General features: G+C 41.0%; 1 protein-coding gene across 1 annotated transcript; it reads left to right on the top strand.

Annotated features, from left to right (window-relative positions):
- The first annotated feature begins 61,597 nt into the window (after positions 1-61,597).
- Positions 61,598-129,927, top strand: TECRL (trans-2,3-enoyl-CoA reductase like). The gene is made up of 12 exons (XM_010195924.2): positions 61,598-61,831; positions 77,728-77,779; positions 99,241-99,285; positions 101,267-101,370; positions 115,429-115,544; positions 117,935-118,040; positions 119,801-119,873; positions 122,823-122,866; positions 126,452-126,509; positions 127,749-127,834; positions 128,240-128,285; positions 129,800-129,927. Exons 1-12 carry the CDS (start codon positions 61,598-61,600, stop codon positions 129,925-129,927), a joined length of 1,092 nt encoding a protein of 363 aa, XP_010194226.1.
- Positions 129,928-144,179: the final 14,252 nt, after the last annotated feature.

Raw genomic sequence — 144,179 nt, 5'->3', positions numbered from 1 at the left:
TTGGAAGCCTCAGCTAACAGAGACAGGATGGAGAACAGGGTAGGAGAGGGGAGAGATCAGCCATAGCAAGATACAAGAGGAAGCAGCTTACAGGAATGGCAGGACCTTGTGTTCCCTTTTGCCTGTCCCACAGGAGCTTGGCAGAAAAATGACAGTTTTGTGGCAGTTAGTAGAGCAAATGCCATTTCTCAGCTTATTTTCTATTGTAAAGATGAGAGGCTTGATACTGTGATTGATGGATGCTCCTAGTGAGACAATACTTAGATCACATGCAGTAAATCCCAGGAGCAGAGCCAAAACCACTATGAATGACTATGTCTCAGCACACTGCCAAGAAACTCCCATGCCAGAAACTCACCAAGCTGATGGAGCTGGTGTGAGTTGGAATCAGAACACTAGAACCTAGAAGCTGTCTTATTTCAGGCTCTGAGACATCATCATCAGATACATAGCTTCAGCGAAAAGGTCTAGAAAGAGCAGCATATTCTCTAGAAGAGAAAAATTGCACTGACAGGAATTTTGGAGAGCTGTAATAATGCAGAACACCTCACCAGGTGATACGCCACTCAAACAATCAGGCTTGTATCAGAGCAAGCTAGGCTATTTCAGAAGTCTAGTACAATGACCAGAAAAGAAGCAATAGCAGGCAGCCCTGGCGCTCAGTACCAAGTAATAAAAATCAATGGAATGATCAATAGGCTTTTCTGTCCACTGGGGCTTTGAAGATTCTGCTGTCATGCTCTCTGCTGTAGTTAGCACTTGATGAACTTAAAATGTTTAATGACTGTGAAACTGCATTCCTGTAGAGACAATGCACATCTGGAATAACAGCATGCAATTCAGGGGTCTATGGAGTCCTACACCATTTAACACAGAACTTCAAATAGAGTTTTCACCATGCAAATGGAGCAGGCTCTTTGACATGCTAACATCAGCTCTGGTCTGCTTGCTTCTTAAATCACTGGTGTAGCAGGCAAACTTCAAAGAGCTCAGGATATGCTTTAAAGTGACTATAGTGTTTGCTTGTTTAGGAATGAATGTACTCTCCTGATGGCAGATCAAGAGAGCTAGACCACCCTTACCTCAACTTTACCTTCATTGTCAGAATGAAGGCAGAATGGGGTATATTATTCTGTATCCCTATATACATACACCTATGTATTAATATAGGGAGAGAGAAAAACTCATTAACTAATGAATCCATTCCAGCTTCAAGATAAAGTAAGCCACTTTGTGATATAGAATAGAAAATAGAATCTTTTGAGGGGAGAAAAAGGAGGAAGATCCTTGCAAATGTGACTGACAACTGACAGTTTTGTGAGGCTAAGAATGCAATCGAAACATGAGGGAAAGTAAACGTTTTCTTCTCTAGAATCAGTATTTTCCACCATAAACATTTCTACCTTGCACACTAAATGAAAATATTACTCTCTTGCCTGAGCTGAGGGCAAATGCCTCAAAAGGAAAGCTGAATTGGCAAAGAGAAGACAAAAGGCAAAGAGAGGTTGATGTTTTCCCTCCCAAGTTCAGTAGAAACTTGGCCATGAACTCTCTTTAGAACTAATCCCTTTGTGAGACCAGGATAACCTGGACTAATGTTTCTAGCTGTGCTATTCATTACTCATCCTGGCAACTAAAACTCCAAAAGAGAACACCCATTGTATTAGATGGTTATTTCCAAACAGCATACACACAAAATAGATCAGGTGGTGTCATGAACCTTGCTTTAAGGGCTAGTGCCAATAGAGTGTGAATGTGACTTTCAGAAGACCCCCTGAGAAGCTGGGACCCACAATACAGAAACACTACACGCCAGCTCAAACTGGCCTAAGCTGTCTATGGCTCTATGGAAGTCTAAAAAACCCAAAAACTAAACAAACATACAAATCCAAACAAACAAAAAAACAATAAAAGAAGGCACAGATTTTGTCCTAGGGCTTTTCAGAGCCAATGTTCAAAACCAAAACACTGGCTTTCAAAGCATCATGCTGGGTAGATATTGCTCTCTATGTGAGGGAGCAATTAATGTGTACCAAACTGTGCCTGGACGGGGACGAGGGGCAGGTTAAGTGCTTATGGGTAAAAATTAATGGGCAGGGCAAGGGAGGTGATATTGTTGTAGGAGTTTGCTACAGGCCACCTGATCAGGAGGAGGAAATGGATGAGGCCTTCTATGAACAGCTGAGAGCTGCCTCACAATCACAATCCCTGGTCCTCATTAGGGACCTCAACCTCCCTGATATTTTCTGGGATAGCCACACAGCCAGGCACACGCAGTCCAGGAGGTTCCTACAGATTGTTGACAACAACTTCCTGTCACAGGTGATTGAGGAACCAACCAGGAAGGGTGTGCTGCTGGACCTGGTACTGACGAATAGAGAGGGCCTGGTTGGGGATGTGAAGGTTGGGGGCAACCTTGGCTGCAGTGACCATGAGATGGTAGAGTTCAAGATCCTGTGTTAAAGAGGTAGGACACAAAGCAGGACTGTGACCCTGGATTTCAGGTGGGCAGACTTTGGCCTCTTCAAAGACCTGCTTACCATATATCATAGGATAAGATTCTAGAAGGTAGAAGTGCCCAAGACAGCTGGTCAATCTTTAAGCACCACTTCCTCCAAGCCCAGGATCACTATGTACCCACATGTAGGAAAGTAGGAAAAGGAGGTAGGAGGCCTCCATGGATGAGCAAGGATCTGCTGGGACAACTCAGGCAGAAAGCAGCCATCTATGAGAGGTGGAAACAGGGGCTGGCTTCTTGGGAAGAGTATAGGAACACTGCCAGGGCATGCAGGGGTGCAACTAGGAAGGCTAGAGCCCTTCTAGAATTAAATTTAGCCAGGGAAGTTAAAGACAGTAGTAAGGCATTTTTCAAGTACATCAGCAGCAGAAGGATGGTGAGGGGGAATGTGGGCCCGCTGCTGAACGCTGAGGGTGCCCTGGTGTCTGAGGATGCAGAGAAAGCCGAAATACTGGACACCTTCTTTGCTTCAGTCTTTACAATCAAGGCCAGCCCTCGGGAAATCAGTTCAGCAAGGATGGTAGGATGGCCTGGACAACAGAGGACTTTCCCTGGGTGGAAGAGGAAGAGGTTAAAGACTTATTGGCCAAGATTAAGGCTCATAAGTCTATCGGTCCTGATGGGATGAATCCTAGAGTGCTGAGGGAGCTGGCTGATGTGGTTGCCAAGCCTCTCTCCATCATCAAGTGAGGTGCCTAAGGACTGGAGAAAGGCCAATGTCACTCCAGTCTTCAAAACGGGCAGGAAGGATGACCCAGGAAACTACAGTCCGGTCAGCCTCACCTCCATCCCTGGAAAGGTGATGGAACAACTCATCCTGAATGTTATGACTGAACATATGAAGGGAAAGATGGTTCTCAGGGGGAGTCAACATGGCTTCACCAAGGGCAAATCCTGTTTGACCAACCTGATAGCCTTCTATTAGGGCATAACCAGCTGGCTAGACGAGGGGAGAGCAGTGGATGTCATCTACCTTGACTTCAGCAAGGCTTTTGACAATGTCTCCCACAATATCCTCATCAGAAAGCTCAGGCAGTGTGGCTTGGATGAGTGGACAGTGAGGTCAATCGAGAGTTGGCTGAATGACAGAGCCCAGAGGGTGGTGATCAATGGCACAGAATCGAGTTGGAGGCCTGTGGCCAGTGGAGTTCCACACGAATCAGTTCTGGGGCCAGTCTTTCTTAACATCTTCATGAATGACCTGGATGAGGGGACAGCAAGTTGGCTGCTGACACCAAACTGGGAGGACTGGATGATTCCCCAGAAGGCTGTGCTGCCAATCAGCAGGATCTTGACTGGCTTGAGAGTTGGGCAGACATCTCATGACAAGTGTAGAGTCCTGCATCTGGGAAGGAACAAACCCCCTGCACCAGTGTAGGCTGCGGGTCAAACTGCTGACAAGCAGCTCCGCGTAGAGAGACCTGGGAGTCCTGGTTGATAATAAACTGAACATGAGCCAGCAATGTGTCAAAGGCCATTAACATCCTGGGATGCATCAAGAATAGTGTGGCCAACAGGTGAACGGAGGTCCTCCTGCCCCTCTACTCTGCCCTGGTGAGGCCTCATCTGGAGTCCTGTGTCCAGTTCTGGTCTCCTCAGCTCAAGAGGGACAAAGAACTTCTGGAGAGAGTCCATTGCAGGGCCACCAAGATGATCAGGGGACTGAAATATCTTTCATCAAGTAAAGGGAACTGGGGCTGTTTAGTCTATAGAAGAGGAGACTGAGACGGGATCTCGTTAATATTTACAAACATCTAAATGGTGGGTGTCAGGAGGTTGGAACATCCCTTTTTTCTATAGTATCTAGCAACAGGATAAGGGGTAATGGGATGAAGCTGGAACACAAAAAGTTCCACTTAAATATAAGAAAAAACTATTTCACTGAGGAGGAGGAGCACTGGCACAGGCTGCCCAGAGGGGTTGTGGAGTCTCCTTCCTTGGAGGTCTTCAAGACCCGCCTGGACATGTTCCTATGCGACCTGATCTAGGTGAACCTGCTTCTGCAGGGGGGTTGGACTAGATGATCTCTAAAGGTTCCTTCCAACCCCTACCATTCTATGATTCTATGATTCTATTCCAGGACAACAGAGGACTTTCCCTGGGTGGAAGAGGAAGAGGTTAAAGACCATGGATTAAGATTCTCTGCCTTCCTGAAGCTCCCGTCATTGGCCCCAGAGTCCAAGGCCACACAAACATATGCCTAAATATTTGTAAATATCATGATTTCACTCTGACTACATGTGTGCCTGCACAGCAATGGAATAGAGATTGCTGTTTTAAATCTCACACTTGATCTCTTCAAATTTTAAAAGATTGCTGTGGAAAGTAGTGAAGAAAGTAAAGTAAAACTGTTAGCATTATGCTAGCATTCATTATGTGAACAAGGTTAATGTATAGTAAGATATAAGGGCTGGATATCAATCTACGGGCTTGATCTCAGAATTCAAGCTGATTTGATTAAAGGTTTGTCTGTGCTAACACTGCTAGAATTAGCCAAATCACTTCTATTTTTGATCTGTAAGGCTTGAAAGCTAGGAGTTCTCTGCCACACAAGATGTAATGAAACAGAACAGTATCTCATATTTAAATAAACCTGCAAAAATATACATTAATAGGGATTAAAAAAACCAACCAATGAACCAAAAAAAAAAAAACCCTTCATATATCACATGGTAATTACCAGTGTGTATTGTCTATCTGCTTTGTAATGGCATTGTAGAACCTTTTAACACCAGGGGTTTAATATTCAACCTTTACTCTGAGCTTTCCCACCTCCGGAGTGTTTCCATAGATACTTATGATATAAGACAACCTGACCTTTGAAAGGTGCTCTATTGAGTTTTCAAGTATTATCTGCTTGTAACACTTTATCCCTAATCTGTTCTTGTCTTCTGCTTCCTATTACTATGATAAATCTCTAGTTTTGAGTCTGTAGGTGCAAGGTGTTTGCTTTTTCCTTCAAGCTTCGATAGCACAGCACTGGAACCAGCCTTTGCTTCACCAGTTTTTTGGTTACCTGAGTTCTTACAACAGAACTGCTTCAAAAACCATAAGCACTAGAAAAGCTTTGTGGATTCAAGTCCCTACAGCTCTTAAACACCCCTCATAATCCTTTTTTCCCTTTGATCAGAATAATTGTGGGATGTAACTAACTGATGTTTGCCACTTCAGCCATGACAGGCAGCAAGGCAGCCTGAAGATATGGCACAGCTTTACTTGGTTATTCCTCAACCAAAGGGTAGTAAAGGTCATGCCAAACTCCTACCTTGCCCTCAAAGCACATCCTAGCATACAGCCTAGAACATTAGTTACCGACCTGCTGCACCTGCATTGTTATATTAATAGAAAAGGATTCTAGTTTATATTTCAGGGAAATATCTCAAATTACAAGAGCTGGAAGAGTTGGGCCATCGACCTCAATGAAGACATTCACAATGAAGATGGGTAAATTACATCAACAAGAGCAGCAGCTTGGCGGAGCTTTGCTGATTTAAACCAGTAGAGGATTTCACCCATTATCCCTGGAAATGTTCCACAAAAATACAATGTCCTCTCTGGTCTCTGTTGTCATTGTCTTAAGCAATTACTGTACTACATTCCCAAGAAAGAGTATAGCAACTTATACTTTAATCTCAAGGTGACTTACTGCCTGTTTTTCCATAACGAGAGACGACTGCTCTACTTCAATAGCTTTTATTAGCGGTGAAAAAAGAAAAGGCAGGGATCAAATCTTGTAATTGGATAGAGAAGGTAATTTGCACTCCAATCTTCTTGGAAATGAGTCTTTTTATTAGAAAAAGGAAAAGGTCTGAAAGGAATAACTGTCTTTCATGCATTTAGGTACATTAAAAAAAAGAGCCAGAGAATAGGGAGGGCTATCCCTTTCTTGTGTTCTATTTTCCTGGAGAGAAAATCAGAGCTAAATCCTATCCAGATCCTCTTGGAACTGCCCAGTTAGTGGGCTTACTGTGTCTCAAGGGTCCTGAAAGTGTGCAGTCCTTGCAGCTACAGACCTAGTATTGCACTGACAACACCAGAAACAGCACAGGGGAAAAGATGGATTAGATTCTGAAAGAATATGTGAAGAATTGCATTATGTTCCAGGCTGTACCTAAGGAGACATCCTCTCCACATGCTACTTGCCACCAGCCCACAGAAGCTAGCACTGCAGAAATTATAGAAATGGACAGTAAATACATCTTTCGTTGCTGACATATGGTTGCAAAAATCAGATGTCATAAAAAATGAGCACTGTGTACTTCAGCTATAGCTCAGATGGGTGTCTGAAGAAATTGAAGGCCTTAACTTTAAATAAAAGGCTTTGAATTAAAAAATAGCATCAAGAACTTCATGAATGAGATCAAAATCAGTGTTTCAGAGAGCTATGTTTACACTTAAGTAGACTGGAAGCTGCTTGAGAGACCAAATATAAAACAGAAAGTAATAGGTCTGACACCCTTTGGTAAAGTTTCTAGATACAGCAAAAATGCCTGCTTAAAAGTTTAATTTACATTTCCATTTTGTTATAAAATACCAATTTCATTTCATTTGCTTAGTAAAATCCAGATGTTTTTGTAGGTGAAATGAAATGTGAAAATGGCAGCTTTATTTTGGACTTCTTCAAGAGAAAAAGAAAAAAAAGACAGCCAAACAACAGAAGCAGTTGAAAACAAAGCTGCTCCTATCAGAAAAAAACCCTGCTCATCTCCTGATTAAGGGACAAAAGTAACGACAGTGATATTTTTCACAGACTTTTTTTTTAAAAAATAAACCAAAATACTGATTCCTGGATGTATTTTAATCAATGGGATGGATTTTCTCATGATTTTTCATCTCAAAGTATTCCCTGCCTGCAGGTCATGCCACATGCCTGCAAAAAAATAGATAATGTCACTGGTACTTAACTAGAGAACTCCTCACTGGAGCACAGAGGTGTAAATGGTTGAACTTGTCTTCACAGGAGCTCAAAAGAAGATGCTGGGCTGCTCAAAGAGGCACTACATGGTTGTGTAAAGATGGGGGTGGTAGGATCATCTGCAGTTTCAGATGTGAATCTGTCCTGAATCTGGAACAATCAGAAGCTGTACAACTGCAGCAAAAAAACCCAACAACCCTTTTAAGGAACAACTTCCTATTTAGAAATCCTGGGTGTTGTCTGCTACCAAGATATTCAGCTTCTTGAGAAGGATCAGGCTGCCTGGACTTGATTTGTTCACATTTTCAGAGGTAGGGAAACTCAGCAGCAGCAGCCATCAACAGGTGCAGCTGAAGAACATTTTAAGCACTATTTATGTACATACGAAATTCTATAGTTCAGAATCACCTGGGGGATCTTCAAGAAGGGAAGGGAAGACAAAACGTAGATTTTAATAAACTGGTGTGGTTTTGGTTTCTGCCTCTACTTTATTTGGTTGCTAAGTATTTGGCAAGAATAAATGAAGATGGATAACCTAGGGGGAAAATAACTGCACTGCAAAAACAGTTCAGCCAAGCTTTATTTTTCAATTGACTAAAGAAGCAGCTTCTTAAACTTAATATGACCTAGAAACTGCATATTCTCCAACAGTCCCAGCAGCCCTAATTAGCTGAAGAAACTGAACGTTTTACCACATAACCTTCAAATCACCTCTTTGAATTTACTCTGCCTCTAAATCTCACTGGTTTCCCAAGTGTTTCCTTGTCTCATTTCATATAGCTAATGAAACAACTCAATCAAGGAGCAGGCTTTTATATGTGAGCAGATTCTGTCTGCATTCTAAAGGGCTGATATTTGAAATAAATTACCGCTCTTTGTTTGGTTCCTTAAAGTAAAAGGAGTCTCAGCACCACATCATCTTTCTGACCCGTAAATGCTTTATCAGGTACATCAACTCCCTCTTTACTCTCAGAAAAATACTTTTACATCTCAGGAGGAGAAGAGTAGGCATGGGAATCTAAAATGGTTTCTCTCTCATGTACAGCTCCTGTTTGAAATGTATATCCCTCTCTGGCTTTGCCTTTTTTGCTCTGTACTCTGTGATAGATCTTGTGAACAGAACACAGTTTGTACTTATCAAGGCACTGGTGTTGCCAAACCTGGTATGTACATATAGAAATAAAATTTTATCCAGGGCAGAGGATGATGAGGGTATCCTTTTCATCAAAGGCCTCTCTTCCTTTTTTCCCCTTCCAACAGTGGCTCAGAGATTGTCTTTCAATGATGCTAAGCTCAAGGTATCAGGAGCAGACCTCTAATCTACGATATCTCACTGAAATTGACCAAAGTAGTGTGATCACATTCCAAAGTTTTGGAAATTAACTCACACAGAGGAAGTCTGAAATTTGTTGAGTATTTCTAGAGCTTCTTCCACCTTCTTGTTTTCTTTCACTCATTTATTTTCACTATGATTAAGTAGGACAAATACATTTGAAACTACTATTACAGTTATTACCATTGGCAAATCCTCTACTAGAGGAAGAAACTATTGGAGTCCAATCCTTTTGAAATACCAAGTTGATTGAGTTGAGGTGGTTAAAGTGTTCACATCATATATGTACCTGGTGAAATTCAAAATTCAGGGTCTATTTAGCTCAGTCAGTTATCCCAGCATCCTCTATGTGGTCCTTTTCTCACTCTGAACTGACCCTAGTTAAAAACATGCACTTAGTCAAGAGATTTGTAAGCTTATCTAATCTGTGTTTTGAGGACAGATGGTAAATGAAAGAAAATGAAGTCAACTCGCGTGTAAATGAATTTTTAACACTATCTTCCCCCTAAAACTATTCAAATAAAAGCTTTTTTTTAAAATACAAAAATATTACTGTATTTTCAATAAATCCCCCTAATATTTTTTTCTGCAGAAGTCATGGATTTTACAGAATAACTGAAGAACATTGTGTGTGTGAAAGAGTTTCAGTGAGAATATTTGGCCAGCTCCAACAGACTTGTTTGTGTTGCTGTGTTGTGCTTTAACTCCAGCCGGCAACTAGGCATCACACAGCCGCTCGCTCCCTCCCTCCATGGCGGGATGGGAAGATAACTGGAAAAACGACAAAACTTGTGGGTTCAGATGACAATTTAACAGGTAAGGCAAAAGCTGTACACATAAGCAAAGCAAAACAAGGAATACATTCACTTCTTCCCACAGGCAGGCAGGTGTTCAGTCATCTCCAGGACAGCAAGGCTCTATCACCTGCAACAGTGACTTGGGAAGGCAAACGCCATCACTGCAAATATCCTTCCCCCTTCTTCCCCCAGCTTTATTTGCTGAGTATAACACCATATGGTCTGGGATATCCCTTGGATCAGTTGGGGTCAGCTATCCTGACTGTGTCCTCTCCCAATGTTCTGTGCTCCCCCAGCCCACTTGCTGGTGGGTGGAGAAACAGAAAAGGGCTTGATTCTGTACAAACACTGTTCAACAGTAATGAAAACATCCCTGTGTTATCAACACTGTTTCTGGCATAAATCCAGAACAGAGACCCATACCAGCTACTATGAAGAAGATTAACTCAATATCCCATCCAAAACCAGCACATTCTATTAGTCATATGGGGATAAGTATACAATGAAGTAAACAAATTACTTATCTGGCAAGTCTTTTTATCTGCTTGTTTTCTGAAACAAGCACACATTGTATACTTGGTGGCTATAAAAACTAGAACACAAGCTCATAGTCTGCAGCAGTATAACCCACTAATGCCAAGGCACAATGAAGAGAACAAATGAAAACAAACAAAAAAGATGAAAGAAAGCAGGGCATAAAAATCTCACCTCAAGAACCAGGTGGGAATTTTCCATAAGGAGGATTCTCTGGTGGAAAATAACTTCTACAAAAATTCAAATTGCATTTTTTTAGCAAATGTTTCAACACAACAGTGGGGGAAAATTACAGTGAAGCTACTGCATTTCAACAGTTTTCAATGGTTTCAAATCTTATTTTAGATCAAAGACAATTGCTGAAAGATTGGAATATCCCTTAGTAGAAAAAAGAGCCATCCAGATTTGCTTGTTCACTTTGACCTTTCTGGGTAAGCTTTTTTTTGACAACCAAATTTCCATCAGATGGTAGCAAAGGCAGTGGTTCAGAAACAAATGAGATGCAAGTCATCTCACAGCTTTGAGAGCTTCTGGTTTCCTGGGTGTTCTTGGAAGAATTGTTACTTAGAGAAAGTTTGTTCCCAGTTGCAATTCCTTTCAGATGCATTTCTGTTTCAGATGAACTGAGGGCACAAACAGAAACTGACAGCATCAATAAATGGTCTATCCCTATTGTCCTGTACCATACTCTGACTCCTCACAATGAGGTAACAGAGTAGGTTATTTGCTGGGCCTATTCAGTGTCACATAAACTTATCATATACCTCTTCTGCTACATCTGTTACTCCTTTCCTAAGAGCCACTAATTTTCTTCATGTGCAAAATTTCACAGCTGCTTGAAAATGTGCTTATGTTTCTGACACTATTTCTGCCTAACAAAAGATCTGCTCACACAACTGATTTGCAACTTTAGGAAAAATGCAGTTGATTCCAGTTTCACGTCACCTTTCACAAGCATTATATTGAAAAAATTAGAAATAGAATTATCAGACACTTCATTTACTTATCTAACAGCCAAACTCTCCTGGAAACCCAGCTCTTTGTTGCTGAGTTGGTTTAATTAACAGAGCATGGGACAGTTCTGCAGGCCAATGAACTGACTATGTAACTCCAGTGCTCACCTTTCTGTTAACCAGTAACGATATCTTTAAGCAAACCCCAAATATTTATTTGAACAATATTTCATGAGAAAAATTTTCACTGCAGAAATTTTGAAACACAATTAAAATCTATCTATAGTGTAAAGCATGACTGCTTCAAGGGCACACAGCAATGGAGCTTTGTTTAGTTTTCCTTCTAACTCAAACCAGCTTGGCTTTGCTTAACTGGGCTTCTGCAAAATAAACTGGGTTTGTCCTCACCTGAGGTCTCCAGACCAGGGCTTGGGACTACAAGCTGGTACTCCTTCAGGCTGGAAGAAGAGTGCTAGAGCTGGTGGACTGCTTGCACCACCTAGTGATGCCTGCGGGCTTGTACAGCTCCTTCTTGCTTGAATCACAAGTGAAGCCCTGGGTGACCGTGCCAGAGATCTCTGGACACAAAAACAACACTTAAAACATAAATACTGTTATGAGGACTAGTGCCCTCTCCTCAGCATCACCGTCTTTTAACTGGGTTTTCCTCTCACACACCATGTAACATCAACATAAGTACATCTTTATCTTATTTGTGTGGATATCAGGTGAACTACACAGGGTTTACAAGGCACAAGAGAGTGGTACTTGACTGAAGTAGAGAAAGCAGGATGCAATGGAGAGGGTCAACAACATTTCCAGGTGCACTTTTCAGTAAATCCAGAGTTTTCAGGTAAAAAAAAAAAATCTAGAGGGTTATTTATATTCCTCAGAAACACCACTTTCTTTTAACACTTAAGTGAAATCATTTCACTGCTTTTTTCATGCTCATCCATGAAGTGACTTTTCTTTAGAAATTTTTCAGGATCCTCCTCCAGCAAGGAGGGAGAAATGTCTACATGGATATGTGACACTGCAGAGAGCTGAAGTGGTGTCTAGAGGAAAGAAACTTCTTCCTGTTTGTACTCGGTTTGCGTGGCAAGGTTTTGGTAATGGGGGAGTGGAGAGGTAGAGGGGAGTTGCTGGAAGCTTCCCCCTGTGTCTGATGGAGTCAATGCCAGACGGCTCCAAGATGGACCCACTACTGGCCAAGGCTGAACCCATCAGCAACAGTGACAGTGCCTCTGGGATAATAAATTGAAGAAGGGGAAAAGGAGCAAGAATATGAGTGAAACAACTCTGCAGACAACAAGGTCAGTGAAGAAGGAAGCAGTGGGAGGAGGAGAAGGTGCTCCAGGCGCTGGAGCAGATTTCTCTGTAGCTCATGGTCCAGCCCATGGTAAGGCCCTGCCCCTGCAGCCAGGGAGACCACAGGGGAGCAGAGATCCATCTGCAGCCCAGGGAGGACCCCATAGCAGAGCATGTGGAGCTCTGAGGGAGGCTGTGACCCTGTAGGAAACCCACACTGGACCAGGTTTGCTGTCAGGACTTGTGACCCCAGGGGGGACCTATGCTGTGGAACAGTCTGTACCTGAAGGAATGCACCCTATGGAAGAGACCCACACTGGGGCAGTTTGTGAAGGACTGCAGCCTGCAGGATGCACCCATGTTGGAGAAGTTTGTGGAGGACTGTTTCCCATGGGAGGGAACCCATAGTGGAGAAGAGAAAGCGTGTGAGGAATCCTCCCTCTGAGGATGAAGGAGACGTGATAAACTGACTGCAACTTCCATTCCCTGTCTCCCTGTATTGCTAGAGGAGAGGAGATAGAGCAAATTGGGTGTGAAGTTAAGCTTGCAAAGGAGGGAGGGGTGGGAGGAAAGTACTTTAGATTTAGTTTTTATTTCCCATTACCCTACTCTGATTTGACTGATAGCAAATTAAATTAATTTTTCTTAAGTCCATTTTGCCCATGACAGTAACTTCTGAGTGCTCTCCCTATCTTTATCTTGATCCATGAGCCCTTCATTATATTTTCTTTCCCCTGTCCAGCTGAGGAGGAGGACTCATAGAGCCGCTTTGCTGGGACCCTGGCTTCTAGCCAGGGTCAGCCCACTACAGTATTGAAACAAAATCCAGATCACTGAATTAATTTGGCCCAGGAATTAACACTTACATTGCTACACACTTATCCGGGAACAGCTGTATATTGTAAAAAAAAAGTTTTGGTGTGTTTGGGTTTTTTAGTTTTTTGGTTTTTTTTTTTTTTAGTTAGAAGTGGGACCTGCAAGTCATAAGTCCCAGGATCTGTGCTGTAAGTTACTAAGTACTTATTTTAAATTTAATTGTATTTATTTCCCACCTCAATAAACCTCAAAAACCTCAAAAAACCTTTGCATAAAACAGGAGTAATTTGTACCTGTATTGTCAGTGTTTCCAGGCTTTGCTAGCTAATGCTTAAAAAAGGTATAGAACTGTTTGAATGAAATTTTTTTCACAACGAAATTCAGAGGACCAAAATTAAAACAGAACAAGATGTGTGTATAAATTCTATTTCTCCAGTTCTGCCACAGGAAGCAGGGAAGCTATTCACCTAAAAATGAGCTTACAGGCTATTGGGAACTTCATGAGAATTCTAATTGTTTCTGTCGAGTCTGAGGGTAGTAAAGGGAAAGGACATGAGCGGAAGTGAGGTGCACTCCATTTTATCTCATACTGTGTTAAAATCCAGGCTGAATTTGTGTTCACAGAGATTAACTCAAGTACCTACTCACAGTCCAGTCTTTTATTACAATTATCCAAAGAGCTCTCACCTGAAGAGTTAAGTTGCTGAGTGACATCTATATATGAGCTGATACATGCACTTTTGGTGTCTGCATCAGTCTAGTAAAGAGCCATAGGAGCTTTTTTGTTGCACTTTGGGTTATGGAGATACACCTTTTCTCTGTTGTTGCCTTTTCTCTGCCTAAGCGTTTCTCTGATTTAATGATTCTCATTTAATTCCATCATCAATTAATATTAGGCACTCTCCTATTTGTGGCTGCAAAACTGAAAATGCTATTACTTCAGGCACGCCACCGGTAAATTGGGCCTGTACCAAGGTGGCAGGAGGGCATAGGGACTGGGGTGGATCTTCTGGTCTTTGTTTTACTTGGTGGTCTTTTTCTTTGATTCTGGCATTTTAAAGAGCAGGCCAGTTGAGTTTTAAATCAATCCCTTTTATTATTAACTCACAAATTCATTAAGAATTGCATGTTATTTGCTTTTGACTGAGGACATTATAAAGAATTAAACCCAAAATGAGCAGACTTTTGAGAATCCTCCAGCAAACACAAAACCAGACAATATTAATACTATTCTGCTTCTCTTAATACAAAGTCATTCCATTGCTGTTTCAATCTAATTGAATGTTATCTGAAAGCCTTCATTATGCTAATATCAAAAGGATCCATTTCCATGTCAGCTTCTGCTGAGATGACTCATTTTAATATAGGTTGTTGCAGAGCTCCATTGCACAGTAATATGAATTTAATGACAGAAGGCCTCAATTAAATCTCCGAGGTTTCCAGGAACATCTTCAGCTCTTCAAAAAGTTATTGTCTCTGATCCACATTGATTGGCCAAAGACATTTAAAGGCAGCCTCCCCCCCCAGCTCATTATGAAGGCCTGACCAAAATTGACATAAAAACAAATGGTGGTTAGTGAATCAGCCTTTCTTTAATGATAGCAAGAGTTAATGGAGTTAAGACGTCTTGATTTTAACATGTCCCTTGAGGTTAACCTTCCCCTTTCTCCTGATTTTGCTACTTTGATGTTGACCTTCCCTTGCTGTCATTGTACTACTTCTTTGCTTCCCGCAGACTCATTCAGCCACATGGTTGTTCCCATGAAGCACATATTCCTCACTGGTATATATTCCAAGAAGATTTTTCTGTGTTTGTGTAACTGCCTGAGTGGGGTTGCAGTGACAAATGGGGATCCTTGATCCCACTCTTATTGAGCTCCAGAGTCTGACTCCTAAAGCCCCCTGCTCTTCATGACACCACCTCTGATTCATTGGAACAAGGAGAGGGCCTCAAGATTCATCTAGCTAGCACAGCTCTTGTAAGGACAGTGGATCTGTGCCAGAATCACAGAATCTTAAGGGTTGGAAAGGACCTTGAAAGATGGAGAGGCAGTTAAGTCCTTTCATGTGAGTTCCTTTACAAACTCAAGGATAGAAAAGAACCCAAATATTCCTACTACTTAAGACCACAATGCTCAAATGGAAACACATCCGATCTGAGGCTGTCAAGTAATTAAGAAGCAGAGCAAATATTCTCATACATTTTCAGTTGTTAATTGGCCTCACTGTTAATAGATGATCCATATTTTTAAGGGTTTTTTTTTTATTTAAATTTTTCTAACCCAATTCAAGGTGTTTTCCCCTCTATACAGTTATTTCTAAATTATTGGCAAATTGCATCTTTAATCAGCTTTGTGTTTAGCAGAACAAATTTAATTCCTTCAGTCTCTCACTTTAATGCCCTATGGATATAATTATAACATGCAAGAATAGTATTCCTTGTTAGCATTTCCATGTCAATAAAACATGGGTGTGCATGACAACTACTGTAATTTTACATCAAGGATCTCAAACTTGCCCTGAAACTGTTATACTTGAAGATGAAATCTGATACAGTTTCCCCTCAGCATAAGTGGGATTTGTCTTGAAGATGAAAAACTCCCAGACAAGCTCTGCTGTTTGTCACTTCCTGCCCCATTGAGCTAATGCAACTGCCTGCATTCAAATGCCAAATCCCTTATTACTGTTCTTGGCAACCTGTGGCAGATATGAGAAGTTCCACATCAATCAAGAGAAATATTCATAAATGCCTTGTCACCATTGAAAGCAATTCTTCTACGAAGTCTAGATTCACATAAAAATCAAATCAAATAAAAGATTTATCATATCTATATGTGTTATATACACATCTTCCAGGAGTTATATTACTTTAAATGTGTTTGTCACAGTATTTCTGACATATGCAGGACTTTTATACCAGTAACAACATCTGAGTAGCATCACCACTTTCAAATCTGTGGATCTTTATTGGATGTCATCTGAAATAACTTGGTTTTCAAGAACACTACAAGCATGGAGGTTTCTTCAAATAGCTGAGTGGATTTAGCCAGCCTCAGAATCAAGCTCTGTGTACATACCTAGACAGAGACATGATAGACTTGGCTTCTGTTGAGTCCTTGAGTGGGAACTTGCACACACTCTTCAAGCTGTATATACACATGTGCTTATCCAGAAGCTGAGTGGTCTCAGCTCCTTCAGCTGTTGTCATAGTTCAATGGTTGTTAAATACAATCTGCATTTCCTACAATATACGCAGCAAGTGTTTTCAGAGCTGCCAGAGTCTGAAAGAGTGAAGTTGCTCTAAAGGAGCAGGACCCATGCTCAGAGTGTAGGTTTGGTGATGTTTATTACAAATAAATCTAAGTCATGACCCAGAAGCAACTGCTCGATCCATACAAAAACTTAACCCCTGCATCTCTTGTTTGTCTAAAAATTGGTTGGCTTTAACGTGTGGAAGAAAAGGTCCTCGAACCAAAAGCTGTGCAAGCAGTGAAGTGGCAGTTCTCAGTAGGCACTGCCTTTCTGAATTGGACTGGTGTGAACCTGGGCATGCAGCAGGCCCAGTTCCTTAAAGTCAGTTTGAAAATGGCTGTGAACAATTTTAGTATTCCCAAGAGTTTCAGAAGTTTCAAAATCTGTGCCTCTGAAATATTTTAAATCACTAGAGCAGTAACAACCCTAAATTTTTTTCAGGCCAAACAGCTGCTAGCTGTCAGGTTCCCATATTTTTCAAATGGTTCTAGGGACCACTTATAACCAGTGCTTTGCAGCTTGTCAGGGAAAGCAGACTGTAATTTGGGAACTGCTGCACCGTCTGGCTCCTCCATTACTTCAGCATAGACACTCCTGTTTGAGTTGAAGAGCTTAAAATGGATAGAAAACAGTATCATTGTGCTACCCACAGAGATGATTGATACCTTTGAGAGAATAACTCAACCTCCCCTTATCCTTTGGAAAAGCCATGCTGGAATGCCATCTATCTGTTTTCCCAGCAATTTAAAACAGACTCTGCATAGGCATGAACAACTTAACAAGCTGTGAAAGGAGAACATCACAGCAGGACTGGAGATTTTTTGCCCTGAAGTTAAAGATTCTTGGTAGCATTTAAGACAAGACTTTCAAGACTATCTAAGCAAGGTATTCAGTATTTTTCTGTGCAGCCTTAAATTCTGCTGCTACTTATTTACATCACTCCCGTGGGCGGAGATATCAGGTATCCTGTGGTACACAACAAAAATTCCTGGCCAACAAGCTCAGAGAGGCCCACGTTTCTGGAAGAGTCACTAAGAAAATAAGATGCCTTCACACTGCAACTTTGAGACAGCAGCAGATGCCTTACCACATCAGCCTGACTTTCAAGAGTCACCACACTGCCCAGGCAGTGGGGTATGACTGGTGAAGTTAGAGGCACTTCTCGTGTGCAGAAAGCAAACTGGTAGTTGTGCCCTGTGGGCTGTCCATTTTACAACTGATGCACCACTGCAAACTCCTGCAAGACTCACCTTTGGGTGACATTCCTGCACTCCATTCAGAGCTCTGCCTTTTCATCCTGTGTAGACCTGAGGTTAGTCTCTCACTCTCTTCCCTAGGAGTTGCACCACAAAGCACACAAAAAACTCAGACTTCAGATCTTCTAGCACAGCAAGTCAGCAGGTACATTTTATGATGCCAGCATCAACAGAACTGCCAGTTACACCAGCCACCCTGCAAGTGTGCCTGTGTGTGCTGGCCACATCTGCCTGGATCGTGGCTTAGATCTCACCCTGCAGAGCGAGACCTACTGATTATCAACACAGCAGCTGATGATGTTGCTCAGTCTCAGAGTCTTATAAAAAATATTATGGATTTCCCCTCCTCCAGGAAACTTGACATTTGATTTTATGAAAAGTAGTTAGGTGGTTAATTATCATCACAATCAGGATGAAAAATCATTCACTCCTGTGCAAGTTCCTACAATTCCCACATGCAAACCATCATCTTTTCTGAGCACTTAGCTCCAGAATGATGCTTCCAAGTGACATATGTTCATGCTTAATATTCAATGAAAGGAAACACTTAAGTTTCTTTGTCAGACAAAACATCTAATCTCATTACCTGATGCCTGAGCTGATGACTTTCAAACAGGGAGGCTGCATGACTTCTGAATGCTGATAGTGCAGCAATATTGCCCCTAGAACTGGGAAAATGGGAGCATGCCAACTCTTCGGAGAAATCGTACTTTAAGGATTAGTTAGACATGCTTTTTTTGTCCCTGAGGATCACAGGGAATACTGATAAAAATGACCTGAAATGGCTGTGCAAATGCTAAACCACAACATATAGCTTCTTCCCTTCTGAGATACTTGGATAGTTGAGTAGCCCAAAACAGCAGGCACACATATATTGCTCATCAGCAATTGCTAGGCACAAAAAAAGTGTGCTTTGGAGGCAATATTCTTATGCATTATGGTGCTATTTGGCACTTCTGACATCCTGTGCAGTCATGCCTGTCTATATCCTGCTTTGTTCTATTTGGTAATATAATCCTTTTCATCTGCTTGTTCGTTTTTTGGGTTTTTTTTTTCCCAGTGCTTCTTCCCCACGCTCAAAGGAAGGTGACTGTATATACACATTACATTTTTTTAGATCCTCTCACTAAATGTCATTTTCCCTCCTACTCGTTAGAGTGAATGCCTGCCAGCCAAACAGAGACGTAGCATTTGATTTTAAAAGCAGCTGGAATATTATTTTGCTTTCTTGTTGTCATATCAGCCAGCCTCCTACTATAATCCAGAATAAAGCATGAGCTGCAGCATCAGTCGGGATGAAGGCAGCAAACAACTCTGGGGAAGGATTTTGGGGTAGCCAAATGCTGATAATGCCCATTCCTTTTTAAGAGCACAATATTTACAAATTAATTTCGAGCCCTTGAAGCATTCCCATGAAAACTTGCAGCTTTGTTACCATCATTAATCAGAGTATCAGAGCACTATATATCTTTTCCTCGTGGAAGCCATAAAAGCAGTTAGCTTACTTGTCTATGGTCAGATAGATGATCCGTATCTGAAATGGGAATGGAGACTCAGTGCTCCTCGTAGGAAGGTATTTGCTATTTTCTTCTGTCAGAAGAGAACAAAGACTCTAACCATGTTGGATTTTTTTTTTTTTACTAGAAATCAAAATATCATAGAATCGTAGAATGGTAGAGTTGGAAGGGACCATCTAGTCCAACCCCCCTGCAGAAGCAGATCCACCTAGAGCAGGTCCCAGCCAAACAAAACCCATCAAACCCTAAATATCACACGGGAAATTGAATTTTTCTGGGAACTCTGACTCGTAAGCAGGCGTTCTGGATCAAAGCCTGTCCCACACCTTTCCCGGGAAACATAACATCCTCGTGTGCCGCCAGCGCCGCCACCTCCACAGCCCGGGACCACCAGCCCTGCCGCCATCACAGCCACGGTGCGCGCTGCCTCGCGCTCTTCTGGGGAACGACCCCGCCGCTCGGGGCTCCAGCCAGCACGTAGCTGCCCCGGACCCGCTGCGGCGGCTCAGCCAGGCACGGCTCGCCGCAGAGCCTGTAACGAGCTCTCCTCCTGCGTCCGAAGGCCGCTCGTGCCAGGGCTGTAGCAGCAGTGGTAGGCGCAGGCGTGTGGCGGGGCGCTAGGGGACACTGGTGCCCCGCCACACTGCTGTCCCGAGGCTACTGGCCCTGAGGCAGGCGGCTTGCGAGGCCGCCGGGGCGGCGGGTGGCTGGAGAGACGCAGAGGAGAAGTGAGGTTGCTGGCTGGCACGGCCGAGCCCGATGGTGCTGGAGCTCCCTTACAAAGGGGTTTTCTTCCGCCATTGCTGCTTTTATGCAAGGGCTGATGCTGGCCTGAGGCAGTCAGTGAATTTGTTCCTCTGCTGCAGGTTTCCCTGCTTGGCCCCCTACTCGCAGTGGAAGAGCCAGCCCCCAGCTGAACACAGCACCTACTACACCTTTGGCGTATCTGAAAGTCTTTTGTTTCACTGTGGACTGTAAAATGAAAGGAAGGTTGGGAACCAGATCCCAAAAATGCAAGAGACCCTAATCCTTTATAATTTCTTCCCATTCACCAGGGAATTCTGATTAGTACTGCCCCAGCCTCTTATGTTTTACAGTCAATAATTAGACTGTATCATAGCATAATATTTCTCTTACTCATGAAGGCCATAAAAATAGTTATTTCTCCACGATCGTGTTTGAGAGCTTCTAAAGAACCTGAAGGTGCACAAGTCCAAGGGACCTGATGAGTTGCATCCACAGGTCTTGAGGGAGGTGGCAAAGGAATGTCCATTATATTTGAGGAGTTGTGGCATTTTGTTACACTGACTGTAAAAGGGAAACATAACCCCCATTTCTAAAAAGGGGAAAGAAAGAAGACCTGGGGAACTATAGGCCAGTCAGTCTCACCTCTGATCCCAGCAAGATCATGGAACAGATTATCCTGGAAACCATGCTAAGCCACATAAAAAATAAAGACGTGATTGTTGACATGGCTTCACTAAGAGCAAATCATGCCTGACATCATTAGTGGCTTTCTACAAGTTTACACTGTTCATGGATAAAGGGAGGAGTGACTGACATCTTCTACCTGAGCTTGTGCAAAGCATTTAACACTGTCCCACATGACATCCTTGTATCTAAACTGGAGAGATTTGGATTTGATGGATGGACTGCTTGTTGAATAAGGATTTGTCTGGACGGTCACACTCAAAGAGTTGTGGTCAATGGCTCAATGTGGTCAATGGTCCAAGTGGAGACCAGTGAGGAGTGGCATTCATCAGGGGTTGGTATCAGTCACAACGGTGCTGTTTAACATCTCTGTCAGCAACATGGACAGTGCATTCTCAGCATGTCTGCCAATGACACTGAGCTGTGTGGTGTGGTTGACATTCTGGACAGCAGGGATACATCCAGAGGGACTGTGACAGGCCTGAGAGGTGGGCCCATGCAAACCTCATGAAGTGCAACAAGGCCAGGTGCAAGGTCCTGCACATGGGTCAGGGCAATCCCAAGCACAAATATAGGCTGAACAATGAGAGGATTGAGAACAGTCCTATGGAGAAGGACTTGAGGATGTTGGTAGATGAAAAACTGAATATGAGACAGCAATGTGTGCTTGTGGCCCAGAAGGCCAACTGTATCCTGGGCTGCATGAAAAAAAGCGTGACCAGCAGGTTGAGGAAATTGACTCTCCTCACACTACTCTGCTTTGGTGAGACCTCACCTAGACTACTGCTTCCACCTTTGGGATCTCAACATAAGGGGGACATGGACCTGTTGGAGTGAGTCCAGAGGAAGGCCAAAACAATGATCAGAGGGCTGGAGCACTTATTCTAAGGGGACAGGGTGAGGAGAATTGGTGAATCTAGTTGATTCACCAGAAGGCTGTGCTGCCATTCAGTGGGAACTTGACCATCTGGAGAGATGGGCAGAGAGGAACCTCATGAGGTTCAACAAGGACAAATCCAGAGTCCTGCATCTGGGAAAGAACAACCCCATGCATCAGTACAGGCTGGGGGTTGACCAGCTGAAGAGCAGCTCTGCAGAGAGAGACCTGGGAGTGCTGGTTGATAATAAACTGAATAAGAGCCAGCAATGTACCCTTGTGGCCAAGAAGGCCAATGGCATCCTGGGATGCATCAAGAAGAGTGTGGTCAGCAGGTCAAGGGAGGTTGGTGCCCTGGTGAGGTGTCCTCTGGAGCACTGTGTCCAGTTCTGGTCTCCTCAGCTCAAGAGGGACAGAGAACTTCTGAAGAGAGTCCAGTATAGGGCCACCAAGATGATCAGGGGACTGGAACATCTTCCATATGAGGAGAGGCTACGGGAACTGGGGCTGTTTAGTCTAGAAAAGAGACAAATATTACAAATATCTAAATGGTGGGTGTCAGGAGGTTGGGACATCCCTTTTTTCAATGGTATCTAGCAACAGGACAAGGGGTAATAGGATTAAGGTGGAACACAAAAGGTTTCATTTAAATATAAGAAAAAACTATTTTACTGTGAGGGTGAGGGAGCAGTGGCACAGGCTGCCCAGGGAGGGTGTGGAGTCACCTTCCTTGGAGGTCTTAAAGACCTGTCTGGACATGTTCCTATGCAACATGATTTGGGTGGACCTGCTTCTGCAGGGGAGTTGGACTAGATGATTTCTAAAGGTCTCTTCCAAGCCCTACCATTGTATGACTCTATGATTGTTCAGCCTGGAGAATAGAAGGCTTCAGGGAGACCTTAGGGCAGCCTTCCAGTTTGTAGAGGGACTGACAAGAAAGCTAGAGAGGTACTATTTACAAGGGCATGTAGTGGGTTAAAGTACAAGAGCTCATGGCTTTAAATTGAAAAAGGTAGATTTAGATGAAATAATAGGAAGAAATCTTTCCCTGTGATTGTGGTAAGGCACTGGAACAGGTTGCCCAGAGAGGCCATGGATGTCCCATCCCTGGGTGTGTTGAAGGTCAGGTTGGATGCATCTTTGAACAATTTGGTGTAGAGGAAGGTGTCCCTTCCCATTACAGGGGTTAGAACTAGGTGATCTTTAAGGTCCCTTCCAACCCAAACCATTCCATAGTTCTGTGATTCAGGTAAGATATTTTATTCTTAGCGTGACAGGGGAAAGTGACTAACAAGTGCCTTGCTGATGTAGCAGTAAGAGGTCAGATATCTTCTCAGACACCTTGTAAATACCAGCATAGATCCAGAGTGACTTCACCAGTGGAACTGACAACAGAATTTGGCTAAATAATTTAATTCCATTTCCCCAACAAAGACTGCTAAGGATTTATCAGCAAATCCCTTAACCCTGGGGAATTCATTATACTTACCTTTTTTTTTCTTTTGCTAGTAAGCCAAAGCACTGAGCAGTGCTCAACGGAAGACACTGGAGGAAGAACTGTAGCTTTGCCAGGGTCAGTGCAAGGGAAACAAGTTTGACATCAAACCATCAGGAAGAATGCTGATGGTTCTTAAAGAAAATGTTGATGTGACTTCATTTTCCAAACAGGAAATGGCCTTCCAAGCTTTCCAGCTAGTCAGGATAATGGATATTTTAACATAACTCAGAAATAACTACAGGACAAGTATTTCCAATGCTTTGCCTCTCAAACAGCCATAAAAATAAAAATAGCCAATCACAAAATCTACCATATAACTCTGAACAGTTTTTCCAGTTCAGTGTTTTCACCTCATTCTGAGTGACTCATGATGATGTAGAGGTGAAAACAGCAGCAAAAAAGGTAGAAGTGCAGAACTAGCCATAGATCAAAACATGTCACTAATCATACATATAGGAGGGACTCTCGAATGAGACAAAGTGTCAAGAAGTGCCATTTATGATTCCTTGGTTCTCTCTATAAGACATTAGTGTACTCTGGATTGGTAGAGTTATTATGAGTGAAGAGGGAAGACAAAAGAATGAACTATGGAAACAAGAATTATCCAGGCGAAGGCCGTTAAAAGTAAAATTGCTCTTCCTTTTGTAATTGCTTTTTCAGAACATTAACTATTGTGTTTTTTTCAATCCCAAATGACACAGTGCTTCACATCAGCCTAAGCATCAGTCTAATCGAACAGTAAAATACAAGGAGCCCAAAACATGATGGTCTTGGAGGTGCTCTAGAAATGCAGATGATAGAACAAGTGCAGAAACAATTCATTGTAAGGGGAATTTGTCTACATAAGGAAGAGCAGAAAGAATAATGTGGCTGATGAGCAACAGAGTATGCACTATGTAGAACGGTCGGTTGATTTGGTATAGCTGACCTAACAAGTCTGATGAGAAGATTCTACTTTTATTTTAACTTGATTCCATGTGTTCTAAGATGTGCATTAATGTGTAGCAAAAGACTTATCCAGTTTCTGAAGCTGGAAGGCTGCTGAGGAAGGACTAATTGCTAGTCTACTGCAGGTCTCCAAGATCTTTTAAATGTCTGTTCACTCTTCTCTGCAGTGTGTTATAATCTTGACTGTTACAAAACAAAACAGGAGCTGCCATCTTAAGTCACTGGATGCTTTATGACTCATGGTAGGGTTTGAGATACGTGAAAGGGATGTCCTACAAACTTTTCAGCATGAATAGGCTATTTCATGCTTCCCTGTGATGGCAGGGAATTGGAATCAGTAGTTGACATGGCCTTTTCTAGTCTTTTTCTGCTGGTGGTCATCCACACACCCAGTTCCCTCTTCTTTACTGTATTAGGGGTTTAAGCACATGCTGGTAACTGAACTACTGCCTTACTTTAAGAGTGAAAAAGGGTTGGAGAATTGAGATACTCAGACTTAGGGTTACACCTGTAAAGGAGCATAGAAGACTTACCATACTGAAAAACCCTGCCAGAGAGAGCTTGCATTGCTGTCTGTGATATTCCCTACAACTTCCTTAATCTGAATATTGATAACTGACATCAAGGGACCATTGTATCAGCCTGGCAGTGTCATGCAGATTTCAAAACCATTTTCACTTTTTTCCTAAAGTCTTCAGGAGCTTTTGATTCTCCAATCAGTGCAGTAATTTTATTCCGCCACACATTTAAAAAACCTATGAGATCTGTGAAAGGAAATATAATTCTAACATTTGCCTTTCAAATATTTGCTGCAAGTGAAGAACAGTTCTGTAATATCCACAGCAATGCCTTGTTGTTAAATTCATTGAGTGTGGATGTATTTTAGAACTGTATATACTTTCATAATTGGCATACTTGATAAATAATTACTAAGTTACAGTTAATTGTCCAATTAATTATAAAAAAGTGAAACTGAAGAAGCCTAAAGTTGCAACAAGAAGACTGAAGAGCAGATGAAAGGAAAAGGTAAATTCAATTAAAACCTCATCTAAGTCAACTTCATCATTTTTAAGATAGGGAAGAGAGATGGGCAATATCCATCCTACAGCTGTGAGATGCCACTTCTCTGCCATTCAGGTTGCTGACACTTTTGCACAGTAGCTCAGCCTATTACATAGAGACCATTAGTCTCAAGGCCCACTTTCCCCAAGTAATGTTCACATACATACACATAGATGCTTGAAAGCCTCTGTGTTCAATAACATTATTGGGAGGTAGCTTCCTATGAACTGGAGACTTTTCACTCATTTTCACAGGCTCAGCACAGGGCCCATGGTGAGTACAACTAGACCAGGAGTCCCTGTGTGCTGCTGCCTGTAATGCTGCCATCAGCTGTGGTGACCCTTCTTTGATACAGAGCTGTGGCAGCAAACCTCAGAGTGACTTCTACAGAAAGTGAGAGCCTGGGCCACTCTGGGTGTGTAGGACTGTGCATCCCCTTATCCACACCGAGAGGGGGCAGAAAAACTCATTTAAGCTTTGCTTCTTAAAGAGGAAGGGGAAAAATCAATGTGTTACAACAGAAGAGCTGAAGAGCAGAGGGTAAATTGCCCTTTCCAGGACCCAGCGTTGCTGATACTTGAGCATGACAGCAGGGCAGGACTGCTCACCGTGGCAGGGGGGAGGCAGCATCTCAGGAGAGGATGGGAGGCTCTGATCTTCAGTTTCTTTGACCACTTTAAAGCACAGCCTCTACATTTCACATGTTGCTTTCCAAGCCTCCCATGCCTCAGCCATAACTTCAGCCACCAACAGGTTTACTTTTCCAACAGCATTTGAAGTGAGGAGAGAATAACGGCAATTGTAGTCATAAATGCTTTCAGATGTGTCTTTGCTTTTAGGGAACACTCTGTTTCCCTCTCCTTTCCCCACTTTCCCAGGTAACTGAGTGCACATCTACAAAATTACCTTTCATTTTTTGCCATTGACTTCTGATGAACTTTTCCCTGTCACTCACACTTCCTTGGTAGTTTAGAAAGCCTGACAGTATGCAATATGTTTTATTGTTTGTTTTGTCATACTAATACTGAAACTCCTTGAGGTTTTTCCTCTCAATCTTCCTGGACTATAAACTACACACTGTGCAAATGCAGTCACTTAAAATCTTTGCAAAGTCTTGATTTTCCTCTGGCCATTTATCTGCCGGAAGCAACATTCCTCTATTTAACACATAATGTATTGCCATTTCCTCTGTTCTTCTGTATTCCTATCTCCTCTAGTTTGAGCTCCATGTAAATACTGATAATAAAGAGAATACAACACCTGGATGTTTCAGCATGCCAATATTGCAGACATCCTCCAGGGAGTAAATGAGGGCTCCCTTTATGCTCCTGTGGTTGCCAGGGAAGGCTTGCTGAGTTTAAGAACAGAAACACAGACAGATATCCCAACTGAGCTCACCATGGATAACTATCGAGTTTAAGTTTTCACAGAAAGAGAAAAACTGGATGTTTCCTAGTGACTTTGACAGTGAAAATAAGCAGCTTTGGCGAGGAGGTTCAGTTTGTTTGCTTTTAGGAAATAAACAATTGTGGTCCTGATTCAATAATTTCTGTGTTCCTAACTGAAAATTACTAATGCTCTCTAAACAATCTTTCAGTTATTGCTCATATTGTTCTTTTTCCTTGTCTTTTCCCTATTCTGATATTTCAAATGTCTACTTGAACACAGTTGTGACTACACGCTAACCACATGCTGTTTGTCATACAGAGTTGCACTCTAACACAGTTGCATTACCTTTTTTCCATCAAAGGAAGCAGACTATGTTAAGATGTGTTTAACATCAGGCAATATCCAGAGAACAATATGAGATTCAAGTTCAAGGTCACCGTAACAGAAATTCAGCAGGCCTTAGGAAGCTAACTTTGCCTCAATAACTTTAAAGCATCTTTACCTAAATGTTATCCAAGCAGACTATTATTGTTATTCATGGTGCAGGACTGTGTTAAAATGCTGAATGCATACTCTTTCTCAGCTTTCCATGTTTCATTCAGCAAATACTGGAAAGTTCTAATTAAGGTGGAGAAAAAAAAAATCAATGGAAATCATGCTGCGTTTGTCTCAGCTGCATCAAGCAAATGCTGAGAATCTGGAACAAGTGCAGCTTCCAGTACTTCTGCATAGCGTAATATCTGCTGATCAGCTCCACCAGAGCTAATTACCAGTGGTAAATAAGAGGTAAAAGCAAATATATGCCAGGATAATCTGAAAACTAGCAGATCCCCTCTGTGATGTTCTTGGTCTTACGATCCACTGTACATAGGGCTTGGGGGATTTCTACAATGTGTGTGCTTGTATGCTCTGAGGCAGAGAGCCCAACACCATATTTCTAAAGGTGTTCAGAAGCAGTTAACTTCCCATAGTTTTTCTGAGTATGTGTGCCTTAGCAGCTCTTGAAGTATGACCTTTCCCATGTAACTGCTCAAGTTACCTGGATGTAAAAAAACCCTAAAAAAGCAGTATAACATTTCCTCATAGTAATGTAGGGATTAATGCATTCAGGTTTGAGATACTGAGGGAGTTTGCTGATGGAACAAGCATTCTTGATGTACCTAAATTAATCCTTTAAGATCCTTGACCCAATCAGACATTTCTGAGTGTAACCTGTCAGCCCCAGTATGACTGGAAGCAACACAAGGCAGGAGAGGGAGTATCTCCTGGTGTCTCCACATAGGGAATCTTTCACCTAGCAGGCACTACCATCGGGGCTCAGATAACAGTGGCAGTTTCCCTTCTGGGCTGAATCAAGCTACACTGAAGTCAGCATCAACTGTCTGAACAATTCATGCTGCTGATCAGTCCCTCAGAATGGTCATTGGAGAGCAGCTTTGTTCTGTTCTGTAGGACATGCATCACGCTGTGTGATAACTGGGGTCATCACAGACTTTAGAGAGGTTGGTTTTCAGATACACTGGTTGTAGGAGCCCCAAAGCCTCTTGAATTAATAGACCTTTGCCCCTGTAGTGACATGCCCAGTAACCCCCGCCATAGAGCTCTTTCTCACCTCGCATTATAGAGGAGGATCAATATTTGTCACTTGTATTTTTTAAAGCTAAAATGTGGCCTTGCAGCGGACACGGGGTCTCCTGCGTGTGATAGGCTTAAGCTGGAGGATCGGTTCTTTGCCATGTTCTTTCCTGCGGCACCACTTGATGGCACACTTGCTTTAGCACAGAGCAGGCTGAAGGCAAGACACATCAACAAGCAAATCCTGTCCAAAGTTGTTCCACTTAATTTGTTTTGCATCATCAATGTACCTGTTTAATTGATTAAAGGAATCTGGCACTGTAGTACTGAGTAGGAATAAGCAGGGCATACAAAATAATTATATCAAGAAAGTCCTGTATTTTGTAATTTTAATCCCAGATATTGTCTGGATAATTCATTACCTTTTCATTCTTTAAGTTCAGTAAGAAATTTGCCTTTGCCTTACTGAGCCTTTTCTTCCAAGGATGACACATTTTCTTTGTCCAATGTTTTCTTCTTTTTCTCTGTCAGAAAGTTTGTAGCAGGTTTGTTCATTGCATGTGTTCTTGCATGTTCCAAGGTTTTCTTTTGTCATTTTGCTTCAAAAGCAGCCATGAATTGCTACTGAAACTAAACAGCTGTACTTTTACTTTGGGTAGACAGTAAATGGAAATTAATTTATGTCCTCTGAGTAATAAAATTATTATTCAGCTTTGCATCAAAGAAACATTCTCCAGTGGGCTATATGAGGTTAATAATTGAGTATGAAGTGTTATCACATGTGCCACTTTTCTCTGGATGGTTATAAATGCATCAGTGAAAGCTGCAGATGGCTATGGGCCACAGGTAGAAACAACTTGCTGATCTGATGGATTTTATGACTTCATGAAGAATGTATTAAAACATTTATGGCTCTTGATATGCAGAATCTTAATGGCAAATGTAACTGACCAAGATCTGAAGCTAAAATATTTCAGGGACTTGGGTGCGATCTTCAGAGGGTGGCCTACCATTATAGGGGCATTTTCTGTCTAAGGGCTTGGATCCAAGTTCTGAATGGGAACCCCAAGGGGAAAACTGGGAGCATCATAGTACAAATTACCAAGTGTCTAATGACCTTTGGATTTACCAAGGCCTAAATCCCACAATATTTTTTACTTATAAAACTCCAGAACCTTTACCTGATTCACAGTGCAGTTGCTAACAATCTTTCCTGCCTATGACTTTAACTGTCTGATTCCTTATTTTGCCACTTCATCATCTCGCTGGAGGGCTAAATTAGTGAGTGAGGACCTCTGGCCTTTGTTCTGTAATTAGCCTTGTTTAACTTTTTCAATTTGTTTCCCTTATCCCTAGAATTGGTAAAAGATGGGCTAGAGGTTTAAACCAGGGAGAGGTCATGCTTTTTATTCTTCCTGGAACAATGGAAGAGTAGAGTGGGAGCCTCTCAGATAAGTGTCATGGTTAGGTAGCACCTGAGAGGATTTGAAGCATATACTGTCCTGACTTCCTCCATTACCCACTGAATTGCATTGGCAGTGATAATTGCAGCTTCAGGAAAAATAACTGCTAAACAATGATAGCAGTAAAGCCCAACAGCCTTTCTCAATTAAATTAAGTGGAAATTTAGTCCTTGAGTACTACTTCTGAAATTGCCTGAGCAGACGAAGAGCGAGTGCCCTGCTGGGTTGGAGGACAGTGTAGGGCAGAAGAAAGTCTGCCTGCTTTGCTGTGCAACTGCCCTCCGTATGCCCTCATCCAAAAAGTCATAGGCCACCTCTGCTCTGTATCTATGAGAATAAAAGCAGCAGCTTGCAAGATGAATCTGCTCTAACAGAGGCCATGTAAGGTGGTGAAATCAGGGAAGAGCCACTGTCATCTCTGCAGCCATCATTTCTGTTTGGTTTTTGTATCAGTGGTTTCTATGTCTACCATTATTCATCTGTCTCAGCCACAACCTCTTGATCTTTGATGGCTATTTTGGTATTGTTAGTGTGCCCTTTCTACCTCATTTATTTCTACCCTTTCTTGTTGATCTGGTACTTGCATTTTTTATTAACACTGTCTTCAAATATCTTGCATTTGTTAAAGAGTCTTAAAAACTTTAGTCTTACAAAGTAGAACTTTTTATCTCCATACATTCCTGTGTGAAGGGGAACTGGAGTCTTTTTCAGTAACAAAGAAACTACCTTTACATTGATTTGATGTACACCACCGAAAATGAAAGAATGAACCAAAGAAGTCTTTGTCATAATACTCAGTGAATCCAGGAGATTTTTTTTTTTTTCAAGTGTCATGTAAGAAAGCATTTACTTCAGCCTTCATAAATTATAGGGAACTCTAATTTAATGATCATTTGGGATAAAGATGGGATAGGAAGGTCAGGTTTCCATGGAAGAGAATACCCTGCAAATTATTATAGCTTTTAACCCCTTTCTGCAGTGCTTAGAAACAATAACTCAAATGACCAGCCTTTCAAGAGTGTAGGTTTTTGTCACATTAGTACCTATTTAATAAAGATTAAAAGTGGGTATTAAATAAAGACCATGAAAAAAAAAAATAAAGGTGGTGAGGTGAATGTAAGATGTTTTCCATTGCCACCAAACTGGGGTTTTCTGCAGCTCAGTCACTCCTTTGTATAGTGTGCAAGATAGTGCATGTGTTCACAGTTTGAGGTGACAGATCAATACAGATATACTGGGGAAAAACAGGAGCATGTGGGTTGGTAAGATAGGCAACATTGGCATGGCAGAATAATAGTGACTTCTGAAGAGTCTTCAGAAGAAGGAAGAAGAAGACTCTACTGAAGAAGAGTCTTCAGAACTCATAGCATGTGTTTCTTTGGGTTAGTCTCCAGGGAACATGGCCTCCAAATGGTGCTGGGTAAGTCTAATTTCTCCTCTCCGCTTCCTCATAGCATATTTTGCTTAGGGGTCCCTACCCCAGCACAGAAGCTGTACCCAGTGGGAAGTCAGGAGTTTTTATCCTGACAGGATTTTTGTCAGGGAATATTATTGCTTCCCTAATAACATGCATCGGGCCTTCCATGAAACACAGAACAAGATGGATGCATCTCTGCATCTCTCTGCTGCTTAGTGCAGGAAGAAAGATTGAGGACACTGCCTTACACTTTCTCCCTTGAGTTAGGCGTTTCCTATTCAGTGCAGTGCAGTTTTTTATGTGAAGTATCTAGACGCAGATTTCTGTATCCAAAGTCTTCACAGTACTTAGAAAACTATCTAAACTGTCACAAAAGCAGGTAGACACTGCACATGGCTGTGATCTAGGATAACTGGGTGCATTCACCTTTGTCTACCACCCAAAGCTTGTCCACTGAATTGAATTCGTGCAGCTGTCCCCATAAGGTGACCAAGCTCCTCACAGGGCTTGAGACTGGCCTGAAGTTCCTCCCTTTCGTCACCATTTCTTGTGTCATTCCCCTTTGTTTCTGGTGTATTTTGAGCAGAACTTCACCCCAGCACTCTGTGACAGGCACTCTATCAGTGTAACAAAATGTCTCTGCTCTTGAAGGAAACAGTACTCCTCGTCTACCTGGAGGCAGCCACAACTTACTCCAGGTTGTCATGCAGAGGCAGAGGCTGAGAAGAGAGAACTTGTCAGCTTTACCTTGATAAGCCTATGAGTGCAAAAGACATGCCACATGCAATTTCGATGACAGAGATCACCAGGAATCCATGAGAAGTGTGAGTGGAAGGAGTCAGACATTCAGAAAATTATTCGAACCAGAGACCTTGGGCAGTTCCAGGTGCTTTTCCAGGCACACCTGCTTTCCATAGGGACCAGGGGGCTTCTCAAAACTGGCCTACAAGAGCAAGAGAAAGATCATCCATTACAAAGTGCATCAAGATAGCAAGATAACATTTTCAGATTAATCTTCCTGCATTTTTCCCTTAAACAAAAAAGGTGATAAATTCTGTCTTAGTGTAATCTAAAAAAGTTTTAGTGCTTTTCTGCTTAACTAGAACAGTCTTCCTGATTCCCTTGGGAGCATCCTCCATTTCTTTCCCTGACATCAGCAACTTCATCTGTACAGGCAATCCTCTCCCTTTGTGCCGGTGGAGGGATGTGAGCTGTTGGAGCTGTCTCTTAGGTTGAGAATCCCATCTGTCCTTACAAGAAGAGATCAGAAGTGAAGATTCTATTCTTTAGCAGCATCTCACAGCAAAGAATTTGCATGTGCCATGCTGCCATGCCAGAGGATTCCATACTGTAGAAGATACCACATGGATGAATTTGGGGTTTGTCAGATGAGAAGTCATAATCTGAGGCTCATCTTGCTGAAGGTGGCTCTTTGGTGTCAGCTGAGGTTGATGCAAGGAGACATACAACTCACATGTGCTTGATTTCCAGGCACTTTGTTTTAAAAGCCAATTGCAGTTAAGGTGTTGTTATGATTTTGTTACTTGCATTCACTCCCTCACACCAAAAGCTTCTGCACCTGGAAGCTGCTAACAGCAGAGCATGTTTGTACAAGTTAAAGATACTGCTTCACTTAGGAAAAATAATGCCCTTTTGAAAACTGCAATTAGTGGGAAAAGTCATGTAATATGCATATAGGGTCTTTCAGATCAATTTTACTCCCAAAGGGTTTGTTCATCAATGCAGCATTAAAATAGCATCACTGCAACAGTTCAGCAGCCAAGTTTCAAGAACTAAACTCAGATAACGGTTACTTTTGCAAGACAAAAAGTAACACAAGCGGGCAGTCTGCTTGTGTCAATCAGTATAAGAATGTAATTTAATTCAGTGCAACAGAAATCAATTTTTCTCCTAGGATCTAAGATAACTAAATATCACACCATCAGCTTAATTAGTTTCTGATATTTGTACAGCTTCACCTTTAAACTCTGGGAAAAGCACAGTTCATGTGTTTGTTCTTTATCATTCTTCTCTGTTCTGCTTTATTGCAGGCTTACAAAGGAGGAGACTTACAAAGCTTCAAAGTGGCAGTAAAATTTTAGGCAAATTCAAACTTTGTTTTGGCAACCAGGAAATGAAATCAATGCTCCATCAGATCCATCAGGCCATCTCCTTAGTGTCACTAAAGCAAGCTCAACAAAAGGAACAAAACCAGAGGTCCTTAAGCTTTGCAAAAAAAAAAAAAAAAAGGAAACTTTTCTCATCTGTTGCCTTCCCTAGAGAAGTAGCAGCACATAAACTGCTCAAAACCTTCCTTCACACAGTTATCCATTCCCCTCCAAAATTTATCTGTCCAAGTGCCTTTCAGTATCAGTGGCTTCTCTTTACCACAAACAATCCAAGGGTGCTATACCTTCATGTTGCCCACCCATGTTCCCCAGAGGCATTTTCTGGTCTCTCATCCCTGCCATGGCCTTGCAAGGGGAATTGCCAACACTAGAACAAGTCTTAGTACCTGTGTCATGGCCAGATCCCGTACCCTGAGGGGTGCTCAGCCCTTCCACCAGTCACTGGCACACAGGCCACTCAACCAGGAGCAGAAGGCTGCAGGGTGCTGGAAGAGCAGGGTGCTCCGTTCAGGAGGACAAACCAGGACACGGAGGTGACCATTGCCACTGCAGCTTCACCTGCGTGGGACACGAGGCTGAACAGAGCACAAGCAGAGCAGAGTTGGTGACAATAACAAGTGCCAGAAATGGCCCACTGACCATCAGGGAAGCATACAAGGATGAAACAGTCCCAGGGTAAGCTAGGAAATCTGTCAAGCAAATGGGGTGACGGCTGGAGGTGCCAGAAGAGGTTGATAGGGGCAATTAGATTCTATTAGCACCCTCATGCCCTACCAGCTGACTCTCCTTCTGAGGCTGGTTTGAATCAAGGATTTTACCACTAGTTCATGAGCCACAGTTGATAATTTTCTTTCTGAAATTCAAGCTGCATTTCCCCACTTAAAAGAGTTTTACTCGTTATAAATGTTTTAAGTAGACTCCTGCACCAATCCAATATGAGGTTTATAATGGTTGAAATACATTGGCTTTTGCACTTCTAAGTGCACTTCTAAGCCCAAGAGAAGGATGATTTCTGAGACCCCTGCAGTGTCTCTTTTCCAGTTTGACCTGAAATACTATGTTTTTCCCTCATACACCCTTCCGTCGCTGTAGTCTTTTTCCAGGCTCACGCATTTGCCATGAGTGCTATCCTAGAATAACAAAGCCAGGTCCATGAGTTTCACATGCATTCAGAGCAGCATGGTCCTGTTGTGCTATAACCCAACCAGAATGGCCCAAGGACGTACAGGTAGTATTGGATGAAGCACAGATTTCAACCCCTATATGATTAATGTCATGTTCTCTAGACCACAGTAAGCACTTTGATAAAGCCATGATCACTGAAGGGGGCTTCACAGCATACCAGAATTTCATAGAACTTCACAGCTGTCCAGAATTTTCTCTGCAACTGTTGGCTGGAGAGAGGGAACAGTTGCTTTAGCAGAGCTATGTTCTCCTTTAAGTGCAAAGTCATGATGTGATAAAATGAAAGATAGAAATCTGCATGGCTGTGCAACATGCAGTGATAGAGATGATTATAACCTCCAGTTCTCTTTAAACTTACCAAGGGCAGTGGGATGAGAGCTTAGTTAATCAATCCTGAGGAATCCTTTCCTGCTATCTTTTCAATCAGAGAAAGTATGAAAGCACAAATGATGAAGATGATTCATACCCAGCAAACAAAGGCATAAGAAGCTCAAAGTGCAGTTGGCTCAACACAGACTAATTGAAAGAGACATTGCAGGAGACTGTTGATAATACACTGTCAAATATCTTCTTTTTCAAGTGGCTGCATCCCAACTAGATAGGGTCTAGAGGAAAAAGTGCTCTAAAACCGAGGGCAAAGAGCATATCACTGTCCTACTCTAACACTGAGATACATTGGGGCACTGGTATTCCAGGCAGGGTACATATGTCAAGACTTGTATTGGGATCACTGTGGTTTTCCCACACATGTAGCTGCTTGAGGCTTTCTGAGGAATTATTGGAGTGAGAAGCTGGTTATTAGCAAAAGCTGAGGCACAACATAAGAAACATTATCCTGCCCTCAGAAACTTGCAAGTCAGAGTTTCATTATTGACTCTTGGATTAGTTATAAGATGGCAAAGATGTTGAGGAAGGAATGAATGCATATATATGTATGTGGACTGATTGTAGAAGGAAAGAGAAGAGGATGAGAATATTAAAATTCAGACTGACAGGGGAAGCAAGTTGGGGTGAGGCCAGCCCTCTACGGCACATTTGATTGCCAGTGATGGCAAGAATTCCTTGTGTCATTGAAAATTCTCATCTTCATACTTTCATTAATCAGAACACGTATAACAAAGTGCCTCTGTAGAGTCAGGGCTCTAGTTGTTCTCTGCTAAGACCGAAACTGCCCTATCCACATGGATATTAAAAATATACATGAAACATAAAAGATGAGACACCTAACTTTTTATTAATGTGACATAACCACTTTATTGCAAGAGGTGGATTTTTCCAGGAAACCTCAATAGCCTTATAACTTGCAAGTTATTTATATTTAAAGTTTCTGCAGATCTGATTTATAGCATGTGATGATTTTGGAGAAAAATCAGTCCTGTAGACATAATGGTGCTTGCTGTTGTGAGCAGAAAAATTAAAACAAGTTGTGTGACAGAAAACAAAGGAAATATCCCCTTTAGGAAGACTTCTCTAACAGAAAATATACTTCATTTTCCCTATATTTCATTAGTTTGAAAATCAACTAGTTTAAAACTGCCACCTTTAAAATCCAGAATAATTTGCAGTGCAGTGCACCAGCTTGTCAGAATGTTTGACAAAAGCTCGAGTCAGGTCTAGGTTTGCCTTTTCAGCCTTACTTGCAACTTTCCCTTCCTGTAAATTGCTGGGCAAACTACTCAGTTTTCAACTTTTTCTTGTATTGACTTAGCTCTTAGCCTCTTGTATCATTCATTTTTTCACATATATTGAGAATTTGTCTAGACTCCGCTACATACAGCCGCCTTTATGATAAAGAGCCTGAATTAAAATCACAAATTTGGTGTGGGTTATCCTTGATTAGAAAAACATCCAAAGGCTTTTCATGTTTCTCAGATGAAGAAAAATAAGGCTTATGTGGGAAAGGAAGAGGTTCATGTCAAGAGTTAATAATACAGCACGAATGTCTGGATTGCCGTGGCTGTCCCTACATTTGACATAGATCAAGGCAAACTGTTCAGTGGCTAACAACAGATTTGACCTTTGGGATTATTGTTGGGGCAAATATTAGCACCCATTTTAATATTACTAGCATGTAATAATTGTGCATAAAAAATATGTTGCCCACATGGAAGGAAGGTACAGATCATTTCTGTCTGGGACCTGCTGGTTTTCTGCACTGGTGGTGTCCCATCTAGGTCGCCAAAACTGTTGTCCCTAATAAGGATTCTTCACTCGGTGTGCAAAAAGCTTGACATAGAGTCAAGACAAATACCTATTATTGCTATTGTGCAGAATAGGGTACTAGTCAACTAAAAACAGCCGGAACACTCCCCCAAAAATGAACAGAGCCTTATATACAGAATAACAACACAGGCAAAGGTTCAGCAAGATATATGATTGTTCACTTCAGATTTCATAATGAATCATCCTTCTGCACTCAGATTTCATAATGAATCATCCTTCTGCACATATCTAAGTACCCAACTCATTATAATGAAGTGATCCCACATCTACATATGGGGTCTCCTCCTAGAGGTGTGATTTTTAGTATTTCTTACTGCTATAGCTACAAGTTAGATTATCATGGTTGCTAACTTGTGAATTTCATGGTTGCCCAATTTGTAAATCTTTACTCTTAGACATCACTGGTACTGTCTCTATTAAGTTCCCATATGTATGGTGTAGCTTAGAGCAAACCCAGAGCAGCTGTAAATGAAAATGTGGCCAGTTCTGGTCTTGAGAATCATTGCATTGAAAAGAGTTTTCTCATTGCCTGCAGTTTCTGATGTGTTAGTCTGCCTCAAGAAGCTGACAGTGTTCAGTCTGATGTATCTGAAGGTAAAGAACAGGGTTTCTAAAGCAGTCATGGTTAAATTTGGTTATTTGGTAAGACATACGAAGGAACTGTCTAATTAGCAAATATTGTCTGATGCAAATTGTCCAATACTGAACATCTGATCCCCTGTCTGATCTTTGGTGAACAGGAAGGGCTGTCTATTACTAGTGCTATTTCCCGTGTGTCTGAGAAGACAGTTTTTATTTCATTAACATGCACAAAGGTAATTCTCAGATAGCCATCCTGTTATTTCCCCGTGGGACAGATGTATATAGCTTATAAGATGTAAAAGACATTCGATTTTAGTGTGGAAGGCTGAGAAGCAAACTGCAGTCATCCTTCTAGAAACTGTCAGTCACACCACTGTCCTTTATGTTGCTGTTCTGAAAGAATGGGTAGGATGTAATTCCCTTCATCTCACACAGAAACTACTTGACCATGTTGACGTTTGCAGCCCTCTGGGATAGCCCTAGTTACTGACCTGTTTGCTAAACACTAGTTCAGCTGTGTCAGTTCTGTCAAAAACCATTTCCTGGCATTTCTGTTCAGCTTTCACTATATTGCAGTACCCCAGACATGATTGTTTCCTTTCTTGAGGAAAACAGCCTCTCTAGGTAGGCCATTGAAAAACTAGGTGTTAAATGCCTTTCATGTCCTTTATCAGTGCTACGTGTCCACCTTCGCTGTTGTGAGAAGTTAGTGCTGTTCATAGCATGTCCATTTCTCATGCTTCCTGTCCGCAGACTGTTATTGAGGTTGTTTCTGAGAAGCTTCATGGCACAAAATAACCTCTGAACACTCTGGACTGTGCAACTGCATTTATGCTTAGAAACAAGACTCAGAAGTGCTCTCCCTCGCATAGCAGAAAGAACAACATCTGCTTTGGGCTGGGAGGGAAGCTGAAGTCCTCAGAGGCACAAAAGCCTGAATCTGTTTCCTTCTGTCAGTTATTCAAATAAAGTCGTAGGGAGATTACTGAAGACAATACATCTAATTAGAGAGATCAGTTCCACACATCATGACAACACTGTGCAGTATGCAGGCAGCTGCATACCAGTGGTTCTTTGAACTAGCTCTCTGCTTAGCAGCTCTAGCATTGCTAGATAATTTGGATTGGAGGACAGCACTTGTACTTCCTCCCTCCAGTTCTGTACTGTAGACATCTGTAAGCTCCACAGGTGTTCCCCACAACCCTCCTAGTGAGCTGGAGAATTAAGTATTAGCCCATAGCATTTCAGAAGCATCTAATCACATATGGTTAACTGGCACACACTCCAATAAGATTTTTTTGAGGGCTTATATTTTACTCAATGAGATAAACAGACCTGAGATTTTCTGATTCAATGAGAGACAAATGCATTGGAGCAGGGGAAAAATAAAAAGCTGTACATCAAAATTTTTTCCCAATGGTCTTACTGAAAATATCCATACCTATACAGCATGGGAGGAAAATATTGAAGGTGACAGTCTACTATTTGGATAGTAGACCAGAATTAGTCATTGTTTTGCAACCCAGGTAGAAAAAGCCAGTGACAACCTGTGCTGCCTTTACATAAGTACTCTGGCACACTCATTCCTTGAATGTCGTGCTAAGTCTAGGCATTGTGTTATTGGTAGGGAGAGGTCAGAGCTGAAAGAAAAAAATGATGAGCAGGTTGTTGACTTGAAATGAGAGACTTTTACAGTACAAGAAAGATTAAAAGTACTAAAGTGATTTATGCCATCTGAGGATCTGAGCTGGCTAGTTTAGTTTTGGCCACTAGCCAACCTAAAGGGCTAGAATGGAGCTCAGCAGTCTGCAAATAACTGAAGGCTGTTAAATACCAAGGAGGAAATGAAATGATTTAATGAAGCACACAAAGGTGTAACTAGAAGTAGCTGGAGTTAATTAAGGGAAGGAAAATTGTAAATGAGTATCCTGAAAGCTTTTTGCTAAAGAAATATAATAGTCTGCAAAATCACCTTCGCCTGAGAATTTAAAATGGAGAGTGACAGAATACAAATGTCTTGTAGGTCGACAAAGATTGTGTATTTATAGCATATAAATTTATAATTGCCATGGGGCTAAACTAGCTCAGGCTTCACAGCCTTGTCCCAGCAGACATACCAAATAATATATGCATCTTACCTGTTGCATGCCAGCATGTATGTTTCAGAGTCATAAGCACATAACCTTGGGGCTGAGCCAATTAGACGCCTCCACGATCACTTTTTAAGAAGAAGTTGGAAGAGACGGTTTCTTCCTTCATCTTCTTCTCTTCTTCTACCCCTTCTTTTCCTTCTGGCTGGTGATGGTGCAAGGACTAGGAACAGTGAGAGAAACAACAATGCAGACTCCAAGGTCAGTGATGAAAGAGAGGAGGAGGTGTGCTGTAGCAGAGACTCCCCTGCATTCTACGGAGAGAACTGGTGAAGCTGAGATTTATTTTCATTTCTTTAAAGACCCTGCATCAGCGGTAGAGACTCATTTTGCTAAAGCTGGCCCCAGGTCAGGGGCAGCAATTCACTTCATTAAAGGCCCCGAGCCAGGGACAGTGATATGGCCGGAGGAGGCCGTGTCCCGTGGGGGGGACCCAATCACTTCAGTGCAGACCCTGAGACAGGGGCAGTGATTTTCTTCTTTAAAACTGTTGCTGGAGCAGGCGGTGTCCCAAGGAAGGGACCCAATATCCACAGCTGTAACTGCGGGGAGGAACCCACGATAAAGCAGTTCATTAAACTTATGCCCAGGAGAGGCCTTGTCCTGAGAGAGGGACCCTGTAACTGCAACTGTGGTGAAGAATCCACACCAAGATATTCACTAAGGACTGTGTCCTGTGTGAGGGAACATGTATTGGCAGAAGCTGCAGCTGTTGGGAACAACCCATCTGTGAGAGACTGATCACATCCCCCATTCCCTGCCTCCCTGAGCCATTGAGAGGGGAGGAGGTAGAGATATTGGAAGCAGTGAGCTGGGCCCAGGAAGAAAGGAGGGATGGGGGAGGGAGATCTTAAAGTGCTGGTTGTAATTTTCTCATCGTCCTGCTCCCTTTTTGCTTTTATTCCGTTCTGTTTCTTGTAGAATAAACTTTCCTACTTTCTTCTCTAAGTCGAGTACTGGAGTCTGTTTTGCCCAGACCGTAATTGGCAGTGAGCCCTCCCTGCCCTTGTCTCAATCCACAACAACCTTGCTTATCTTTTTACTCCCATTTTGCTGGGGCCTCCGCCATCCTAATGAGGGTGGGGGTGAATGGGGGCACCGAGCGAGAGACTGTCGTGGTGCTACTGTGCTAGCTGGGCCAAACCACGACAGGCTGGTAAGGCATGCTTAGTAGAGAACTGGTTAAATGGGGAAAAATGATATCTATGTGGAAAAGTAACCAGGATAAGCCTTTCCCAAAGTACTTGCATCAAAAGTATCTTCTGAGCTATCTCAAAATTCTTAGGAAATGTCCATCCTGCAGTGAAGGTACTGCAAAGGAAGTGCCTGAGCTGTCTTGGGCAGGTGAGAAACTTGAGCTTGGCTGGAGGATTTAGCTATGTCTATGATTCAAAAAAGAGTTATAGAATTGTTACTGGTCCCTTGACATTAAAACCAGTAGCAACAGACTGGGAGAGTGACATTTCCATTTGTGAACAAACTGAATCATTACCTCAGATATTTGAGAGATGAAGATTACTCTGAATTTGCTAAAATGGCCACATCTGAATTTATTTCACAGCTCATTAGGAAGCTGTGTATAATAAATTACCCAGCATGTTATGTTCAGCTAACCTGTCAGCTCTCTGGTTTGTTTTATGCTCTGGGTTGCTGCATGTGAATAAGGGAGTAGTGCCTATTCAACCATTGTTTCATTATGCAAAAGACAGATAGCGACCTGACAGAGTTCTTTTTCTTTCCATCGAGCCTAAAGTGGATTTTTTTTTCCAAACCAAGAGATTATTTCCTTAGCTCTACATCCATGAGAGCTGTTTCCAGTTGATAAGAAGGGATACATTAGCAGAAGGACAGAGATACCTAAGGGCAGGAGGGTCTATTTTTTTCTTTCCTGGTTGGTGCTCACAGGGATGGGGCCTCTCTGCCCAGTGAGCAGGATTTCCAGATGGGCTTGAGATGTCTTGTAGACCTCAAGGACATGGTGGATACCCGCTCAGTCTCGCCGTTCTGTTATTCTCTTTGGGATGTGGTTTCATCTGGATGCTCAACAGCATTGGACATCAGGAAAAGGCGTCACTTCAGCTTCCAACTGTAATAGCTACGTGGGATTTGTTTTGGTTTGGCTTTTTAGTTGACTATGCAGTCCCAGTTTGCTTTGTCTCACCTTAACTCTGGAGCTGTGAGAAGGCACAACTGCTTGTTTGAGGGAGAGTGTCAAAAAGAGGGAGAATTCCTGTATGTATATTTTTCTTTATAACAATTCCTTTCCAAAGAAGAGGGGCTTTTTTGGACTATTTTTTCTTTTTTTTTTTTTTTTTCCTCTCTGAACTTGAACCCTTCTGGCAGGATTTCATTACTTTTAATTACTTTTTTTTTCTTTTCTGTTTTACACTTACTGCCTAAAATAGGCCTCTACAGAGTGAGAAAACATTTCATTAACTTCTTTAGTGCTTCTTAGGAAAGAATAATTCATTGCTGCAACTAGTAAAAAAAAGATATATGTATAGATAATAGTATTTATGCTTTCTCATGGGGAAATCCTTGAACAGGGAGCTTTTGTAAGATGTTTCACTATCGGGTGTTTCCATTTTCTTTCAGCACTGTTCATCAATGGGATTGATTTTTTCACAGGCTATGTGTTCCTGGCCATGATGCTGGTTCTATGAGACTGGGTGGGGACAGTTCGTGTTTCCCATTCTCTGGCCCGTTTGCGTTAAATCTGGCCTAAATGCAAAAATCTCCATTGTCTATGCAGATTTCCATGTTGATTTCATTGAACTGGTAATATCCATGACTTTGATATGTATTTTAGATTGGAAAGTACTTTATTCAGTGTTCTGTGAGTTGTTAAAAGAGAAAGAACAAAAAATCTCATACACATATCACAGACTCTTATATAAGGAGTGCCCTGTGAAATAAATGCGTGTCTTTACCAAATGAGATTTCAAATAGATGTAGGAAGCCTGGTGCTCAGATGGACTCAGATTCTTCTGTCAAGTAAGTCACAATGTAGACTGTAATTTACAGGCTGGTGTTAAAGGATCAGCAGCATTCACAGGTACATGAAAGCAATATGCAGGTGTTGAGGCACATGAAATCAGTGGCTACATTTTTAAAAGCAGCTACTTCCCTCTGCTGGGATGAGACCAAGGTTTTATCTGCTTGGCATGGCTGCTGGGCTGGCAGTAGCCGTGAGCATAACCGTAGGCAGACTGGCCCATGCCTCTGCTTCGTCAGGGAGGAAACTGCACTTGTTTATTTATACGTGCTCTGATGTCAAGTGCTCTGTTAGAGACAGGTTCTAGGGCTAAGAAAAATGGCCTATCTTTGTTCTCCAATGCAATTGGTAAGATTGCTAAATAATCACCTACTTTGCACCTGCATGCACCCAAATAGCTCTGCAAACCTCTGATGTTTTCTGAAACTGACCTAAATAGGAGCTGGAAGCAATCTACTCTATGCAATAGAATAAAGGGACTTCCATTTTCTCCAAATCGTACAGCCTACCTTAATTGCTTTCCTGTAATAATACAGTGATGCAGTATTGGCTTTGTCTGAATAATTCAGGGCAGTAAAATGATAAAGTTATCAACAAAAGATGGCTTACAGTGATTATTTAAAGCATTTCATAGCTATTTCACAGACAAAAAGATATATCTGCAGGTGGAATGTGAAATACTACATTGAGAATGCATACAAATGTCTTGACTCTATTACTGGGGTGGAGGAAAAATAAGTCAGTTGAAGATAGTGAATAAAACATTTTTATATTCCGTGAATGTATGCTATCTTCTTCTATTAAATAATAAACAAAAGATCTTTGCAAAATTCAGATAATCTCTTGTGCAATAGGTACACTTTATTTTTTGAAAAGGACTAGGAAGACTTGAAGAAGACACAGGGCCCTTTTCTAGTGGTCTGGTTAATAGATGTGGCAGTATGCATTCAGCAGTTATATGTAAGGGGACAGATTTTATGTGTGGGCTAGACATATCAGAGAGTGCTAGGGCTTTACATTAAAGAATATGACCTGCATGCAAAAGCTTCCCTTTCTTTGTTCCCTTCACTCCTTCAGTCTCCATGTGCTGCATGGTGTGGGAGTGGTGACCTGAAGTAGCAGCTTGAGGGCAGGTTGAAAATGAAACATGAAATGTTGCGGGTCTGAGCTTTTGGCTGTGGTTGTGTTTTGTGCTGCCTCTCTGGCCAAAGCTAGTGCTAGAACCAAAGGGAAATAGCTTTTCAGAGCAAAAGTTGGTGGCTACTAAAAGCTCCTGAATGTTGGGATGAAGAGCAGTCAGCGTTTCCACTGGTCCCTGCTTTCCAGAGTGGAGTAAGCTTGTGCTTTTTGCTCCCTGCTTGGAGCATGGGGAAGGTGGGGGGCATTCTCATCATGCAAGACTGGATGGCCATCTCGTGTGCTGCCCTTGCAAACCAGCCCCCAGGAAACAGGCAAAACAAGATCTTTCATCTAGGAATCTTCCCACTTGCCAAGTTTTTACTTTTGCACTTTCCCCTCAAGGAAGGTGATTTTCCCTTTCAGTGTTCTGATAGGACACTTGGAGAAGTCAGGAATAGATGGATGCACATTTGCATTCATTGCCTGAGGCTCTTGGCAGTTTGCATGTTCAACTACTGCCTCTGCTGCAGAGACTCAAAAGACTCCCATGTATCTGCTCCATGCATCCCGCTCAGGAGACAGTATGGGCACAGCCAGCCTGCTTGGGAGAGCTTTTGCAGCCAAGATCTTCAGAACTACTTGGCCAAAGACCATGGCTGTGTTTTTGGTTTTTTTTTTTTTTTTTACATGCTTCCCAAATTAAATCAAGTTAAAGAGGAATCTTCACCTTTCAGTGTTGGAGAAAAGAAAAAAAGTCTTGACGGTCTTGCCTCATTTTTTCCCCATTCTATTACTCTTTACACTATTCATTTACCTGTTCACTATTAAAATAACTATCTGACAATGGCGTTACTTGGTGAAGTGAAGAGATCCGCTAAGTGGAGTGTGATGGATGAATTCTGTAATCTGCAAACCTGCTAGCTGTAAGATTATGAGCACCGCCTATTTCTGTCTTTGTTGACTATTAAAGCTCCATTTCACAGCACATGCTGTTTCAGTGACATGGTTTCCCATGCAAAAATTTTTGGCATTTTTTTCTGAAACCAAAAATCTTCCCTCTTGAGTTTGGGAGGGCTGTGTAATGCTGGAGTCATTTATTCAGCCCAGAGAAAATAGTTTATTTTGTTAGTAAAATGGCTTTTCAATATCTTCCTAGGATGTAAGATCTTTCAGTAGGTAAATTCAAACCTTGCTTATTAATCACAGTGCATGCAGATGCCATTGGCATTCTTTCAGTGTACCAGTGCCAAAGCTGTTGCTGGCCAGGACGTGACAATGCGAAGGGAGAGATCTAGGTTGTATGAATCCATCTGGTCTGAGAGATCTTGATGGGAGATCTGACCACAAATCCCTCTTAATTCCTTTCTGTGATTGCTTTCTGCTCTAATTGCTTTGTGAAAAGACAGACTGATTGTCTTTTCAATAAGCTGACATACTTTTTAGATTGAAATGGTAAAGTGTTTTCTTTCGGTGTAGGCTTCCACTTTAATGGACTAGGAGTGCTTACATACTCAGTTAGCTTATCTCATTTTGGCTCAGTTCAGCTCAGCAACTAACAGCTGAGGAGTAACTTCATTAAGCATGTGCTCTGTGGCAGGGGAACATTGCTTTGCCAGAATCTATACTTATTGTGAATTATGTTATTTTAAAGAGGGAAAGCTAGGATTTCATTATACATTTATTCCCACAGTAAAGATAATAGTATTTCTCTCTCATACAGCAACTTTCATGGATTTTAATGAACATTAATCAAAACTAACCCAACCATTTACCCTGTAAAGAAAATGATAAATATCCATTTTTAAAAAAAAAAAAAGGTCTCAAAACAGGCTTCTATTTTATATATGTATCTGCTGTTAATTGGACTGTATGCTGAAAATGGAAGGCCAGATTTTTATCTTGATTACCCACTAAGGAATGACAATAAATGTGCTGGGGCTAACAGATTTATGCAGATGTTTTCATAATAAAAAGCTTGTCTGCAAGTGTTAATGTTGGAATGGTGGCTTTGTCTTTCACTCTACGCTGGCAGATGTTCATATGCACTGCTCGGAGAAAGCGGAGGTAAGTAACTTGTTTTAACTCTAGTGAGTGTCCTGTGGGACTGAAATGGGTTTTGTAGCTGAAATCTAAGGTATGGTTTCCAATTGGCTACAGCTTGACTGGATCCCTGCCTACTTTTTTTGAGAAGTCTGCTAGTCTGGAAATTTAGGCCATGCAGTGGCTAAAGCGGATCAGAAAGCAGAGCTTTTATTCCTTGCAAGTTGCTGATGGTGGACGTATGGAAAGATATTCACAGATCTCAACCTTAGGCACACAACTCCTGATAAAAATCCTAGGCCTGATTTAGGTGCCTTGATTTACCTTCTGCCCCTTGACTATGCAGGGAAGATACAAAAGCAGTTTCTTGTGCTGGATGGTGTGAATAACTGCATTTTACTCATTTCTAGGCTAAAATCCTCTGAATGAGACAGCAACTAAACCGCAATCTCTCTAAACTTTTTACCCCATAAAATGTTACTATCTTTTTTAGCTTTCAGAATGTTTCATTTTTTAAGTGTTTCTTTCAAATACTTTTAATCACAGACACAAATATCTGGGTGGTCTTCAACCAAAACCAAGTTTCTTCTGGTTGCTGCAAAGAGTTTAATTTTGCTTCATGTTTCCCAGTTCAGCCTCCAGGTCACTGTCTGCTAACCCATGTAAGGCCTTCAGTTTTTGGTAAGGTCCCTCTGTCCAAATGCCCAGTCCATGCTAATGCACTTGCCACTGTTTTTAAAGTTCTGCCCAGATAGTCTTTTCCTCTGAAACAGTTTGTGAAGCTTAATCTCCTGTTTTCCTGAGGGGAGAAATATATAATTTAATTTGTGGGTTTTAGTAGTCTTACTAATGACTTTCTACTTATTCTGTTGTTTTTAAGTAGCTATAGATGCTTCACTGGCACTTTTATATTGTCTTGTATTGTTTCCACTGGTTGTTGCATTTCAGAAGGGAGAGATGTAAATTCTGCTTCAGCTTCTTTGAGATAAAGCTGACGGTGCTATTGAAAATGAGACACATGCTGCTGCTGAAGACTTTGCCTTTTGGGGTTGCATTTTGCAAGAGAGCTGGAAAAGTATGCCTGTGTGAGAAACTACTAATAGTGAAATGCTTGCCTCTCAAAGTCTGCAGAGAATCAAGTAGGAAGCCATTAACTTTTGGCTCAGAACTTGCCCTTCAGCAATACACAGACATTATTAAAACAACCTTTAAGAGTTTTCCTGGTGTAGATGTCTGACTACTTCTTTATCAGCAACTCAGCAGTGTTAATTTATGACATGGGCCTGAGGAGCTTAGATTGTCTCTTGATCCAACAGGTTCACAGGTTTGTGCCATGCACCACTGGCAATGAGTCCAACATGGCATCAGCTGCAACAGGGGACCTGCTGGGGCTGCATGTGTGGCATTCCTGGGGCCTTTACTGTTTTTAAAAGTCCCTTTCACTTTGTTTAGGAGTGTTTTAAAAAATTGTGCCACAGTAGTTAGCATATTGTTGTGACATAATATTTTCTACCCTACAAGCTAGCTACTGCTAGCTGAAAACAGAAATGTTTTCTGGGAGAAACTTCAAAAGAAATGTCTCTTTTGACTCTATTCTTTAGAATTGTATTTTTATTCTCTCTGAAGAACCAAGTATTTGAGTTTCAATGGATGTTAGGCTGCTAAGGGAGCTCTCTGAAAGAGTTTGTGGTTCCCTTTATGTGAGTAGTCCTGTGCTTAGCTTACAACAAGATGACACCAGTGGTCAGTCTGCTTTGCTCTGAAGGCTGTGAATCCAGAGAAAAGCTGTGAATTCAAAAGCTCATTAAAAGCTTGAGGCTTCACTATATAAATATATATATATAGTTGGACTAGATGATCTCTGGAGGTCCCTTCCAACCCTACCATTCTATGATTATACGATTTAAAATTACTAAAACAGTATCCACCAGCAATTCACATTGCAGCTGGGTGCTCCAGTACCTAAACTATACATAAATACTGCAACAGATAGTGATCAAGTCTCTTTAGTTGTTACTTTCTGTGTCTGTTCTTGGCTGTTGTTCTTTTCCATGCACAATCAGCTTCTTTGAGAACAGAATGAAACTTGCAATTCCTCTCTGTTAACAGCAGCAAGAGAAAGCAGGTTCTTTTTCAGTAAAGAAACTTTCAGGCATGGCCAGTTTCTGTAGGGGCTGAAGGGATACAAATAGCTCTGGCACAAAGACTGCTAAACTGGATGGCCTCAGATACAGCGTCTGTGCTGCTTGTATGCGGTTTGCTCTCCGTAGAAAGTCATAGCAGAAAGCAAGCTGGAGCAGGGTCTTTTGTATGGCAGCTATGACCATAGTTGTCTTGCAGCTCTGGAGAAAAAGAGAGAGCCTGTGAAGGTACAGCATAGCTGTGAGGCACGCACAGTGAGTAACCCTGGTCAAATCACACCTCCCAGTCAGTGTGACAGAACAGAGCACAAGGATTGTGACTAAGTACAGCTGCAGCAATACACGGTTTGCGAAATATCTGACAGCTTGAGGTGCTGGGCATGTGGAAAAATAGCTGATGGTCAGGAGATAAAAAGCAAAGCTATACCTCATTGCTTTTCAGACAGGACAAAGGACCAATTATTAATTAATGCAGCAACCTGGCTGATGGAGGTGGGACTTTTCAAATGCAGACATAGTCCAGTCTCCTGCTATAAGGTATATAGCAGGATATATATATATTACCTTGACACAGGTAAGCCAGGGTTCTTGGACAGTTTCTCTTTGTGTAAAAAAAAGAAAAAAAAAAAAATCTCATCAACTTTTGGAACTCGCAATAACTGCATCAAGTCCCACTAGGTAGCTGTGGGTTTTCCCTTCCCACTGGTAAATTTCTAGCCCTGGGAGGTTTTAAATATGATGCTGAATCTCCCTTCATTTTACCCCATAAATAAGCAGCACCATCAGCCTTTAAAGTACTTTCTACACCCAGGGGCTTTATTTTATGGCATTTTTGAAATGGATCTGAGTTGCTTTTTGCAAGAAGTCCTGGTGAAGCATGCTGATATCTTACCTGCAATCCTCCAGCCTTGCTTCCCAGAATGTTAAATGTCAGGGCTCTCCTTGTCACATTTATCTGTATGACCTTGCCCCCAAGATGGCTGTGGAAATTGCAGGAATGTTTTACAGAGACAGTTGTTAGCCTACTAACAGCATTAGCTGCTGGGGTTTTTTCTCCCTTTTTTTTTAAGCAAAGATAATTCTGTCAGCTGGATATAACTACAGAGTGGTTGTACTGCAATTGTTTGCAAGCTGGTAACAGTCCTTTCTGACTAGAAGCTGTTAACTGGAACTCGGACTTCAGAGGTGTTGTGACATGCTGTTGTCCTGATGTGTCGAGCAAAAAGTGCTGTCTTTTGGAAGCCTGAGTGTACATATTGCTTCCTGTCAAGGTTTCAGAGTCTGGCAACTGTCTGCTTTGGCTTTTCTTGCCCTCAGAGCCAAACTGCTTACCACTGAGCTGTCACATGCTAACTAATGTAGGCAACCACCCTCTCTCCTTTCTGATTTGCTACAGGACAACGGCAATCTGTGCATTGCAAACTTCATACACATCAGTGCACTCTCCCCTACCAGCTGTGCTGTACAAGAGCTTTTTTTTTTTTTTTTTTTACTTTGAAGTGCTTCTGCGCCAACATTGGTGTGATAAAACAAAGCATGACTAAACTGGGATGTGCTCGCAACTGAGAGCCAGGTGGAAAATGCTTTGCTCAATATGAATACAGGTGTTACATGCTAAGTCACAAAAGCATTTGTGAAGCTAACTCCCATTTTTCCTTGGAGCTCAACTCAACTTCAATGCCCTGTTTGTCTCAACTTGTTCCAGGTTGCTATGTAGTGTAATACCATTACATAGATCAAATGCATACCAGTTTGTGTCTGCACTTTTTTTCTAGTGGTAAACAATGGAAGTGAGGGTGGGCCTGGAGCTCACACAGGCTCTGTCCTCTTGAGTGTGGCAGGATGCCCTGACACTGTACTGATATCCTTCAACTGTGGGCAGAAGTTCAGTTCCCTTATGGGTCAGTTCTGCTTTCTCCTCAGAGTACAAACTTGTGGCACAAGAGCATGAGAGTACAGGTGAGCTCCTCAGGGACCTAAGTGCTACAGAGCTCTGAGACAGACATGTCCTGGAAAAATGTTCAGAGTCCAGTGTTGAGCTACTGGTGTACTCTGTGCCTTGTGTAGGGAAGGCAGGGGTCCCAGCATTGGGTACTTGTCTGGATCTTGTCCTTTGAAGTTATGCAGGGACTCACAAGCCTGATCTGCTGGGTGTTCTCCAAGAACAGAGAGGTAATCAGGAGGCAGGTCTTTCTGTCCCTGCTGTCTGGGGCCTTATCATGTTTAGGCACAAACAAAAGGGCCAGGTTGCTCATATAGCTGGCAAGAGAGCCAGCTTTCACATTTCAGCGTGGCATGAGTGGATATGCCAAGCTTCCCATGGAGCTACTACTTACCACAATTCTACCAGTGTCCTCCAATCAGCCTGGATTTCCTGACGCAAGGCAGATTTTATCTCAGGGTGTGTGGTAGCTTGAGGTGCTGTGAGGATGGCAATTTTGATGAAGAGGTACTGCAGAGCATGCAATCCTGATACACTGGAGATAGTGTCAGTGACACTTTCACCTACACCTGCTGCAAGCCAAACTGCCTGGCTGAGCACTGCTTCCCATGATGGACCTAGCAGAAAAATGATCTGACATCAGAAGAAACTCTTTCTGCTTCTGAAGTATCAATAAAAGGTGGGTTTCCTGTAGTGCCTTAAACATGATAGATTTCCTGTACTGATTTAAACAGCAATAATGAAGAGACCTGGTGTCTGATGCAACCTTGGCAGAAATAATGGTCAAAACAGGAAACAGAAGGCACTAATGAGCCCAGGACAATATCCAAATTGGGGTAATATCACTCCTTCACCAGGATCATTACTGAGAATGGTAGTAGTCTGGAGGCACATGATTTAGCTGCATAGGCAGAAGAGTCCAAACAGGACAAAGAATTAGGGAAAAAAAAAAAAAAAAGAGTATTCCAATTGGATGAGCATGCTTGCCCTAGTTTAATTTTGCTGCATGGAAAGATTTTACCAAACGTTTCAGGCCAGAAAAACACTGGCATTGAACAACAGTTCTAACAAAATAAACAAAATCCTCTTTTGTTCACTAGTCTAATTCCAAGTTTTCAGGAATTCTGTGTTTTCTCAAAATCTGCTTTGAGAGAAAGAATATTTCTTAATCACAAAATAAAGGCATAAAAAACCCAATCATTTTTCTTTTAGGTCAAGAATAATTTTCAGTCTGAGCCTGAATATTAAAAATGTCATACTAAATGGCATCTGTCCTGAAAATTTGAAAGTTTGTGAAAGAAGGCGGTTATACTGACAGGTGTTTCAGAAACCTCATTAATGAAGTCCTGAAATGAAAAAGACTGAGAACAATTTGGCTTCTTGTCTGAGAACAAATAACACATAACACTTCAAAAGCAATGAAAGACCAATCACCCCAAGAACTTCAGACAAAAAAGAAGGATTGTAAAACAGGAGTTAGATTTCTTTTTGTCATTGTAAACTTTTAAAACATATCTCTAGACAGAAGTGTCTGAAAGACCACAATTATATTTTGTAGCGGTTACTAAGGTTTCAGGATTTTTATACACTTGACATTAGCAAACAAAACCTTTTGAATGTCTTCACCTTAAAATAGCTCCTTTAGGAATCTGTATGTGTTCCAGTCAAGGTCGTTCTTCACTGTTACTGGTCAGAAATTACTAGAGAGACCAGGTGTTTCTGAACCTCAAAATCTTTTCATCCAAATGAGTAAATTTTTAAAGCCCTTCAGTGACAATGCAAACTACACGTTTGAACATTTTGTTTTCCTGAAACTACTCCAAGTGACTCCAACTTCCTCTTGCATATAATGGTCTTCCGTAAAAGACAGATGCATATAATCTCAGCTGTAAGAGCACGTATTTGCCAGTACAGTACTGCTGCTATTTGAGGAAAATGGCTTTGCCTTACTGTATTTCTTTTCATCATCCTTACTTAGTGGCAGATCAGCTTCTGATAATGTGGTTACTCAATCTTACCCTGTGAAATTACAATCCATTATCTCGTTGGGATATGTTCTTGGAGGGGGATTAAGAAAATGCTGTCAGTAATACATATACTCAGTTGAAATTAAGTGAGGACACAAAGTAAGCTTACACTGCTGCAAAGTACAGGGTATCAGCACCTGTCCTTTACTAATCCACTCAGTCCTCTCACTGTGAAGTGGCACGATAACATAAAGCCACATGAAATACGTGGAAACTTTCTCTCTGACCATGCCTTGATGGCTCTCATCCACCCAGGTCCTGCCTTGTTGCTTGTCTTGCTGCTGGGCATGAGAATGGGTGCTGAGATTGACAGGGAGCTCATCACAGTGGCTTTCCTCAAGTAAGCAGTGCACAAAGCCTGTTGTGAAATGTTGCAACAAAACTAAACATTTGGAAGCAAGTTTCTAACCTTTGTTAACCAAAGTGCCATTTTGTTAGGCAGAATATCACACCGTCTCAAGGCTGATCTATGGAAACATTGCTTCTGAGGCAAAAATGTGTCATAGGTACCCTCAAGTTCAGGAACTGCAGTGCCTGGTGAAAGAGCTGCAGGAAACTGTGAGTAGGCTCTGTAGTATTAGAGGGGAAGAAGTGGAGAAAGATAGAGGCTTCCGCAATCAGGTGCAAGCCTCCAGTGAATCCAATAAGTCATGGACCCTGGTTACAAAAAAAAGAATGACAAAGGCCCGTCTTCAAAGGCCTCCTTCTAGAGTGCCCACTACAAATAAGTATGAGGCACTGGTGACAAGGGACTTTGACGGGCAAGCTTCAAAAGGGGAAAACCCACTAAAAAACCCATCACCTGCTCCACCTGCAATAGGTAATGGACATCTTAGGAAGAGGCAACAGGTGCTTGTTGTGGGTGACTTGCTGCTAAGGGACATTGAGAGACCCACCTATGGAGCAGGTCGGGAGTCAAGAGAGGTATGCTGCCTGCCTGGAGCCAAGATCAGGGATGTGGCTGAGAGAGTGCCACGGCTCGTCAGGGATGCTGGCTACTACCCTTTACTTGTGTTCCATGTAGATATGAATGATGTCATGAGGCATGACATCTCCAGGATCCAGATAGATTTTAAATCCTTGGGGAGTTAAAAGGTAGAGGGGCTCAGGTTATTTTCTCCTCTATCCTGTTCACTAGAGATAAAGGAGGAGTTTGCAATGGAAAGATCAGCCAAGTGAACTCCTGGCTGAGGCTGGTGACAGCGGGAAGGCTTTGGGTACTTTGACAATGGATCCTTCCTTGGGGACTACAGCTTGGTAAGACGGGATGGGATTCATCTCTCCTGTAAAGGCACTGGAATGTTTGGGAGTATACTAGCAAACTTAATAAAGAGGTCTTTAAACTAAGGGACTTGGGGAGTGGGGGGAGAAACAACATAGAACAAGCTGTCCCCTCTAGCTGGGAAACAGGGCAGGACAGGCAATGCAATGATAAGTGCCCTTCATCTGCACACTGGACTGAGATACGGAAGGTTGACCACCCTGAGAAAGAGACAAACCGGGGAGGAACCTCCTGCACCTGCCCAGGGAAACCTGTGTGTTTGAGCAAGCCCCTGCGCTGCCTCTACACCAATGCACGCAGCCTGGGGAATAAGCAGGAGGAACTGGAGATGTGGGTGTGGATGTGGGGCTACGACCTCATTGCAGTCACAGAGACGTGGTGGGACAGCTGCCATGACTGGAGCACAGCCATGGAGGGTTATGTACTGTTCAGGAAAGACAGACTGACAAGGTGTGAAGGTGGAGTTGCTCTCTATGTGAGGGAGCAATTAATGGGTGGGGATGAGGAGCGGGTAGAGTGCTTATGTGTAAAAATTAATGGGCAGGGCAAGGCAGGTGATATTGTTGTAGGATTTTGCCACAGGCCACCAGATCAGGAGAAGGATGTGGAAGAGGCCTTCTACGAACAGCTGCAGGCTGCCTCACAGTCGTGGTTTTTGCCCAGCCGGGAACAAAGAGCCGCGAGGGTGCTCGCTCACTCCTCCCCTCCCGGTGGAGCGGGAAGGGGAACCAGAGAAAAAGGGGGAAAACCCGCGTAGGTTGAAATAAGAGCGGTTTAATAGAACAACAATAAGAAGAAACAGGTTCAGGGGGAAAAAGGAACAGTTTTAACAGTAAATGAGAGGATATACAAAAGTAATGGTGCGTGCCACGGCTGCTCACCACCCAGGACCCAACGCAACCCCTTCCGGCTGGCAGCCCCGCCTCTGCTCCCAAAGCCCCACCGCTGACTAGCTCCCTACCTCTATGTACTGGGCATGATGTCAGTATGGTATGGAATACCTGTTGGTCAGCCCAGGTCAGCTGCCCATGTTGTGCCCCTTCCTACTTCCTCATCAAAGTTAACTCTATCCTAGCCCAAGCCGGGACACTCATGATCACAATCCCTGGTCCTTATGGGGGACTTCAACCACCCTGGTATTTTCTGGGATAGCCACACAGCCAGGCACACGCAGTCCAGGAGGTTCCTACAGATTGTTGACAACAACTTCCTGTCACAGATGATTGAGGAACCAGCAAGGAAGGGTGTGTTGCTGGACCTGGTACTGATGAATAGAGAGGGCCTGGTTGGAGATGTGAAGGCTGGAGGCAACCTTGGCTGCAGTGACCATGAGATGGTAGAGTTCAAGATCCTGTGTGGAAGGGGCAGAACACAAAGCAGGACTGTGACCCTGGATTTCAGGCAAGCTGACTTTGGCCTCTTCAAAGATCTACTTGGATGGATCTCACGGGATAAGATCCTAGATGGTAGAAGTGACCAAGAGAGGTGGTCAATCTTCAAGCACCACTTCCTCCAAGCCCAGAATCAGTGTGTCCCAATGCACAAGAAAGGAGGAAAAGGAGGTAGGAGGGCTCCATGGATGAGCAAGGATCTGCTGGGACAACTCAGGCAGAAGGCAATCATCTATGAGAGGTGGAAACAGGGGCTGGCTTCTTGGGAAGAGTATAGGAACATTGCCAGGGCATGCAGGGGTGCAACTAGGAAGACTAGAGCCCCTCTAGAATTAAATTTAGCCAGGGATGTTAAAGACAGTAGTAAGGCATTTTTCAAGTACATCAGCAGCAGAAGGAAGGCGAGGGGGAATGTGGACCTGATGCTAAACAGAGGGTGCCCTGGTGTCTGAGGATGCAGAGAAGGCTGAAGAACAGAATGACTTCTTTGCTTTAGTCTTTACGGCCAAGGCCGACTCTTGGGAAGCCCAGTTTGACAAGGATAACAGGAGGGCCAGGACAGCAGAGAACTTTCCCTGGGTGGAAGAGGAAGAGGTTAAAGACTTGTTGGCCAAGCTTAAGGCTCATAAGTCCTGAGGGGATGCATCCTAGAGTGCTGAGGGAGCTGGCTGATGTGATTTCTAAGCTTCTCTCCATCATTTTTGAACAATCATGGAGGACAGGTGAAATGTCTGAGGACTGGAGAAAGGCCAATGTCACTCCAGTCTTCAAAACGGGCAGGAAGGATGACCCAGGAAATACAAGCCAGTCAGCCTCACCTCCATCCCTGGAAAAGTGATGGAACAACTCATCCTGAATGTTATCACTGAACATATGAAGGATAAGATGGCTATCAGGGAGAGTCAACATGGCTTCACCAAGGGGAAATCCTGTTTGACCAACCTGATATCCTTTTATGAGTGCATAACCGGCTGGCTAGATGAGGGGAGAGCAGCAGATGTCATCTACCTTGACTTCAGCAAGGCTTTTGACACTGTCTCCCACAATATCCTCATCAGAAAGCTCAAGCAGTGTGGGCTGGATGAGTGGACAGTGAGGTCAATCGAGAGCTGGCTGAATGACAGAGCCCAGAGGGTGGTGATCAATGGCACAGAGTCGAGTTAGAGGCCTGTGGGCAGTGGAGTTCCACAGAGATCGGTTGAGGCCAGTCTTGTTCAATATCTTCATCAACAACCTGGATGAGGGGACAGGGTGTACCCTCAGCAAGTTGGCTGCTGACACCAAACTAGCAGGACTGGCTGATTCCCCAGAAGGCTGTGCTGCCATTCAGCGGGATCTCGACCGGCTTGAGAGTTGGGCAGAGAGGAACCTCATGAGGTTCAACAAGGACAAGTGCAGAGTCCTGCATCTGGGGAGGAACAACCCCATTCACCAGTACAGACTGGGGATCGAACTGCTGAAGAGCAGCTGTGCAGAGAGAGACCTGGGAGCCCTGATTGATAATAAGCTAAATATGAGCCAGCAATGTGCCCTTGTGGCCAAGAAGGCCAACGGCATCCTGGGATGCATCAAGAAGAGTGTGGCCAGCAGATCAAGGGAGGTTCTTCTCCCACTCTATGCTGCCCTGGTGAGGCCTCATCTGAAGTCCTGTGTCCAGTTTTGGTCTCAGCTCAAGAGGGACAGAGAACTTCTAGAGAGAGTCCAGCGCAGGGCCACCAAGATGATCAAGGGTATAGAACATCTTTCATATGAGGAAAGACTGAGGGAACCGGGGCTGTTTAGTCTAGAGAAGAGGAGATTGAGGGATGATCTTATTAACATTTATAAATATCTAAAGGGTGAGTGTCAGGAGGTTGTGACATCCCTCTTTTCTATAGTAGATAGTAACATGACAAGGGCTAATGGGATGAAGCTGGAACACAAAAAGTTCCACTTAAACATAAGAAAAAACTATTTCACCATGAGAGTGAGGGAGCAGTGGCACAGGCTGCCCAGAGGGGTTGTGGAGTCTCCTTCCTTGGAGGTCTTCAAGACCTGCCTGGACATTTTCCTATGTGACCCGATCTAGGTGAACCTGCTTCTGCAGGGGAGTTAGACTAGGTGATCTCTAAAAGTCCCTTGCAATTCCTACCGTTCTATGATTCTATGAAACATTTGTTGCCATTGAAAGGCAACATGTGCATAATAATGCCGTATGTAAGATTCTGCAGGTAAAGGTCAATGGAATTTTCCTTAAAAGTAGTTCTTGGACAAGTCTGGGTGACATTTCTTTGTCTGCTTTCTAATAACACTTTCTAATCTTTGTCTCCAAGAAACAATGGTGTACCAAGCGTATTGTCTACGTAAGGGCTTCAACATGATCAACATTAGTCTCCTTGCTTGATGATCTGCAAAATGCCAAGACTGGCTTAGAAATCATGGACTTTGTTGTGAAAAAAAGAGTGTCTTTGTTTCTAGACCCTTTGAGGTCAAGTTTCCAGACATTTCTGTATGTTTCTAAGGGCTACACATTTATCTTTAAGAAAAGATTTTATTTACATGAAATAAAATAAGAAAATATGTTTTTATTTAAAAAACCAGACATTTCACATAACATTTCACACTGTCAGGTAATTCTAAATGCCATGTATTTAGGGAAAAAGACCATCACATGCCTCGGATCATGAGAGTTAACGTCAGGAAGAGCACAGTTTGCATTGATTCAATTTAAACAAGAACTGAAAATTCTGTTACACATCTGTAAATATGCTATTTATTGTCAATAATAGTCAAAGATTGATCTAGGAGGTCACCAAAGTTTCCTCTCTTCATCACCTCTGGAGCATCTCCTCAGGCTTCTTCTGTGCTGCAATCTAACTGCTGTCATTTACAATATGTCCTGCCTGTCATCAGATTTGAGCCCTGCATTCTATTTTGGTAGGGAAGTAGATGTGTTTGTGTGCGGCAGGGGCTGGGGATGGAGGTTTTACTTCATACTTCTTGCAGATAGAATTACTGTACATGCCTGCTGCCTTTGCTTATGGCATGGACTATCCCTGTGGCCAGTTTGAGTCAGCTGTCCTGGCCATGCTCCCTCCCAGCTTCCTTTTCACCTCCAGCCCACTTGCTGCAGGGTAGGGGAAGAGGCAGAAAAGGCCTTGGTGCTGTGCAAACACTGCTTGGCAATAACCAAAACATCCCTGTGTTATCAATATTCTTTTCAGTATAAACCTAAAACACAGCCCTGCACCAGCTACTAGGAAGAAAATTAACTCTATCCCCACTGAAACCAGGACAGATAGTCAGCAGTAAAAACTTCTCCTGCAGGGACAAGGTGGGTACTAGAGACCTCTGGGCCCTGCTTGCAAGTTGCTCTCTGGACTCTCCTTTCTCACAGACTCTGAAGAACATGGCCTGAGGCTTGTGGGTTTTGGCCATGTAATGTTACCATTGCACAGCTCACAGGGTCAGAAAGGCTGTCATCCTTTGCTGGGAGTCCTGTCAGTATAACCAAATGAGAGGAACATTGGTATATATCACTTCTGTCCTGTCCCTTAGCACTGTTGAGGTCTAGTTCTGACTTCAGCATTATTTAAAATAGCTTTAGGACTGTTTCATGTTACAGTCAGTGCACTCTCCTTCTCTGCCTTTCTATCCTGTCCATTACTTATTTGTTAAAGATTTAGCTTTAGGAGAAAAGATTAAAAGTACTCAAGTAGATTTCACAGCAACACTGCAGAGTTTCTTCTAAGTGGCTTTTTTTTTTTTTTTTTGGTATGTGTGTGTATGCACATAGAACTCTAGAGCTTTAAATTGATTTTGAGGCTGCTAGGTTAGGCATGAGCAGGCAGAGAAATCTCAGATGTTCATTAAGACGTTTTGGTTTTTTTAAAAATTATTATTATTTGTTGTTTTTGGTTTTTTTTTCACCATGCAGTCTTTATATACAGTATTTAGGAATAAGAGTATCAAATGCCACATACTATACACTGCAATCTGTGTTCTTTGTTCCCAACAGCGATGCTCACAGCTTAAATTTCTGTTATGCTTCAAAGCAGAATTCTAGATGTTATGATATAGATAACAGAATGAAACCAAATATTTAAAAGCATCAGCCCTCCAAATAATCGAGTAAACCTATTCCTAAACCTTCAGCCAGATGAAGTCAGATGCCAGACAAACAAATGATTGCTAATGATTTTCCAAATTAATACATTCTATCAGTTTCTTAAATCCTTTCTTGGACAGCTCAGTAAAAGGAGACTGAAACCATAGCTGCACTCCTGCCTGACTCTGAATGTTAAATCTGAGACTGAACATGTTCCTGTGTGACCTGACCTAGATGGACCTGCTTCTGCAGGGGGGGTTGGACTAGATGATCACTAAAAGTCCCTTCCAACCCTACCATTCTATGATTCTATGAAATGGGGAGATGTGGAGCAGTGCTGATGAGATCCGGTCCAGTAACAGGCAAATGGGCTGCATCGCCATTAGGCAAGGTGGTGAGACCACGGGACATGGTATGTACCATGTCAACATGTTGGTACACACCTCCTTTAGAGAGAGGATCTCACTGATTGTTTACAACACAGTTGAGCCCTTGGTCCCAGTCTCCTCCTCCTGCAAAATGAATGGCAGAATCTCAAGTAATGGGACAAGTGAAGTGAGTATCTGTGACCTTGGGAATCCGCTCTGCTTCAGGCTGCATGATCTGCAATACTGAACCCCCACATACTTTGGGGTTTGGAGTCTTGTGCCTAGGGATCATTGCTCAGTTCTTTGGCATCACAAAGCCTGTGGGAAAGGAATAACCTTACTTCCACCAGGCATTTGAAGTGTGCAGGATAAAAAAGCGACATGTGAGTGGCTGCTGACAAGCATTTGAACTGGCAGAGATGACCCTCTGTTGATGACTTAACAGATGACATTCCACAGACTGAGACTCTCTGGGGGAGTACAAAACAGGACCAAATATGAAAAGGAACTTCAGAAGTGCCTCAAGGCCCCAGCTGAGATCTTTTAAAATCCCTTTGTGCCAGGCTGTCTGAAAACAGTACAGTGCAAGAGAGCCTCACACAGATAAGGCATGTGGAATGGGAAGGGAAAAGCAGGAAAAACAGCAGTTTCCTAACAGCTAACAGGAAATTAGTGTCACAAGCAGAAACTGAATGCTAAGTCTTAGTCCCTGCCCAGAGCTTTGGAAGCTGTTTTGTTATGACTTGCATGGGTTGGTGTTTGTTTCAAGATATTGTATTAGAGGGGTGCAAAAAAAGTCTACCATAGGTGTTGCTTTTGTTGTTAAAATATTAGTAGTTCGGTTAACTAGCAATGATAGTCCTGCAGCATGCTTTGAAGACAGACATACCCTCCCTCCTGCAAAAAGTGCCTTTTAGAAGGATGGCTTAACAAAATGCCTACCCATCTGCCAAATGGCTCATATCAGCCCAGTGCAATGTGAGGTGTGGAGGCAGAGCCACAGTTTGAGAAGTGCTATGCCCACCTTCATAGGCCCTCGAAAATATCAGCCCCTTATATGGCAGAAAATTCAGTGTGAGTTGAAGCTGTTAGAGATTATTTAATTCTTGCTGAGTGCTCTTTGACTCTTCTCAGAGGCCCAAAATGAAACCAAGGTCAGGGACTAAATGACTCCTGGTTACTAGCCCTGCCACAGCAGATCTCTGGGAACAGCAGCTTGTACCCATGTAATATATGGATCAATAGATCTGACCATACCACTGATCTCTTGTCCTTGTGTGTGAGGACTTCCCATCTCCAGCATGAGTGACTGAGATGAAGTAAACATAAATACATCGAAAGGGAAGATGTGCCTTTTGTCCAGTAATAACAATTTCCCCTGTATGTGGACTTTTACATAGAATGGGCTTAATTGCTTCACGTGAGCCAGAACATACAAACCTATTGTTGACATTTCAGGCAAGTACATCACTTGTCACATTAATAGCAAAATCTCCACTGCTTTTATGCATCTCCCTTCTAGAGCTTAGTTTATTAGTGGTAACTCTATCACTGATTATTTTTGGTAGAGTAGCTGTCACCCACCTTATATGCAAGTAATATGTTTGCTGTAGAAATGATGCTGCAGTCTAATCCTAGACTCATAATTTAATACAGAGAGGAAAGGGCCAGTCACCTTCAGGGAAGCCCTACTAGTTTGCATCAGAGAACAACACTCTGTAAAGAGTGTTGTTTATAAAAAATGAATTAATCATATGCAATTTCATTTGAAATATGACATAGAATCATAGAATCACAGAATGGTAGGGTTGGAAGGAAATTTTAGAGATCATCTAGTCCAAACCACCTGCAGAAGCAGGATCATCTAGATCAGGTCACATAGGAACATGTCCAGGCAGGTCTTAAAGACCTCCAAGGAAGGAGACTCCACAACCCCTCTGGGCAGCCTGTTCCACTGCGCCCTCACCCTCATGGTGAAATAGTTTTTGCTTATGTTTAAATGGAACTTTTTGTGTTCCAGCTTCATCCCATTACCTCTGGTCCTGTTGCTAGCTACTATAGAAAAAAGGGATGTCCCAACCTCCTGACACCCACCATTTAGATATTTGTAAACGTTAATAAGATCTCCCCTCAATCTCCTCTTCTAAACAGCCCCATCATATGCAACAAATGAAATTGCATAGGATTATTTTAGATTGAAAACAAAAGTGGTTTTGTAAGCAGAGTGCAGATATTCAAGTGTTCATTCGTCAGTAACAAAATTCTGATAATTTATATATCTGCAGTAAATCAAAAGAGTTTTTTTCAGCTCAGAATCACAGAATCACAGAATCACAGGGGTTGGAAGGGACCTTCATACAGTCCAATCCCCTGCCAAAGCAGGTCCACATAGATCAGGTCACACAGGAACGAGATCAGGTGGGTTTTGAAGGTCTCCAGAGAAGGAGGCTCCAAAACTTCCCTGGGCAGCTTGTGCCAGGGTTCCCTCACCTTCACAGGAAAGTAGTTTTTTCCTTGTGTTTAAGTGGAATTTTTTGTGTTCCAGCTTATGGCCATTACCCCTGTCCTGTCACTGCAGACAAAGTTGTGTGGTCACTTTTATCTTATGGAAGGGTTTTTTTTCACTTTATTTCCACACACACACACACACACACACACACACTCTTACATACATACACCTATGTGTGTATGTTGACACTTTTAAGCATCTGTCTCAGTAGATAACAGTGGAATTTGATGCATTCATTCCTGATTCCTTTGGGGCTCTGGAATGTCAGGATCTGTCATCTTCTAATGGGGAATTTCTAGATATGATGTCTCGAATGTTGGTTTAAATAAAAATTTAAAAAATAGCTGCAGCGATACAGCACATTGCAATAGTGGGTTAAATATAGACATGGATTACAGAGCCATTGTTTTCACTCCTGCTAAATAAGACAGTACTCTTAAAATGGAATGCCACTTGACCTTTTGTGTCTCATCAGTCTGTGATTGTATTTAACTGATGCAGGGAAGAAATATTTTCCCATTGGAACTGTCCCCTTTTGATATGACGATCACTACTACTGGGTCACACCATGAACAAGAGGCAGAAACCCAGCGCTCCAGAACACAAGAGGGATCCTACAGCTCATGGAGGAGCTCTGTCCATGTCCCACAATGACACACGATCTTTTTTCAACTTCTCTCAGCTTGTCCTCTCTGCTGGCCAACTCAAATCACCACCAGTGCTCAAACATTCAAAAATCACTTACTTTGAAGTGGAAATTCTTGATGTGCAAAGCAAGAAGCAGATCTGCATTGTGGACAAGGTGAGTGTATTATTGCAGCTTGCTGGTGATGTGCCTTGTTCAAATGATGCCAGTTCAGGGACTGTTTTCACTCTGTCGTGCTCTTATTCCATAATAGAAATACTTTTGCTCTTTTCTCTGGTAGATGCTCAGAACTTCTTGTTAGTCACAGTCCTTGGCTATTTTTTCTCCAGGATTTTTACACATAATCCAACACTGGTTTCTCTAGACCTCCCGGCTGCTCTGTGGACTCAAACTATGTCCTTAGGCTGTGTCTTGATACTTAGATTACAATGTTTACTTCAGGGCGTGATACTTAAAGATATACTTCTGAATGGATATGCATTTTTAATATATTTGTAAAGCTTAGCATCTCTGCAGTGCTGTTGGTTCTTGTTGGTATCTAAACATACTCAGCTGTGCCCTACTTACCAGTTTGGGCAGGAAACTGGCAATTTAAACAAAGACCCAAAACCAAACAAATATAGGATCTTAGCTAAGAGAGGGACCTTTTTTTCTGATTTTTTTTTGGTCAATAAAAAAACATATAAACTACAGTCAAATTATATAAGTAGGATGAGAGGACCGAGCAGAAAATAAGTTTACAACACAGTAAACAACAAAAACATGCTTCATAAATACTTTCATCACAGTTTTTGTGATTCAATGGCCCTCAGCAGAAGTACTGGTCTCTTGTGTACCATGAAAATGAGAATCCTAATCTATTTAGAGCACAAGATTTTTCAGTAACATAGTAGAGTTTTGAGACTTACAGTTTGGCTGGAAAAAAAAAAAAAAATTCCCTTATCCTCACTGGCAACAGCTGGAACCAGTGGATAAATTTGCTTCAAATGTTTAATTTAATTCTTTTGAAATATGCAGGGTGCAATAGTACCAGATTTCCAGTGTTCTCAATGGTTTAAAGGATGTTTTTGCAATTTGTATGCCTAGTTAAAGGTAAATGTCTCATTTGTTCCTTCTTAATGGGATAATATTTTTTGAGTTTTTTTTAAATCTAGCCAAAGGGAAAACATATACAAAATGGTCAAACAAACACGATGATAATATCTGTTCTAATGATAATGTGTGTGTTATTTAATTTACTCAATGATATCTACAAAGTTATTAAAAAGGGTTATCTAAATACTGTACTGAATAAGGTTTCCATCAAAAAAAAGACAGTCTGTTTCCTCTCATAAGTTTTCCCATTGCATCATTAAAAATAATATATTCACAGAAACAAAATTAGAATTTGAATTTTATTCTGAATTTTGATGAGCCTGAACATTACACCTTCTCCAAACTGCAGACTCTGCCCCTGTAGTGGTGGAAAGTTACGAGCGGTGATTGCAAAGTGTTCTCTCTATAGAGATAAAATACACACAGCAGCAATAACAACTGTGAACTGAAAGTGTCTGCTCAGGAATCTATATTCAATTTACATGGCCATGGCCAGCAGAATGGACCTTCTATTTATTTATTTATTTATTTAGGCATAGTACCAAGGGATTGATGCAAGTATAGTGCAAGTCTGAGATTTCCAAGAATGCCTAAAGAATTTGGATTCTGAATGAACATTCACCTGGCTTTCTAAATTCCTTAATTTGCTGTGATAATCCCTTCCTAAGGCAATCCTGAAAGTACAGAAATTGAGTTCCTTGTTTTCATGAACGCTTGTTAGTATTGGTGAAATTCATTTCAGTTAGTTACTACAGCAGAGAAGAGATCCTTTTGCTGCATTATGCATAATATTCTGCTTAATTAAATATCAAATCAATACAGACCCAAAATTTTCTGTTTCTTAGATAATTATGATTAGCTTGATTTCTCAGAGTTGCATGTAATTACTACTTTTTAGGATTTATCATAGGAGAGAATAGGAACTTTACATTTAAAATTGTATATATTTACATCCTTATTGCACATTATTAGTTGTTCAGACTATTGTGATTTAGTAAATTCATTTGCAATATTCTCAGATTAATAAATCTAAAGGGACAAACTATTCTATAATGGCAAAAAGATGACCCCTTTCTTTCTCCATCTAGTAGAAACTCAGGCAGAGTGCTTAGGTGACTAATGCTATGTGGTTAAAGATCAGAGGGTGAGTTTCTATGAGACTCCTGCATATGCATATGAATCCCATTGAGATTAGAGTGTGTTCTGTAAAATCTGCAAAATTATGATATATTTAACTAGATATGGTATTTAGAAAGATGACTTTCTAAAGGCAGTATCAGGGATTTAGAAGAGATGTGTTGAGCTGTGCCATCTTGAGCAATCAATTGACATCAATAGGCTTTGGATCCAGCATAAGCAACTGCAAATTTATTCTCCACCTGTAAAATGAAAATCACAGAATCACAGAATCTTAAGGGTTGGAAGGGACTTTGACAGATCACCTAGTCCAAACCCCCTGCCAGAGCAGGACCACCTAGAGTAGGTCACACAGGAACTTCCTTTGGCTTCTGTAACCATCTTATACTTTGAGGAAGGATCAGTCACTTAACTGAATTGAGTGGTTCCTATAAGGTCTTGATAGTCTGTTAGATAGGCTTAAAAGAACAGAATAAATACATATTTGCTTGGTTTTTAAGCCTGAAAGGTCCATTCACATAATACTGCAGGCTTTTCCACAGTCAGGAAGGGCAGGAAAAAAAGATTTTGAAAGTAGTACAAGAGAAAAAACCCAGACATTTTGTTCCATAGTCATCCCCTCTAGGAACTGGGTCTTAAAGAAAAATACCTAACCTTGCAGAACTTTTAAGTAAATTCACACGAGTCAGCAACACTGGCAATAAGGTTTGCACATGTGCACTTTGAACATAAATTCTTTACAGGAGTAAAATTTCTTTTATTTAATATTATCAGCTTGCTTTGGGGACTTTCTCTGCTACGGATATGACATTATGCAAGTAGTTTGGTGCACATGAGCTTTTCCAGTGTGTTACTTAAAGAATGTAAAAGAGAAATAATACCAGCATGACATCTTTTTCCCTAGATTTGCTCTTGGTAAAGAAATTAACTCTGAGGTGAGATGTCATGGAGAAGAGGCTTCCAATTTTGGGAGTGGGGAGAGAAGGGGGAAAACACAAACCTGTCCTGTTTTTTCCAATTATTCCACAAAATGTCCCTGAACTGACAGGTACTAGCAATTTATAGACAAAAGGGGACTGCCTTTAGCAGCTGGGAAAATGGCTTCAAAAAGGAGTTAGTAGGGAATTTAAACTTAGGCTACAATCCTGCCTACCTGTCATAGAATCACAGAATCTTAAGGGTTGGAAGGGACCTCAAAGACCATCTGGTCCAACCCCCCTGCAGAGCAGAACCAATTAGAGTAGGTCACACAGGAACCCCTCAAAAGCAGTATATAAATGCTCAGAGGAGGTACCCTGGGACTATACACCTGTAAGCAGAGCTATCTACTCTGCTCTAGTAAGGCTGCAACTGGAATATTGTGTCCAGTTTTGGGGTTCCTAGTTCAAGAGTGATAGAGAATTTCTAGAGTCCAGCAGAAGGCTACCAAGATGATTAGGGGACTGTAATGTCTCTCTTACACAGAAAGGCTGTGAGACCTGGGTCTCTTTAGCTTGAAGATTATGTTGACCATAACAACACTTATAAATGCCTAAAAGGCAGGTGTCGAGAGGATGGAGTGAGTCTTTTTTCTGTAGCTCCCAGTGACAGGACTAGGGGTAAAGGGCACAAGCTGGAACTCAGGAAGTTCTACTTGAATATTAGGAGAAACATCTTTCCTGTGAGGATGAGGGAGCCCTGGCACAGGCTGCCCAGGGAGGGTTGTAGAGTCTCTGGAGGTTTTCAAACTCACCTGGATGTGTTCCTGTATTACCCGATCTAGGTGAACCTGCTTTAGCAGGGGGGTTGGACTGGATGATCTCTAGAGGTCCCTTCCAACCCTACCATTCTGTGATTCTGTGATCCACACTCTGATGTGATTCCTGCAGGAGGAGAGAGGGCACAGAAGTGGCTTCCTGATCTGCACATTGACCACAAGAATCCAGGCTTCCTTCCTTCCTCCCTCCCTCCCTCCCTCTCATGCACAACAAAGCCTGGCTGTACGCAGAGCATCTTGCCTGATCTGGGATCCCTCTACAGCCCAAGGAGAGGATTTCTAATAATAGAGAGGCAAAAGGCAAAGGTCTTACAAGAGCTGGTGGCTGAAGGCCACAAGTAAGCAAATTTAGCCAAGAAATTCGACTCATATTTTGACAGTCAATCAAAGGGTGTTAATTGGGCAGATTGTGGGTGAATCTTCAATTCTTTCAACATACAACTGTATTTTCAAAAAAATATTCTATAGTTGAAACATGAGCCATACAGGTTTCTTTCTCAAGGGTGAAAGAAGTATTCAGCAAGGACTAAATCTCTTCTTTGGCCAGTGTAAAACCACAGGTGAGCCTGGATGATCACAAGTCCTTTTTTTTTCTTTCAAAATTTATTATTTTTTGTGGATAAAATTGTGTGACTGAAAGGAGAGACGGCATGTAATTAGTGATTTCTTAGAAATATTTTCAAAGAAAAAGAGTTCTAAAACATCTAAGGATTTTTTGTTACTGCCAAAAAGCTATAAAAAACAACAGAACATGCAACATTCATCAAGTCTTAAAAATGAAAGAAAATAACTCCTTTTTGTATTTTTAAACAAGTAATCCACATTTCTCACTGTCAGTCCCAAGTTACGAAAAATACAAAGCTACTAAAAAATTGTTTTACTTGCACATTATTCCAAAAGCTTGGTGTAGGTTAAAGTTATCAATATGCAGTGATGTGATTTATAAACACTGTTAAAGCAACTCATAACTGTTTCTCTTACAGCATTCATTGTATAGCATTTTTTCTTCAAATTAACTTGTAGTAAAATGTATTTTCCCCCAAGCACAGTCCATTGTAATTGATTTTGCATGAGCTGCTTTTAAGGCAAAAAGTGTTACACAATATAGTTTTTACAGCATAAATCACCTTTGGGGAAACCAGCAGAGAAAGCTTTTTCCCATCAAAAGCTTCAGAGCTCAGTAGTTTCATGCTTATACGATTTTGCAAGTGAAGCTATACGCAGAGGTGCAAACGCAGGCTTTGGCTGCTATGCTGTGGCTCTCCTTTCCAGAAAAGTTCTTCAGAGCTACTGAAGAGAGCTTGCTTCCTAAGGTGTGCGGGAAAGAGCCCCTTTCCTTGGTGCGCTCCAAAGAAGCAGCAAGGAAGCTACTTTCCTACTGTTCCTTCAGCCCTTCATGCACCCAGTGCCCTCCCACTTAAATATCTTTGCAAAACCCAGTTACAGGTAGTTAAATGATGGTGGTTAATGATATATATTGTAGGCACATTTGACTGTATGCTTGTGCACATAGACATGCTGTGCAATGCCTACAATGAAAGTGTGTGAACGTTGTTATTTTTTCCTAAATTGAAAGACCCTTGTGTAAAGGCCTGTGCTTTTGTTACACATTTTTGTCTTGCCCAGCATAACACAAGTCTATGCATCAATCCAGTCACTTATATATACAACTCTTCTTGCTGTTAAGCATCACACAGTATGTGATTTATGACATCTTTTGCCAAAATTGAGTTAGGGCTTATTCTGATTTCTCTGCTAGGCTTGTCTGTTTCTGGGGGAGTTCAAAAGCATTTTTGTTTGTAAAGCACCTAAACCAATAGCATCCTGGTATTTGCACACTGTGGCTGAACAATACAATGGATGTACATTGACAAGACAGATACATCAGAAATGGTCCCTCGAGCATCAGAAACCTCTTAGACTCACCTATGGGTTGCAGCTCTGTCACAGAAAGTGAGCAGCCAAGAAGTACGGTCATCACCAGCTCTCTTTTACATAGTTATCTCTGGCAAATAAAAATAACTTCGCACATCATAGCTTGGAGGTTAGACATACCACATTCATTTTAGGTGAGCAAAAGTAATCACTAAAGTAGGCAATGAAACTGTGGAAAGGAAGTCTCTGCAGTATCAGGACATTGCCTTTTATATTAGACTCTCCTCATTTCTTTCATTCTAAGGAAGTAAAGAAGTCTTTTTCCAGGAAAGATATTAATATTTTTATTGCCTTGTATAGTCTTTTTCTTTTCTCCTCCTATATCTTGTAATTATAAAATTTCACTTCACAAGAAAAGGAATTCTTCCCTGTGAAAAATGGGCAGAAGCTGTGCACTTCCACAGTGGCATCGTTTCATGCATAGGATTTCTAAGATGATAATCTTTCTCATTCAAGCAATCTATGGCTAGAGATGTCCTGCCTTTGATGCCAAAGGTACTCAAAATAATTAAAGAGTCAGATATGTCAAAGGAAGGTGTTTCTTGGTAAGACCACACCATGATTGAGCCAGAAATGTGCCCTCATGGCCAAGAAGGCCAATGGCATCCTGGGATGCATCAAGAAGAGTGTGGCCAGCAGGTCAAGGGAGGTTCTTTTCCCCCTCTATTCTGCCCTGGTGAGGTGTCACCTGTAGTCCTGTGTCCAGTTCTGGGCTCCTCAGCTCAAGAGGGACAGAGAACTTCTGGAGAGAGTCCAGTGCAGGGCCACCAAGATGATTAGGGGACTGAAACATCTTTCATATGAGGAAAGGCTGCGGGAACTGGGGCTGTTTAGTCTGGAGGAGATTGAGGAGTGATCTTATTAACATTTATAAATATCTAAATGGTGTATGTCAGTAGATTAGGGCATCTCTTTTTTCTATAGTAGCTAGAAACAGGACCAGAGGTAATGGGATGAAGCTGGAACACAAAAAGTTCCACTTAAATATGAGAAAAAACTATTTCACTGTGAGGGTGAGGGAGCAGTGGCACAGGCTGCCCAGAGGGGTTGTGGAGTCTCCTTCCTTAGAGGTCTTCAAGACCCGCCTGGACATGTTCCTATGTGACCTGATCTAGAGGAACCTGCTTCTGCAGGGGGGTTGGAATACATGATCTCTAAAATTTCCTTCCAACCCCTACCATTCGGTGATTCTATGATGCTGAGTCTCACAAATGAGGAATTTCCACCGCAGTAAGTGAAGGAATACAAACACAGAATTGGCTAGATGCATGCTCATTGTTGTGGAAATCCTGGGTTTTTTTAATTTCCTTCCGGAGTCAGGATTTAACAGCGTCTTATGTCTTTTACTCAGTGTTTTCACAGAATCCAGCACAATGGGGATCTGGTCCCTGCTGGGAGGCACTGCAAGAAAATACATTACATTCACAAACATATTATACGTTCTATGCGTTTTCTTGCCTGTAAGAATTGAATCTTATGCCTACCCCTCAGTGCTTGAGGTGATGACAGTAACAATTTCTCCCTCAGTTATTAGTTACACTTGGAAAAGCGGGTAAACATGTTCAAATATAGTTGAAGAAATGCATCTCACTAATTTCTTCCTGCTCTACTAGAGATTTATTTTAACATCAACATAACTACAGATAGTTTCAGATTAAAAGAAGCAACTAGACATCTTCATTTCTGCTTGATCTTTGCTGTCACCATCCTTGTTTCAATGTGTTTTTTTAAATCAAATACCTGGAGAAATGTCCTTTGATTTATCTAGAAGAGAATGGTGAGGGAAGAAGCTGGCAACTTAAGGGCATTAAGCATTTGTAAAGGGATAATTTAAAGAATTACAGAAGCTACAACAGATGACTAACAGTTCAGCTGATACTAATATTCAAAGCTTAGCAATACCTTTAATTGACAGGTTTGATACATCTCTTACTTAGAAAAGTCTAAGCCTGGAGTGAAGAAAGAATGGATTATAACAAATGGCTTAAAAAATTAAAGCTGATTATTTAAAAAAAAAAAAAAAAGAATTCTTGAGATTTCTGGCCATCAGTAAAAGCCAACTTGCTACCAGAGCAGTCAATATTGCCAAAAGTGTATCTGTAGAGACAGATTCCCAGTCAGTGTGAAAATGTCCTCTTTCCTGACAAAGTTATGACATTTTACCCAAGTTGTACATTTGCATTATTGCATCAAAGATAACTCGCAGATTACTGCAAATTATTAATGGACCGGAACAACATAAGACCTTAGGGAGCTGTAGGTGTTTTATTAGTCTAATAGTTAATTAGCCCAATGCATGATGGAAATTTAGGTGTTTAACAGCATCTCATATGGGCATTATTGTAGCATTAAAATACTGCTGTGCATGATTTATTGATCCATCAGGACATGCTTCACGTTCTTTCTGAAATCAGACCTGTGATTCTTCACAAAGTACCTGAAACATCTATAAATGCCTAGTACTATATATTAATACTATCATTACATGTGCCTACATTAAAATCCTTAAAATACAACCTTTCCTTTGTTTAATATACAAAGATCTTTGCTACATGACAACAAATTGTAGCAGTAGGAGAATCTGTACCAGAAGTACAGCAAGCATCTCTTCATTGCACTTGCTATTGTGAAAAGTACTTAAGATTTCTGACTTAGATGTCTTAGGTGTCTAGTTCTTCCTATTTATCACTCAAATTTCATAGAATCACGGAATAGTAGGGATTGGAAGGGACCTTTAGAGATCATCTAGACCAAACCCACCTAGATCAGGTCACTCAGCAACTTGTGCAGATGGGTTTTGAAAACTCCAGAGAAGGAGACTCCACATCCTCCCTGGGCAGTCTGTGCCAGGGCTCCCTCACTCTCACAACAAAGTACTTTTTCCTCAAGATTAAGTAGAACCTTTTGTGTCCCAGCTTTTGTCCATTACCCCTAGTCCTGTCATCAGACATTACAGAAAAAAAGTGTTGTCCCATCCACTTGATGTGCACACTTGATGTGTGTTGATGAGATCGCGCCTCAGCCTTCTTTCATCTAGGCTAAACAGTCCCAGGTCTTGCAGTCTTTCCTCATAAGAAAGATGTTCCAGTCTCCTGATCATCTCCTGTTCCTTTCTGCCTCTCAGCTTTGTACTGCCCTACATGTACCACAGACAACTTGCAGTCTGTCCAGCTTTCTGTGCCTACTCTCCCCAGCATAATGTTGTATCTCCTGGACAAATTTAAACCCAAGCCAGTCTCAAAAGATACCTTAGTTCCTGCTTCTCTAACAGCAGCTGGTGGCTGGGCAGCATTATGTTTTGGAGCACAGAGCACATGCCTTCAGGCTGGCCAGCAGCCAGCTGTCAGCTCAACATGCACCTTCTGACTGGGCCATTGATAAGTGCATGGCAGCAAAACAGCCTCAATTTCTTTATAAGTAGAAAGTAAGGCTTTATTATCCCTACTACTCATAGAACCATTTGCCTTGCCAATACATGTTCCCTTGAGAATATTCTTTGGAATTGGTTGATTGCACTCTTGTTTTTTATTTTCATGTGATCCCCCAAACACTTTGTGACTGTTGAATTTCTTGGGTGCACTGCTTGATTTTAAATGTTAGCAGTCTGCATAAGTATAAAAAAACAAACATAAACCTCTATGGTTGTTTGAAAGAAAAGAGAAGAGAGGTTCAGAGATTTCACAGCTAAACTGTATCCTTAATCTGTGCTAGGACTGGCAATCAATATTCAAACAAAACCCTAAACCTCACTACCCTCCCAAGAAACCAGTTGTTGGGTTTTTTTTTGTTGTTATTGGGGTTTTTTTGTTGGTTAGTTTGTTTGTTTTTTTAAGTTCCAATATTTTATTTTTCAAATTAAAGTGAAAAAAAAAAAAAGTATTGAATTTTTGATCAGTTGGAATTTGGGAAAGATTGTATTACGAAGAATTTTGGAAAAGTCCAATCTGTTTTGACACAACAAACATTTCATTTTGAATGCAATTTATTTTGCAATTTAGTAGTGCATTTCTTTGAATACTATTTCCTATTAAGTTATTTTCCCTGGCATGAGAGCCATGTGCTATAATACTTTATATACTATCATGATTGATGTATCATAAAATAATGCAAAAATAATGAAAGTTACATACTAATGAGAAATAGCAAGAAATGAAAGTGATACAAAAAAATCATTTTTTTCAGCACATTCCTGAAGCAGGATTTTTTTTATCTTAAAGCATTTTCTAGTAAATCTTTAAAATTTGAAGTCAATACAAATTTACACATCCAGAGGTTTGCCAGAACCATTCCATTTCCCTGGTAGAAAAGTGTTGTGACTTGTGCTTCCTGACTGGTTCTGCTGTTAAGCTCTCAAGGTGAATACGACAACATTACTTGCCTTTAACAAAAGGTCAGAAGGTATGAAAGTATACCAGTTCTGGTCAAATTTGCTCAGAAATAGGTGAATGTGATCAATTCTGTAAACTGAGGGATGGCCTGCACACCTTCTGCCTGCTAATGGATCACATTCTTGTTACTTCCAATCTCACCTTTAGCAGAGAGAGAAAAAGCTCTTACTGGTGTCTGACACTTTTTCAGAAAATTTCTTGCAAACAGAGAGGGATTTTTTTTATGTAAGTACCCAGCTAACAGTACAAAACCAATACAACATCTTCAGAGACAAACTTGGCTAGTGTAAATTGACATGACTTCACCCAGCAAGCATGTGGTTGTGTGTATTCTTAGATAATTTGTCCCATAGTCAATGGAAATGTTAGTCAGTTGGACTATCTCAAATGCCAAAGTTCACACGAGCACATAATCTAGGAGATTGCTGAGTGATACCACCCTCAACTCACATATACTGGAACTGACTTGAGCCAAAACCATGGTTGGATATATCTCCAATTTCTAGAAATACTGGCTTGAGATCAGAGCTAGCTGTTTGCTAGGCAATCCACTGCAGGCTACTGAGCAAAATATTAAATTCTATATAAAGCCTCTGTGTAGTTGCTGACAACGCTTGTCCATATGTAGTTACTTCTATGTCATTCCCACAGTGAGCTCATCTATTTTTATCACTTTGGACATGATCAGCACACTGATTCACCAAGCTAACAAGAGAGTAGAGTGGGACACAGAGGGAGGTTACAGTAAAATTGTACCCAATTTGTAATACTGTCTTTAAAAATTAACAACAGGAAAAAGTAATTTGACCTGGAGGCCAAACTACAAAATGTGGAGATGAGTTAGAACAGGTGTTTTCCTGATGAACTTTCTGTGAAATGTTGCTGATTTCTAATCGTATGGCTCAGTTGCAAAGCAAGGTCAAGGTGCAAAACCAGTAGTGATGAAGTATTTGTTGAGTGCTGAATTTGGAAGTTACCTGGCTTTCCCATTAGCTTCTTATCTGTTTTGAGATCAGATACTCAGCTGCTAGAAGCTGATGTCACTCTTTTGAACAAATTTACCCTGGCTGAAGACGGGGCCATCTGTGGTTAACAAGCAGCTGGAGTGGCAGAATTTCTGAATTTCAGCAATTATGGGAAAATGATTGCCTGTAGGAAAGTAGGTGACTCAGCAGTGCACAGGTATTGACATGTCACAAAGAGAAAAAATATTCAAAGTCAAATGTCAAATGAAAGGTCACTTCTTTGCTAAAATTCTATTATTCAAATTCTTACTGATATCCTGCTAACCTCTAATCCCCAAAATAATTCTTTAGTGCAAGAACTGTGTGATGCAATTACATACAGATCACCAGATTTGTTACAATTCCATGATTTATAAATGTGAAAGAGCCATGAAGGTGGATAACTGATTCGCTTGCACTCACAAAAGCAGTGTTAATTTCTCATAATATCATCCACTTAGTGCTCTTCCTTGAGCTGTAGCCTAAGTTACTAATACAGTATTTTTAATCTTAAAAAGAAATGTGATTCTTTGTGCATTGCTGCATAAAGGAGGGAGATAACAGGAATGGATAATCCAGAAGGTCCTTTCATTCTTGAATTCCTAAAAAATGAAAAGTTGCCTCAAATGGAAAAGCAGAAGTATTTTTGCTGTGAAGGTAAAGGAAAAACAGATTTGAGGTTTTTAAATAATATTTTTCTGATTGAAAAGTTTAATGAATACAACCTACACCTGTAAAATCTGCATTTCTTCATAATAATATTTTTTGTGAAGAAAAGTAGTATTGAACCTTACACAAGATAGCAACTCACTAGAAAGTTAACTGTAAATGAAATCCAGTGTTAGACTACAATTTAAGAAGTTGGAGGGGTAACTGTCTTGACCATCAGACCTAGAAGATAAGTGCCAGGTAAGAGGTGTTTTTTCAATGAAATGAATCTTGTTTTAAATAAATTAAGGGTGGTCTTTTTCTCTGTTTTCCTTTTGTGTATTTAAAAAGTGCTGAAATAGAGTAAAAGGAAGTCTATAATACTTGCAGAAATAATTTAAAAGAATCAAAAGAGACCAAGACTAATAATTACAGTGAAATATTCCAGGTTGTTTTATTCAGTTAGAACAAAGGGTAATAACAGCAGATGCTGTTTCAGTCCTTACAATTCTTTAGCTTGTATTGATGTACAATGAAAAGAACAAAAGATAATTAATGATCTACAAAGAGGACACTCTTAATAGTAAGCTGATGTCTCAGCATCCATCTTCACATTGATCAATATTAGAAACTATAACTTCACTGGTTGTTTTATGAGTTCTTTAAAGCAAAAGGACACAGAATTATCAAGATCATAAAAAAAATTGTATTTCATTCTTTTGTTGCTATAGTCTCATTATTCCACCTGGGAGAGGACACTGTGATTCCTCTTTCTGAAGCGGAAACTACTTGTGTTATTTTTCAACTAGATATCTGTGTAGTTTGTCTCAAGTGGAAGAGTCCTCCTCTAAGCCAGCTGACTCAAAAAACAAATGTCTTCCTGACTGCATGTGTGCCTCAGGCCTTCCCTGGGCTCATGCAGCTGGTGCAGCATAGTGCCATGCAGAGCTGCCTGCCTGTGACTAACTAACCAAGGACATGTTCTGCTTGGGTCAGAGCTGCCAGGACTCAAACAAGCTCTAGCCTAAAACAGCTTGGACTTGCTCAGGCACAGCAATGCTCTTGCTAATGAGCTCTGCCTCCCTCGTAGGTGTCATGCAGAGCACAGCCCCGTAACCCTCCAGCCCTAGCTGCAGCTGGTTTAAGCACCAGCTTTGGAGGTTGAGAGGGTGGTGCCTGATGGTTCATATCATGGATATGCTCACTTGTTCCTGTGTTGCAACAGGCCATTGTAAGCAATGATCCCAACAGGCACTTTGTCAATTAAAAACCCAAGGCTTATGAATGGTCCTATAGGTAGACCTAAGCCACAAGCTAAGACTAATTTTTTGATAGCTGGAGTTAGGTGACATGAATCCCATAGTTGGCATAGCAGGATTTAGCAGGGAGAAAACCCTTAATGAAAGACTCAGGTTGAAAAAATGACAGAGGGATATAAAAGCAGAGCTGCTAAGAGGAGCTGATCTAGAAATTTTGCACTGATTCAAAACAGTGCTGCCCTGAAGTCCAAATATATTCAGGACTACAGAAGATAGAGACCATGGGCCCTGTTTTGAGCTAGCACTGCTCTATGAACATGCTAAGCTTATTGGACCTTCAGCTTCCCTTGACTTAATCAGATGATCAGAGCATGAAGTGGCCTTATCTACTCTTTCCCAGAACACAGCATGGTGAGATGCTGATCTTCTGTAAGGTTGCAGGCCATGCAGTAATATGTTTTATACTGAATTTATGAAGAAAGATCATCCTCAAACATTAGAAAATACAACACCTGTCCTTGAGCTGGCAATGCCAGCTCTGAAAACCTGCACACTTGTGCTGTACTAGTACATTTGACAGATTTTGGTCTGCAGTTTTGTGTGCCATATAGTCATTGCCAGCCAACAACACTTGCATCCATATCTGACAAATTCTGGGCTCTAGACATCACAGATATGACATTAGAAGGTGTGAGAAAGCAATTTCAGATATTTTAAGAAGTTTTGAAACCATAAGAACAACTTATGTCCCTTATCTAAGCCCAAAGTGGTTGTACACGTTACAAGAAAAGGCACATGTAGAGTATGGGAGATGTGCTGTTCTATGGATGTTGTGTGGAATGGCCTGAGTGCAATGAATATAGATGACATGTTTTCTATCCTTTTTTTGAACTGAGAAAGACAAGGTGACTACTTCTGTTGTTCTCTGTAGCTAGAAAGAGAAGGGATCCAACTGGCTTCAAGAGCTCCAAGAGCCATTGTCACTCTTCTGGCCCAGTATTGTTCAACATGATTTGGGTACAATGCAGATCTTGATGATGTTGGGAAGGAAGAAAGGTTACATCCTTGATTTCAAGGAGTCCAGTCCTTGATTAAGCTGGCATTGGCATCACTTAGCAGGCTGGTCAGAGATACTAGTCAGTGTTTAATTATAGGTTCATTACAGCAGTTTCTGCAAATAAGGACTTTCCCACTGCCCAGTAAACCCTTTTGTAACTGTGGAAAAGAAAGTGTTCTCATCTAAACTCAAAGAAAAAGACAGGAATGAAAGGAACCTTACACACTGTTTAGCATAGGTATAATTTTACAGGTTTGGATCATTAAAATCTGTATTTAGCTCTCTGCCTGTTCATATTATTGCTGGAAACAAGTTGGCTGACTCCTAAGCATTAATGGCAAATACATTGTATAGTTGTTTGGGGTGTCAAATTATATAAGAGCAAAACTTGTCTTTCTGCACTGATTTATTGTTTTTGAGTCAGCAATTTTATTTTCTTATATCAATATTTCTCCAAACTCAGTCAAACAACCTATCTTAAGGTGCTGACTGATTTCTACTGGCAGAATTTATGTTCTTCTCTGCGGGTTTGTTTTTGGTTTTTTTTGTGGTTATTGTCACAATTCACTCATATCACTAACAAGTGAAATAGATAGATAAATATCACTAATCACTTTGTGAAGACGCAGTTACAAGCTAAAGATGGTTCCATGAGCCAAGCAAGGCTCATTAAGTCTATTTTAATGCTCAAGTGTATGAATTCTAACTAGCACAATGAAATGGGAATTGGATTGCGCAGCAAACCCCACAAAAATCTTAGGATAGGAAGAGACAGACAAGCTGCAGAAAAGAACTGTTGTGAACCAGGTGGTGAGTGCCCATCAGGGAAATAATGCCATGGTTACTTCTCTACTTCAACCCAGAAAAACAATACTGCTCCTCAAAGTTTTGCTGTGCGTCACCATCACCTCATATTGGTATTGGCCAATGCTGTGCAGGTGCCTAAAGTCTCCAGGGAAGGTGGTTTTCTGCATTCTGCTCTCTAGCTGGAGTATTAAGGTCTCTTGCTAGAGCCAAAGCACATCACCATAGTTAAGACACAGTTCAATTTGCTTCTCCATCTCTGTGCTTAAATGAACAATACAGAATATTAAATCAGTGTCAACTGCAAAAGGATAGTCTTGTTCAGACCAGTTCCTTACCTCTTGCCACCTTGGTATCGAGCTCAACCTATTACTTCCTCAAGTGTTTCATTGCCTTTCCTTGTAAATGCAGAGTGTTTGTAAGTCTTTTGCTCTAGTAAATTCTAACTGTGTTTCTCAGGTACTTTGTACAAAGTGTATTAAGAAACCAATATACACTATAGAATAGAGCCTAAAAGGCCATTTTACACTGTGACACTCAAACTACTTCATGAACAGCATGAACAACAGCATGCAGAAGCAAACACATTTCATGCAGACAGGAAAGAACCTGCCACCTTTGCTACTGTCCCCTCAGGAAAACCCTTTTATGTCTCGTAAGAAGTGTGCCTCAGCATGCTTGAGCCTACCTTTAAAGCTATCCCTTCAAGTTATCCCACTGGTTTTGATCTATCTCCTCATGCAGGGCCAGCAGCTTTCCCTCTTGATCTTCGGCATTTTACCCTTCCGTTGACCAAGTAGAAGTGGTCAAGCTAATGTGTAAATGAAATGCGGACTATCCTTAATAACATATCAACATGTGAGTGAGAGCCAGTTTTCTGATTTACTTCATTATTGCCTAAAGGAGAAGGAATTCCAGAGTGCAGAAAACAGGAAAATTAATATGCATGCATTTTGTTTTCTTTTCCAGTTACCTCCATCATCTACTCTTCTTGATGTGAAACACAAATTTCATAAAGCATGTAAGTACTGTGGCTAGCAGGCTGGAGACATGGTTAGAAGCCTTTTAGACTGGAGAAACTGTCAAATCTATTTTTCATGAAATCTCACATGAAAGCTGAGACCAGCTTGACAGCTCTAGTGCTAAATAGGAGCAGTGTTTGGACTAAGGTTCTCCTGTAGCTATCGCAGATGCAAGAGGCTAGAGGAGACGACTGCATTATTTATTGCTGCCAGTCCACGAGGGGCAATATTTTCTATCCTTTTTTTAACATCACACAGTGTCAGTTCAAGTCCACAGCTGCATTTGCTCTCCCAGTGTTATATTAGAAAAGCTTTGATAATATCAGGGTGCTTCAAGCTGTCCATAAACAGACCACGTAGACTGAACAACTACTGTAGTGGGGAATTCAAGTGTGGAGTGGTTAAATGACTTATCTGGGATTGTACAGACAATCTGACAGACTTCTTAACTGACTCAGCCATGTCCAGTTGGAACAAGCATATTAGGTGAAGGGCTTTTATTAGTTTTACAAAAAAACCCTGGTGTATTCAACTAAAAACTAGATGTCTTTTACGGAAAAAAAAAAAAAAGTTTTGTAAACACTAATACTCTGAGTTCAGAGTAGGGAAAGTAGAAGAAATATTATGCTTCTCCTCTGTCCTTAGAATTTTATAAAACACTAAAGCCAATGGCTTCTGTGGTTCCACAAAGGTTCAGTTGACAAAGCAAAAGGCTATTGAACTAACTGCTCTAAAACTACTTGTTTTCACTCCCTCTAAGGGCTTGTAAAATGCAAAATAGTAAAAGTTCAAAAACCCCACAGCTGAATATAAAAAGACTGAGTGTATAAGTTTTAATATTTCAATAAGAAATATTGTCCTTCCATCAGTTTGTGGAATGCAGCGCATTTCTGGCTAGATTCTCTTAAATCAATTGAAACTGGCTTTATATCGATGCAGCTTAAATCAGTTAAAGATCACTGGCACAGAAATTTATGCCAGTTTAACTGTAATGAGATTTTTAATGAATTTGGGGTAAAATGATGCAACTCTATATCTAACCTATTTTAATGGCACGTGTTTTCATATTTAGAGGTATCTTACTCCTGAAATACTCCCAGTGATGCAAGTGGAGCTGAGTATAAAGGAGGACAGTATGCAATACAACCAAGCGTGATGCAAATTGTGAAGCAAAACTATCAGCACTGCATTTTACAGTACACAGAAGGGCTGGCATGTGCTTTCAATGCTTTTTCAGTCTCAGATTTTTACGTCAATTCCTCTCATTCCCGGGAGTATGGTATATTGATATCTTGTGTCCTTTCTTCCTGTTCCAGCTAATTGCTTTGATCTCTTTTTTCCCAGTTCAGCCTGGATTTTGTTTTCTCCTGAGGTTCTTCCCTCCTCTTTCTTTCCCACTTACAAATCACTTCTTTATCTTCATATAGTTTGGAGGATGACAGCTAAAAGAGCTCAGTTCACTTAGGCAAGAGCTGAGAAGGGGTTGAGGGTGATCTGTGGATGCCTTTGGTTAGCATGTTATTTTGTATTAGCTCATGCCTTCATTTCTGTCATTTCATGTGTGCCAGACTCACATGTTCCCCTTTAATCTATTGTTAAAAGACACTCCTACGCACATTCCCTTAGAGTCTCCCTGTCTTCATACATTCTCCTTTGATCACCCGTGCAATTAAGCTTTCTCCTCAGCTGATATCTTGTCAGCCCTTCAGTGAGAGGAGCCCCTGTGCAGCAATTTCACAAGCATCATCTCTGTCACTGATCAGTTTTCACTGTCTGATTCAAGAAAGGAAGAAAAAGACTGAATTATGAATTGCAGCACAGGGGGCTATTAATCATTAAAATAAAAGAAAGGGATGCAAGTGATACATAACATGTTACCACTAAGTAGTTTCTATGTCAGTGAAACATTAGTTTGGATCTGTGTTTATACGGAAGGCAGAATATGGGCTTAGAAGTATGGGAACAAATATTGAAACACTCGTCAGCCCTCAGTTCAGAAAAACTGTACTGAATCAACCCTGGCAAAGCCTGTGGCACTGAGCTCAGGGCACCAAAGGCTGGGGAATCTGTCAGCTCTTAGCGGAGAATAACCACTCAAGATAAACTGCCATTTCCATGGGAATTCAAAGGCTTTCCCCCAGAGAAAAGACTGCTGTTTAGAGTCAGCCCCGGGTTGCTGCAGCCACCGTCCCTGGCAGGGCCCAGCGGCACCAACCAGGGTCAGCACAGAACTGCAGTTTTCCTGTTGCCACCTTCCAGCTATCAGCTCCACAGAAGCTTTCTGTAACAGATGTTAGATCTGGGCTGTCATGCTTAATAGCAAACATCACACCTGCCCACCATGAATCTGTCTAATCCTTTTTAAACCTACTTATAGTTTTGACCTCAGCAAAACCCTCCAGTAAAGAGTTCCATGATATGTGTTGTGCACAAATGTCTATGCTCCTACTACTTGGTATTTTCTGCCTGAAACTGAGTGGCATCTGAATGCCTGGGTGTTACTGGCCATCATAGTGTATTATCTAATGTATGGTCAAAGAAGTCTCAGACCAATTGATGTTGTGAACTAGGTGACTTTACTGCTATTTTGCTCATTCCTTTGGCCAGCTCGCAGAGGTGAAATCAAGCCAAAAGCTAAGTGTGTGTAAGAAGGAAGCCTCTTGACTCATTTTCTCAGTTGCTTAAAATGAATTAGGTACCTGGAATTTTCTTTATCTATAAAGATTATGTTTTCAGTGGAAAAATACCTTGCAGGCTAAACTTTGAAAGCTCTTGTCCTTGGCAATAACTTTTCACCTTTAATTTATTTTCATCCTTTCAAAATGTACTGGACTGGTGAGGGAGGAATCCTTACAAAATGAAAAACTGTAAAAATAATGCTAATTCAAGTATCACATAACTAAAATAAAAACCTCTATAATAGGTTATATAGTGCAGTCAGTAATCATTAAATATTTTCAAGGTTACTGCATGAAAGTTGCTGAAAAAGCTCCTGAAAGAAGAGGAAGAACATAAAGGAGAGAGGGAAATAAGATCTCAGCAATACTACAACAAACTCCTTGATGCAACCTCCTGCACAAGGAGGTACCACAAGTAGAGCTACTCTTTAAAGTCAGAAGGGTGACCTTAGGGAGACCAGCAATTGCCCTCCAGGTGGAAGGAGCAGGCAGGGAAGGAAGATGGGAGGAAGCCTGCTGATGGGTAGAAGGAAAAAGTGCAGTTGAAGAGAGAACTGAAAACACCATGTGAAGAGTCTCCTGGTCTTCAGAGGAGCATAAGGTGCTCAAAGAACAAGCAACATTACAAGCTGCTGGCTGTCCCAATAAAATAATAACTCCTAATCCCTCAGCTCCAAAGTTGCAGGCCCATTCATCCAAGATAACAGATGTTACAAAGGGCATTTAAAATAAGCATCATAAATAAAAGTAAATCATTAAGAAAGAATTTGTCAGTAGATGGCACTCAAGAATAAACAACATCATTTCCGGATGCTATGAAACTTTAGAAGCCCACTACACCATCTTACAACTGCTTCTTACAGGTATTTTTATAGCAATTCTAAAAGCTATGTTCCCTGAAAAACTAAGATATTTTCTGTTGCTTTCCTCTAGAGAGAGAACAAGGAGAAAGACAATGCCGCTCCTTCTTCATGGTAGGGGCCACACTCTCTTTCAGTCTGCTCCTTACAGTCTGTAGGGTGGTGTGTTAGAATGCATTCATCTGCCAGGTTTTGTCTACTGCTCTCATCCTGCATTTTCCCCAGAAGCCACAGGAGAACAGGTTGTCCCTTAGATGTCTTCACCCTGCAGACCACCTGGTCAGCATGTACCCCATCTGACTCCCTGCACAACAGCAAGATTAGAGGCTCCTGTGCACACACTTCCAACACTGTTTTACAAAACACTCCCACTGTATCAGACACTCCTACTGGCTTCCAAGTGCTGCGAGTAAGGGCTTTATCACCTAATGCAAGGAGACACCTTATCATCTCAAGGGACAAACATAAGTAGGAGTGTCACATCACACAATTCTTTTCCAGCTGCATGGGAGGCCTGTGTCTATTCTTCCTCTTTCCCTTTTCAAAATGACCTGTTGCTGCCTCCAGCTCATTTCTCCTCCAAGTTGCATGTCAGTGCTCGCCTCAGCAAGTGCTGAGCAGCCAAAAGGAGAGCAGAATTTTGAAACCAACAGGTTCTTGTTCATCCAAAATCCTGAAGCAGACCTTCAAAACACAGAACAATGGAAGCCAAGCTGATCTGGTAAACAGCAAGGAGAAGAATCTCTCATTGCTTAGTAATCACAAAGCAAGCCTTGTGAGAGGAGCTTAAGGCACAGGAAATACTGAAACTAATCCTTTTTCGGAGGAGGTCCTCTTTCTTTTCTCCCTTCCAAAATCCTGCTGGGGGTTCAGCTCTGAATCTGCATCTTTCCTGGTTTTAATGACATCTAGGAGCTAGCAGCATGATTCCAAGAGCAAGGGCTTAAGAACTAACTGTATTTTGCCAGGTTTGTGTTAAAACACAAGAGCTGGATGCACAGCTGTTGCTGGAAAGGATGACTGTTTGTAGCGTATCATGTAATTCTCTTCTGGAGGCTGACTGTGATGTTGAACTGCAAGGCTCAGAGAGGTGAGGAAGGATGCTGTGGTGATTAGTCATTAAGAGCAGTACCAGGGAGAATAGTGACTGCTAAGCCAGTGGCTTGCCTACTGGCTCTGTATAATCAGGACTATCTGATAACATAGTCTTGCTGGGAACCTGCAGTTTCTCTGATTTCTTCACACTATCTATTACAGCTGGATTCTCACATTGAAGAAAGTTAATGAAATCTGTCAATTTTGATGCCTGGAGAGACTCATGTGCCCAATGAATACACCTGCTGGGGACTCAGAGAAGCTGAATTATGCTATTTATGGCTTTCCCAAGCTGACTTCATAGTCTTGGCCTATCAATTAACCAGGAGCCCTTCATGTGTCTCACAAACTGAAGAGATCCAAATAAGTTACATGTAGGGTAGAGAGCCTTCCAGAGGGATCTTTCTTCTGCCGTGTATTAGGAGATCAGGCTCTGAAAAAGACCAGTTTTTTGAATGAGAGCCACAATCTGATCCTGCTAGGAGCTGCCTTGAGCTGGATGCCCTCCCTGGACAGAAAGGCAGCTACAAAGTCTATGGCTTTTAACAAATCTCAAACTGCTTCCTTCCCATTTTCATCCTAAGTAGTTCATGCTAGCTGAGAGTAACAGCTCGAATCCATATATGAATGAGCTTTCCCAGGGACAGGCAGTATCCTGCTGTGCAGGCTGTCTGACTGCAGAGCTAATAGGCCCAGCATTACGTCTCCAGTGAAGACTCGCAGAGTGCATTCGATTGGCAGTCACATCTAACTATTGTTTTCAATAAATATTCCCCGCTCTGCATTCATAACAACTCAATTGGAAATTAACAATGAAGGTGAATCACTAGGGATGGGCAGTTATTGCAAATGGACACTAAGAAGCACAGTGATTTCATCTGGGTAAATTGCTCATCCATCTGTGTTGACTTTGTAAATGAAATTAGAAGGAAACATGATGATTTTTTTTTGTCTTTTATTTATAATTTAGTTTTCATTTGTCTTAGTCACAGAGCAGATAGCTGTAGAAGACTAGCTTATGCTTAATTTCTATACCCCACAAATGACACAATTCTAATTTCTTTTTACTTTTCTATGCCTGTCAACACAACTCAGGATATTAGAAACTCCTTGAATTTCTTGTTACTGCCACAATGAGGCCTGTATGTACTTAAATTCTTTTTTTTGTTTGCTTTTTTGCAAGGCTAAGCATAAAGTAAGCAACAGCTCCTGCCACAAAACTCAAACCAGTTGCTACCATCTTCCTCTCCTGCTCACAATCAGAGTTCTAATCCATGAGTAAATTGCTTCCTGCCTCTGCAGTGTGTACATGTCAGAACAAAGACCTAAATTCTTGCCTTGGCATGCTGCTTTAGCCATGAGGTCAGTCTATGTGGTAGGCTTCATTTCTGATCTGCACAGGAAGAAGTATCAGGAGGATGACCTCTTCTCAGATTATTTGTGGCATATCTCTGCAGATCTCTCTATACAAAACAGAAGAGTCTGTCTGCTGGTAGAGATTTGTGTAACTTGAATTTATGACTTAACTGTCAAAATAATTGAAGCACACCTGTGAAAGCCAGAAATACTTTCACATGTTTTCTAATAGCCAGTCAGGAAAGGAGAATGGTGTCATTGACCTAACACAGTTCAAAGAAAGAAGTCAAACCAAGTTAGCCTCATGATTTTCATCTTTAAAGTGACTAAAAATCTACTTATTTCTGACCAATTTTCAAAAGGGACAGGTAATGCATTGGCTAGCGCTCCAGAAAGTGCTGCGCACTTCACAGATGCTGTTTTGCATCCTGAGCTGTGGCCATAACCTTCCCATTCAATACCTGACCCACATCTCATTGACAATGTTAAAGTCCAGAAGTTGCATTTGGACAATTCTAGATGGGGGGGGCTCGGCTAACTCCTTGCTCACAACTTAACTGGACTTAATGACAGCAAGAACCAGACTAGGCACCTGCAGCTCGCTTTTGCTGGGCATTTGACTCTCATTATAAATTGTGGAGTTGTTAAATCAGTTTGAAAATCGTCTGATTGCATATCCCCGGAGTTTTGCTTTCTGAAATACGCACATAGTTACAAAGTGTATTTTCATTATGTACTGAACTAGGAAACTATGGTGGAAGTTTGTCTCACTCAGATGGTTTAGAAGCAGTGCTCTTAGTAACATACAACCAAGTGGGGTCTTTTAAGTGCTTTTGAATGTCTTAAGTGCTTAAAAAAATTTAGTCTTCTAAAGAGAACAATGAAAGCTAGAGGGCCAGCTAGGATTCCTAAAGTCTCCTGAATCACATTGAATTGAATGTGATGTTTAAGACTTAGGTCTTTAAGACTTGATGCAAAATCAATGGGAGTCACGATATTGAGTGGGGTGAGTTGTGTGCTAGATACTTTCTCCTTTTCAAGATGAATTTTCTCATCTATAAAATAAGAATAATTAACCTGCCTTTCATCCACCTTGGGATCTTTTGTCTGTTTTGGCTGTAATCCCATAAGAAACGTTTGGGACAAAGAATGGCTTAAATGTATGCCTAATGACCTATTGAACCAGGGGGAGTATGGCGTCTAAAACACAAAAGTGAGACTATCCATTAAATGCTCCTAGAAATAAGATGACTTTCAGAAAACAAAAAAGTAATATTTAAACCAGCAATGGAAAAAGTGAAGATCAAGTCTAGAATTTTAATAGAAATTCATATTTTCTTTCTTTTTTTTTTTTTTCTGACAGCTGCTACATGGAATGTTATTGCATTTCATTAGCAGGATTACAGATATCATTTCAGATGAGTAACACCATAAAAGAAAAAAAGCAGCAAATCTATTGAAATGTAACTTGAAGCAGAACTGGCCCTCTCTACTTTCTGGGATATTGTTCCCAGATGAGATTTACTGGGCTCTAACAATGCATCACAGATGACATCCTATGTAAATAATCTGAAAATAAATGTGAGATGCTATTTAAATGCTTCATTAAGAAAAAGAAATCTCATAGCCATATTCTTTACTTTTCTTGCTTTGCAGTAGATTTAATTGACAGATAGAGATGAGAAAGAACAAAATTTATTTACCAGAATTGCCTATTATTAGTTACAATGTGACTTATATTAGTGCCAGTTGCTCAACTGAGAAAAGAACGACAAGAGGCCCTGTAGAAGTAATCCAGGCCCTAGAGAATATCTAGTCGCAGGTAAAATGAAGAATTAAAGCTTACTAAACTGTTAATAGAAGATAATAAAGTAGGTTTGCTTTTTAAACTCTTCCTACAGCAATTTAATCTCAGATATTACTTTTTTGTCTGAAGAGCACAGTGACTTCCAGCCTTAACCTGGTGTTCACCAACAGACTCATGGAGGTTTGATATTCATTCAAGGAACTCAAGATGCTAACAGGCACAGTGGGTCTTTATGATTGTAAAAAGAATCTCATGTGCATTAATAAGACAGACACCCATTGATTACAGAAGGGTTGAGATCACTTCAGGCCTTTGAATGTTCTCTGCATCTACATCAGTAGTCTCTGTGGTTTTGGACACCAGAGTTGCACAGTTGGCTTTACAGAAGGATCCAACAGTTTCTCTTGTGGGGAGCCACATGGAAAGAGACTGCATAAATGTCCCAGGGACTTCTTGTGGAAGGTAGCCAACAGGCACTGGGTAACAGAAGAGGAAGAAAACCTTCCATGCCAGGATGAGAGGAAACTAACTCTTTCTTAGAAAACTCTGGGAGAGCGTGAGCCATGGTGTCACTTCTTCTAGACAGTTTAGAGAAGAGGTAGCAGCTACATCATAGAATCATAGAATGGTAGGGGTTGGAAGAGACTTTTAAAGATCATCTAGTCCAATCCCCCTGCTGAAGCAGGTCCACCTAGATCAGGTCACACAGGAACACATCCAAGTATCTACAATGTTCAGGCTTTCCTCCATGTTTTCTCTGCCTCCTGGTTTCGCTAGCTGTGCTTTTGCAGCACCTGGCATCTGTAGGGCCAAGAGGAGATGTGACAAGTAGTTGCAATTCTGGGGGCAGGATCAGGTGAGCAGGACAAGAGAAAGGGAGGTTGTTCACATTTGAATGTGCAGGATGTCACCCTGTGATAATGACTTGTTTTGTATTCTTTTACATGCATATGCTCTCTTGTAGCCTGTTTATTTACTTATTTTCCTCTTTGGGCATGAGGGAAAAGAAACTCTAAGAACAAAGTAAGAAATGCTTCAAATTAAACTTTATATTTGCCACTGTTTCAAGTTAATGAAAGCGATGCATCAAAGACAGGAAGCTGAACAAATTATTCACAATAAAAATAATGTAGCAGAGTAGAGTTACGCCTCTTTCTAAATTGTCCCCAAACTGAAATGATATTGAATATATTTGCTGTTGGAAATGATTCACCATTAAGATAGTTGATGTGTGAGTTATACTGGATCAACAGCTCATTTACAAGCTATGCTTGTGTGAAATGTAGGCCTGCCTTGACTACTGCCTGGCTCTCATCACTGCTAACAGATGTTAGGTGCCTTTGTGCATCTACCTCTGTATTCCAGTATAGCATTTAGTTATTTCCAGATCCTCAACCATGCTCTACCAACTGACATTAGATTGAAACTAATTCCTACTCCACCAATTGGTCTCAAAGTTTTCAACGAAGGACACAAACACTTTGTGTCATATCTGGGGAAATACATACCACTCAATCCCTTAGAAGGCCTGGGAAGAAAAGCCAGTCTCTGAGGTCACTTGGTGTGCCCTCTACTACTTCCCTTTCTCATTGTTTTCATCTCTTTTTTGGATGTTTGAAAGCATGCAAATACACAGACAAACAACTGAGGCCTCTGAAGAAAGTGTAGGAAGCTTAGCAGTATATAGCTAAGAGCAGATGAGAACTTCTCTAGAATATGCTTATCTTGAGGAAAGCAGAACCAGTTTTTCCTGGAGGTGACCACCAAATCCAGTAGGTAAGAGCAATGGTTGTTGTATTCCCATGTAAAACGCTGACAACATGTCGTTTAGTTTGACCATCGCCAATTTACACTGAGATGGCAGCACCTTTGTTGAAAGAAAGAACGTTTCTGATCCCTAAAACAAATGGCACTGTTCTTCAGGTTTTGAAGATCTGTCACAAAATTTTGAATCAAGCAGCTGAGTGAGTCCAAATGCACTGGATTCACCACTGCCTAGATGCCTTGATATAAGGCAAGCTTTGAACATGGCAAAGTATAGACATATCTCCTCTATGTTCCCAATGAGATGTACCATGTACAGGCATTTGAGCCCAGGGAAAAGATGTGTGTTTCTGTATATATTTTGCTCCATTTTAGTTTTAGATAAACTTTTAAATGATTTACAATACGCCTTGGATAGTCTTAGCTTTTCTTCAGCTCTTTTGTTGTTGCTGTTGCGATGACATATCAGAGAATCATGGAAAGGTAGGGGTTGGTAGGGACCTCTAGAAATCATCCAGTCCAACCTCCCTGCTACAGCAGGTCCAGCTAGATCAGGTCACACAGGAATGCATCTAGACAGGTTTTGAAACCCTCTAGGAAAGGAGACATATATTGGATATGAGTTTAAATCTGCAATCTAGACTCTAGTCTGTTTTCAACTGACATTTACATTTTTAGGTGATTTGTTGGGTTATATGGCCCATACTTCTGATTTCCCATCAAAACTAATACAGGAGGTACCATGCTATCCAATCATGATTTTCAGCTCAGAAAGTTACACCATGTCTAGCGTCAGTTAATGAGACTGGATTTTCTCCTAGAGGCAGGCAAATTTAACTTCAGACAAAACTTCCAAAACTTTAGACAAAGAAAAGAAAGCCTATGATCTAAATTAATCCATAAATGTGGTTAGAAGGGAAATCTGAAGTTTGAAAAAGTAAAAAGAGAACTGTAAATGGAAAATCAGTGTCTGAAAATGAACAGTCTGAGAAATAGGCTGAAAAAGTCAGTCACCACACACAATACTAGGGCTTTTTTTGTCTCAGCTACAAAAATTGTTACTGAATAACACAGAAAGAGAGCAAGTTTATTTGCTTTGAACAAGGTATATTTCTCTGGTTCAAACACATGTTAACAGAAAGGTAGGGTTTTTTTAATATTCTACAATTAAAATGTAAGTTCAGAGTTCACAAACACATCTCGATGAGTTGTGGCTGTGACATTTACAGAGGAAAATTGGTGGAGTTGTTCAAAGGTCATTATATGTTTGCCGTATAGATTGGGATGAAGTATCTTCCCTCATGTATGTGAATGAACACACCAAGCAATGTCACAATAATCAAGTCCCTCATGGGCTGTGTCTGTATAACTGTGGAGAAGCAGTTTGCTGATCACTTTTAAGCCTCTTGCACTTCTCCCCACATGGCTGCCTTATGGCTGATATGTAGACAGACTGCCTGGGCTCATCTCCTGGTGGGATAGCTGGAGGTGAAAGGTCCTGTGCTCTCCATGTGGGACCAGAGCATCACTCACAGCACGCACAGGAGGCGACTTGGAATCAACCATGTTTGCTGTTTATCCTCACATAGAATGTCTCTATTTGCTAGAAAAGCCCTGTAGCCTCATTTCACAGCAGGGGAACTGCAGCATTCAGAGGGAAAATTATTTGTCCTCTGTTGTAGAGCTAAGATGGGAAAAGCAGTTCTTCAAGCCTTGTGGCAGTGCTTCTGAGGCACTGAAGCCTCTGCTCAATCTAATGAAGGTGGTGGGATGGGGAAATTAAATCAGCCCAAACGAATTTCTCCCAGGAAGGACATGGGAACATGACTGAGCCTCTGGCTTATATACCACTGATCTGCTGCCAAAGCAAGGCAGATCTGTGCTGCCTTTTCCTCATTGCTCGTAGAGAAACTACAAGTCAGCTCTGTTACTAATGGGGATTAATTTTCACTGTGGTGAATTTACCAATGAATTTATGATAAGTTAATTTGCACTAAGGAAGAAATCATGTCAGTTCAGATGTGTTCAGTTAATTGTTCATGGCATTGGTGTGGCCATTAGACACAAAAGAGCATTGATATTAGGGGTTAGCAAGGGAATGCTTCCTGATTAGATTAGAGGCTGGAGAGAGTACTATCCCCTGGACGGTCAAATATTGAAAGAAAATTATACTCCATTAGCATGTTTTGTAAGTTAATTGACTAAGGAACGCTTTTAAAGAAAAATAGCTGGAGCCTGCAGTAGGACTCTACCTAGTACATTTGAGGTGGAGGCACAAATGAGGTTTTGAGCCATCTTTGCTGTACAAACGGGGATTGCTGGACCACTGGTTACTTTCTAAAGCTGGAACATAAATCAAAAGCGCACCAAGCCTGCTGTAATGGGTGCTGGTGCTGTACCACATTTAGACAGAGTGCTAACAGCATGGGGTAAACTAGGGTAGTTCTCTGCTCTCTGCCTCTCATGCAGCTCTGTGGAGAGCTGCTACCTAAGTTGTACTTAGCAGTCATGCTGATTGTAGCAGTATCCAAACTAGAGCTCTCTGAAGGGAGGAGCCAAAGACCTGTATTATCAGTGTCCTGAACATAGTGTATCTGTAACACTACAAGGCACAGCACTGTTTGTTCTCCTAAAACCTGGCACTGCCCGAATGTAAACATAGATCTTAAAAGAAACAGCATTTAAAAAAAGGCCTTTATATCTTATGGCTCATGTTTTCTGAGACCACAAGGATAGTCAGATACCTATGTTTTGTTGTCCATCAAACCCTTGGCTGAGTTAGCCATCAGTAAAAATATCTGCACTTAAGGATTTAGATAGACAGCAGCTGATTTTATGAAACACCAAATGTTAAGCTGCATTTTAAAAAATCATGTTAGAATACAGAGAGACAGATAGAGAATGAAGGATGTTTTTAGTCCCCAAAACACAGAATTAGTTTGGCAAATATATGTACCTTAACATAGAGTTTATCAAGTTTGTGTTGCCCATTGTATGAAGGCTCCACTAACAGAGTTTATCATAGAATCATAGAATAGTAGGGTTGGAAGGGTCCTTTTGAGATCATCTAGTCCAAACCTCCTGCAGAAGTAGGTCAACCTAGATCTGGTCTCATAGGAACATGTCCAGGTAGGTCTTGAAGACCTCCAAGGAAGAAGACTCCACACAACCCCTCTGGGCAGCCTGTGCCACTGCTCCCTCACCCTCACAGTGAAATAGTTTTTTCTTATATTTAAATGGAACTTTCTGTGTTCCAGCTTCATCCCATTACCCCCTGTCCTGTTGCTAGAAATTGAAAAAAGCGATGCCCTAATCTCCTGACATCCACCCTTTAGATATTTATAAATGTTAATAGGATCTCCCCTCGGTCGCCTCTTCTCTAGACTAAACAGCCCCAGTTCCCGCAGCCTTTCCTTGTATAAAATATCTTCCAGTCCCCTGATCATCTTGGTGGCCCTGCGCTGGACTCTCTCCAGCACTTCCCTGTCCCTCTTGTGCTGAGGACCCCAGAACTAGACACAGGACTCCAGATGAGGCCTCACCATGTAAGAGTACAGGGGCAGGAGAACCTCTCTTGACCTGCTGGCCACACTCTTCTTGATGCATCCCGAGATGCCATTGGCCTTCTTGGCCATGAGGGCACATTGCTGGCTTATGTTTAGTTCATATTTAGGAAGAGAATCCTGTTTGAATTCTCACATTCCCCTGATACCTCAACAGTTATCTTTGTTACCCTTTCTGAACTTGTAGAGACAGAAGAATCAAAGACACAGTTAACTGCCAGAGTACAGACCCTCAATTGGCATTAATTACTCATCTCTCTCTTAACTGAGGTTGGCATTACAGAGCCAGAACACAACTGTCTGCAAATATGAATCAAACTCATTGCTGTTTTAGTGCATGGATCACAAGATGCCATCCTCCTTGGGAGTGTCTAGTCAAAAGACTCACCAAACCCAGAGTTCAGCACCCACCACCACCCCGCAGTGACTGTGTGTCACACAGGCAGCAAAGGCAACACGAAGGCCACGTTGAGGGAAGCCAGCCCTGCAGGCAGGCTGCTTGGGGCCAGGCAGAGTTCATGTGCCAAGCTGCAGCAGCTGGGCATGGACCCCTGGGCCCTGCAGTGGTGCAATGCACTCAGCATCTCCTCACCTCCTTGCACTGAGTTCCCTTATGGAAATGATGTTTCAAGCTCCAGGTTTGTTAGAGTATTTGTTTTCTTGTTTCTCTGTATTCTGCTCTGTGGCTGTTATTAATGAAATAAAAGGTGAGACTCATTCCTTTTCCTTTCCCTTGCCCACACACATTAATTTAAATGCAAATCAACACAAAAAGATCAAAATTAATTATACTTTCTGCAGCAGACTACATGGAAAATTGAAATGCACAGGGATGGATTTTCCTTATTTTTTTTGAAAGTGGAAAGGAGAAACAATGTAGCAAAAATATTAAAATATGCATCTAAATATTTTGTGCTTGCTTGCTTTTAGTTTCTGATGCTTTTTGCTTGTCTGAATTTCCACAGTTGCTTTCAGTATCAAGCTGTTTCTGAAGGAAAATTGAAAGTGGCATGAATTGACCTGTAAATGACAAATAATATTCCATTTACCCCTAATAACAATCAATCTTCATTAACAAAAACTATGCTGACTCTTAAGAAGTTTGTCCATTATTGCCCAATCAGAATATAGCTAAGGTCTGAGATTTTTTTTTTTTTTTTTTCCACCGGGAAAAAAACACAGGCAAGTGGGAGAGGAGCATTCTGTTCCTCAAGGAGTTCAGGTATTTGTGCAAGGTTTTCCAGTGGAAAGGCAATGAGGTGAATTTGTGACCCAAGGTGGAGTGTGGAGGTCTCACAGGCTGGATTTCCACATCTGAGCACAGTCTCAGCAGATTAACTGCCCCCAGGAACCAATATATGGATAGGGCTATACTGTTTGCCAGATCCTGTGGAAGAAAAGCTAAATCCTGACACTTTTTAAGGGAGATGCAGACATTGTATGTAATATCATACTCTTTGCTATAGAGGTGTTAGGTATGATGTGAAAAACCTTCTGGTCAGGCTCCATGGGGCTCCAGTGGAGGTGCCAGGTTTACAGTTAAATGCCTTTATGTAGGTAAAAGGGATGTTCACATATTTTAAGCATTTAAGGACAATACAAACAATAAAAAGGACAGTGAAGAAGGAAGCATTTAGCCAGACACTTAGGCTGGGGCTTATTTTTGTAAGAGTTTTTGGGAAGTATGTGCTGTTCTGCCCCTTGGCCAGACTCTGTCCTTAACACTGTTGGTCTTAGCCAGTGTCTGGAGACATCAGTTGAGCCAGCTCACTGCTTTGTCTCCCTGTGCAAACAGTGGGATTTTAGCTAGATTCATCCATGTATACAAAAGCCAGAAGAAAGAAATGGATGCCTATGAGCAAATAGCTCTTTTGTTCAAATTCCACGTGTCATTAAAAAAGTGTTTATTTGTGTCCCCAGAGCAACCAGAGGCCAAGGTGCCTTTGGAAAACACATGGCCAGAGTTCTTCCCTGGAAAGCTTACAAATTAAACAAAAAATACTCAGAGAAAAAAAACTGATGAAAAAAGGGATTTATCCCCAGGCATGGAGTCATTAAAACCAACATCCACTTCCATATCCTGTTGAGATTTTATGGAACAGGATACACTAGATCTGCTCTTTCCACTGACTTCCCATAAAAATACAGATCTAGCTCAAGATCTCGCTCCCCTTCTTTAAATATTCTGATACACTATACTGAAAGTGCTTCTACAAGAAAAACACAGCCTAGCTGAATGATCCTGGATCCAGTTAGTGCTTTCCCAAGGCCAGACCCATGTCTTAAAGACTTAACAAGAGGTGGAAGCAGCATACCATTGGTAGCCTGGCCACTGCCAGCCCAGCTGGTCTTAGGACCTCTGTATGGTGCTAGCTGTGTGGTAACTGGAGATATCCATCTGGTGCCAGACTGGAGATATCCAGCTGGTACCCTGAGGGGGCCTGGCTACAGCTGGTCTCTGTGCACTAGCCCTGAAAAAAAAAAGACTCAGGTGATTGTGTAAGTATTTAAAGGGTCAAAGCAGCAAAACAGCTTGTGGTTTGTGGTCAAACAGGGCCTTTGGAGTGGGTCCTTTAGAGAAGTGCTAAGGACTTGCTTGCCCCAGGCTTGCTGCTGAGTGCTGCAAATTTTCACATTTGCTGTTTGTTCAGATTGCAGTACTAGCAACGGTTATTTATTGCAGTGAAGGCAGGCATAGAAAGGAATAACTTCAGATACTTTCTGTCTTGGTCTTGTGGCCCAGTCTAGTTTTATTGTGGTTTCTTAGGTGTACTTTGGTTATTGCCATCATGCTGAGGAAGCATTCAAGTGCAAAGTTAGCCCAAGAAATGCCACAGCCTTTTCTTACCAAAAAGCAGAAAGCATCAGCTTCAAGTCATTTCAGCATCCTGCTTTCCCGATGTCAGCTCAGTCAAGCAAAGGTACACAAACCAGCCCAGAGCAAAGACTGCGACTGTCAGCATGGCGATATCTCTATCTATCCCTGTTTTCTCAGAAGTTGCAATCAAGAGAAACAACACTTACGGTTATTGTTGTTTAAGGTCACAAACATGGAAGTAGTGAACAAATGTACAGCATTTACTTGTCAAGGGAAGACCTTGGCAATTTTTCATGGAATTTTGTGTGTCAGTATGTTTGTCTCAAAACCACTGTCCCACATATACAAATCTGTTAATCTTTCATAGCAATCTCTTCTTATTGCTACGTGGATATCAAAACTACTGGCCAGTTCAGGTAGTGGAATGCATTTCAGCTGTGCTCACTTCACATGGGCAAGTGCTGTTACATTTCTCAGCTAATGTGCAACATTTTGTCTTGATATGGGGGATACTCGTGTGGCAGTGGCCCCTAGAATTTCCTGTATTTCTGCAAATTTAAACAACATGCTGCTGATAATTGATTATAGTAATTTTGTTGCTCACATCATCCTATTCATATCACAGTAGGTATTGCTCGTAATTATTAAGGCTATTTGTTATTAGAGATGCATGGGTGGTGAAATACAATGAGAAGCAAACAATTTAACTGATAACAAAATTAGCTGATCATGGAAAGTCAATCTGCTAATTATCTCCATGCTGTGTCCATCAGTTCTAGTTTGCATTTCTTAGATTCCTCACTCTCCTGTGGAATAGCTTTTGCAAGGCTGCATTCCAAGCAACATACAGAATTTCCCAGCAATAGAGGTTTTCATCATGATGCACCTTTGCTCTCACATGGATTTAGTATAACTTCATAAATAATTTTTGACAAATAGGTATTTGGTTCTGTAATTTACAACAGAACAGGCAACACATTAAAGAATTTTTATGGAAGGTTCATTATGAAACTTAACAAAAACTAGACTGACCCCTTGAAATTTATAACTATTGGAAAGAACCCAGTACTTAGATTTCTTAATTGTTAGATTTTCAGAACCTCTTGTGATTTACAAGTGGCAGAGCACATAATAATGTCAATTTGTATCATGTAGATAGAGAGTACCTTTGGACATTTTTTAAATTGCATACAGACTTTTAAACCTGTCCTTGATTCCTTTGATTGTTAGTTGATTAATTTACTGAAACTCTAGTATAAATGTAGTGAAAAAAGCATACTGTGTGAACAGCAGGGTCAACAGAACTTAGTTTTCTGTGCATCTTTCCACAGTAACACTGGCAGCTGGGTGTGGCACTGAGGCTGTCAGGTTATCAAGCATTTCTATGGTCATTTAATATCACTACATCTCCATTTAAATCCAATATTAATTGGTTGTTTCTTATTTGGGTATGGTCAAATTAAAGCTGACTGTTGATGTTTTAATTTTTGGTTTAAATACTAGCATATATAACAAATAACCAATGCAAAAGTAAATATTTTTCCTTGTGTCTATTTTTTTAAACCAGATTATTGAAAGTAAATATTGAGTTATTTTACAAGAAAATATCATCCTGTGTTGAAAAATTATGATCTTTTAAAGGTAATAGCATTAGAATATTTTAACTGTTTTTAAATATATGTTTGGATTTTTTTTTTTTTCCAAAAATTGGAACAAATTCCTGACAGAGAAGACAGAATAAAGTAAAAGGCTTAGGACTCATCATGGATTGCTTACAATTCTACATTAAGGAACATTATCTGAATCGTAACAGAATGAACCACAGAATTGTAGGACAGTTTGAGTTGGAAGAGATATTCAAGGATCATCTAGTCCAGCCTCTCTGCCTTGGGCAGGGATATCTTTCACTTGATCAGGTTGCTCAGTGGAGAAGAGTGATGCTGATGTCACTTAAAAGCAAGGAGTTGCATTTTGGCTGAGGAACAGGCAAAGCCTTCAGGTGTCTTTGCGCATGCTCTTGGGGGGGTGACCATATTAAAGATCATATTGAGACAAACGTCCTTCAAGAGAAGGATCAGTCAGGAGGTTACAAATAATCAAATAGGAGCTGGAAAAAACAGGAAGACTCTTCAGTAGCTGTCCAACTGTGCTGAAAAGAAAGGAACCAAAGTTATTCTACACAAATGCCAGAAATCTAAGAAATGTGATAGAGGAATCACAATATTGGCTAAATATCAGAGGATATAATATTGGCTAAGTAAACCCATGGAATGAATCATGATGGACATTCTTATTTTCTGGTCAGTCTGTATCTGCTTTTTCAAGTCAAAACTGGTCTGGGGTATGAGTGGGCTGAAATGTCATTTTTATTGCTTTGTTCCAAGTGTGAAATGCATAGCCAAAACTATAACCATAAGGGAGCTGCACAGCTCTGCTGATCATGAGGTATATACAGGGACTGACAGCTACCGAGTGTCATGTGGCTGAGCTCTGATGCACCATCACAATGTAAGAAAGTAAATAATAACACATGCCTGATCTTAGATGCAACAGGAGTTACAAGATAAACTTGAATCACCTAGGCTCTTTGTTTGCCATTAATCTCTTCAGGTGGCATCAATGCAAAATGCTAATAGGAATGAATAGGGAAGTAAACTCTTCTACAAAAACTCCCACCACCCTGGAAAAGAGAAACACTCTACCTTTAGACTGGAAGTAGGGAGAGCTTTGCCAGGTGCGAAAGTGCAGAGACATTTGAATGCGGCACACAGCTGCAGCTGTGTCTCTGTCTTTAGTGAGTGCTTGTTTAATCTGTCTGGGAGCATTCTTCACATGCACTTCTGAACTCCTGTTGATGGCTGGTGAAACTAATCTGCCAGATAGGACTGGCTCTAGGTAGCCAAGACAAACATCTACCCCTTATTCTGACAGGCAGTAGCAAGAATTAATGCAGGTGATAATTAGTGTGTTTGGCTTCTTTCCACTACTCAAATAAAGGAGAGATCTTCGACTACAGCAGTGATGGGAATGTGTGTGTTTGCCAGAGCAAGGCTGCATTGGAATGGCTTCCCACACTGGCAAATAGAAATCCAGAGCTGTCCTTTAGTGAGGGCTCTGGAGGACCCCGTGGAAAACAGTCACGGGGAGGAGGCAGGTAAATGGTAACAAATAGGGCCAGAGTCCCCTTGGCTAACTGATACCAAATGATGAGCAGGCAAATCTCTGATGCCTAGGAATATGTGGGGTTTCCTGTTCCTGAAATGGGTCTCATCAGGCTTGGAGACCAGACCAGACAGAACTCTGAGACCTCTCAAGGAATGAAGTGGGCCCACCTTTCACTCCAGAAACCAATGATTTTTTTTCATGACCTTGGGCAGCTAAGACTTGGAAATAGCCTTGCTAAAGTCTGCTGCCAGTAAAGGTTGAAAGCGGGAAACTTTCATGTTCAGACTAAACTCAATGTACTTAGAAACAGAGATGTGTCTGGACTATGTCCCCGACTCCATTTGCATAACATTTCCACTTGACATTAGCTAGTGGCCCTCCCATGAATAGTAAGATCTGGAAAGTAACATCCCTCCAGCTAATTCCATGTGCCTCCAACAAAATGCACACAGAACCTCAAGGGTAGTCTGGAAACCAGAGAGACACTGTGATGTGATAACAAGGTCACTGCAGACAAGGGGTGGCAAAGGCACACTTCAATCTATCTAAATCTTTGAGTATGTTTGAACATAATGTTGTACTGAGTCTAAAGGACTGAAAATATGGGATGATGCACTTAAATGCACAACCTCTGTTTGCCCTTGTGAAGATTATGAGCCATATCTAAAAGCACATTGCCACAGGATCAGGTAAATTGGCTTTTATCAAAACATACTGAAATAGGAGGGGGGCCGGGCTGGGGGGAAGATTCCAATTTAACACAAGTACATTGCATTTCAGGCTCCCAAATAACTATTGATATCTACTGTCCTGGAGCAAATCATATCTTCCTTGACAAGGCAGACAGCTACTCTTTCTCTATCTTCCTTTTGTTATCTTTAATGGCCGTGGATTGTTGTGATAGCCTGAAAAAAATGTTTGCAACTTATTTGAAGGATGTCTCACCTCCTGCTATTAGCCCTGGTTCATGGGTTCACCTAATGCCTGTTCTTGCCTATAAACCTTGAACTTTGCCTTTGAAATGCGTGTGCTGAGTGCTACTTCACAGTGGGTGCAGTGCACACTGTACAGCTCCCCTTCCCCTCCAGCTGGCAGCCAGTGGGGTAAACAAGCTCTCCCAACCATTCTGAAATACATTTAAGGTAGAAGTAACCTCTGGAGCTCATCTGCTCTTCTCAGAGCAGGGCCAGCTCTCAAGTCCTATCAGATTGCTCAGGAGCTTCCTCAGATAAGGTCCAACTATCTCCAGAGAACCAGTTTCTGCAGTTTCTCAGGGCAAACATTCCATGTTTCAGCACAGTCATTGTGAAGAATTTATTTAGATTTTTTTAAGGTATAAGAATACTGATATCTTAAATACAGGAATACTAACAATTGTAAGATAGGTCTAAAGGAAACCACAGCTGTATTTGACCAACTTCACCCAGACTTGGAATTGAAAAGACAAAGAAAATCTCCTTCAGGCTGCCAACTGTCCCAAGATGTGTCAAAAGAAATAAAGACAAATGCAGTAGAAATGTCTGGTGGTGATGATACTGCAGTTGTTCCTCTGCATTCCCCTGCCTTTGAATCTCAGTCAACACCATGGCCTGCTCTAGGCCAGCCCTAAAATATCTCAGGTCAGTCTTAACTTTCAACAGCAAATGAAGTGTGTATGTGGGCTAAGGAAAGTGTTCTTGTGATGGAAAGGAGGAGTGCTTGCATTGTCCATTCAGCCAGCACAGCTGTAGGGGCACAACCTCCTACATACAGGCACTACAAATGTCTGGATGAGTTAACAATTTGAACAGCTGTGATACCTTCTGCAGTCTTTCTGTAGCAATTACCCACTTGTCCTGACACTGAGAGAAACAAATGCCAGCTGCTATTGATCATCTATGAGAAATGATTAGAGTATTCAAAAATCTACTTCTAGTGAACATCTTTAAGTTGATGGGCATCATGGAAGTCATGTCAGTCAAGTCATCCAGTATTGACTACCTGAGTGCCTCTGCTTTTTGTGTCTCTATTGCCTGAATAATCCTTGGTTAAGAACTAGTGATAACTGCACATCCCAAGTTAGTTTTTACAGTCCTAAATGGGAAAATTCAAGCCCTTCAGACAGACTGTACAACAAGAAGCATTTTGGAGGCAGGGACAAGACATTTGGCATGCATGTGCCTACCTTTCATGTGCTGACAGAGTGTTCAGCATTGAGACTGGCCCTTCCAACGCTCAAGAGGGAAGAAGAGATCTCTGCTCCTACCTGTCTTGCAATCACCTTGCGTAGCTGAGACTGAAAGAGAGGATTTATTTTGTAATTTCACATTTGTAGCTATAACAGCTTTAACAGACATGTTTTGTGATTTGAACAGGTCCCCAGTGGTACCCTTCCCGTGTTGGCCTGCAACTAGAACGCAGTAAGTGTTCATATAGTTGGATACAGATGCCTAACATATTACACCAATTCTCTGGCAAGTTGTCGTCCTAACAGTATTGCTCTCTCTAAACACATTATTGGGTGAATTATTAGCACTTTTTCATTAATTGTTATCAATGATCAACATTAACTTTCTCATTAATAAAGGAATATAATGTTTTCATAAGCACTGTTCTGTTTCAGAATACTGTGGATGATTAAATAATGAAGAAAAGGCAGTCTAAAAACTATTCACATACTTCCCTCACTCACTATTTTAATACTTGCTCACAGCCTCATTAGAAAATGCAACTGGCTTCAGGAGGCAGCCTCTTTTTTTTTTTTTTTTTTTTTTTTATGCCAGTACACCAGATCTTGATGGACATGGAGTAGGAGATGAAGTTGCCATGGGCTGCATGATATTTGGTCTGTGGACATGTAGCATTCCAGAGCCCTGGAAAATGAGGACTCAGCACCTGGTGGAATTTATAACCTTTATTCACTTAAACAGTCAACAAACATATATTCAAATGGAGACACAATACATAAGGTGGAAAAAAGAAAAGAATTGTTGCGGTCTTGACAACACCCCAAAACAGCAGCTTTGAGCTTCCTAATATCCAGCTCACTGACTATAAAAAAACAGAGAACCAGATATTGCCATTTTATGTCTTTACCTGTACATTCTAAGATCATCAAGACTGGAAGCGTTCAACTCATACCAGCCCAGGCAGAGCTCAATGCACTCTAAATGCTCTCTCACACAGAGAACAATTCCACTTCCTCACCTTGCTTGCCCGTCTTTCCTAAACAAAACATAGCCATCCATGGCTCTGCTCCAGTCATGTGAGCTGTCCCATCACATCTCAGTAACTGCAATGAGATCATGGCCCTGCATCCTCACTCACATCTCCAGTTCCTCCTGCTTATTACCCAAGCTGCATGTGTTGTTGTACAGGCAACACAGGGGCTTACTTGAGCAGACAGATTTCTCTGGATGTATGCAAGAGGATCCTCTCATTTGACATTATCAGGGTGGTCAGCCTTCGCTTCTCATCTTGGTGTGGGGCTGAATAGCATCATCACTGCATTTACTGCTCTGACCTGTTTCCCTGTTAGATGGGATGGCACATACTTTTTCATTCTGCCCCCCAAGTCTTTCAGTTTAAAGCCGTCTTGATGACGTTGGCCAGCCTATTCCTGAAGATACCAGTACCCTTGTGAGACAGATGTATTCCATCCTGCCCTACCAAATTACAGTCATTGAAGATAAAAAATGAAACCTTCTTGTCAGCACCAAACTCTAAGGCAGGAGCTAACTGTGATTCTTCTGTTATTGGCTGCACCCTTTTCTCTGGTAAAAACTTGAGGCCCCCTGCCCTTCACTTATTTCCCCAATGTTTTATAATCCTCCTTGATTGTGGTAATGTTATGACTCACATAATACTGTAAAAAGCACTATAATTCTCAGATACATCTGGTCTGCCTAGATCAGACAGCTTACAAAGAAGTCTTGGACTGTGGGCCCAAAAAGTTGTGTTCATCATGATGATGCCAATGATAATAAAATTATCTGAGAATGCAAATGCTTCAGCAAAAGATACGAGTGAGGCAGACACTGCATTACATTGACTTTCCTTTTAGTCTTGCAAGACAGAACAAAAAGTACTCTACAGAATTGTCTATGCGATTGCATGGCATATCTCTAATAGTCTAGATTAACAGAGATAGCATCATTACAATTGCTATGCATTGCTGCCCAGTGTCCTGTCAGCCTAATGCTTTTTGTTAAAATGAGAGAGTAGTTCTCACAGAAATGCTTTAAGATTCTAACCTGAAGAATAAGTACCAAGTCACCAAAATAAATCAGACTAGAAGATAGGCTTACACTTTGACCATTATCAGGGCAGCCTACGAACTATAAAAAGCCTCTGAGAAAGTGCCTATTGTTCATGCGATCTCTTTCCTTTTTGTCATTGCAGATGGGCCCTATTTGAAGGATTCCATTAACATTCAAAGCCTTGCTGTTTCCTCCATCATTACATTATATTTTACAGACTTAGGTCAGCAGGTCAGTTGGACCACAGTAAGTATGTCCTTGTAACAATCAACATGGTATATCTTAATGCACAATGTGTTTTAGCGTCAAATCACTCTCACTTCCTCAGCTTGTCCTTCCCTATGTTAAATGGTGTAATTACTTTATCAGTAGTCAAACCAGAATTAAATCGATAGTGAGCCAAGTTATCAATGTGCTAACTCTGACATCCAATTAAAGATTAGAAGGTGGACATAACAATATTGCCTGAGGGGAAAAAAAAAAAAAAACCAGTTTTAGCTTATCTAGGGTTTATATGCCTGTGTAAGGTCTGTAGCCAAATACGTTAATTTGCTGCAAGACTCCTGAGCTTTGAAGTTGGAAGGATATTAAAAAGGAAAAAAAAAAAAAAAAGGGATTTATGGTAGTCCTGTTACTAATGCAAGAAAATTATTGGATGAGAATGTCTTACTCTTTGCCTGAAGAACAGTTGTGAGGGAATAGTGAGGCTAAGGATTTTAGGCAGAGGATATCCAACCAGGCTCAGAAGTCAAAAATTTCAGAATCTCTTTGTAAAACAAAAGCCTTCTCAATGCGCAATACCTGTAGTATACCGTAGCTAGAACACTGGTCTGTTTTCACTTTTGATCTCAGTTTGACTATAGTTTGACTCTTGTAACGAGATGTTGCAAAGTCAGGGTGGTGGGAGAGAGGCAACTTGTTCCTTTCAGAGTTGTGGGAAACTCTAACCTTAAAGGCTCATCTGTACAAGGAGGGACATGAAAGAGTCAATTCTTTCACAATTCAAAGACAGAAGACAGCAGAAGAGTGTGAAAGGATGGTGAAGGAATGAATGGGAGATTAAGAGACTTTTCCAGTATTCTGCAGCAGACATAAGTGGTGGAGCTGAAAGTGATGTCACTACCAGACCAATCTAGGTTTTTATGTAGTTTGCATGTACTGCACTAGCTGGAGTAACACACATCTGTACATTGGGTAACAAAGTACATCTGTACACTGAGTAACAAGATTACAAATTTCTGCAGTGAGAAACAGGAATAAGGCAAAACTACAGTTTCTGAAAGCCATAAAAGCCACGATGAAACTATTCATAGCAATGGAAAACAAACCACAAATTTCTTGCAATTACTTTAATAAAGCAAGTCAGTTTTTGCAAACTGACATCATGGCTGTAGGACAAATTATTAGATTCTTACCTCAGATAGTCCACAGATCCCACCTTGTCCACGATAAGCCACTGTCCTTCCTTGGCTGTACCTATCTAGACAGTGTTGGGTCTTCTAATAGCTTGCAGATAATAGTACTGATTCCTCTCTCCACCTGGCCAGTATGGGCTACGATGCTTTACTACCTGAGACTTAGAATGGACATGCTATTTTACAGCTTCTCATCAATTAAGAAGTAAACTCAAGGTGAATGTTACTGCCAGAACTGCCCTTGACTTTAGGAAGAGTCAGCTTCTGGATCAACACTGTAAGGTCACGTAAACCATCTCACTCGCTCAAGCTCATGTATCTCTGTCTCTCCAGGGAAGCAGCATAAACCCTGCTAGGTTTTATCCCCTATGAACATGACCTAAATCTATGCTTACCAGTTCAAACAACAGGACTGAAATCCCCAGGTGGTGACAAGTACTTTACTTCAGGGGAGTCAGAGCAGTTCACGCTGTGTGTCCTACCCATTTCAGTAGAATTCCGTGAGTTTATCAGGGCTGAGGCTTTACTCCACTGATTCCCATAATGATTAATGGCCTACTGAGGACATACTGTTTGATGCTACTTGGGGTCCTGCTCCCTCCCCAACCCATCACACCACTTCTCAACTGGGGAATTTCCTTGCAAAGCAAAACTGTGAGTGGTGCAGCCTCCTATTTGCTACAACTAACTTATCTGCAAGAACCTTATTTATTCTCTCTTTTCCTGGTGGTTTATGTAGCCTAAGACAGTAACATAACTAAAGTTTAATATCTCATTATAAATAGTGCAGTTATGACTCGGCATTGATACTGCAGGCAGTGGCATTTTTTATGATTTAATCTGTGTGTGCAGAAAGTTGGCTTCCTGGGTTTCTGAATATTCATCTTATCTCATTCTGTTTGATATTCAAAATTGGCTCTTCTCAGCAGGAGAAAACTTCTTCCTATCCACATAATTTATACAGTCAAAAGATTTTTATATTATAGTTAAGTCTATAGCAATAGAGCAAAAAGTTCAAAGAATATTGTATTCCAACAACAGCAATTAAGAATGCATTTGTACACAGGATGTGTGGTTTTACTGCTTTTTTTACTGTGCTTAGAGCTCCCATTCTCCCATTTCCTGTGATGTTCTATCAAATTTATGCACAGTGAGGGATGCTTCTGATTTAAAGCGTTGACATTTAAATAAACAAGGCACAGAATAAAAATATTCTTATCTCATCAGTAAAATGATAGCTGAGTTATAAAGGGCCACATTCAGATCTGGATTCCAAAAACAGACACAGAAACATACGAAGATATGTTGGTAATCCAGGGGTTGATGTACCGGGCATGGATCTGTCTAGGGGAAAACTAAGTAGAGTGGTGGGTCTCCTGGGTCTTTGTCACCTCATGGGAGATCATACTTGAGATACCCACTTTAGGATCAAGAACACTAAACCCTCCAGTGCCAAGGACTTACAACGACTTTTGTTTTTTAAAAGGAGAAAGTCATACCTACCTCAACCTCCTGGTAGCAGTACACCTTTCCAAGCATGTTGTAAAATAAAAAATGATGCAGCTTGCTCCCAAATAGTTTGAGTCTCTAGGTCTGGAAGTATATTTCTGAATCAAGAAACCTCAAGTTCCTTTTTGGAGCATGCACAGTGTCTGATTCACAGCCCTTATCTCACTCCACCTTGGTTTCTCAAGAGTCTGTTATCTCCTATGGTCTACTCAGTCTCTCTGCCACTTTGTAGAAAAGATCATAGAATCATAGAATGGTAGGGGTTGGAAGGGACCTAGAGATCCTCAGCCTTCTTAAAAATTGGTTGCACGGTGACTGAAATATTTTCAGTGTTTTGTGCTGTGAAAGGCCAGACATCCCCTGAGCTCAGGTTATACCACAGCTCTGAGATTGGTTGACAAGATTTCATCAGATTCCAGAGTCTGGGTTGCTCTGATGGACAAAGGAGGACAAAGTGGGATGAAGGATGTGGATTTGCAGTTCTTCTCCACATGAGCAATTACTTGTCAAACTCTTTAGAGAATGAGGCTCTTTTCTGGGATAATATGGGTAGAAATCCAACCTCAGATGTCTGTTTTAGAAGAAAGGGGATCCTCAAGACTTATTTCCAGAAAGCAATGCAGGGAGAAAACAAAACCTGTTTCTTAGTATGGTGGATTTTGTTAGAACTCTCTCTCTACTCTGCCTTCTTTCCTATAAACCAATCATTATCTGAAACACATAAATTTACTTATGGACAGGATTTACCAATTCCTTTAAACTACCTGGAGGGGATAGCTGAGGTTTGCTGACTGATGCTGCAGAGATACAAATGGATATCTGAGTTACAGATCCTCTTTTTATATGCATCCTGCAAAGATTGCATCCACAGGGGTGTTTGAAATTCCCACCAGTGAAATTATGGGGTTTATGTTTAATGTCTGTCCAATTTTAGGGCCTAAGCATGTTTTACAGAGATGTCTTTTTACATATTTCAATGTGGCTTGTGACTTTTGGAAACATGGCTGACATTTTACCACAAAGAATGCATACTGATGCTGTAGTTGAAAAAGAAAACCATTCATCTTCCTCAATTTTAGACTTCTATTACAGCTTTCCTCATTTGAGCAGTGATTGCAATTTCTGATTTATCAGCTTCTGTTGTCTACTTGCTACCCAGGCAGGCTACCACAAGGATCAAAATAGAACTGAAAAAATAGCATAGAACTGTGAAAAATATATTTTACTTCCAAGCCTGTGGACTTCATAAGACTAACCCTGAAATTTAAAATTAGGAATTGCTTAAACATTTTGACTCCTGAGATCCTTAAAACTACTGAGGCTGGCAGAAGAGCTGCTTTATTTCAAATTTGCCAGTAACAAAAAATATTTTGCTCAATTTAGAAATGCAGGGACTGATACTTATTTAAACCCGAGAATGTCTTTGAAATCTGAAAATCCGTGCTTTTGCTAATTGGTCTGTTCCCCCTGGCTGAAAAGCAAAATTATTACTGAGTTGGACATTGTGGAAAAGAAAGAAGAAGCCAAGAGATACATGTTTGAAGCTATATGGTTATGTAAAGCAGGGAAGTGCATGCTGTACTGAACAGCAAGGTATGCTTTTGTCTCAGCAGGAAGGCAACGTTTCAGTCAGTGTGCACCACTGTGTACTCACATAGTGCACGTGTACTGAAGTTGTTCTGTCCTGTGGGTATGTGGTGAATCGGGGATGAACAGTTTGCTCTGATTGGCTGACAGAGCTCACTGGGTTGGTCTTCTAAGTGTGGAGCAATCCCATTATATCTGTGGGATATGAAGCAATTTATGAGTATTGATGGGTTTGAAAAAGAGGCAGCCAAACTGCTGCAGACTCATTTTCTCCACCTCCTCTGTACTTAGATCAGCTTTGGTCAACTTATTTTGCCGAATTTGAGAAGAAGAGGCTTTAATAAAGGTTTATAACCTCTCAATAGGTTGTAGAAGTACAATTATAACAGAAGAAAAAAGACAAGACCCGAGGAATCTGAAGGAGGGGGAGGGCGGGGAGTCCCTGAAAACTAGTTGGGACGTGTGAAAAAGATAAATATAAGAAAACTTGTCAATCATTGCTTAGGAAGGAACTTGAAATCAGTGTAAGATAGAGATATGAGGATCTGTAGGACATATCATTGGAGAATGTCAGAGTATATTTCTCTGTAGGTACATATTAGACCATGCATATTTTATGGTCAGTTCAAACAGTTAATTATGGGACAGGACCCTGCAATCGAGTGATAGTTTCAGAGAATTGTGAGTACCTGGAAAACTTACCAGCTGCATCAAATAAACAGAACATGTGATCCTGTGTGAATCTGTGATTGGCTTAAGAACTACTACAACAAAGTGCCAAAGAAGAGAAATCTCCAAATGGTTTTTCATTGCTAAACCTCTTGGATCATAGAGGATGATGTCCAGGAAAAAAAAAGTCACCATTTACTCTACAGCACCTTTCCCAACTACAATTACTTGTAATGCAAAGCACCTCCATTTTCCAGCTATCACTTTGTACTTGGTAGAGGTGTCTGCTTGAACACACAGTAAGTGTTGCTCTACCTTGGCACAGTTGGCCAATTCTTGAGCTGATCCCAGTCAAATGCTATAAACTGTAACCTTTCACAAAGGGAAACTGCACACATAATATTGGTCTTATTTTTTATTTAATGAAGTCTAATCTTTTTCAACCTCCAGGGTTATCAGGAGAGAACAGTTTATATTTGCCTGATTTATTGCCATGGTTTTACATTGTTTCTGCCTTTCTTTGGGCTATATATATTTTTGACTCTTTGTTAGTGTCCAGTGACAGCATGAAACCAACTGATAAGGGAAGAGGAGAAATCTGAAACTGCCCAGCTGACTGACTGGAGTTCCTCAGAGCTGCTTCTAGGAAAGCAAAGAGTGTTGCAATAATTCCTCTTACTCTCAGTAACAAATGCCACAAGCTCATGATGAACCATGCCAATGTGTCTTCAGGTGCCAAAGGGAGTCAGGGACCTACTAGGAAATTTAATTCTGAGAGGTCTGCTGCCTCCCTGGTGCTTGGGTTACAGATGTTTCCAGAAACCTCCCTGGTCTGGTGCAGCCAACTGACTACTACCTGCTGTTGGTAATGCAGGTTGGTACTGATGAGGTTATGGAAAGGAGTACAAAAGCTTTAGAAAGGACTTCAGGGCACTGGGGAGAATGCTAGATGCATAGGAGCACAAGTAGTGTTCTCCTCCATCCCTCTCATGTCAGGGGGGAATACTGAACAAATAAGGAAAGCACAACTGATTAACAGGTGGCTCAGAGACTGGTGCCATCAACACAACTTCGAGTTTTTTGACCATGGTGGAATTTTCATGATGTCAAGTGTGGTGACTGGCAGAGTTCATCTGCCTTAAAATGGGAGAAGGAAACTTGCGAATGAGTTAGTAGAGCTCATAGAAAGGGCTTTAAACTGATTTTGAAGGGGGAAGGGGATTTAACCAGGCCTCCGAGAGCTGAGCCTCAGGGTGGCAAGCCAGTGCCAGGGGTGAATCCTACATGACCAGCTTCCTTCTTGCAATGCTCATGGCATGGGGAATAAACAGGACGAGCTGGAAGTCTGAGTATGGGCAAGGAGCTATGATCTGATGGCTATTGCAGAGACTTGGTGGGACAGCTCACATGACTGGAATGTAGTCATGGATGGCTATGTCCTTTTTAGGAAAGACAGGCCAGCAAGGTGAGGTGGTGGAGTTGATCTTTATGTGAGAGAGCAACTGGAATGTATGGAATTCTGTCCAGGTGAGGATGAGGGGCAAGTTGAGAGTTTGTGGGTTAGAATTAAGGGTCAGGCTAGCATGTATGACACTGTTGTGGGTGTCTATTACAGGGTCACCTGATCAGGCTGAGGAAGTTGATGAGGCTTTCTACAGGCATTTGGGAGCAGCCTCAAAATCACAGGCCCTGGTTATCATGGGAGATTTCAACTACCCAGACATCTGCTGGAAGACATATATGACTAGCTACTTACAGTCCAGGAGGCTCCTTCAGTGCATCAATGATAATTTCTTGATGAAAATGGTGAATGTGCCAACTAGGAGAGGAGCTCTACTGGATCTTGTACTCATGAACAAGCAGGGTCTGGCTGAATGGGTAGAGACTGAAGGCAGCCTTGGCTGCAGCAACCACGAGATTGTGGAGTTCAGGATCTTGTGCAGTAGGAACAGAATATTAAGTAGAATTGTAACCCTGGACTTTAGCAGGGCCAACTTTGGCTTTTTCAAGCAATTGCTAAGGGACATCTCATGGGACAGGGTATTAGGGAATAAAGGGCCCAAGATAGTTGGTCTCTGTTCAAAGATCACTTTTTCCAGGCTCAGGATCAGAGCATTGCAGTGGCTAGGAAATCAAGCAAAGGAGCAACGAGACCCACATGGTTAAATAGGGAACTGTTGGGCAAACTCAAGTAGAAGAAGAGTCTATAGACCATGGAAGGATGGGATGGCCACTTGGGATGAATATAAGGTTGTTGCCAGAGGATGTAGGGAGGCAACTAGGAAAGCTAAAGCCTTGTTGGAGTTGTGCCTTGCAAGGGAGGCCAAGGACAACAAGAAGGGCTTCTTCAAATACATTGCAGATAAAACTATCACTAGAGGCAGTGTAGGCCCACTGTTGAATGAGGTGGGTGCCCTGGTGACAGAGGATAGAGAGAAGGCTATGCCTTCTTTGCCTCTGTCTATGCTGCTAGAGACTGTCCTCGGGAGCCCCAGATTCCAGAGGAAGTCAGGTTAAAGGAGAATTTTTGTTTGGTTGATGAGGACTGAGTTAAGGATCAGTTGAGCAGTTTGGATGTACACAAATCCATGGTCCCCAGTGGGATGCACCTGCAGGTGCTGAAGGAGCTGGTGGAAGTAATTTTTAAACCACTCTCCATCATCTTCAGTAAGTTGTGGAGAACAAGAGAGGTGTCTGAGGACTGGAGGAAAGCAAATGTCACTCAGTCTTCAAGAAGGAGGAGATAGGTAAGTACAGACTGGTCAGTCTCACCTTGATCCCTGGAAAGGTGATGGAACAATTTACTCCGGGTGCTGTCTCCAGACATTTAAAGGACAAGAGCAGTCAACATGGTTTTACCAAGGAGAAGTCATGTTTGACCAACCTGATAGCCTTTTATGAAGATGTAACCAGGTGGATAGGTGGTGGTAGTGCAGTGGATGTGGTTTATCTGGATTTCACTAAAGCATTTGATACCACCTCCCACAGATTTTGGCAACAAAACTGAGAAAGTGTGGTCTGGATGATCAGTTAGTGAGGTGGACTGTTAACTGGTTGAAGGGAAGAGAACTGTATCTAGCAGAGACCTCCAGGGATTGGTGCTGGGAGCAGTACTGTTCAATATATTCATTCATGATCTTGATGAGGGAACAGAGGACACTGTCAGCAAGTTTGTTGATGATCCTAAACTGGGGAGAGTGGCTGACATACCAGAAGGCTATGCTGCAATTCAATGAGACCTGGACAGGCTGGAGGGTTGGACGGGGAGAAAGCTAACGAAATTCAACAAGGGCAAGGGCAGAGTGTTGCATCTGGGAAAGAATAACCTCATGTACCAGTACAGGTTGGGGAATGAACTCTTAGAGAGTAGTGTAGGGGAAAGGGACCTGGGGGTGCTGGTCGACAGCAGGATGACCATGAGCCAGTAATGTGCCCTCATGGCCAAGAAGGCCAATGTTATCCTGGGATGTATTAGAAGAGGTGTGGTCAGTAGGTTGAGAGAGGTACTCCTCCCCCTCTACTATGTCCTTGTGAGGCCGCATCTGGAATATTGTGTCCAGTTCTGGGCCCCTCAGTTCAAAAAGGACAGGGAGCTGCTGGAGAGAGTTCAGCACAGGGCCACCAAGATGATGGAGTGGAGCATTTCCCTTATGATGAAAGACTGAGGGAGCTGGGGCTCTTTAGCTTGGAGGAGACTAAGGGATGATCTCATGAATGTTTACAAATATGAAAAAGGATGGTTGTCAGGAGGATAGAGTCAGGCTCTTCTTAATGATGTCCAATGATAGGACAAGGGGCAATGGGTATAAGCTGGAACATAAGAGGTTACAAAGAAATACAAGGAAGAATTTCTTCACTGTGATGGCGATAGAGCACTGGAACAGGCTGCCCAGATGGGTTGTTGAGTCTCCTTCTCTGGAGACATTCAAAACCCAGTTGGATGAGTTCCTGTGTGACTTACTCTAGGTGGTCCTGCTCTGGCAAGGAAGTTGGACTAGATGATCTATTGAGGTTCCTTCCAACCCTTAAGCTTCTCTGATCTGTGTTTCTGAGTGAATGTTTTATTTGCTGTTGAGCACAGTACAGGCTGAAGAACTTATGTATGTGTTTATACTAATACCCTTCAGTTTTTACTGTTTCAAGTGCAAAAAGAAGGCAGAGGGAATTCAGTAAGCATTCACAGAACAAATTGTTACTTTCAGTTACATACAGCTTTATGCTTAAAACCAGATGCCCTTTTGTTGTTCTTTGCCCACCTTGTTTACTGACCTTGACAAGTCACCGAATTTCTCTGTATCTCAGTTTTCAGATCTGTGGCAAGAAAATGGCTGTTTTGCTCTTTGCAAAGTGCTTTGAGGTTTCTAAATGAAAAGCACTGCGGAAGAGCTAATTGAGGTCATCAGTAATAGCCTGGTGTTAAAAAACACTATTTCGTTTACATATCTACATAGTAGACAATATTTAAAAATACACATTATGTGCCAGATTTAAAAAAAAAAAAGGCTGCCAAACCCTGTAAAGACTTGGCAGCAAATTTGAATGCGCATGGGTGTTTGGTTACAAACAGAATTTGAGTGCTTCACTGAATAAGTGCTGGTATAAGCATATATAATATGTATACACGTGTGTATATAAGAACAGCATTTGCTAATTTGCAGTCTAATGCTAAATTGGTGATTTCAGACAACAGACAGAAAGAAGCTGGGATTTCACCTCTCTTTCCCCATGGAGGGAGCACAGGCCTGGCTTGGGGTCAAACAGTGTCCATCATGGTTCACTCTCCAGCTCCTGAAGCTGGCCTGAGTCAACTACAATTTGCCTATAAAATCCTACAGCAAGTCCATCCCTATCTCTGGTACTTGCAGTAAATGTTGAGCTGCAGCCTGAAATAGGCACTGAGACACTGCAAAATCTACTCATATAAGGGAATTTTCAGGTCCCCCTGTGAGCGCTATTTAAGTTTTGTAGGATGGATTAGCCAGTTCCATGAGAACTGGAACAAAAGTCATTGGATATTCAAGCAAATCTTAAGAACTATACTACTTGATGCAAAGCTGCTGCTGCTGAGAATTTTCATAAACACAAAACCACAAAAATTTTAAAAAGGTGAAGATTTAGGGATGATACTAAAATTACACCATTATCATCCCCAGGTAACTATAAAGCCAGCGATGAGGTAGCAAAGCATACGAAGTAGAAATTAGTCTAGAAATTAATAATGGTTCTTAATGATCAGCAACTCGAGAGTTCTTAGGGTGGGATTATAAAAGGAGCCTAAGGTAGTTAGAGGATAAGTTTAATGTGATTTGGGGATTGGCAGGTGTTTATCTACCTGTTTCTATTGGGTTTTTCACAAACCTCAGTTGTGCTCTGTACGCTCACACATAGTAGTTGTTTGTCTGATATCAATAGATCCTCTTCTTTATGCCTTATGTACTGTCTCAGTCTGAATCTGGCTTAGACCTGCAACTAGTGCCCTTGTCTCACATTTATCAGAGAAACTAGGCTCCGTCCACCAGGTAATTTATATACTGCAGCTGCTTTCCCATCAAAGGACACACTTGAATTATTTTGTACCTCTTACTGTGCTGAGAGCTTCAGGCAATGACTCAAAGTCACAGTTTTGGCTGCAGGTATTATCCTCATACCATGCCTTCCACTTTCCCTGCTTGAACCCAGACATTCCATTGGCAGTGGAAGAGAAAACCTCACAATCAACACTGATGAACTGTGAAACTGCCCCTACATGGCATGGAAAAGCTGCAGGAAGGGACCAGTATGGCCAAGGATGTATGGCCTTTCCTCAGCTCTGCTCTGGAGCTTGTCATAAATGAGATAATGTGAGTCTATGCCAAAAGGCAACGTGATACAAGATAGGGTGTGTTGTGTGGGAATACAGAAAGGGCATGTCAAAAACATTGCAGAGAGGAATTAGCTGACACCCTCATATGAAGATTGCTAATACACGGGTTGGTTGGTTGTAAACATTCTGTTGGACTGTTTTTTTCAGACTCTCTCTGTTTATAGCTTCCTTTTGTCCTTTTGTGCTTTTTCTCAAGCAGAACACATGGTATTATTAACTCACATCAAAAACCTTTCCACTCCCTGTAGCAGACCTGTTGAGACAGTGTCAGGCACTATGTCAGTTCCCCCTAGTAGCCAGAAAATTTTTGCCTCATCTTCCTTCAAATAATTTTAAAATCTGGGATTATAATTCCTGACCTGGTTGTTACTCAGTTCAGCAAGGTGTTACTGACATGATCATCTGAACAGAGATAAAAAAAGCAGGTACTGGCTTATGCAAGATAAAGTGCCTTTCTGGTTTGCTAAATTAGCTATCTTGCACTGTTTTCCCATTCATCCCTTAATCTCTTGAGTGACGGAGACTCCTATTTTAGCTCTTTTTTTACATACTCATACTCTCAAGTATGTAAAAAAAGAGATAAAATAGGAGTCTCCGTCACTCAAGAGATTAAGGGATGAATGGGAAAACAGTGCAAGATAGCTAATAGAAAGTGTCTGCCATTACATACTGATGTACATACGTACCTCACATTCTCAGTGACATAGAGACAGTGCTGTTCTTGAATCAAACCTCTCCCACGCATGAGGTCCATACAAAGTGGTAAACTCAACCTTGTTTAAGTGTCTCACTTATGTCCTTTGAGACCCGATTCAGCAATACCTTAAACCGGAAACTTCTACTACATAAACCACAAAACCAACTTGATGTACATGAACTCAATGCTGTGCAAGGTATGAAACAGAGCGTATAGATATGGAAAAAAGGGACAATTTGCTGTTTTCTTTCTTCAGGAAGTTGATGAACTCAACAGCTAAATTCTGCTCAGCTATGCACATTGCACTAGAGATGCAATGTTCCTCTGGCAAAAGATCATTGTGTCTATTATGGGCCACCATATTTGGCTACACCAAATAGATCAATATAACTTAGGCAGGCCCATAAGATGGTAAAGAAAAAGTAATTTTGTGTGAAATATCGGATTATTTTTTTTTCAGTTCTACAGAAGAAAATTGCTCTGTGTTTTAAAGAATTGCCGGGGGGGGGGGGGGGGGAAGGGGGAGCTGCTGTTGATGCCCTTAGCGGCTTCTCTGATGAGAGGCTCTGCATCTCACCTCCCACATCAAAACCTCCTCCTCACCCAGTTATGAGGATTCAATTGTCATGTACCTGGTAGCTTTTGCTGTCAAGTAAAGACTGGTCTTTTTTTTTTTTTTTTTACTATGCCCTAAAACTTCTCTTCTGCTTTCAGCATCTGAAATCGGCCAAGGGGAAAGGGGAGGATACTTGATGCATTGATGTGTAACCACAACTTGGTGCTTAGTCCTGCCAAAGTTTTCTAGTCAGTTTTGTAATGTACTCATGCCAGATGATAAAAGTTGGCAGTTATGGATGTGTTTTGCAGTGCAGCACATGTCAGAGGAAAAGCTACGCTGAAGAAAGCAGCTCATTCCAAGCTCTTACATTGACCTGCCCAGACCATATTACCTGCACCAGTCTCCTGCATCACCATTATCTATATTTAGTGTGACTGTCTTTTACAGTGTTTGCAGTGCCTAACACAGTAGGCTCACAGCTACAAATAGACACACACTACTGTTAGGACAAGACTGTAATGGCATGGCTGTGCTATGTTCCACAACAATGTGGGCTCTTAGATAGTCCTTGATTAAATGTATTCATGAACACATTCAGGATGATTCTTGGCATCATGCAAAGTCTAGATGGTGCACAGAAATCATAGTGTCACGTGGAACAAAGAGAATTAGGCATTGCCCTGGTAGAGAACACTTAAGTCTGTTACTTTTGGAGACAGCCTTGCTATGACAGGCTGAAATTTCAAAAAACTTTCCTCTTGTAATAGACGAAAAGAAATGGTACTGAGGGTCTCAAATGAAGAAAACCTCATTGCAGAATATTTCTGCAGGAAAATCTTTTTGTTTCAAAGCTCTTTTGAAGAGTGATTAGAAGAACATCCGACTGGGGGTCACGCTGCCTGCCAAATACTACTTTTCAGAAAGGTAGTCTAAATTCAGAATTGCTTTCTTAAACCCTGGATATTTATCCATTACAATTCTGTATCAGTGCAAATAGCCACCTTAAAGCCAAATGGCTCATTAATTGAGAATTTTTTATCCCTTAAGCAATACTAGACACTTGAGTTACGATTTGCCAGTTGTTGGTTCTTGTAAACATGTAGGACTACACTGTTTCCATTTCATTCTGAGATTCATTCCAGTGAGGACAGACAATCAAATCCAGATCTCACAGGACTCTAACCATGTTTTTCTCCCTCCAGCTGATTGTAGTTTAAGAGGGTGCCCTGACAAAATACAATAACTATATTGTATTTTGTACAAATACAAAGTCTGTACCAAACCAAAGCCAGAAAGTAAAACTGAGGGTGGCTCTTCCTTCTCTCCCTGCCATCACATTTCTTCTCGGCTCTCTGTGGCTAGCAAGGGTGAGAGTGGGGAGAATGAATTACTTTTTTCTGCCCAGTGTGCCCACCACAGGCTGCTTATGCTGACGCCTGCACAGGGAGGAGCCTCACTTGCTCACTGAACAAAGGCTCTAAGCACCATATATCAGACAGGCAGGTCCCGCTCTTCCACTCACCATCAAATTTCAAGCAATTATCCCTCCCTTCCAGATGACCCAGCTAGCAACTAGTATTCAAAACTTCATGTTTCTGTCACACCTGGTTAGCTTTTAACTGATGCATTGCTTAATTGCAACAAACAATGGCAGAAAGCAAGCTGCTTTCAGCTTTTTGGCCTTGACTTTCCATGTTATTTAGATTCCAAACAGGCATCTGATGGCATAGCCAAAAGTATAAAGAGGAGATAACTGTAATTTTGATCACCTTCCATAAGGTGTTCTTGACTGGGTTAATGTTCTGTACAGAAACCTCTCTCTTATTTCCTAGATTAATTTTACTCCTTTGCTAAAGAGGCAGCATAAAAACTCTACTTGTTGTTTAAGTCTTCAAAATTGTACTTGAAAGATGATTAGGTGTTGTGGATAGGAGTATTATTTTTCTCACACTTATATTGGTACAATTTTCTACTCCAATACAGCTATTTTCTTTTTCATTTCTAGTTTTTTCTAGCAGAATATACTGGGCCTCTTCTAATATATCTGCTCTTTTACATTCGCCTCTCAACTATTTATGATCAAGTGGAAAATCTGAAGAACTTCCGTCACCCTGTGGTTCAGTAAGTTGCACTCGTGTGAACTATTTTCCTGGAGGACAGACAGCCAGAGGGATGGAGACCACATTTCCAGGGCTGAGGAGGGTCTGAGACTGCATACCTGGTCTCAGAGTTGTTCTTATCAATAGTGGTTAGGCATTTTAGCAGCCTGACCAAAAATGAGATGCCAGTTGCAAGGCTGCTGCACCTGGTCACAATGGGATGCATAGTATCGTCCCAAATGGTTCGCACTCTAGACACTCAACCTAAACAGAATGTGAAATACTAAATACAGTGGGTAGAAACTCAAAGTCACATTTGACAGAGAAGAAAAGTTGAGATCTCACGAGCCCCATTCCCAGTCTCTTTCCAGTGCAACGCATTCTCACTCAGAAGATCAGCATCCAGCACAGAAGACAACTACCTCCTCCAACAGCTCTCACTTAGACACAACAAGCAGGAATTTTGATAGGTCTGTATGTCATGAGTCAAGAACGACTGAGGAACTAAAAAAAAAGCACTATAGGAATTCAGAACTGGTAATCTGACTCTTGAAACTAATCTCTTCAAACTGTATTTGTTCCCATATACAACATATTTGACTTCTAAAAGAGTTTAAAGAATTAAAACACTTGAATGACAAACAAAAAATAAAATCCCAGTCCCTATTACAGAGCAGCAAAGAGTACAGGCTATGTCTAGCTGCACAGAAATAAACCAGAGGACCTCATATATAAATGAAAACCAGATAGCTTTGCTTTCCTCCATCACTGGAGCAGTTACATTAGCAAGGAGAATTAAATATCTCCACTATAATACAATAGGAGCTGACTACAAGGAAATGCAATGTGCCTAGTCAACTAGAACTCAAGAGAGTGTCAAAAAGCAATGAAGGGAAGACAGCCAATCAAGAGAGCTTTTTATGACCTTTGACAGCCTCTGCTATTCCCAAGCCTTTTGAAGGACTCTGGAAGAAACTAAGCAGAGCTGATCCATGGGAAGGATTAAGAACTGTTATAGACAAGAAAGTGGCAAGTAGCTATATGTAACTGTCAGGAAGGCTCAAGGCACTGTCACCACCAACTCTACCCCTCCACAGGATGGTGGTTAATGCACCAGGCAGGGTGGGAATTTTCACACTTAAGGAACTTCTCTTCAGTGTGATTGTCCTCATTCTGCCTGGGAGAGGGGTGGAATGTGATCCACCAAGTTGGAGCACTGGAAGTGGGAGGTCGCACAGGGAAAAGGAAGCCTCAAGGAAATAGACAACTTTCCCATAGCACTTTCTTCACATTATGACTGCGGAATCAAAGAGAGCTGGTATACATCACAGAAATGCTAGCAGTAGTACCATTTAAAGCTAGAGGAACAGAGACTTAGAGAGACATTATTGGAGTTATTGGAGCTGGGAATGAGAAGACAAAACAGGTGAATCTAAATCCAGAGCTGCAAGACACTTGCCTGACTTCTCTTGCTCATACACTTAAAGGAGAGAACATCTGGTAGCACAGAAGAGCCAGCAATATTTTTAACTTCCTTTAAGTGGGCAAGATGTGTGTAGAATCCTTTCAGTGACCACTCCTTAATTGGTTCATCTGTGGTTCTCATTATAAGCCTAATTAATTTAAAAATTCCCAGAAAAGCTGAAAGTTTGTTCCAGACTTTGGATAAGTGGTTAATTGTTTGAATTTTTTTCAGCTCAACTCTCTCTGGTTTAATTACTTCGATATTGTTTAATCTTTGTCTTTGGCTACCATACAAGATGCTTAATAAAAGTCCTTGAGATCTTGCATGCTGAAAACCACTTCTCATTTATGTCTTATTCGCAGTGAGACAGGCTCTGGTAGTATGGTAAATGTAACCAAGATAAAATACCACCAGGAATCACTCTTGACATTTGCTTCTGAGACTCAGTCTCTATGAAGTGCAATTAGTTCTCAGAAGCAAATCAGCAACACCTGTTATTGTTTCATAATCTACCTCAAAAGAGAATCAGTATAATGATTTACACAACAATTACCTTATTTCTTTGTAATGGGCAACACAAAAGATACCAGAATGGATTAACTGTGTAACAAAATCTCATTTTGTATCCACAAAAGATTGAAACACAAACTACCTCTGTGCAGCTTCTTTAGTTGGTAAAGGACAAGGAAACCATTCAGCAGATATTCAGCCTGTTTTTAAATGTCAGACACATCCTCCAGGACCATTAAGGTGGCCTTAAAACATGGGAGACATCTTTTCAAAAAGCACAGTACTGCTTGTATACACAGCTGTCCTATTTTAATGTCTTGGCAGGGTTATGTATCACATTTAGAGCTCAAGGAGCTCCTTTTGTGATGTTAAACTATGAAGTAATAAAAAGAAATCTTTCACTCACCTTAACTTCCATTTTTGTTTTTGCCTTCCAGCTTGGCCTGCCTCTGCCATTGTTTACACTACATCAGACATCTTCTGGAGACATTGTTTGTTCACAAGTTTTCGGAAGGGCATACTCCTCTGAAAAATATGATAAAGGTGGCAATATGTTTATCATTTTGTGTAAGAGAGAATATTCTCATATCAAAATAGTGTTTGGAGGAAGACAGAAAATAATTTATTTGCTAGCTCTGGGAATTATAATTAATCAAAATATAAATATAGCAAAAAATTTCAGGGCCATGACCCCAAGGACATCAATGTCCATTTCAACTTCTGTATGTCAATGTCCATTTTGGCTCATCCACCCAAGGAACTGATTGTCATGCCCAGGATATTTTTCAGACTGAATGCTATTTTATTATGAGATATGGTGCTGCAACAACTAGAAATGCTGATGGAAATCACACTCTACTTCCTCAGAGCTATAGAAATACAGAGGAAGAGATAGGTCTTGCCTTTAGCTGTTTAAGAAGCTAAAATCAAATTAGAAGTAGAAAAATCAAATATGCTCTTCTATAGGTACAGGCTTCAAGAAGGAGGATACTGAGCTGGCCTAAAGTCTTCTATCTCCCAAAGCCTCATTGATTCAACTCTATGTTGTTACTCATAGGCTCTTCTTTCTTTTATTCCACATGCTTGATCTTGGTCATTTTGTATCACTCCACCCCCCTGTGCCAATCAGTGTGATGTAAAGACCCTTCCTTTAAAAGTTTTGCAAAATATTTAAGATTTTAGTGAAGGAGATAAATGTATGGCCATGATAGGAGGCTCAACTCAGAAGCAGTCAGAAAGGAGTAAATGAGATGCACAGCTAGAGGTGTTTTTTACAATTTACAATGGTGGAGGTTTTTGCTTGTTTGTTTATTTGTTTGTTTTTTAAAAAAGGAAGAATACAAGTTAAATAGCTTTGGAACCAGAGTACCATTTCCAAAGTGATTCATGCATGTGGGAGTTAAAGACCCACAGTTACTGTTGTCTCCTGCTGTTTGTAGCACATGTACCACAGTGAAATTGCATTAAAAGGTTAAAAAGAAAAAGCCCTGCTTAGGGATGGAGCTGTAGCCATCCCAGCACACTGCTCTTCCTGAGAAGGTAGTGAGCATGAGACTCTTAACTTAGACACGTTAGGCTTTATCTGGTCTCCAGGGTAGTTCCAGTTGTTGGGCTGATGGGTTTTGTATTTTCCTTGTACAAAGGATGGGAGCAGTGTCTCTTACACAGGGAAAGAACATGGTCACATTCCCTCTGCTTGTACTTTCCCAAGCCCATGGCTTCAGTCACCAAGCAAAGGTAGCTGGGGTGGGTGCTGAGTTTTAAATGGAGGATAAAGATAGGCTGAATCCATGAGAGTAGATGCAGTATGTGGAGCTCAAATATCGTAATAGGAACTGTGTACTTTTTCTTTTCCCCCCCATGATTAAACCAGATCTTTTAAGTTGGCTGGTTTATCACTCTGCTTGAGTCTTGCTTGGAATTGCTGAGTTCAAGGTACAATAACAGCTCAGCTGTGTTAACCACCCCTAGGCTTTTGATAGTACAACTCAGACAAATGTGCCTTTCAGCAGTAGAATCAAATAAAGAGAAAACAAACATCAGTTCCTACAATAGGCATAAACCACATTCAAAACAGTAAAAAGAAAAAAAATCTACACGGTATGTCCTTTTATTATTGGGGTTTTTTTGTGGCTTCACAGCATCTTAAAAAGATCTGTATTTTGTAACTGAAGAAGCCACTGCAAAGTCTTTCAATGATCATCTGGGCTTTGCACTTATCAGAATTTATAAAGTTACTGTTTGTACTTGCTTATCACCCTTTCTTACAGCAACAACAATAAAGTATCTTTTGTCTGTTCCAGGGCTGTGCCTTTTACTGGGGATTCACTTCCTGGATTGCATACTACGTCAACCATCCGTGGTATACGCCACCATGTAAGCACAAGTAGAACACAAAACTGACCTTGGTTTTAAAGAGTTTTTTGTGTGCAACCTTAAGTCCTTCAAAATCAATCGATGGCCTCTACACGAGCTCATATGACTAACTTCACCAAAGATTAGCTTGCACTCCCTGTCAGAAGAAAGACTGTTGTGAGGGAGGCACTCCTGCTGCACCAGAGAATGTATGTTCCCGTTCAGCCATGGCCAACCACCATCCAATTTTATGAACTGGAAACACGACCCAAGTGGAAAAAACACAAAGATGGATATATTTTGCTTAGGTTCACAATATTTGCATTAAGAATACAGAAGGGAACTAGAGCTGTCTGCATTTTCTCAGAGGAGATATTTATTCACTACAGATACATCCTTTCCATGAAAATCAAGATTCTTTTTTTATGTGAGATGCTGCTGATAATAATTTTAAAAATCCTATTTTTTTTATTCATCACCTTGTTCCCGCTCATTATGTTTTGTTATTACATTGCTATTTCTCTGTGATTTTTTTCTCCATGTTTACTCTTTGAACTTGTGCTTCTTTTGAGCATAATTGGCTTTCTTTTTCTTTCCTGCTACTTTACTTTTCTTGCTACACCTAAATCTTTCATCTCCTCTGCGTCTTACAGTTATCTATGAGCTTTGGGAACAAAAAGTTTCTTTTGCCCTTTTTGCTTACACTCAGTTATATTACTCCTTTTTTTTTTTTCAATCAGAAATTTCTCTTACACGGCACTTGCTTTCATACCAAAATAGAGCAAAAGTTCTGTTTCAAAACAATTTGATTCACTGAAAGACAGTTGTATTTGGTGTGCCTATAACAGTAACACTGCAAACAGTGCTGAAACCTCCCTAGACACAGTATTTATGGTACAGTTTGTACCATCAAATCAGCAGGTGCAGCTTTTTTATAGGGGAAACCATTTGTTTGAGACAGCTTTCCAAACAGAGAAAGCCTTCAGAAGAAGTACTTCTAATTGTTTGCTGCTGCCTTAAAATGACAACTATACATATGTGTGTCTAATGATGGAGATCATGAGTTCTCCAGCATAGTTAGCTGGATCAGTTAAACACTGATGGCTTATTTTGGATGCAGGAAGAGGTGACCTCCACAGCCATATCCAGAGATGACTGGTTTGGGGACGGGTAAGGAAAGGCAATCAGGTAGTTGCAGAACATGATGCAGGAGTGGTAAGTTAAACCAGGCTGACAAAGGGCTCATGAAGAACATCTACTTAGCAGCTATGTACTCATGTGTCAACATGTGCTAGTTGTTCTGAGGGGCAGTTTTTTGCCTCTTGGCACCACAGAGGAGTCATGTGAAAGGTAGAGAGGGGTTCTCAAAAGTAAAGACTCAATAAGAGTCAGAGAAGTGAGGTACATGCCTGTGATTTCTCAGCCATGACCGAGTGTGGTGGTTTAGGCCCATCAGGGAACAAAGACCATGATTACCCTTGGCTTAATTGCCTCTTAAGGTTCAGGATAAAACAGACCAGGCTACTTGGTTTGGGGAAGAAAACAGAAAATAATTTAATGCAACACCAACTAAAGCATACCCCCAAAAACCCAAAACATAACCAAGATAAAACAACACAGAGTAATACAACAATGAAGAGTCCGACCAGCCTTTTTAAGAACACCTTCTTGCCACACCTCCCCTCTTCCGGGGCTCAGAGCCCTGATCCCAGGGTTTTTACCTTGCCCCCCCTTGAACAGTTCGGGGGGGGCAGGGAGTGGGGGTTTCGGTTAGTCTGTTCCCGATAGCTTCTGCCGTTTGTCCCTCCTCGGGACAGGTGGGGTCCACACCAGTCCTCCCTGCAAGTCCGTGGGGTAACTCACACGCATGGCAGACCTGCACGGGCTGCTCCGACGCGCACTTATTCCAAAGGCTGCAGCTCCTCTCTGCCTCTCGTGTGGGGCTGCTCTGCGGCACACAGGCTCTCCAACATGGCCTGGGCCATGGCCGTCTCCCCACACAGTCCCTCGCCCGTCTGGACTCACTCACATGGAGCTGCTGGTAACTCTCAGTCCTGCCATGGATCTCCATAGGTTGCAGGGGCACAGCTTGCATTCTCGCCATGGCTTGTGGAGGGGTCTCTGGTCTATTGCTTCTCCTTCCTTCCTCCTTCTCTGGCTGAAGGGTCCGCGTGGTCGCCTCCACCTTGTATCACTCTTGACACCTCCTGCCAGCACTTCAAATTCCCGTCCCCAGCCGGGCTGGAGGTGGGTGTGAACCCAGGAGCCGGGGGAGAGTCCGCAAACTCTTTACCGGGTCTTCACTGCAACCCGCTCCCCCTGTTACTAAGCCAAAAGCTGCTCCTTGCTAAACCAGAACACCAAGATTTACATGGGAACTGTAAACTTTTGGAGATGAATGTGACACAGCACTACAGAGGTCTGGGGACAATAGCAAAAGGGAGAGGGCATGCAAAGGGCAGGTAAAACTTGCAAAAGCTAAATATATTTCTTGCATGGTGAGACTGTGAAGAAGATAGTGGCTATAAAGCAAAGTATACAAAAAAAAATTATAATGGATAGATTGTATCCATTATACTCTTGGGTTCTCTATTGCTAGAGATAGATGGGCCTATGGATAAGGCTGTGATTCCTGTCCTGGTTCTGACACTGACCTTCACTTTATCCCTCCTCTTGCTTGCCCAAGGAATTTAACACAACCAGCTGCTTTGAGAAAGCACTTGGATACATGAATCTGACAGATTCTAGAACAGGTTAGGTGAAAACTGCCTTGAGATCAGTGGTGAAGGGACTGACTGGGAGTGTTGTTACAATTTGCATTGCCATAATATTTTATATGATGATATCCATTCTTTCATCAGAGCCTGTCAGGAAAGAATTTTTCTGCTCCTCAACATTAGATTAATTTCACCCATAGCAAACCATGTGTATACTGTAAAATGCAATTTATCATTTCATTCTATTTTCTAGCATTTGGCCAGAGACAAGTTTCTTTTGCTGCACTTGCTTTTCTGGTATGTACAACAACAAAGTTTTATTAATGACTGTGGAATAGGAGTAGTTTACAATTTAGCAAAAGGCAGAGTAATGCTGTTGTGCATTTGTGTATACATATACATCTACACCCATAACCCTGTGTCCTTAGACTGGATTTAATGATAACCTATTAAAGTTTCTAGGCTAATGAGTCTCCTAGTACTATTTACCTATACAAAACTTAATGTGAAGTACTATATCTGAGAGCCATGAGAACAGTATCAGTATTGTTACTAGTCATAATTGTGTTAAATCCCTAATATTTAGATGGATTGAAACTTGTAATTTTTAAAACACTGAAGAATTGCATCCTAAGCTGACTTTGCAATAGTATTGTGTACCCTGAACAACTTAACCTCAACAGCTATTAAAAACAAAAACCCCAATCCCTGCCAAAGTGGGTTAAGCTAAGAGAAAGCACAAGTGATGAAAGATGGCTGAGAGTACTGGACTTGTTGGCATGCACATAACCATATGGCAAGACAGACACTCAGTAAGAAATTCTAACACAGATATATTTATCCTCTTCTATCCTATGTGGGCATTGCACTGAGAAATGCTTACTGTTGACTTACTCAAGCAAGAAGAGGTCTGTGAACAAAACAGTCAGCCTTTTTAAAAATCAGATATAGATCAATTTCCAGAAATACTAAAGGAAGGTGGGACAGTAACATGTCTGAGCTTTTTCAAAGGCTATTCAGAAAAGCATTGAAACATCTCCTAAGGAATATTTAAATTCTTTCAAAAAATTGGGACCCTTAAAAATCATAGTTTTGGTAGTGTTTGTCACTGGGGTTGACCATATGGTTCTCAGCTTTCCCTGCTCTACTAAGGTGTAACAAAGACAAACAAAATACTCAAAGGAAGACACTCACCCACTCAGTGAGCCTGTACAGATGAATGCAAAAATCAGAAGGTTGTAGCTGTGATAGGCAGTGGTGTGCCCAGGGTCTTACTGTCTGTGCACTTCTTGGGCTCAAGAGTTACTTGAAATCTAGAAAACTGCTTGCCTGAATATTCAATGCTACCAGTAAGACTTGTCCTTGTTAAAATCTCTGCATAGAAAAAGCTTCCTCTTCTAATGAAAGATCCCTCCTCACCTCAACACAACACTTCCTGGTATAGCTTTTATATGGAAAATGCTGCCATCAAGCATAGAGACCTGTTGGGAGTATTTCCTAGGAAAATATGGCCAGCCCCTTCAGATTTGCACCAGTACCTTGTTTGTGGTCTGAGTTCTTGCAGGTCTTTTGAGAACTTCATAATCATGGAAACTTAAAACCTTTCCCTTTCAGATTTCCTTCTGGCAGGTTCCCAGACAATGAATTTAAAACAACAACATACAAAACAAAATAATCTGAAGCTGTTTTCACAGATTTCTAAAACATATGAATAAAATATTTTTAATATTTCTTTTCCTTTTTTTTTCCTCTCCCTCTTTTAAGGCTTGCCTTTACTGCATATCCTGATTTAGTTGTATACATCCACAGCTGCTGTAAAAAACAGCACTGAGTAATTTAGTGTTAACAAGTCCTTCTGAAAGATTACAATATTTTGAGAAATTAAGCTTTGCAGGGACATTTTTCTCATAGGGTATACATGGAATATAAAGAAGGGGAACAGTGTGTAGACGTCAATATTTCATCATCATAAATATGGTAAGCCTTTTTTTCTGCTGTTCCCCAATGTTCCATATTTTGTATCTGAGACACTGGTAAAAGACTAGCTTACATTTAGCAGTACTTCTTGATACAGAGCATTAGCAGCCATGTTTCTAAAGAGATACATGAGCTAATTACAGCAGAAAGCAGCTGCAAAGTCAAAGGTAAGCCAATAAAAATCCCTCAGAAATGCCCTTTGCTCATTTTACTTAGAATTAATTATAGAATTAGTAGGTGTTAACTATAGTGTGTCAATCTCTCTTGCTCTACAACAGTATGGGCACTGCACGTTTCACTATGTGTAGTGTTTCACAAAAGAGTTTTAACTTTGAAACCTTTTTCTTTAAAATAGTAGTGCTCAGAAAAAAGAACGTTCCTAGTTCATAATTGGAACTATGTAAATTAATATTACTTCTATTGCTATGGCTAGAATTACAGTTTCTGATATGATATTTTATGATAGAATTTCCTTTTCTGGCTATTTAGTGTTTTACATCTGGTGTTTATGATACATGACAGCCAGTTAGCTGTAATTAAAAAACATAAAAGAACTGCAGTATTTGACTCATGGCTACATATCCATGCAGAATAACAGCTTAGCTATTAGAACTGATCTAAACTTTCCTAACAAATCCCACAGTACTCTTTCTGTCAAAAAAGAGACAATACTCTTCAGCAATGCTATCTATAATGTTCTTTCAGATAATGGCATATTTCAATATAAAATGAAGTTATACGTTTCTTTCAATTAGTTTTAATTGAAGCACGTTATGGATGACTTTCAGAATTTGCTTAAAAAAACTATCTTATTTATTTTTCATGTATTAATTTGATGACATACACTTTTAATGTTTCTAGGTTTTAGCACTCTTTCAATTTTATTTTCTTAATTTTTTCCAGTCTTGCAAAATTTAGAATGAAAAGTGACGTAAAACAATACAACTTTTTAACACTGCATTTTTTTCAATCTAAATCAGTCTTCAAACCCCAAAATGAATAAAACAGTTTAATTCCGTCCAAGATTGAAAAGTATATAGCATTTTGGTTTTCTTCACAAAGCAGGGGAAAAATGGAAAACATAACATTAGATTGTTATACTGACAGACTTTCAGGAATTGAAACTGATTTTCCTACCAATTCACACTTATGTATGGGTAGTAAATGGTTTTGATTCTATAGTAGCTGTCATTGATAAAGTACTGAAAACCATGTATAATCTGAAATCACCTTGTACTGTGTGACTTATAATCATGTGGAGAGACATGGTACCTCTCCCAAAGATTTAAAGCATTTAAAGACCAAGTTTGGGAGGCTGGTTAGGACTGGAAATGGCATAACCAGAGAGTAGCAGAACCAGGGATAATACTGGTTCCCTTTGTCAGTTCTTGAATGCCATGTATTTGATCAGTCCTTTTTCCTTCCTCTGTGACTTACCTAGAGAAATGGTCACTGTATGAAGGTGTTACACTGAACACCTTTGAAAAGCAGTGGTCAACTTTTCACCTACATCTTTGCATCCTGGATTAAATCCTAACCGTGACCATGATGTTCAGTTGAGAAAAGTATCTTGCTAAATTCCTTAGACACCGGGAGCCTCTCCTATCTCCTCAGACCAAAGCATGATGCATATGCTGGTCTTGGGAACCACACTGAATACTTGCCTGCGCTGAGTTCTGTGGAGCTTAAACATGGGCTTTCATCCCAGGCTGCATCCATGGTGCTCACTAGACACTTGTGCATTTGACAAAGATCACAGAATGATCTTAAGAGACTTATTTCAGATTACATATTTTCTAGATACAGAGATTAATTTCTAATGGGGGGATGCTGGTTATGCACTGCAACACAGTTACTGCAGCATTTTAGGCATACAGCTGAAAATTCGTTTTTAATGTCTTGCAGATGTGTGAAGCTGGAAATCACTTTATCAACGTAACTTTAGCTCATCAAAATCATTCAGGTCTGTCTTTGTTTCCTCTTTGTCTATTTAACACTGAAGTGTGTTTAATATATCAATCTTCTGCTAATATCCAGTAATCCAAGTATCTACATCCACGTTATAAAAAAAGATGAAGTGCGTGCCATGCCATCAGTATAACATCTTCAAAATAAGTGTGCTTGACAAGGAAACATTAGAAATATTGTTTTGCTCCAAAGCTTATAGAAAATTTATCTTAATTAGATAAAAATGCAATTTAAATACTAATTTAAGCATGGAAGTTCTCTAAAGAACCCTGTTGGCTGACAACAGAGCATTAAATTTAAAAATAGTTTAAAAAACTTTTAGACTGCGGAGTTTTTAGATACACGCATCACGTGCAGCAAAGACATCAATATACGCAGGCATCAATGTATATTTATGCTCTTAAAAGGCTGCTCCAAGCATGAGTTTTCAGGATCTTTTGTACTAAGAGAATAAAAGTTATTCTATATACACTAGAAAGCTAAATATCTTTTCAGGTAATAGTAATATAATTTCCTACTATAACACTCTATTCAAGAGAATACTTCATCACAGTATGACACTGAAGTCAATTTCTGTTCCAGAAAACTTTAGAGATGCTGTGGTTAGGCAGGTGCTTATGCTTTTTGTTGCAAGGAGCCTAATTCAGTTTAAAAGCAGCAAAAGTGCCTCAGTGCCTACAAGTATTAAAGACAGCATTGTTGCCAGAACTTAATTAAGTATATCATATGTGGCATTTTGGCTGAGCATTATCAGTGGCCGTAGAGAGTCATCCTGTTAGCTCTCGAGTTTTTTTACCTTTTCTGCCCTGGGAAGAAGGATGAGGATAAGAGAGGGGACAGATTCGTACTCCTGAGCCAGGCTGAATAAGATACAGCTGCATTCTTTATATCCCAGAAGAGTGCCCTTACCCTTTGCAGGCTGTCTGGTCCTCATTAAACTACTTCTCTCTCTCCCTCTGAACAAAGATTGCATGCTTTGGACATAACAAACCTTCCTGTAAAAGCTGATACATAGCTTACTAAGCAGCATTCTCACTAGGATAAATACAGCTTTTGCTGTCTCAAAAAATTTTACTGAAACTTTTCTAACAAGTTGTACTCTTGGAGCACTGGTCAAGGGGATGACTGTTATGTAAGCAAGTTGTGATAAGGCTCAATTCCCCTCCCTGTACTTAAACCAGTTTAATCCATTTCGAGTTAATTTTTTTCTTTTTTTCTCCCCTCTTTCCTAAAGGAAGTAAAGCCTGCTTTCCAAGTCCAACCTACAATCCCTTCACGTGGCTCTTCTTGCTGGTATCCTGTCCCAACTATACCTATGAGGTACATGACTTTCTTCTGTTCACATGCAAAGGGTGGGTGGTTACTGTGTTTCAACCTTTACTTGCAGAAAATCTGCAATGCCTCAACACACTTCCCTCTGCACATTAAGTTCCATATGCAAGAGTCTCCTTGCTCCCATAAATGTTTTTTCCATCTTCTCTTCCCTCACATCAGTATCATGACTCTTGTGTATATTCCCCTCTACTAGAGATTCCCCAGTGATCTAAGAACTTACCATTCATCTCTTCACTCTATTCAGCACACTGCAGAGTTTCTTTCCGGCTGTTTTTCCTCCTCTGTTTCCAGTACAAATCTCATGCTGTTCTTCTAGAGGAGGCTTTTTAAAACATGCCCTTTTGTGTTACATAAAGTATAGAATTAACAGTGCCTTCTTCTTTGTAACAGGTTGGGTCTTGGATTAGTTTCACAGTGATGACACAAACCCTGCCAGGTAAGTTTGAAAAGAATGAAGATAGTCTCTAGATTATTTATGTGTGGAAGTGAATTCTGGAAATCTAAAATTTGTCAAAAAATCTATAGCATGTGAAATATTGACATCAAATTTTCTTGTGACAGGACTGTAAAAAACTTCAAAGTGCTACCTACCCTCAGAAAGCTGTGAAGCTCTCTGCTTCTTGTGAAATTTGTTACTTCTTCTGTTTCCACAGTGAAAACAGACTTAGACATTTAGGGGGGAAAAAAAAAAGGTCAATATTCTTCATTTGCAGTCTATCGTATTTTATACCGGGAAGCTTCTTTGTAATATAAACCTGGAATAATAGTTCTAATAGGGAGAGGAAAACAGATGTACCTAGTGTTTCAAAAGAGGAAAACCACACATGTTCCTGGCAGCTTTTCCCTGTGTACTAATATCAGGCAGCAAGCTCATAACAGCAGCCTGTTCAGTAGCATTTGCAACTCTAGCTCAGTACTTCTCTGCATCCTTACAGGCCTAAATACCCATACAAATATGGTCCCTGGGACTAAGCTCTCCAAAACATTCACTTTTTAATTATTTTTCTATTCCAAAATAGAAGCCTATAAAAGCTACTTACAAAAAGGAGCCCCACATGGTTTACAAATGAAAAAAGTATCTCAAAAGTGGATTAATCTGCATCATGCAAAATTAAACATTTTTGTTTGAAAAAATAAAACGTTTTTGTGCTTTAGGCTCTAGCATGAAGATCACCTGAAATTTTGGGGACATTGTAGAGTTGTGTCTACAAGGGCAGCACATATGTAGCACACCCATCCTTGCCATTATTGTCCCAAATGTGACCAGATGCCAAATGAATGTTTCTGATCCTGATCCACCAGCTCATTCTAAGGAAGAAGGAAAAACATATTTGCAAAAAGCACCTGTAAATACATTCCCCATTTGATACCACTCCTCCCAAAGGGAGAGGTACCCAAGAGGTCACTTACTGTCTCTTGACAACGACTGCAGTGGCCTAGATATATATAACTTTTAGGTTTTGTGAAACCTCCCTGCCAGCCAGTTAAGTCTTTTTGATTTGTGCACCTACTGCCTACTTGTTCGAGAGCCAAGCTCTCCCTCCACCCAGCAGTATTTATAGTACAACTCTATGATATGGTTGAGAGACAGAAGTAAAAATAAAAGTGTTTTAGGCCAAAAGCAAACCAGAGAAATAGTTGAGATGCTAGGTAATTCTGTGTTGAGGTGGCACCATGCCCAAGGAGGCCTTGTGATATATGGTGAATTCACAGGTGATACAGTGTGTTGAACAGATGTGAAAATTAACTGTGTGAATTCTGCTGTGGAGGCTGAACCTTGGACTGTGGTGCATCAACACTGCAAGGCTGAGAGAAAAAACAGATTTAACTTGTCTCTACCCACAGAAGAGACTACAGACTTTTTCATAAACCCTCTTGTATTCAAAGAAACAGACCCTAAAGAAGACGTGTGATCCTTTCTTATTTTTTTTTTCTTTTTTTCTTTGGTAGTTGGCATATTTGCTTTCCTGATGGTCATCCAGATGTCTCTTTGGGCCCAAAAGAAACACAAGCTGTACCTGAAGAGATTTTATCCAGAGGTGCGGAGAAAAGCAGCTATGATTCCCATCATCTTCTAAGCTCTTCACAAAAGTTGGAGTGTACAGTTCAAGAGCTAACTCAGAGCAAATGAACCATTTAATTCAGTAACCAAAGTGGATCAGAGGAAGAACTACTGGATATCTTTTGAAGAAAATTAACAGTTCAAGATGAAGAGCTTTTAATTAACTGAAAAAAAAATGTAGCTCTTGAATTCTTGGTTCTTACTAAAAGATATGATTTAATTAGATTTTCTGTAATGAAGCTAATTGGGAAGGGACAAGAAAATTGCTTATATTGAATGTTAGGCTAGCTATTTAGCTGGTGTAAATGGGCACAGATACTGTTAAAATTAATACAGCTCATCTGCAGGCATTCAGTTCTGGTGTCGACAATAGTCTCAGATTTTTGCATCAGAAGACGTTTCACAGCCTTATTTTATTAAACTGAAAAGAAACAGCACATTCTGCCTCAGCTCCTCTAAGGCATCACATCAAAGAACAACTGGTGTGCTGTTAACGCATATAGTCTAGCTTTACAAGGTTATTTTGTTTTTTTTTTTAATGGAATCTCATAGCAAATTGTTCAATACAAATTGGCCTACACTGATCACTGCAGAGAGGTCTGGCTTGTTCTTATTTTCATGTAAGCAGATCAACCCCATGATGCCAGGAGCGGTCTGTTGTTGGGATCCTTCTCATTTTGCTACTAATTTTTAGCATGACCTTGGGTATAGGATTTAAATCCATCCCCCCTTCTCACACTGAACCATCCTCGATATAACAGAAGACTTTTAAGTGTTTTAGGAAGTGTTTTAAGATCCCTTTGTTCGGTGCCCGACTGCATCCAGACATCTTACATCTATTAAAATACTCTGAAATCCTTAGGCACAAGGTGAATCAGAGTACAGCTTATTATTGAAATGGAAAGAGATCCAGCCAAATGCATTTTAGTCCATACCTGAGCTGCCTCAGATGGATACTATTGAAAGGCTTCAGCTACCCTTCAATTTTTTCAATATCTGCTACTTTGCTTTCCAGGATATTATTTTTTTAAGGGATTCTCTGGGCTTGTTATTCAAGTCCTGAAAACTCTATTTAGCTTCATTTGCAAATCAGTGGCATCCATGTCATGCAGAAACACAATTTCAGTTACAGAAAACAAAAGAACCAAAACAGCTTTAGCAAGTATTAAGATATGGAGAGTTAGGACATTAAGTCCACTTGTAATTCTATTTCTGCTGCACATTTATCAATGTCTTTTGGCTCTCTTAGGCTGGTGGAAAAGTTTGCCTAAAGAACCTTAATCAATAGAGGAGCACCAGAGTATACAAGCAAGGCAGGCAGTTTGTCTCCTAAAGGTGCTGTTATCTTTGCGTCAGCTCAAGCGTTCGAACAAAGTTAATTTGCCCAGGATACTGGGTTCACATCCCTCTTGTAATGTTTAACTTGCAACTCTTCTCCTATTAACCACTCTAACTCAATTTCATCTTGGTAATGTAAATAAATAACTTCCCATATTTTTTAACTTATAACCTGTGAACACCTAGTTTTTTCATACGTCTTATTGGAGAGCCAAGTCACAACAAACATCCAGTTCTCTAACCCAGACTGACAATAAAGATCTGGTTTTGAAAGATTATTTTCTGTATTCTTTAATCACTTATATCTAACATGGTATTTTTGTAACTAATTTTTTTTTCTGAGTCAGTGTTAGACGTGTGAGTCAAGACTGTTATGTTTTTTAGTCCAGCTACTGGGACTGTTTTCATTTCATGTTTACTAAATGTCTCATTTTAGCAATCTTCAAGTTTAAAACCATTCATATGGGAGATTAACTTGCCAAAATTACTTATCTGTTAATCTTGCTATCACAATGGTTGCAGTTTTAGATCTGTTCAAATCATGTTTCCAGAATGATTCCAATTGCTAGAAGTGTGGTTCCTACTCAATAGTTTGATTAGGCAAAGGAAGAACTTCAGGACTGATAATCTCCCTGCTTCTTAGTTGGTCATTAAGTACATGGTGTGGGGAAAGGAAGAATTTGGGCTCCTGAAGTAAATGACTACAGTTTTAAAATGCGGGTAAAAGCACATGCTAGAGTAGAAAAAATGAAGATGGGTTACAGAAGGCCGAATCAGATAAACATGGCAATTACTTTGAAATTTACCAGTGGTGTGTTGACCAGCTAAAATTGATCTGAACAATGTTAAATGGCTTCACAATTAGCAATGAATCCAACCTCTCTTACCTTCATAGATCTTTCTGTATAACTCTGCCCTCTCTGATTTTCAAGGCAACTTCCATGTGACTAGAGCAAGTAAGTTAACGTCCTGGCATGGGGTCCATATTTTGCTTAAGAAAAAGAAGTCTATAAGAACAGTCAGTCTTTGTTTTAATAAATGTTTTGGGCTGATTGCTTTTGAAAAAATACCCCCCTCCACCTCCAAAACCTCAAACAAACAAAAACAGCCTGGCAAAAAGTATCACTATATAAAAAGTTGCGATTGACATTGATTTTAGTCACAAGCACCATGCACCTTTTGAAACAAAACAGCTGTCTCCACTCAAACAATTTCATGGAGAAGCTCGTTTTGCTGATTACCTGGGGTATCAGCTTCTGCCGATACAGGTTCCCTCAGACGGGACACAGTCCTTGCTGAATATCTCTGGCGTGGATTCTTTACTGTGGTTGCAGTTTCTGCAGTTGCAGGGTCCCTCTCTCAGGACAAGGCCTCTTCTGGGCATTAGTTTAATGAGCTGCTTTGTCGTGGGTTCCTCTCCTGAGTTACAGTTGTGGATATTGGGTCCCTTCCTTGGGACCATAGTGATAAAGGGTCCCTCCTTTGGGGCACACCTGCTCCGGCCATAGTGATAAAGGGTCCCTCCTTTGGGACACAGCCTCTTCCGGCCATAGTTTTAAAGAAGAAAATCACTGCCCCTGCTCAGGGTCTGTAGTAAAGTGATTGGGTCCCTCCCACGGGACACGGCCTCCTCCAGCCATGGTCACTGTCCCTGGCTCAGGGCCTTTAAAGAAGTGAATTACCGCCCCTAGTCCAGGGTCAGTTTTATCAAAATGAGTCTCTACCACTGATGCGGGGTCTTTAAAGAAATGAAAATAAATCTCAGCTTCACCAGTTCTCTCCATAGAATGCAGGGGAGTCTCTGCTACAGCACACCTCCTCCTCTCTTTCATCACTGACCTTGGAGTCCGCATGGTTGTTTCTCTCACTGTTCCTACTCCTTGCACCACCACCGGCCAGAAGAAAAAGAAGGGGCAGAGAAGAAGGAAGAAACAGGAAGAAGAAGGAGGAAGAAACCTCTTCTGGCTTTTTCTGAAAAAGTGATCGTTGAGGTGTCTAATTGGCTCAGCCCCAGAAGTGGGTCTGGGTCAGAGCTGGGGAGAGTTGCGATCAACTTCTTACAGGAGCCATCTTTACAGCCCCTTCTCCCTTACCAGGAAAGACTGTCATGTCAAACCATGACACCCTTAAAGACAGACCTAACTTTTGCAGAGATATCAATAGAAGGAAAACACATTGAAGGCCACATCACTAATAGAATGTTATCCTGTTTCAAGGTCAAAGGGAGTCGACCTCCAATATGAGCCCTCAAATAGCTCATTCCCACTTTGGCCACTCTTAACTTAGAGCCATTTCCCAAACACTGCTATGGGTGTCACCTTAGCTTTCCTAACAGCTTATAGAGGCAAATTACGATATTTGGCACAGAAGACAGGGGGCGACAGGATGGCACAGCAGAAAAAGTGAATGGCCGAAGTTGTGGACACATGCTGATTAGGTATCAGGAGCTAGTGCAGTCACTGGAATAGTTGGGCCCTCATGTATAGAGGCAATTCTTGCTCAACAATCCCCAGAAGCCAAGCCATCTAAGCCAACAGACCACAACTAGACACAGTTTTAGCAGGGATTGTGTAAAAATAAATCAGATCAAGTACTAATGGTCCTTCCTGGCCAGACCAGTAAGGGATGTGTGAATGGAATTGCTTGCCCTGTGAGCTCACGGCACATCCCAAATCTTCCCAGTCCACCTGGAGAGACTGATGAACATCCAAGTTCCTCCGTGTGCCTCTGCAGTTTGCAACTGGGTTTCTGCTGTGATTCTCCAGATGGAAGAGTCTCATCTTTCCCACAGTATTCCCAAGACTTTCAAATTCAGGCGATTAAAGCCTTCAGATATGCAACTCTGCATTTTCATGGCCCATTCTTGCCATGAAATGCCAACCTGGAAAAGAGCAGGTAGCATCTCAAGCTTCCTGGTGGTGCAGGCAGGCATTGGGATGGGGAACAGAGTGGCAGATGCTCCTGTATACAACTTGGCAGCCTCTATTTGAATCCTGAGTTAGAAAAAGCCCTCAAGACCCAGCTTGTTTTATGATATGCTTGTCTTATAAGACAGTTACCATATCTTCACAGCTGACAGGACTGAAATGATCTCAGTGATTTCACTTTTGCATAGGGAAAGTAGAGCTCCAAAGGACACTGAAAGCAAGAGAGATGAACAAAGGCAGACCATCCTTTTTTTAAAGATGCTATTATCATCAAAATATCTTGTACTTTCCCTTGTTTTGTATAAAGAAAGTGACTCTAAATTTGTTTTTATCACATTAGGATCTGAGATAAAGCAGCCTGATATCAAAGTAGTTCTCTGAAAGGGAGCCTGCAGTGACAGCTAAATATAATAAAATAAAAATCACTGAATGTGAAGACTTCTAAAGAGTGCTGTAAGAGGAAGAAAGCTAGAAAGCAAGAGACTATTTATCTATTCATTGTTTTAACAAGTGCTGCTGAATTAAGAATTAATTCAAACCATAAAGAATTTTCCAGCAAGCTAATATTTTCCACAGGATGCTTTACTGTCTTCCCTTTTCTATGTTTTCCTAGGCACAAGTTTTGTCTTCAAGTGATATTCCCTGTCATTAACATTCAGGGAAGCTTCTAAAGAAGTGCGCTCTATGCCTGTTTCAATGTTCCACAGATAAACATAAATGAAATGTAGTGCACACAGATGAGTATCTACATGAATACTGCTTCATTATGAAAAGCCTGGTTTATCATAGGTGAGAGTATAAAGGCTGCTGTACAGCTATGATTAAAGAAAATTTTCACATCGAACATATTTAGCATCATGGAAGAACATTTATTTTAATGGGCTCTGCACATCATCAGCTGTATGTAGCTCAAATTTATGATTCTTCCAGCAGGTATCAGCACCAAAGGCTGAGCTATCCCAGGACTTTATGAAAGTTACTTTTTGTCTAGCACACCAGACTAGCTCTCACCTGGTTCAGCGTTGTGAGAACATCTGAGAAAGAAAGCGGTTGTCCAAGTGAGGAGTGTCAGTCACTGTGTGACTGAAATAATTCACTCTGAATTTCTTTGCAATGTAATAGTCAATCTAAAACCTCTTTGCCAAAGGGAAAGACAAATTAATGTGTTTCGAAATCTGTGCACTTAGATTAAAAAAATCTACCACCTATTAACACCTCCACAATACCCAGGCTTCTAACATACACCTACTTTTATCTAACTTCTAAAGCCTTTGAAGACTGAAGAACCATGGAAGAGGAAATCATTTATAGTTAAAAAAAATACAAATGTATTCAGTAATAATAATGAATTCCTTATTTAAAAAAGAAAACTTCACATCTTTTGTCAAAGACATCTGAATGGCAGTTAGCTTCCTCCTAACACATAGAGTTATTCCTATAAAAAAGTAATATAACTGTACCAGTGATTTCTTTCATTGTTCTGGGTACCTGGCCATACTCAATAAGGAAGGTTTTTGTTTTAAAGTTGCAGGTTTCACCATTTGGGATTTCTTATAAAGCATTACAGGACAGACTCCAAAGAAAACTGACCACATCAAACTTTCTTTCCCTCGTATTCATAATGAAAAGTTGACGAGCTTTCAGTTGACTGGTGAAACACTGTGACACTAAGTTACAAAACAATTTTTTTTAAAGTGTCAGTCTCCTCAAGACGAGAATAGAGGAAAAAGTATTTTTCCTTCTTTTATATTAATAATATAAAGCCATTTCCCAGGTTCAAGGGCATCCTTGCAGAAGGAAACATTGATTAGAGAGCTGGAAGGACAACAATGTGGTGACAGTGTGCTTTTAGGGATTAGCAGCTCTGACTTTTTGGAAAGAAATTTCACTCTTTCTGACAACTAAGCGTGACAGAAATGGATTAAAGATGACACTTCGCCAATATTGCATCTAATAAAAAACAAAGTACCTGTTCTTAAACCAACTGGGAATATTTGTCACATGTGCAAACTCTGTGTTTTTCTCTCGTATAGTTACATCAGCCCTTTGCAGAAGGTACTTTGCATTTAGACTTGTATACCTTTCATCCCAACTCTTAATTATTTACCTATTAGAGGTTTCATGTATTTGGTGATGCCACAAGAAAACCCGCTGTTGATTTCAAAACACTAAGCATGAAGAATCTATTCAAATACTTTTAACCAATCACAGAACTGTTGCTTCCACATATATGTGATCATTTTGCCATCATTTTTAGATATCGCTCCAGTATCCAAGTGAAGCATGATGTCACATTCAGAGACTCACCAAACATACCACCTTTATTGAGTTGCAGAGCACAGAGGTAAATCTTGAAGAATGAATTGCAATACTTTGCACAGGCTGAGTCCTAACTTCAAAATGACTCTCCTTGCTTCCTTTGCTTCGAACCTCTGCAGGGTTGAAGCTATTCGGGGACTTCTCTATGCAAAAACAGAGGTGAAATTATTCTGATATTTTGATATTAAACCATAAATCTGTAACAACTGAAGCCGCAACACTCTCATGTACATGTTTGACTTGTTCTCTTATTTAGAGGGTCCTAGGAGGTAAAAGGAAGATGAATATTGTGCATATATGGATACAGAAACAATGTGAACAGGGCTGTAGTAAACTGAGAGCTGGCATCTACTCGAAAGCTCTGTTCCTCGGGCCCCTATCCCAGGAATAGACAGTTCAATAAAGATTTAATGCAATCTAATGAATGTAATGCTGATCTTGATTATGGATCTGAAGTTAAACAAAGAAGTAATCTATTTTGATCCCATGCAAATCTTTGCTGGAAGCTGTACATCAAGCATTTTTTCACCTCATATGGAAATACTCTTGCTATCAAACACTTAGAAAAATGACTACTTTTATTTACTGACAAACGATTTATAAAAGAGCACTAAATCTGAGCACATGCAACAGGCAATGTGGGGCAATCTTGTCTAATGCAGTTCTGGGGCCTGAGGACTGCAGATGCATAGATCATCCAAAAGGAATATGTAAGCAAGCAAAAGAAAATACCTTGTGTAATCACACTGTCTTGTAATTATATGCAAATAATGCATTATAAAACATGTTGACAATTTCTCCACTTTTCAGCAGCTCTTCGAGCAGTCACTTTTCAGATATCATTGAACAGAAATAAAATCAAATCCTTCAATGCCCACAAATGTAAAGTTGACACCCACAATCAATAGGCAGTTACAAAGAGAGAAAAACTGCAAGTGTTTTCTTATTGGAGATAAGGAGTGGGGGGAGAAACTTTGTTTACCTCTACCTTCAGTAGAGAAAATAAAATTGACTCATTGGTTACACTGGAAGGAGATGAGCACCTCCAGCAGAAGGGCACAAACAAGGTCAAGATGTGTAAAAATTTCAAGCAGCAGGAGACAGGACTGGCTGAACTGACTACCATTTTAATTGCAATTGTTGATAAAACGGTCACATTAAAAGGCAGGCTGAAGGATGGTCAGAAGGTTAAGCCAGACAGGCTCATACAGAAAATGTATTAAAAAATTCTTCTGACACAATAAATGTCTGCAGATGGGGCTTTTCCTTCTGTTGTCCTGATGGGGAGAAGGACAGAAAACTTAGGGCAAATAGGAGTCTCGATCTTAGTCAAACCTTCTAGGACTTGTCAGTTGAAGCCAACAAAGAGTAGTGGCATTAAAAAATCATGCCTGGTATTTCTTTTTCTTCTAGAGCTTCTATTGAATTTCCCTGCAACATTTTCTCTCCATCTCAATTTCTTTCATCCCCAGAGGATACACTATAAGCCTTTATGTTGCAACAAAATATTCCACAGCCACAGGAAATGAAACCCATTTCTTCTTTGAAAGCAAAGTGTCTCAGATAGGACTTTTTTTGTTTTGTTTTGTTTTGGATTTTTTTCCTTTTTTCTAATTAATAAAATTAATCTATCAGCTTGTGTGCATTTCACACACAGCTGAAAGACTAAGCGTTTCAGCATAAGCTAGGAGAGAAAAAGATCAATCAATCCAAAATCACTGGGTTTTCTCCTTTCAATTTTTGATTTAGAGAAAGTGTGGAATATTTACGTTTACATCAGGAACCAAAATGTACTGCTTCCCACTGGGGACCTCCCTCTCCAAATCTCCTATTTAGGAATGAGTTGCTTACAATGCTTCTTTCTCTCAAACCAACACTTCATTGGTAGTTACTGTAAATTAAAAGCGCAGGGACAGTTTTTGGAGAAATAACCAGCTGGGCTGAATGCTGCAAGCTGGAAAACATAGTGATTGATTTCCCCAGCAGAAACATCCTCTGACTGCTCTGTACACAGGAGTCTGACATAGCTTGAACTGCGAGTGAACCAAACCTGATGCTTCAGACCACTGAAAAGTCAAAAGCAGCAGCTGGAAGATTCAGCACACTGCCAAGGGAGAACAAATGTAGCTGGAAATCTCTGACTTTTACTTTAACAAACGTAACATATGGTAAGACTATGAAAAGACTGTACTATAACTGAGACTTACTACACACCCAAATATTTATCTAAAAATGGGCTACCCTTATACAAAAAGGTATGTATGAAATGAGTGTTGACATGGGGCCAGTGTCCAAATTGTTCCTCTCAAGCAATGGATATGGGAAAGAAACAGGTGAGAAAGAAGCTGCCTCTCTCCTTCCCCTCAGCCAATGCAATGGAGTTTGCCACAAAGCAGGGGCTCACTGTCCAGGGGCCAGGACTAAGCAGTGAGTCTGACAGAGCAGAGGGTCTCTAAGACCCACTGGTTCCCAGGGATAATCACGTGATGAGGTGAGTCATGTATTTCCCCACACCTTGCTTGGGGCTCCAGCCCCAAGAGGATTCTTGTGATGTCATGAGTCTGCATGACACCTAAGCAACCTCAGGCCAAGAAGAGCCAAAGTCACCAGAGACACCAAAGTGTCCTTTTACTTCCCTTTACCAGCCCCTTTAGCAAGCCTTACTGCTCTGAGCAAGCTAATATTCTTGAAGCTCCGGTCTGTTGCTCACGTTCCCCTGCCCTCGATGGTGCTATAGCATATTCTTCCAAAACAAAAACTGCCTAGAGTTGCAGATGGCTATTGTAATCTCTGTGAGTGACATAAATAAAATAGATGCATGCAAGCAGACTAATGATCCACTCTAGGATGCTTGGTTATGATGCATTGAAAAGAACAGCTGGTTGTCAGCAACATATTTACCAAGAATTTAAAAGACAACAACAGCCATATAATCCAGAGGATTTAATGACACAGTGGAATGAATGCTGAATAAATGCTCCTTTTGATAAACTTGTAAACATTTGGAGTATGCAACAGTGATTTATATTCTTCTGGGAGAATAAACAAATTAAGGATTTCATGGCCTTGTGAAGACCAGATTTTGTAAACGTGTATTTCTATCTACTTTCAGATTAACCTTTTCTGTCTTAGTATTAGAGGGAAACAAACCACAGAATTCTGAACTTGCAAGAAGCTCCAGATTTTTTGTATTCCATTTGCTTGTTATTCTGCCTTCCCTAAATCAAGTGAGAAAAATTTGTTGCATGCTTGAAATGTATTGTGAAACAGAATTTTGAACATGGTCCGTAGTTAAACCATGAAATGACCCTACCAAATTCTTACCTTTGTGGATGTCAAAAGTATTTGAGTAAAAAAATTTAGTTTTTATAATGTCAAAGTGCTTCATTTGCAACATGGTAAAATCACTGAGATTCACGGTGCAGAGTGTGACTGTTGCCTTTAAAAATGACTTATTATCAGAACTAATACAAATAGGCGGTACTATTGATGTGCAAAATTAAACTGCTACAAAAAAAAGTCCTCTATCTAATTTAGATAAGTTTGATATCTTCCTACAGACTTTCAGATACGAATAAAAGAGCACTTTCCAACAAAAATAATTCCAGAAGACGTCTTTGGCCAGCTCCAAGGAATGTGCTGATAACTGAAGGTACAAAATACATGAGTCTCTGGCCCTACATTTGGCATCTGTTCTGTCCAGTCCTCATATTTCTGTAGTCTCCAAAGTCAGGCAGTGACAGGCAGCATGACGCAGTCTCTCCTGTCTGCAGCAGGAGCAGCAGCAGCAATGCACTGAGTACTGTCAGCTCTCAGCTCATTAGTCAAGCATGCAGAAGTTGCTCCCTCCTTGTGCACCCTACAGTAATGCAAACCAAGGCTGGAGAGAAGCAGGTTGGTAAGTCAGCAGTTTAGGGAGCAAGTGATACATTGTGAGTCACGACCATCACTCTTGGCATATCTGATGGATCCAAACCAGAAGTAAGAGATCTTTCCCCTGTCCCACTCTATGGGTTCTGGCAGGATCTGAGGCACTTTTGAACTTGAATCCCCCCGCCAGATCAATTTTTGGGGGGAATTTGACATCTTTGTACATGAAACTTGGTGTGGAGGACAGCACTACCAAGATGGCTCTCACGAGCCTATTATTGGGCAGGAAGGGCTAGATATGTAGCAACATCACAAATCAGACATTGCCAAAAGGCTGTCACAACTTTCAGACATGATCAACAGGTAGAAGATCTTGTTATTAATTGACAAAATCTTTTTCTTCTGTCTTAGCATAAGATGTTGCTGTCTTTTGATTAAGTTCTTTCTGAAGTGCAAATCCTTTCATCCTGCCTCATCCTCAGATACAAGCCTTCAACTGTAAACACACAGTAGTTTTACTGTGCTGTTGCTGCCACTACCGTGCTGAGGGTAGTTGTTCTATACACTGACTGCTACCAGCACTGTTATTAACCTACATTACACAAGTGCTCAGAGCTCTCTGATCACTGTCTTGAGCCAAGACATACTTAACCCCAAGCAGATTGCAAGCCCCACACAAATCAATGGGCCAAGACTTCTGCAGACCTCAGCACCTGACATTTAACACTGAAAACTGTATTGAAACTCTTCACTTGCCCACAGTATTCAGCTATGTGAAAAGGCATAATGTTAGCATCGGTAAAATGTTCATGAACAGGGGAACAGTGTTCCAAGTTCACCAGGGTGCCTGTCTCTTTTTCTGCTGGCTGTGAAGGACACAATGATTCATATTTCCTACTGTGTGCTTCGATCTCCAGGACAGCTCACAGCCTCCTCCTGTTTCTGCACTTGGACTCATTGTTGCTTTTTGATTGCTAATTTAGCACCTGAAGCAAAGATCAAGACATCAGTTCTGCTAGATGCTGTAAGCAAAAATAAGAAGGAAAACAATCCCTTCTCCCATCTGAGCATGAAGGGAAGCAACAGATAAAACAAGGTATGAGGGTGATAAGTTCTGAGTTATAGAGAATGATGTGGAAAGAAAAAATTCTTCTGGATTTTCATTACCAAACTCATTTGAGATAAACTGGAAAAGCAATAATTTCTTGGTGGGGAAACGAACTTGGTACAGTTAAGCTTGTGCTGCCAAAAGCAAAAGATAAGAATGACCTTTGCTTTTAATGTATTTGTCTTTCCATATCCATTCATAGACAGTGAACCCATCCTATTAGCACTATTGGTCTAACACTAAAAGTCAATTTGATTTAACCATACTTGCTGGCACTGCAAACTGCCTGACTATCACTCAATTAAAAAAGAGACATTATCTCAGGTGTTGCTTAGAATCTAGATGCTCCCTTGCCTTTGTAATGTGCCTGAGATTCTGCTTTAATTCAGTGTTCTCTAATCACATGGGTTTAAATCAATCCAGGGTTGTCAAAAGCATATGGGATCAAATGGAAAAGGTGAAATTTAAAATACAAATAACCATTGAAGGTAGATTTTAACTGCTAACTCTGTATCATTACTGCAAAGTTGATGTCATTTACAGCAACATTAAAGCAAGTGTTATTAAGAAAAAATGAGGCATTTGTCAATGAGTGTTTTTACTGTCACAGAAGATCTCAGAATTAACAGACTTGCAATATTTTGAATGAAAAAAGCTCATTCAAAGACTCTTTCTAGCACATTAGCACCTTGATAGACCTTGAGGTTGTTTCAGATCTTCCTTCCTTAAGAAGTAAATGAAAAAATCAAATTCTGGTAAGAATGGTACAAAAGCATGGAAGTGTATTATTTGCTGTTGCATGTATACTTTGAGATAAAAGCAATTGGAATATAAAGATTGGACTTTCTGCCAGAAAGTATAAAACTTAATTTCCATGGTCCCGAAAGGAAATATGTACCAAATTCTGATATCCCCAGCCATTACTGAAGAATTTTTATTATATTAATTACCCATTACCTTTTATAGGGCTATTTCTTCAGTGAGAATGTACCCGCCGAGATTGTAAGTCTGTCTCTAGCATCATAAAGTTAAAACAAGCTGCTAGTGAATACCAAAGATATGCTTATTGTGAGAGCATTTTTTTCAAATATTCAGTTGCAGGAGGAAGCTTCTGAAAACCAATCTGTCTACAGAGGTCTTAAAAAAAAGTATTCCCCTGTCTCTTCTATCACAAGCATCTAAAGTGTCTTGTGTATATGGACATCTCAGTACAGAAACACACATGGTGTGCACTACCTAGTGCACACTATGCCAAGGATAGGAACATTTCCTCTTGCATGGATAGACATCTGGATTTTGCATCAGCAGCATCCTTCCTGGACCCTCCTGTTTTCTCCTCTACCGCCTCTCAGCCCACATCTTTGCGTTTCCCACCCGGTTTAATACAATTCTTCTGAACAGAGCTGCCTCAAAAACGTGACATTTCTGCAGTACATTGCAGTGCGACTTTCTTACTACAGAAAAGGAGGTTTAAAAATTAATGTCTAGAGATAGCTGCTCACTTTTTGGTGTTCCTAATAAAAGCCCATGTTCCACTCAGACTAACACCCCACTAAACCTTACAAATGGAAATATGATGTCAGGGAAACGCTCATGAGCACACGAAAGGTTTGGGGCATAGATGTGAGCAGCCTGGTTGAGTCATTACATGGCCATGCTGCACCACATGAAAGGCCCATCTGATGTAGAATTTGATCTTCCAAAGAACCCAGAAAGGACGAAAGAGGACAAAACCAATGACAAAGTGATTGCATATGCCTTGGGACTGTGACTCAGCAGGTACATCTACGTGGGTAGAAGCAGACAGGCTCAGTCTACAATCCAAAGAGCTAAAGCCAAAATATTTCTGGGACAGAAAATGTGTAATAGCAACTGCACATATACTCAGGCAAATATGCCCTGCTTAAAAGATCTGCATCTTGTAGGCTACAGTTGGTGTACATCTGCCCTGTTCAGAGCACAGCAAAAGAAACAAATGGTTTTATTTGGGGTCTTACACCTATCTACCTGGTGTTAACTGAGATAACATAGCCATTGTATACATTCATTAGAACACAAAGCCTTCCTACTGCTGTGCTGAAATGTATGGAGTCATACGTTTCTTTCCCAAATGGTTTGCACTCATGCTACATTGTATTTACTACTCCTAAGCGGCTTGTGCCAAGTAGATAGGGCTGTCATCCTTGCTGAGTGAGTTCCAGATGTGATGATATACAGAGAGGCTGTGAGAGTGTCCTTGCAGTTGGCTTACAGACAGGGCAAGATAAAAGAGAAATGCATGAAGACTCAGGTAATAAGAATTAATGCTTCAAGTTATAATAGTCTGAGGTATGAATACAATTGTGCTGAAACACATGTTGAACAGGCTCTACCTTGCCACACTGAGTGTCATCCCTTTGGTTGAGGAAGGTCGGTCTCTGTGGCTTATTGCCCAATTATAAAGTTAATCAAAGAACTAATTGAGCTTGGTCTTTTGAGCCTTTTCTTATGGAGTCACTTTTATTACAGCTAACAGAGGGCATGAAAAAAGCTGCAAAAGGGCAAGGAGATGGCAAGCCTAGAATGTGAGAAGAGTGATAGATGCATGGCATATTTGTAAAGACAAAATTGGATTCCAGGAAGGAATATGACAGAGCCACATACCTTTTAAAGCCCTATAACCTGCACAGCATTAGAAGTCTTTCTTGTGATATCTTGGCATCTTTA

Source organism: Colius striatus, chromosome 3 (genome assembly GCF_028858725.1).
Source record: "Colius striatus isolate bColStr4 chromosome 3, bColStr4.1.hap1, whole genome shotgun sequence".
Lineage (NCBI taxonomy): Eukaryota > Metazoa > Chordata > Aves > Coliiformes > Coliidae > Colius > Colius striatus.
This window is presented reverse-complemented; position numbering and strand designations above follow the sequence as displayed.

Coding starts and splice junctions, on each gene's coding strand:
- TECRL (XM_010195924.2), top strand. CDS start 61,598: ATGAACAAGAGGCAGAAACCCAGCGCTCCAGAACACAAGAGGGATCCT. Junction 77,780..99,240: donor ACACAAATTTCATAAAGCAT/GTAAGTACTGTG, acceptor TGATTTGAACAG/GTCCCCAGTGGTACCCTTCC. Junction 122,867..126,451: donor TTGCTGCACTTGCTTTTCTG/GTATGTACAACA, acceptor AATGTCTTGCAG/ATGTGTGAAGCTGGAAATCA.